At 45.1% G+C, this 140306-nt stretch overlaps 20 long non-coding RNA genes across 45 annotated transcripts; all 20 read right to left on the minus strand.

Moving 5' to 3' along the window:
- Positions 1–7981: 7981 nt before the first annotated feature.
- Positions 7982–8767, minus strand: LOC140692646 (uncharacterized). 2 transcript variants are annotated; one of them, XR_012068220.1, is made up of 3 exons: positions 8542–8767; positions 8243–8333; positions 7982–8112 (listed from the first exon to the last, which is right to left on the minus strand). It is a non-coding gene; the product is annotated as an uncharacterized lncRNA (long non-coding RNA). The 2 variants fall into 2 exon arrangements; XR_012068219.1 differs by having other exon boundaries at positions 8025–8160.
- A 4487-nt stretch (positions 8768–13254) lies between these two features.
- Positions 13255–18413, minus strand: LOC140692639 (uncharacterized). Of its 3 annotated transcripts, XR_012068205.1 has the most exons (4): positions 18282–18413; positions 13839–13951; positions 13540–13630; positions 13260–13409 (listed from the first exon to the last, which is right to left on the minus strand). It is a non-coding gene; the product is annotated as an uncharacterized lncRNA (long non-coding RNA). The 3 variants fall into 3 exon arrangements; XR_012068206.1 differs by lacking the exon at positions 18282–18413 and having other exon boundaries at positions 13255–13457; positions 13839–14069; XR_012068204.1 differs by lacking the exon at positions 18282–18413 and having other exon boundaries at positions 13839–14069.
- Positions 18414–18770: 357 nt separating this feature from the next.
- Positions 18771–23712, minus strand: LOC140692649 (uncharacterized). The gene is made up of 3 exons (XR_012068230.1): positions 23579–23712; positions 19136–19248; positions 18771–18927 (listed from the first exon to the last, which is right to left on the minus strand). It is a non-coding gene; the product is annotated as an uncharacterized lncRNA (long non-coding RNA).
- A 142-nt stretch (positions 23713–23854) lies between these two features.
- LOC140692634 (uncharacterized) lies at positions 23855–29009 on the minus strand. 2 transcript variants are annotated; one of them, XR_012068191.1, is made up of 3 exons: positions 24433–24695; positions 24134–24224; positions 23855–24051 (listed from the first exon to the last, which is right to left on the minus strand). It is a non-coding gene; the product is annotated as an uncharacterized lncRNA (long non-coding RNA). The 2 variants fall into 2 exon arrangements; XR_012068192.1 differs by lacking the exon at positions 23855–24051 and adding an exon at positions 28876–29009 and having other exon boundaries at positions 24068–24224; positions 24433–24545.
- Positions 29010–29150: 141 nt separating this feature from the next.
- LOC140692644 (uncharacterized) lies at positions 29151–34306 on the minus strand. 3 transcript variants are annotated; one of them, XR_012068216.1, is made up of 3 exons: positions 29730–29992; positions 29431–29521; positions 29151–29300 (listed from the first exon to the last, which is right to left on the minus strand). It is a non-coding gene; the product is annotated as an uncharacterized lncRNA (long non-coding RNA). The 3 variants fall into 3 exon arrangements; XR_012068215.1 differs by having other exon boundaries at positions 29153–29348; XR_012068217.1 differs by lacking the exon at positions 29151–29300 and adding an exon at positions 34173–34306 and having other exon boundaries at positions 29346–29521; positions 29730–29842.
- A 355-nt stretch (positions 34307–34661) lies between these two features.
- LOC140692650 (uncharacterized) lies at positions 34662–39603 on the minus strand. The gene is made up of 3 exons (XR_012068231.1): positions 39470–39603; positions 35027–35139; positions 34662–34818 (listed from the first exon to the last, which is right to left on the minus strand). It is a non-coding gene; the product is annotated as an uncharacterized lncRNA (long non-coding RNA).
- Positions 39604–45039: 5436 nt separating this feature from the next.
- LOC140692641 (uncharacterized) lies at positions 45040–50195 on the minus strand. Of its 3 annotated transcripts, none has more exons than XR_012068210.1 (3): positions 45621–45883; positions 45322–45412; positions 45040–45239 (listed from the first exon to the last, which is right to left on the minus strand). It is a non-coding gene; the product is annotated as an uncharacterized lncRNA (long non-coding RNA). The 3 variants fall into 3 exon arrangements; XR_012068211.1 differs by having other exon boundaries at positions 45048–45191; XR_012068209.1 differs by lacking the exon at positions 45040–45239 and adding an exon at positions 50064–50195 and having other exon boundaries at positions 45256–45412; positions 45621–45733.
- Positions 50196–50344: 149 nt separating this feature from the next.
- Positions 50345–55492, minus strand: LOC140692638 (uncharacterized). Of its 3 annotated transcripts, XR_012068203.1 has the most exons (4): positions 55361–55492; positions 50918–51030; positions 50619–50709; positions 50345–50488 (listed from the first exon to the last, which is right to left on the minus strand). It is a non-coding gene; the product is annotated as an uncharacterized lncRNA (long non-coding RNA). The 3 variants fall into 3 exon arrangements; XR_012068201.1 differs by lacking the exon at positions 55361–55492 and having other exon boundaries at positions 50918–51180; XR_012068202.1 differs by lacking the exon at positions 55361–55492 and having other exon boundaries at positions 50456–50536; positions 50918–51180.
- Positions 55493–55641: 149 nt separating this feature from the next.
- LOC140692637 (uncharacterized) lies at positions 55642–60791 on the minus strand. 3 transcript variants are annotated; one of them, XR_012068199.1, is made up of 3 exons: positions 56215–56477; positions 55916–56006; positions 55642–55785 (listed from the first exon to the last, which is right to left on the minus strand). It is a non-coding gene; the product is annotated as an uncharacterized lncRNA (long non-coding RNA). The 3 variants fall into 3 exon arrangements; XR_012068200.1 differs by having other exon boundaries at positions 55704–55833; XR_012068198.1 differs by lacking the exon at positions 55642–55785 and adding an exon at positions 60658–60791 and having other exon boundaries at positions 55850–56006; positions 56215–56327.
- Positions 60792–66227: 5436 nt separating this feature from the next.
- LOC140692643 (uncharacterized) lies at positions 66228–71385 on the minus strand. 2 transcript variants are annotated; one of them, XR_012068214.1, is made up of 4 exons: positions 71252–71385; positions 66809–66921; positions 66510–66600; positions 66228–66427 (listed from the first exon to the last, which is right to left on the minus strand). It is a non-coding gene; the product is annotated as an uncharacterized lncRNA (long non-coding RNA). The 2 variants fall into 2 exon arrangements; XR_012068213.1 differs by lacking the exon at positions 66228–66427 and having other exon boundaries at positions 66444–66600.
- Positions 71386–76789: 5404 nt separating this feature from the next.
- Positions 76790–77628, minus strand: LOC140692645 (uncharacterized). Its single transcript, XR_012068218.1, has 3 exons — positions 77403–77628; positions 77104–77194; positions 76790–77021 (listed from the first exon to the last, which is right to left on the minus strand). It is a non-coding gene; the product is annotated as an uncharacterized lncRNA (long non-coding RNA).
- A 4492-nt stretch (positions 77629–82120) lies between these two features.
- On the minus strand, positions 82121–82930 carry LOC140692658 (uncharacterized). Of its 2 annotated transcripts, none has more exons than XR_012068239.1 (3): positions 82700–82930; positions 82401–82491; positions 82121–82270 (listed from the first exon to the last, which is right to left on the minus strand). It is a non-coding gene; the product is annotated as an uncharacterized lncRNA (long non-coding RNA). The 2 variants fall into 2 exon arrangements; XR_012068240.1 differs by having other exon boundaries at positions 82140–82318.
- Positions 82931–87416: 4486 nt separating this feature from the next.
- LOC140692647 (uncharacterized) lies at positions 87417–92573 on the minus strand. Of its 3 annotated transcripts, XR_012068224.1 has the most exons (4): positions 92440–92573; positions 87997–88109; positions 87698–87788; positions 87417–87615 (listed from the first exon to the last, which is right to left on the minus strand). It is a non-coding gene; the product is annotated as an uncharacterized lncRNA (long non-coding RNA). The 3 variants fall into 3 exon arrangements; XR_012068222.1 differs by lacking the exon at positions 92440–92573 and having other exon boundaries at positions 87997–88218; XR_012068223.1 differs by lacking the exon at positions 92440–92573 and having other exon boundaries at positions 87424–87567; positions 87997–88218.
- A 118-nt stretch (positions 92574–92691) lies between these two features.
- LOC140692648 (uncharacterized) lies at positions 92692–97868 on the minus strand. 4 transcript variants are annotated; one of them, XR_012068226.1, is made up of 4 exons: positions 97737–97868; positions 93294–93406; positions 92995–93085; positions 92728–92912 (listed from the first exon to the last, which is right to left on the minus strand). It is a non-coding gene; the product is annotated as an uncharacterized lncRNA (long non-coding RNA). The 4 variants fall into 4 exon arrangements; XR_012068228.1 differs by lacking the exon at positions 97737–97868 and having other exon boundaries at positions 92692–92909; positions 93294–93556; XR_012068227.1 differs by lacking the exon at positions 97737–97868 and having other exon boundaries at positions 92724–92864; positions 93294–93556.
- A 143-nt stretch (positions 97869–98011) lies between these two features.
- LOC140692640 (uncharacterized) lies at positions 98012–98812 on the minus strand. Of its 2 annotated transcripts, none has more exons than XR_012068207.1 (3): positions 98591–98812; positions 98292–98382; positions 98012–98161 (listed from the first exon to the last, which is right to left on the minus strand). It is a non-coding gene; the product is annotated as an uncharacterized lncRNA (long non-coding RNA). The 2 variants fall into 2 exon arrangements; XR_012068208.1 differs by having other exon boundaries at positions 98014–98209.
- Positions 98813–103308: 4496 nt separating this feature from the next.
- Positions 103309–104113, minus strand: LOC140692642 (uncharacterized). The gene is made up of 3 exons (XR_012068212.1): positions 103888–104113; positions 103589–103679; positions 103309–103458 (listed from the first exon to the last, which is right to left on the minus strand). It is a non-coding gene; the product is annotated as an uncharacterized lncRNA (long non-coding RNA).
- A 4498-nt stretch (positions 104114–108611) lies between these two features.
- Positions 108612–113759, minus strand: LOC140692635 (uncharacterized). 3 transcript variants are annotated; one of them, XR_012068194.1, is made up of 3 exons: positions 109185–109447; positions 108886–108976; positions 108612–108755 (listed from the first exon to the last, which is right to left on the minus strand). It is a non-coding gene; the product is annotated as an uncharacterized lncRNA (long non-coding RNA). The 3 variants fall into 3 exon arrangements; XR_012068193.1 differs by having other exon boundaries at positions 108616–108803; XR_012068195.1 differs by lacking the exon at positions 108612–108755 and adding an exon at positions 113628–113759 and having other exon boundaries at positions 108816–108976; positions 109185–109297.
- Positions 113760–113902: 143 nt separating this feature from the next.
- On the minus strand, positions 113903–119056 carry LOC140692636 (uncharacterized). 2 transcript variants are annotated; one of them, XR_012068197.1, is made up of 4 exons: positions 118925–119056; positions 114482–114594; positions 114183–114273; positions 113903–114052 (listed from the first exon to the last, which is right to left on the minus strand). It is a non-coding gene; the product is annotated as an uncharacterized lncRNA (long non-coding RNA). The 2 variants fall into 2 exon arrangements; XR_012068196.1 differs by lacking the exon at positions 113903–114052 and having other exon boundaries at positions 114117–114273.
- Positions 119057–119185: 129 nt separating this feature from the next.
- LOC140692651 (uncharacterized) lies at positions 119186–119937 on the minus strand. Of its 2 annotated transcripts, none has more exons than XR_012068232.1 (3): positions 119779–119937; positions 119480–119570; positions 119186–119397 (listed from the first exon to the last, which is right to left on the minus strand). It is a non-coding gene; the product is annotated as an uncharacterized lncRNA (long non-coding RNA). The 2 variants fall into 2 exon arrangements; XR_012068233.1 differs by having other exon boundaries at positions 119194–119349.
- A 4561-nt stretch (positions 119938–124498) lies between these two features.
- LOC140692684 (uncharacterized) lies at positions 124499–125297 on the minus strand. 2 transcript variants are annotated; one of them, XR_012068272.1, is made up of 3 exons: positions 125076–125297; positions 124777–124867; positions 124499–124646 (listed from the first exon to the last, which is right to left on the minus strand). It is a non-coding gene; the product is annotated as an uncharacterized lncRNA (long non-coding RNA). The 2 variants fall into 2 exon arrangements; XR_012068271.1 differs by having other exon boundaries at positions 124529–124694.
- Positions 125298–140306: the final 15009 nt, after the last annotated feature.

The following is a 140306-nucleotide window of genomic DNA, read 5'->3' on the forward strand; positions in this document are numbered from 1 at the left end:
GAAGGTCTGCGGGATCATTCCAGCAGGCCCTGATATGTGACATCCATAGATATGCTTCCACTGCTGTTTCTGTAGACAGAGAAGCTCTGGAAAGAACTCATTTCATTGGGACATTCCCGTGGCAATAAAAAGCAGAAGAGCACTCTCAGTTTGCTGTTTTGGAAACACTCCAAAATGACATAGAGAAGAATGCAGAGCTGAGAACTTTCAGAAGCTTCATTTCCACAAGAGGAAGTGTCCTGTGCACTTTCAGAAGTGTGAGATAAGTATAATCAAAATGAAGTTATGCTAATCGAAGTAGAATGGGTTGTTCATCACAACTAATGCAACACCAGCAATTGGAGATATACCAAACAACACACACAGGTACAGGTTATGGCATCAATGCCTAGGAGAAATTGTCCTCACAGAAATCCCATGGAATTGCGTAGAGACAAGAGTCTACAATTTTCAATTAACAAAGCCCTAGAAGTCTACATTAGATACCTGATATTACCTGACCAGTAGAGATGAAGAAGTACAGTAAAAGAAACAGGAAGTACCATTTTCAGTTCCAAAGATATTGAAGGCGCAAAAGATAAGCTTTCAAACAACTAGTCTGCAAAACGCTATCCAGAACAAGTGTTGAAAATGAAGGTCAGGAAAACACTGAAGAACACCAGTGTCTCAGAATCACAAAAGGCAGAATACCAGAAAAGGGGAAGAGAAAGTCTCAACACGAGCCAAAAATATCAGGAAACTCAATGGTTGTGATAATATCAGGGCTAAAATTCAGTCCTTAGCAGACTAGATAATGCAGAGGGACGCGTGAATGACTGTGAAGACAGGGGAAGAGAAAAACCTCAGTCAGAAGCAGACATAGGAAAGCAAGTGCAAACAAATGAAAACATTGCAGTTGAACCCTGGGTTAAGACAGGGCATGAAAGAATAGAAATCATGAGTCCCAGATGGAAAAGCAAGAGATAAAGAAACAAAAAGTGTCTGAAAATTTATCTGTAGAAAAATCAGACTGAAACTTGCTGAAAGCCAAGAAAGAATCATCTATGCGAATTCAGGAATTACACAGCATCCGAAGGAGGTGGAATCCCAATAGACCTACCAGCAGCTGTATGATTCAAATCAACAAAGTTCACGAATATCCGAGTGATTTAAAATGCACCTGGAGGAAACAACATAGTCACAAGGAAACCTCCAGAGGGGTTTCAGCTGATATCTCGGCAGCAATATTGCAGGACAGGGAGGAGTGCCAGGACACAGACCATATCCTGAATGGCCAAATGCTGCCACCTAGGGTAGCCTATGCCACATGAACACCATTTCAAATAACGGCAGAGCTAGAGAATTCTACAGACCGGCAAATCTTAAAAGAATTCAGCAGTTCAAAAGTTTTTCTAAAAGAAAGGTTGAGAAAACTCCCCTGAATAGAAAAGCAGCAAGATGGAATGGAAAGAAGAAACCATTATTGGAAATGCAAGAAGAGCATGTGTGGCAGAGAAGAAAGAAGAAGAACTTAAGGAGGACATCAAAACCCTAAAGATGGGAGAGGGAAGCAGGAAATCATAGGTGATTGGAAGCACTCTCTTAAGTGAATCAGCTTATTTGACTCTGTTTGAAGCGAAAGGAGAGATGCATGGCCTGACGTGTTTGCAAAACAAGCGAGAAGAAGACCAACAAAGAATCAAACCAACAAACAAGCACCAAAATGGTATGGTTGGCTGACATATACAAAGGGAACCATGATTATTCAAAAGAAAATACTCAAGGTGAGGTCAAGGGTCATTCAGAACGCATCGACCCAGTATCGTGGCTTGCATGTACTCAGCACACTTGTATTCGGAAATCAGAAGCGTGCATTCATATTCGTAAATTTTGATTCATAAGAGCATATCGTGACCTAACACTAATGCCGATTTGGAATCAAATGGATTCCTAGTCCGTGATGTAGACTTGTATGTCTTCCAACAGGATGAAGGAATGCCATATTCTAGGCTACGTAGAGAAGAAATGTAAGAAGCCTATAACAAAGGCAAGTAGCTCTGCCAAAGTGTACTAAGTGCAAAAGAGACCGACAGCAAAGTGCACATTGGGGTTGGTTTCATTTCTTGGAATTTCAGCCCCCATGAATCCAATGGATCCATGTCCTGAGAGTGTGGGTGTTTCAGCAGAAATCAGGCGACGCATATGTATTCCGGGTGTACGGATATTATAGGAACATAAGTCTCCTTTAGTGGGTCCCTGTGTACTGTGAACTGTTAGAAAGTTTAAAGACGTGTGAAACCATCAACTGAAAAGGGACACACTTCCCTCCATTGGTACGGTGCATAGAGCTCTGAACAAAAGGAAAGAGGGAAGAAGAAAGGCCCATGGGACGCTAGTGGGTAGAATCACATTTACCTTAGGAACCTCTCGTCGGAAGCAGCCCCTCCCCCAACACTGACAAGATGCAGCAGCCATTGGGGATGGCAGTTAGCGGTTGGATTCCAGGTGGAATGTTGGTGTGTACCGCGAGGCTTGTTGTGGCTGTTGGATCCTAGGTAACCGGGCAGAGTTCTGTGGGTGGATCAGTGTGATGGAGGGGCTGCCGCCCTCTGTGGAGCTTGGCTTAGGTGTTTGGTCCGGGAAGCTGTGTAAGTTCGAGATACTGCTGCTGCCCAAAGACCTGAGGTCACAGGTCAGTTTCCAGAACCTGAAAGGGCAGACAGTGGAAGATCTGCCTGTCATCAGCTTACTGGTCAGGCTCCGAGGTACTTTCAGACTTGCCCAGTCCTGGTGAAGTCGACTTTAGGGGAGACACGAAGAGAAGCTGGCCGATAAGCTGGCTGCACGGATTGAGGAGAGATGCGAACACATGGATGAGAGATGTTCTGCTACAATGGAGAATACTGGCGTGGAGACAGCTGTAGAGGATACCAGGCTCAAAAGACATTCATGAGACCTATTGATACTCACTGATACAGGCAGAAACATATGGAGTGCCAACGTGGACTTGAGGAAGTTCCTCAATTCTCTTCTCCAAGAACGGGTCCAAGGTCCCTGACGTCTGAAGGAGAAGAAATGGCAGAGATGATCAAAACGCTCCTGTTCTTGGAAGAGGTCGTGAGAATCCACACGTCCCAAGGGGCATTCCCAAGCCATTCAGACCAAAATTCAACAAGCCCAGGTAAGCCTTTTCCCAGGTTTGGGCCTAGCTAGTGAGCACTTGCCCTTGCCTCCCCTCCACTCAGGCATCCATTTTGAAGGATCAGTACCTGAGCTGCAATGAAGCCATTACGAGAAGAGCAAGCCCCTCGTAGAATCAGAGTTCCTCCAGCTTCACTCTCTGTGAACAACAGTGAACACCTTAAAGGTCAAATAGTCTCGGCTGAAATAGATAAAATTGAATACTTAGCTCACACCTAGAAACGATGTCCTTCCGCTAGATTCAGCAAATGTTGTGTTTATGTCTTCCCTGGGGTGAAGGGAGTGTGGTAAGTGAGGGGAATCTTTGACTGAACATGAATCTGTATTAGGCTTCAGTTTTTCAAGACAGTGAAGGTAAATAGTACAAGTCAGAAAGTGAACTGAACTGTAAAAGTCGCCAATGACATTAAAGACACAGCTTATGTGGATCGTCTTTCACTTGAGTCAAGCCCCCGGGGGCACTATATCATGGGGGTGCAGACTTGGTTGCGTTAAATGGCTTTAAACTACAGGATCGGATGATTAAGCGTTCTCAACACTGATAGAAAAACACCTGGTTCTCAATAGACTAGCATAACTGCAGCAGGATTCTCCTAGCTAGAATGCCTCTAGGTGCTTTTGGATTCAAACCTAAATGTATATATTTGGTTTGTTTCCTCTTGTATTTTCCTAGAGAGGGATGTTACCCCTTGAAATGCCAACATTGGCCAGTAGGTGTCATTGGGATACAGGGCACCACATGCACAAGTGTATCCAAGGTTGGGGGTTATTCCATGTTTCCAAAAGTTATTTCATGGTTCCTGTTGGTTTCGGAGGCTTCAACCTTAAAGAGCTGACATGACCCCTTGAACAGTTTGGACTGCTAGTTTGCATTCTATCTGTCTAGCTTTTCCGTCGAGCTGACACAATGTTACCAAAATTGACAAGTCTGGCTTCTAGGTCGATTGAGTGTGTTTCAAAAAATAACTCCATTTTCGTATAACTCCCAAAACATGTAAATGAGTTCTGTTAAACTTCTTAAAGACTGCAAATGGGATATCAACACAATGTCAAAATAGTTGTCTTCGGACAATCCCTCCCACCACGGCTGTATAGAAACAAAGAGCTAAGCAAATATCACATTTCTGTGAAATGTATCTGGATAGTGTTGATTCATCGATGCCCAGTTGGCAGAGAAGAAGTGCAACCTGCACTCACTCGCTCCCATGTACAGAGCAATGGAAACATCCACTCACCCAGCCCTTAGCATAGGACACTGGCCGAAGAGAGGTCTGTTACTCCCAAAGACAGGATGAGGCCTCAGGACACCTGGAAGCAGGAGAATGCAAAGCAGGGAATGGAAACCAGTGCAGGTTCGGACCCCTGGTGATGGAGCAACAAGGGTGAAACTCTGTTTAACTTGGACGCACACTCTCAAGCGGACAGGAGACATGGGTTTGAAGGTGATGTGCTGAGATTTACAAGAGTGCACAGCAGATGCTTGGCTGAGAGAACTCAAAGAAACCAGCGCAAAATATCCCCACAGTTAATTCTGGGACCAAGATCCCAGCTGCTAAGTTTGACGTAGCAGTGAGGTCAGTGAGGCATAGAGCTACGGATGATGGCACACGCTGAGTCTCAGGGATCTGGAGTGCGTTGTGGGATGTGGTGGGTCGAATCAAGAGAGCAAACCGAACTGTGTACCAATAATAAATCAACCACACTGGTCGCGCGGTTGCGATTACCGATATGTCCCATGGCCACACCCAGTACATCTGCAGGACCAGGGACCAATTGGGAATTTTGCCAATAGAGCACGTGTGGGGCTGAATCAGAGATATCGTGCATCTGGTCTGAGGGATCCAGGGGGCCTTGAATTTGAAATCAGAATGAAAAGCCTTAGGATATGCTACATTCATAACCTGGGCTGGGATTATGGTTTGGTTTGAGTCACAGGATGCGCAACAACTCTGTGGTTGCCTTCGTGCACCCGTGCCACAAGGATGAGAGGACAAGGGAGAGTGGTCCAAGTCCACAGCGTGAGAAGAGGAAGCATTCCCTTCAGCACTATCTCCCAAAAGCGGATGCTACATTTTGGATGGCACCGGCACGGTACGGCACCTAGGACAACAAGGAAGGTCTGCGGGATCATTCCAGCAGGCCCTGATATGTGACATCCATAGATATGCTTCCACTGGTGTTTCTGTAGACAGAGAAGCTCTGGAAAGAACTCATTTCATTGGGACATTCCCGTGGCAATAAAAAGCAGAAGAGCACTCTCAGTTTGCTGTTTTGGAAACACTCCAAAATGACATAGAGAAGAATGCAGAGCTGAGAACTTTCAGAAGCTTCATTTCCACAAGAGGAAGTGTCCTGTGCACTTTCAGAAGTGTGAGATAAGTATAACCAAAATGAAGTTATGCTAATCGAAGTAGAATGGGTTGTTCATCACAACTAATGCAACACCAGCAATTGGAGATATACCAAACAACACACACAGGTACAGGTTATGGCATCAATGCCTAGGAGAAATTGTCCTCACAGAAATCCCATGGAATTGCGTAGAGACAAGTGTCTAAATTTTTCAATTAACAAAGCCCTAGAAGTCTACAATAGATACCTGATATTACCTGACCAGTACAGTTGAAGAAGAACAGTAAAAGAAACAGGAAGTACCATTTTCAGTTCCAAAGATATTGAAGGCGCAAAAGATAAGCTTTCAAACAACTAGTCTGCAAAACGCTATTCAGAACAAGTGTTGAAAATGAAGGTCAGGAAAACACTGAAGAACACCAGTGTCTCAGAATCACAAAAGGCAGAATACCAGAAAAGGGGAAGAGAAAGTCTCAACACGAGCCAAAAATATCAGGAAACTCAATGGTTGTGATAATATCAGGGCTAGAATTCAGTCCTTAGCAGACTAGATAATGCAGAGGGACGCGTGAATGACTGTGAAGACAGGGGAAGAGAAAAACCTCGGTCAGAAGCAGACATAGGAAAGCAAGTGCAAACAAATGAAAACATTGCAGTTGAACCCTGGGTTAAGACAGGGCATGAAAGAATAGAAATCATGAGTCCCAGATGGAAAAGCAAGAGATAAAGAAACAAAAAGTGTCTGAAAATTTATCTGTAGAAAAATCAGACTGAAACTTGCTGAAAGCCAAGAAAGAATCATCTATGCGAATTCAGGAATTACACAGCATCCGAAGGAGGTGGAATCCCAATAGACCTACCAGCAGCTGTATGATTCAAATCAACAAAGTTCACGAATATCCGAGTGATTTAAAATGCACCTGGAGGAAACAACATAGTCACAAGGAAACCTCCAGAGGGGTTTCAGCTGATATCTCGGCAGCAATATTGCAGGACAGGGAGGAGTGCCAGGACACAGACCATATCCTGAATGGCCAAATGCTGCCACCTAGGGTAGCCTATGCCACATGAACACCATTTCAAATAACGGCAGAGCTAGAGAATTCTACAGACCGGCAAATCTTAAAAGAATTCAGCAGTTCAAAAGTTTTTCTAAAAGAAAGGTTGAGAAAACTCCCCTGAATAGAAAAGCAGCAAGATGGAATGGAAAGAAGAAACCATTATTGGAAATGCAAGAAGAGCATGTGTGGCAGAGAAGAAAGAAGAAGAACTTAAGGAGGACATCAAAACCCTAAAGATGGGAGAGGGAAGCAGGAAATCATAGGTGATTGGAAGCACTCTCTTAAGTGAATCAGCTTATTTGACTCTGTTTGAAGCGAAAGGAGAGATGCATGGCCTGACGTGTTTGCAAAACAAGCGAGAAGAAGACCAACAAAGAATCAAACCAACAAACAAGCACCAAAATGGTATGGTTGGCTGACATATACAAAGGGAACCATGATTATTCAAAAGAAAATACTCAAGGTGAGGTCAAGGGTCATTCAGAACGCATCGACCCAGTATCGTGGCTTGCATGTACTCAGCACACTTGTATTCGGAAATCAGAAGCGTGCATTCATATTCGTAAATTTTGATTCATAAGAGCATATCGTGACCTAACACTAATGCCGATTTGGAATCAAATGGATTCCTAGTCCGTGATGTAGACTTGTATGTCTTCCAACAGGATGAAGGAATGCCATATTCTAGGCTACGTAGAGAAGAAATGTAAGAAGCCTATAACAAAGGCAAGTAGCTCTGCCAAAGTGTACTAAGTGCAAAAGAGACCGACAGCAAAGTGCACATTGGGGTTGGTTTCATTTCTTGGAATTTCAGCCCCCATGAATCCAATGGATCCATGTCCTGAGAGTGTGGGTGTTTCAGCAGAAATCAGGCGACGCATATGTATTCCGGGTGTACGGATATTATAGGAACATAAGTCTCCTTTAGTGGGTCCCTGTGTACTGTGAACTGTTAGAAAGTTTAAAGACGTGTGAAACCATCAACTGAAAAGGGACACACTTCCCTCCATTGGTACGGTGCATAGAGCTCTGAACCAAAGGAAAGAGGGAAGAAGAAAGGCCCATGGGACGCTAGTGGGTAGAATCACATTTACCTTAGGAACCTCTCGTCGGATGCAGCCCCTCCCCCAACACTGACAAGATGCAGCAGCCATTGGGGATGGCAGTTAGCGGTTGGATTCCAGGGGGAATGTTGGTGTTTACCGCGAGGCTTGTTGTGGCTGTTGGATCCTAGGTAACCGGGCAGAGTTCTGTGGGTGGATCAGTGTGATGGAGGGGCTGCCGCCCTCTGTGGAGCTTGGCTTAGGTGTTTGGTCCGGGAAGCTGTGTAAGTTCGAGATACTGCTGCTGCCCAAAGACCTGAGGTCACAGGTCAGTTTCCAGAACCTGAAAGGGCAGACAGTGGAAGATCTGCCTGTCATCAGCTTACTGGTCAGGCTCCGAGGTACTTTCAGACTTGCCCAGTCCTGGTGAAGTCGACTTTAGGGGAGACACGAAGAGAAGCTGGCCGATAAGCTGGCTGCACGGATTGAGGAGAGATGCGAACACATGGATGAGAGATGTTCTGCTACAATGGAGAATACTGGCGTGGAGACAGCTGTAGAGGATACCAGGCTCAAAAGACATTCATGAGACATATTGAAACTCACTGATACAGGCAGAAACATACGGAGTGCCAACGTGGACTTGAGGAAGTTCCTCAATTCTCTTCTCCAATAACGGGTCCAAGGTCCCTGACGTCTGAAGGAGAAGAATTGGCAGAGATGATCAAAACGCTCCTGTTCTTGGAAGAGGTCGTGAGAATCCACACGTCCCAAGGGGCATTCCCAAGCCATTCAGACCAAAATTCAACAAGCCCAGGTAAGCCTTTTCCCAGGTTTGGGCCTAGCTAGTGAGCACTTGCCCTTGCCTCCCCTCCACTCAGGCATCCATTTTGAAGGATCAGTACCTGAGCTGCAATGAAGCCATTACGAGAAGAGCAAGCCCCTCGTAGAATCAGAGTTCCTCCAGCTTCACTCTCTGTGAACAACAGTGAACACCTTAAAGGTCAAATAGTCTCGGCTGAAATAGATAAAATTGAATACTTAGCTCACACCTAGAAACGATGTCCTTCCGCTAGATTCAGCAAATGTTGTGTTTATGTCTTCCCTGGGGTGAAGGGAGTGTGGTAAGTGAGGGGAATCTTTGACTGAACATGAATCTGTATTAGGCTTCAGTTTTTCAAGACAGTGAAGGTAAATAGTACAAGTCAGAAAGTGAACTGAACTGTAAAAGTCGCCAATGACATTAAAGACACAGCTTATGTGGATCGTCTTTCACTTGAGTCAAGCCCCCGGGGGCACTATATCATGGGGGTGCAGACTTGGTTGCGTTAAATGGCTTTAAAGTACAGGATCGGATGATTAAGCGTTCTCAACACTGATAGAAAAACACCTGGTTCTCAATAGACTAGCATAACTGCAGCAGGATTCTCCTAGCTAGAATGCCTCTAGGTGCTTTTGGATTCAAACCTAAATGTATATATTTGGTTTGTTTCCTCTTGTATTTTCCTAGAGAGGGATGTTACCCCTTGAAATGCCAACATTGGCCAGTAGGTGTCATTGGGATACAGGGCACCACATGCACAAGTGTATCCAAGGTTGGGGGTTATTCCATGTTTCCAAAAGTTATTTCATGGTTCCTGTTGGTTTCGGAGGCTTCAACCTTAAAGAGCTGACATGACCCCTTGAACACTTTGGACTGCTAGTTTGCATTCTATCTGTCTAGCTTTTCCGTAGAGCTGACAAAATGTTACCAAAATTGACAAGTCTGGCTTCTAGGTCGATTGAATGTGTTTCAAAAAATAACTCCATTTTCGTATAACTCCCAAAACATGTAAATGAGTTCTGTTAAACTTCTTAAAGACTGCAAATGGGATATCAACACAATGTCAAAATAGTTGTCTTCGGACAATCCCTCCCACCACGGCTGTATAGAAACAAAGAGCTAAGCAAATATCACATTTCTGTGAAATGTATCTGGATAGTGTTGATTCATCGATGCCCAGTTGGCAGAGAAGAAGTGCAACCTGCACTCACTCGCTCCCATGTACAGAGCAATGGAAACATCCACTCACCCAGCCCTTAGCATAGGACACTGGCCGAAGAGAGGTCTGTTACTCCCAAAGACAGGATGAGGCCTCAGGACACCTGGAAGCAGGAGAATGCAAAGCAGGGAATGGAAACCAGTGCAGGTTCGGACCCCTGGTGATGGAGCAACAAGGGTGAAACTCTGTTTAACTTGGACGCACACTCTCAAGCGGACAGGGGACATGGGTTTGAAGGTGATGTGCTGAGATTTACAAGAGTGCACAGCAGATGCTTGGCTGAGAGAACTCAAAGAAACCAGCGCAAAATATCCCCACAGTTAATTCTGAGACCAAGAACCCAGCTGCCAAATTTGAGGTAGCAGAGGCAACGGTCAGTGAGGCATAGAGCTACGGATGATGGCACACGTTGAGTCTCAGGGATCTGGAGTGCGTTGTGGGATGTGGTGGGTCGAATCAAGAGAGCAAACCGAACTGTGTACCAATAATAAATCAACCACACTGGTCGCGCGGTTGCGATTACCGATATGTCCCATGGCCACACCCAGTACATCTGCAGGACCAGGGACCAATTGGGAATTTTGCCAATAGAGCACGTGTGGGGCTGAATCAGAGATATCGTGCATCTGGTCTGAGGGATCCAGGGGGCCTTGAATTTGAAATCAGAATGAAAAGCCTTAGGATATGCTACATTCATAACCTGGGCTGGGATTATGGTTTGGTTTGAGTCACAGGATGCGCAACAACTCTGTGGTTGCCTTCGTGCACCCGTGCCACAAGGATGAGAGGACAAGGGAGAGTGGTCCAAGTCCACAGCGTGAGAAGAGGAAGCATTCCCTTCAGCACTATCTCCCAAAAGCGGATGCTACATTTTGGATGGCACCGGCACGGTACGGCACCTAGGACAACAAGGAAGGTCTGCGGGATCATTCCAGCAGGCCCTGATATGTGACATCCATAGATATGCTTCCACTGCTGTTTCTGTAGACAGAGAAGCTCTGGAAAGAACTCATTTCATTGGGACATTCCCGTGGCAATAAAAAGCAGAAGAGCACTCTCAGTTTGCTGTTTTGGAAACACTCCAAAATGACATAGAGAAGAATGCAGAGCTGAGAACTTTTAGAAGCTTCATTTCCACAAGAGGAAGTGTCCTGTGCACTTTCAGAAGTGTGAGATAAGTATAACCAAAATGAAGTTATGCTAATCGAAGTAGAATGGGTTGTTCATCACAACTAATGCAACACCAGCAATTGGAGATATACCAAACAACACACACAGGTACAGGTTATGGCATCAATGCCTAGGAGAAATTGTCCTCACAGAAATCCCATGGAATTGCGTAGAGACAAGAGTCTACAATTTTCAATTAACAAAGCCCTAGAAGTCTACATTAGATACCTGATATTACCTGACCAGTAGAGATGAAGAAGTACAGTAAAAGAAACAGGAAGTACCATTTTCAGTTCCAAAGATATTGAAGGCGCAAAAGATAAGCTTTCAAACAACTAGTCTGCAAAACGCTATCCAGAACAAGTGTTGAAAATGAAGGTCAGGAAAACACTGAAGAACACCAGTGTCTCAGAATCACAAAAGGCAGAATACCAGAAAAGGGGAAGAGAAAGTCTCAACACGAGCCAAAAATATCAGGAAACTCAATGGTTGTGATAATATCAGGGCTAAAATTCAGTCCTTAGCAGACTAGATAATGCAGAGGGACGCGTGAATGACTGTGAAGACAGGGGAAGAGAAAAACCTCAGTCAGAAGCAGACATAGGAAAGCAAGTGCAAACAAATGAAAACATTGCAGTTGAACCCTGGGTTAAGACAGGGCATGAAAGAATAGAAATCATGAGTCCCAGATGGAAAAGCAAGAGATAAAGAAACAAAAAGTGTCTGAAAATTTATCTGTAGAAAAATCAGACTGAAACTTGCTGAAAGCCAAGAAAGAATCATCTATGCGAATTCAGGAATTACACAGCATCCGAAGGAGGTGGAATCCCAATAGACCTACCAGCAGCTGTATGATTCAAATCAACAAAGTTCACGAATATCCGAGTGATTTAAAATGCACCTGGAGGAAACAACATAGTCACAAGGAAACCTCCAGAGGGGTTTCAGCTGATATCTCGGCAGCAATATTGCAGGACAGGGAGGAGTGCCAGGACACAGACCATATCCTGAATGGCCAAATGCTGCCACCTAGGGTAGCCTATGCCACATGAACACCATTTCAAATAACGGCAGAGCTAGAGAATTCTACAGACCGGCAAATCTTAAAAGAATTCAGCAGTTCAAAAGTTTTTCTAAAAGAAAGGTTGAGAAAACTCCCCTGAATAGAAAAGCAGCAAGATGGAATGGAAAGAAGAAACCATTATTGGAAATGCAAGAAGAGCATGTGTGGCAGAGAAGAAAGAAGAAGAACTTAAGGAGGACATCAAAACCCTAAAGATGGGAGAGGGAAGCAGGAAATCATAGGTGATTGGAAGCACTCTCTTAAGTGAATCAGCTTATTTGACTCTGTTTGAAGCGAAAGGAGAGATGCATGGCCTGACGTGTTTGCAAAACAAGCGAGAAGAAGACCAACAAAGAATCAAACCAACAAACAAGCACCAAAATGGTATGGTTGGCTGACATATACAAAGGGAACCATGATTATTCAAAAGAAAATACTCAAGGTGAGGTCAAGGGTCATTCAGAACGCATCGACCCAGTATCGTGGCTTGCATGTACTCAGCACACTTGTATTCGGAAATCAGAAGCGTGCATTCATATTCGTAAATTTTGATTCATAAGAGCATATCGTGACCTAACACTAATGCCGATTTGGAATCAAATGGATTCCTAGTCCGTGATGTAGACTTGTATGTCTTCCAACAGGATGAAGGAATGCCATATTCTAGGCTACGTAGAGAAGAAATGTAAGAAGCCTATAACAAAGGCAAGTAGCTCTGCCAAAGTGTACTAAGTGCAAAAGAGACCGACAGCAAAGTGCACATTGGGGTTGGTTTCATTTCTTGGAATTTCAGCCCCCATGAATCCAATGGATCCATGTCCTGAGAGTGTGGGTGTTTCAGCAGAAATCAGGCGACGCATATGTATTCCGGGTGTACGGATATTATAGGAACATAAGTCTCCTTTAGTGGGTCCCTGTGTACTGTGAACTGTTAGAAAGTTTAAAGACGTGTGAAACCATCAACTGAAAAGGGACACACTTCCCTCCATTGGTACGGTGCATAGAGCTCTGAACCAAAGGAAAGAGGGAAGAAGAAAGGCCCATGGGACGCTAGTGGGTAGAATCACATTTACCTTAGGAACCTCTCGTCGGATGCAGCCCCTCCCCCAACACTGACAAGATGCAGCAGCCATTGGGGATGGCAGTTAGCGGTTGGATTCCAGGTGGAATGTTGGTGTTTACCGCGAGGCTTGTTGTGGCTGTTGGATCCTAGGTAACCGGGCAGAGTTCTGTGGGTGGATCAGTGTGATGGAGGGGCTGCCGCCCTCTGTGGAGCTTGGCTTAGGTGTTTGGTCCGGGAAGCTGTGTAAGTTCGAGATACTGCTGCTGCCCAAAGACCTGAGGTCACAGGTCAGTTTCCAGAACCTGAAAGGGCAGACAGTGGAAGATCTGCCTGTCATCAGCTTACTGGTCAGGCTCCGAGGTACTTTCAGACTTGCCCAGTCCTGGTGAAGTCGACTTTAGGGGAGACACGAAGAGAAGCTGGCCGATAAGCTGGCTGCACGGATTGAGGAGAGATGCGAACACATGGATGAGAGATGTTCTGCTACAATGGAGAATACTGGCGTGGAGACAGCTGTAGAGGATACCAGGCTCAAAAGACATTCATGAGACATATTGAAACTCACTGATACAGGCAGAAACATACGGAGTGCCAACGTGGACTTGAGGAAGTTCCTCAATTCTCTTCTCCAATAACGGGTCCAAGGTCCCTGACGTCTGAAGGAGAAGAAATGGCAGAGATGATCAAAACGCTCCTGTTCTTGGAAGAGGTCGTGAGAATCCACACGTCCCAAGGGGCATTCCCAAGCCATTCAGACCAAAATTCAACAAGCCCAGGTAAGCCTTTTCCCAGGTTTGGGCCTAGCTAGTGAGCACTTGCCCTTGCCTCCCCTCCACTCAGGCATCCATTTTGAAGGATCAGTACCTGAGCTGCAATGAAGCCATTACGAGAAGAGCAAGCCCCTCGTAGAATCAGAGTTCCTCCAGCTTCACTCTCTGTGAACAACAGTGAACACCTTAAAGGTCAAATAGTCTCGGCTGAAATAGATAAAATTGAATACTTAGCTCACACCTAGAAACGATGTCCTTCCGCTAGATTCAGCAAATGTTGTGTTTATGTCTTCCCTGGGGTGAAGGGAGTGTGGTAAGTGAGGGGAATCTTTGACTGAACATGAATCTGTATTAGGCTTCAGTTTTTCAAGACAGTGAAGGTAAATAGTACAAGTCAGAAAGTGAACTGAACTGTAAAAGTCGCCAATGACATTAAAGACACAGCTTATGTGGATCGTCTTTCACTTGAGTCAAGCCCCCGGGGGCACTATATCATGGGGCTGCAGACTTGGTTGCGTTAAATGGCTTTAAACTACAGGATCGGATGATTAAGCGTTCTCAACACTGATAGAAAAACACCTGGTTCTCAATAGACTAGCATAACTGCAGCAGGATTCTCCTAGCTAGAATGCCTCTAGGTGCTTTTGGATTCAAACCTAAATGTATATATTTGGTTTGTTTCCTCTTGTATTTTCCTAGAGAGGGATGTTACCCCTTGAAATGCCAACATTGGCCAGTAGGTGTCATTGGGATACAGGGCACCACATGCACAAGTGTATCCAAGGTTGGGGGTTATTCCATGTTTCCAAAAGTTATTTCATGGTTCCTGTTGGTTTCGGAGGCTTCAACCTTAAAGAGCTGACATGACCCCTTGAACACTTTGGACTGCTAGTTTGCATTCTATCTGTCTAGCTTTTCCGTAGAGCTGACAAAATGTTACCAAAATTGACAAGTCTGGCTTCTAGGTCGATTGAGTGTGTTTCAAAAAATAACTCCATTTTCGTATAACTCCCAAAACATGTAAATGAGTTCTGTTAAACTTCTTAAAGACTGCAAATGGGATATCAACACAATGTCAAAATAGTTGTCTTCGGACAATCCCTCCCACCACGGCTGTATAGAAACAAAGAGCTAAGCAAATATCACATTTCTGTGAAATGTATCTGGATAGTGTTGATTCATCGATGCCCAGTTGGCAGAGAAGAAGTGCAACCTGCACTCACTCGCTCCCATGTACAGAGCAATGGAAACATCCACTCACCCAGCCCTTAGCATAGGACACTGGCCGAAGAGAGGTCTGTTACTCCCAAAGACAGGATGAGGCCTCAGGACACCTGGAAGCAGGAGAATGCAAAGCAGGGAATGGAAACCAGTGCAGGTTCGGACCCCTGGTGATGGAGCAACAAGGGTGAAACTCTGTTTAACTTGGACGCACACTCTCAAGCGGACAGGAGACATGGGTTTGAAGGTGATGTGCTGAGATTTACAAGAGTGCACAGCAGATGCTTGGCTGAGAGAACTCAAAGAAACCAGCGCAAAATATCCCCACAGTTAATTCTGAGACCAAGAACCCAGCTGCCAAATTTGAGGTAGCAGAGGCAACGGTCAGTGAGGCATAGAGCTACGGATGATGGCACACGTTGAGTCTCAGGGATCTGGAGTGCGTTGTGGGATGTGGTGGGTCGAATCAAGAGAGCAAACCGAACTGTGTACCAATAATAAATCAACCACACTGGTCGCGCGGTTGCGATTACCGATATGTCCCATGGCCACACCCAGTACATCTGCAGGACCAGGGACCAATTGGGAATTTTGCCAATAGAGCACGTGTGGGGCTGAATCAGAGATATCGTGCATCTGGTCTGAGGGATCCAGGGGGCCTTGAATTTGAAATCAGAATGAAAAGCCTTAGGATATGCTACATTCATAACCTGGGCTGGGATTATGGTTTGGTTTGAGTCACAGGATGCGCAACAACTCTGTGGTTGCCTTCGTGCACCCGTGCCACAAGGATGAGAGGACAAGGGAGAGTGGTCCAAGTCCACAGCGTGAGAAGAGGAAGCATTCCCTTCAGCACTATCTCCCAAAAGCGGATGCTACATTTTGGATGGCACCGGCACGGTACGGCACCTAGGACAACAAGGAAGGTCTGCGGGATCATTCCAGCAGGCCCTGATATGTGACATCCATAGATATGCTTCCACTGCTGTTTCTGTAGACAGAGAAGCTCTGGAAAGAACTCATTTCATTGGGACATTCCCGTGGCAATAAAAAGCAGAAGAGCACTCTCAGTTTGCTGTTTTGGAAACACTCCAAAATGACATAGAGAAGAATGCAGAGCTGAGAACTTTTAGAAGCTTCATTTCCACAAGAGGAAGTGTCCTGTGCACTTTCAGAAGTGTGAGATAAGTATAATCAAAATGAAGTTATGCTAATCGAAGTAGAATGGGTTGTTCATCACAACTAATGCAACACCAGCAATTGGAGATATACCAAACAACACACACAGGTACAGGTTATGGCATCAATGCCTAGGAGAATTTGTCCTCACAGAAATCCCATGGAATTGCGTAGAGACAAGAGTCTAAATTTTTCAATTAACAAAGCCCTAGAAGTCTACAATAGATACCTGATATTACCTGACCAGTAGAGTTGAAGAAGAACAGTAAAAGAAACAGGAAGTACCATTTTCAGTTCCAAAGATATTGAAGGCGCAAAAGATAAGCTTTCAAACAACTAGTCTGCAAAACGCTATTCAGAACAAGTGTTGAAAATGAAGGTCAGGAAAACACTGAAGAACACCAGTGTCTCAGAATCACAAAAGGCAGAATACCAGAAAAGGGGAAGAGAAAGTCTCAACACGAGCCAAAAATATCAGGAAACTCAATGGTTGTGATAATATCAGGGCTAAAATTCAGTCCTTAGCAGACTAGATAATGCAGAGGGACGCGTGAATGACTGTGAAGACAGGGGAAGAGAAAAACCTCGGTCAGAAGCAGACATAGGAAAGCAAGTGCAAACAAATGAAAACATTGCAGTTGAACCCTGGGTTAAGACAGGGCATGAAAGAATAGAAATCATGAGTCCCAGATGGAAAAGCAAGAGATAAAGAAACAAAAAGTGTCTGAAAATTTATCTGTAGAAAAATCAGACTGAAACTTGCTGAAAGCCAAGAAAGAATCATCTATGCGAATTCAGGAATTACACAGCATCCGAAGGAGGTGGAATCCCAATAGACCTACCAGCAGCTGTATGATTCAAATCAACAAAGTTCACGAATATCCGAGTGATTTAAAATGCACCTGGAGGAAACAACATAGTCACAAGGAAACCTCCAGAGGGCTTTCAGCTGATATCTCGGCAGCAATATTGCAGGACAGGGAGGAGTGCCAGGACACAGACCATATCCTGAATGGCCAAATGCTGCCACCTAGGGTAGCCTATGCCACATGAACACCATTTCAAATAACGGCAGAGCTAGAGAATTCTACAGACCGGCAAATCTTAAAAGAATTCAGCAGTTCAAAAGTTTTTCTAAAAGAAAGGTTGAGAAAACTCCCCTGAATAGAAAAGCAGCAAGATGGAATGGAAAGAAGAAACCATTATTGGAAATGCAAGAAGAGCATGTGTGGCAGAGAAGAAAGAAGAAGAACTTAAGGAGGACATCAAAACCCTAAAGATGGGAGAGGGAAGCAGGAAATCATAGGTGATTGGAAGCACTCTCTTAAGTGAATCAGCTTATTTGACTCTGTTTGAAGCGAAAGGAGAGATGCATGGCCTGACGTGTTTGCAAAACAAGCGAGAAGAAGACCAACAAAGAATCAAACCAACAAACAAGCACCAAAATGGTATGGTTGGCTGACATATACAAAGGGAACCATGATTATTCAAAAGAAAATACTCAAGGTGAGGTCAAGGGTCATTCAGAACGCATCGACCCAGTATCGTGGCTTGCATGTACTCAGCACACTTGTATTCGGAAATCAGAAGCGTGCATTCATATTCGTAAATTTTGATTCATAAGAGCATATCGTGACCTAACACTAATGCCGATTTGGAATCAAATGGATTCCTAGTCCGTGATGTAGACTTGTATGTCTTCCAACAGGATGAAGGAATGCCATATTCTAGGCTACGTAGAGAAGAAATGTAAGAAGCCTATAACAAAGGCAAGTAGCTCTGCCAAAGTGTACTAAGTGCAAAAGAGACCGACAGCAAAGTGCACATTGGGGTTGGTTTCATTTCTTGGAATTTCAGCCCCCATGAATCCAATGGATCCATGTCCTGAGAGTGTGGGTGTTTCAGCAGAAATCAGGCGACGCATATGTATTCCGGGTGTACGGATATTATAGGAACATAAGTCTCCTTTAGTGGGTCCCTGTGTACTGTGAACTGTTAGAAAGTTTAAAGACGTGTGAAACCATCAACTGAAAAGGGACACACTTCCCTCCATTGGTACGGTGCATAGAGCTCTGAACCAAAGGAAAGAGGGAAGAAGAAAGGCCCATGGGACGCTAGTGGGTAGAATCACATTTACCTTAGGAACCTCTCGTCGGATGCAGCCCCTCCCCCAACACTGACAAGATGCAGCAGCCATTGGGGATGGCAGTTAGCGGTTGGATTCCAGGTGGAATGTTGGTGTTTACCGCGAGGCTTGTTGTGGCTGTTGGATCCTAGGTAACCGGGCAGAGTTCTGTGGGTGGATCAGTGTGATGGAGGGGCTGCCGCCCTCTGTGGAGCTTGGCTTAGGTGTTTGGTCCGGGAAGCTGTGTAAGTTCGAGATACTGCTGCTGCCCAAAGACCTGAGGTCACAGGTCAGTTTCCAGAACCTGAAAGGGCAGACAGTGGAAGATCTGCCTGTCATCAGCTTACTGGTCAGGCTCCGAGGTACTTTCAGACTTGCCCAGTCCTGGTGAAGTCGACTTTAGGGGAGACACGAAGAGAAGCTGGCCGATAAGCTGGCTGCACGGATTGAGGAGAGATGCGAACACATGGATGAGAGATGTTCTGCTACAATGGAGAATACTGGCGTGGAGACAGCTGTAGAGGATACCAGGCTCAAAAGACATTCATGAGACCTATTGAAACTCACTGATACAGGCAGAAACATACGGAGTGCCAACGTGGACTTGAGGAAGTTCCTCAATTCTCTTCTCCAATAACGGGTCCAAGGTCCCTGACGTCTGAAGGAGAAGAAATGGCAGAGATGATCAAAACGCTCCTGTTCTTGGAAGAGGTCGTGAGAATCCACACGTCCCAAGGGGCATTCCCAAGCCATTCAGACCAAAATTCAACAAGCCCAGGTAAGCCTTTTCCCAGGTTTGGGCCTAGCTAGTGAGCACTTGCCCTTGCCTCCCCTCCACTCAGGCATCCATTTTGAAGGATCAGTACCTGAGCTGCAATGAAGCCATTACGAGAAGAGCAAGCCCCTCGTAGAATCAGAGTTCCTCCAGCTTCACTCTCTGTGAACAACAGTGAACACCTTAAAGGTCAAATAGTCTCGGCTGAAATAGATAAAATTGAATACTTAGCTCACACCTAGAAACGATGTCCTTCCGCTAGATTCAGCAAATGTTGTGTTTATGTCTTCCCTGGGGTGAAGGGAGTGTGGTAAGTGAGGGGAATCTTTGACTGAACATGAATCTGTATTAGGCTTCAGTTTTTCAAGACAGTGAAGGTAAATAGTACAAGTCAGAAAGTGAACTGAACTGTAAAAGTCGCCAATGACATTAAAGACACAGCTTATGTGGATCGTCTTTCACTTGAGTCAAGCCCCCGGGGGCACTATATCATGGGGGTGCAGACTTGGTTGCGTTAAATGGCTTTAAAGTACAGGATCGGATGATTAAGCGTTCTCAACACTGATAGAAAAACACCTGGTTCTCAATAGACTAGCATAACTGCAGCAGGATTCTCCTAGCTAGAATGCCTCTAGGTGCTTTTGGATTCAAACCTAAATGTATATATTTGGTTTGTTTCCTCTTGTATTTTCCTAGAGAGGGATGTTACCCCTTGAAATGCCAACATTGGCCAGTAGGTGTCATTGGGATACAGGGCACCACATGCACAAGTGTATCCAAGGTTGGGGGTTATTCCATGTTTCCAAAAGTTATTTCATGGTTCCTGTTGGTTTCGGAGGCTTCAACCTTAAAGAGCTGACATGACCCCTTGAACACTTTGGACTGCTAGTTTGCATTCTATCTGTCTAGCTTTTCCGTAGAGCTGACAAAATGTTACCAAAATTGACAAGTCTGGCTTCTAGGTCGATTGAATGTGTTTCAAAAAATAACTCCATTTTCGTATAACTCCCAAAACATGTAAATGAGTTCTGTTAAACTTCTTAAAGACTGCAAATGGGATATCAACACAATGTCAAAATAGTTGTCTTCGGACAATCCCTCCCACCACGGCTGTATAGAAACAAAGAGCTAAGCAAATATCACATTTCTGTGAAATGTATCTGGATAGTGTTGATTCATCGATGCCCAGTTGGCAGAGAAGAAGTGCAACCTGCACTCACTCGCTCCCATGTACAGAGCAATGGAAACATCCACTCACCCAGCCCTTAGCATAGGACACTGGCCGAAGAGAGGTCTGTTACTCCCAAAGACAGGATGAGGCCTCAGGACACCTGGAAGCAGGAGAATGCAAAGCAGGGAATGGAAACCAGTGCAGGTTCGGACCCCTGGTGATGGAGCAACAAGGGTGAAACTCTGTTTAACTTGGACGCACACTCTCAAGCGGACAGGGGACATGGGTTTGAAGGTGATGTGCTGAGATTTACAAGAGTGCACAGCAGATGCTTGGCTGAGAGAACTCAAAGAAACCAGCGCAAAATATCCCCACAGTTAATTCTGAGACCAAGAACCCAGCTGCCAAATTTGAGGTAGCAGAGGCAACGGTCAGTGAGGCATAGAGCTACGGATGATGGCACACGTTGAGTCTCAGGGATCTGGAGTGCGTTGTGGGATGTGGTGGGTCGAATCAAGAGAGCAAACCGAACTGTGTACCAATAATAAATCAACCACACTGGTCGCGCGGTTGCGATTACCGATATGTCCCATGGCCACACCCAGTACATCTGCAGGACCAGGGACCAATTGGGAATTTTGCCAATAGAGCACGTGTGGGGCTGAATTAGAGATATCGTGCATCTGGTCTGAGGGATCCAGGGGGCCTTGAATTTGAAATCAGAATGAAAAGCCTTAGGATATGCTACATTCATAACCTGGGCTGGGATTATGGTTTGGTTTGAGTCACAGGATGCGCAACAACTCTGTGGTTGCCTTCGTGCACCCGTGCCACAAGGATGAGAGGACAAGGGAGAGTGGTCCAAGTCCACAGCGTGAGAAGAGGAAGCATTCCCTTCAGCACTATCTCCCAAAAGCGGATGCTACATTTTGGATGGCACCGGCACGGTACGGCACCTAGGACAACAAGGAAGGTCTGCGGGATCATTCCAGCAGGCCCTGATATGTGACATCCATAGATATGCTTCCACTGCTGTTTCTGTAGACAGAGAAGCTCTGGAAAGAACTCATTTCATTGGGACATTCCCGTGGCAATAAAAAGCAGAAGAGCACTCTCAGTTTGCTGTTTTGGAAACACTCCAAAATGACATAGAGAAGAATGCAGAGCTGAGAACTTTTAGAAGCTTCATTTCCACAAGAGGAAGTGTTCTGTGCACTTTCAGAAGTGTGAGATAAGTATAACCAAAATGAAGTTATGCTAATCGAAGTAGAATGGGTTGTTCATCACAACTAATGCAACACCAGCAATTGGAGATATACCAAACAACACACACAGGTACAGGTTATGGCATCAATGCCTAGGAGAAATTGTCCTCACAGAAATCCCATGGAATTGCGTAGAGACAAGAGTCTACAATTTTCAATTAACAAAGCCCTAGAAGTCTACATTAGATACCTGATATTACCTGACCAGTAGAGATGAAGAAGTACAGTAAAAGAAACAGGAAGTACCATTTTCAGTTCCAAAGATATTGAAGGCGCAAAAGATAAGCTTTCAAACAACTAGTCTGCAAAACGCTATCCAGAACAAGTGTTGAAAATGAAGGTCAGGAAAACACTGAAGAACACCAGTGTCTCAGAATCACAAAAGGCAGAATACCAGAAAAGGGGAAGAGAAAGTCTCAACACGAGCCAAAAATATCAGGAAACTCAATGGTTGTGATAATATCAGGGCTAAAATTCAGTCCTTAGCAGACTAGATAATGCAGAGGGACGCGTGAATGACTGTGAAGACAGGGGAAGAGAAAAACCTCAGTCAGAAGCAGACATAGGAAAGCAAGTGCAAACAAATGAAAACATTGCAGTTGAACCCTGGGTTAAGACAGGGCATGAAAGAATAGAAATCATGAGTCCCAGATGGAAAAGCAAGAGATAAAGAAACAAAAAGTGTCTGAAAATTTATCTGTAGAAAAATCAGACTGAAACTTGCTGAAAGCCAAGAAAGAATCATCTATGCGAATTCAGGAATTACACAGCATCCGAAGGAGGTGGAATCCCAATAGACCTACCAGCAGCTGTATGATTCAAATCAACAAAGTTCACGAATATCCGAGTGATTTAAAATGCACCTGGAGGAAACAACATAGTCACAAGGAAACCTCCAGAGGGGTTTCAGCTGATATCTCGGCAGCAATATTGCAGGACAGGGAGGAGTGCCAGGACACAGACCATATCCTGAATGGCCAAATGCTGCCACCTAGGGTAGCCTATGCCACATGAACACCATTTCAAATAACGGCAGAGCTAGAGAATTCTACAGACCGGCAAATCTTAAAAGAATTCAGCAGTTCAAAAGTTTTTCTAAAAGAAAGGTTGAGAAAACTCCCCTGAATAGAAAAGCAGCAAGATGGAATGGAAAGAAGAAACCATTATTGGAAATGCAAGAAGAGCATGTGTGGCAGAGAAGAAAGAAGAAGAACTTAAGGAGGACATCAAAACCCTAAAGATGGGAGAGGGAAGCAGGAAATCATAGGTGATTGGAAGCACTCTCTTAAGTGAATCAGCTTATTTGACTCTGTTTGAAGCGAAAGGAGAGATGCATGGCCTGACGTGTTTGCAAAACAAGCGAGAAGAAGACCAACAAAGAATCAAACCAACAAACAAGCACCAAAATGGTATGGTTGGCTGACATATACAAAGGGAACCATGATTATTCAAAAGAAAATACTCAAGGTGAGGTCAAGGGTCATTCAGAACGCATCGACCCAGTATCGTGGCTTGCATGTACTCAGCACACTTGTATTCGGAAATCAGAAGCGTGCATTCATATTCGTAAATTTTGATTCATAAGAGCATATCGTGACCTAACACTAATGCCGATTTGGAATCAAATGGATTCCTAGTCCGTGATGTAGACTTGTATGTCTTCCAACAGGATGAAGGAATGCCATATTCTAGGCTACGTAGAGAAGAAATGTAAGAAGCCTATAACAAAGGCAAGTAGCTCTGCCAAAGTGTACTAAGTGCAAAAGAGACCGACAGCAAAGTGCACATTGGGGTTGGTTTCATTTCTTGGAATTTCAGCCCCCATGAATCCAATGGATCCATGTCCTGAGAGTGTGGGTGTTTCAGCAGAAATCAGGCGACGCATATGTATTCCGGGTGTACGGATATTATAGGAACATAAGTCTCCTTTAGTGGGTCCCTGTGTACTGTGAACTGTTAGAAAGTTTAAAGACGTGTGAAACCATCAACTGAAAAGGGACACACTTCCCTCCATTGGTACGGTGCATAGAGCTCTGAACCAAAGGAAAGAGGGAAGAAGAAAGGCCCATGGGACGCTAGTGGGTAGAATCACATTTACCTTAGGAACCTCTCGTCGGATGCAGCCCCTCCCCCAACACTGACAAGATGCAGCAGCCATTGGGGATGGCAGTTAGCGGTTGGATTCCAGGTGGAATGTTGGTGTTTACCGCGAGGCTTGTTGTGGCTGTTGGATCCTAGGTAACCGGGCAGAGTTCTGTGGGTGGATCAGTGTGATGGAGGGGCTGCCGCCCTCTGTGGAGCTTGGCTTAGGTGTTTGGTCCGGGAAGCTGTGTAAGTTCGAGATACTGCTGCTGCCCAAAGACCTGAGGTCACAGGTCAGTTTCCAGAACCTGAAAGGGCAGACAGTGGAAGATCTGCCTGTCATCAGCTTACTGGTCAGGCTCCGAGGTACTTTCAGACTTGCCCAGTCCTGGTGAAGTCGACTTTAGGGGAGACACGAAGAGAAGCTGGCCGATAAGCTGGCTGCACGGATTGAGGAGAGATGCGAACACATGGATGAGAGATGTTCTGCTACAATGGAGAATACTGGCGTGGAGACAGCTGTAGAGGATACCAGGCTCAAAAGACATTCATGAGACCTATTGAAACTCACTGATACAGGCAGAAACATACGGAGTGCCAACGTGGACTTGAGGAAGTTCCTCAATTCTCTTCTCCAATAACGGGTCCAAGGTCCCTGACGTCTGAAGGAGAAGAAATGGCAGAGATGATCAAAACGCTCCTGTTCTTGGAAGAGGTCGTGAGAATCCACACGTCCCAAGGGGCATTCCCAAGCCATTCAGACCAAAATTCAACAAGCCCAGGTAAGCCTTTTCCCAGGTTTGGGCCTAGCTAGTGAGCACTTGCCCTTGCCTCCCCTCCACTCAGGCATCCATTTTGAAGGATCAGTACCTGAGCTGCAATGAAGCCATTACGAGAAGAGCAAGCCCCTCGTAGAATCAGAGTTCCTCCAGCTTCACTCTCTGTGAACAACAGTGAACACCTTAAAGGTCAAATAGTCTCGGCTGAAATAGATAAAATTGAATACTTAGCTCACACCTAGAAACGATGTCCTTCCGCTAGATTCAGCAAATGTTGTGTTTATGTCTTCCCTGGGGTGAAGGGAGTGTGGTAAGTGAGGGGAATCTTTGACTGAACATGAATCTGTATTAGGCTTCAGTTTTTCAAGACAGTGAAGGTAAATAGTACAAGTCAGAAAGTGAACTGAACTGTAAAAGTCGCCAATGACATTAAAGACACAGCTTATGTGGATCGTCTTTCACTTGAGTCAAGCCCCCGGGGGCACTATATCATGGGGCTGCAGACTTGGTTGCGTTAAATGGCTTTAAACTACAGGATCGGATGATTAAGCGTTCTCAACACTGATAGAAAAACACCTGGTTCTCAATAGACTAGCATAACTGCAGCAGGATTCTCCTAGCTAGAATGCCTCTAGGTGCTTTTGGATTCAAACCTAAATGTATATATTTGGTTTGTTTCCTCTTGTATTTTCCTAGAGAGGGATGTTACCCCTTGAAATGCCAACATTGGCCAGTAGGTGTCATTGGGATACAGGGCACCACATGCACAAGTGTATCCAAGGTTGGGGGTTATTCCATGTTTCCAAAAGTTATTTCATGGTTCCTGTTGGTTTCGGAGGCTTCAACCTTAAAGAGCTGACATGACCCCTTGAACACTTTGGACTGCTAGTTTGCATTCTATCTGTCTAGCTTTTCCGTAGAGCTGACAAAATGTTACCAAAATTGACAAGTCTGGCTTCTAGGTCGATTGAGTGTGTTTCAAAAAATAACTCCATTTTCGTATAACTCCCAAAACATGTAAATGAGTTCTGTTAAACTTCTTAAAGACTGCAAATGGGATATCAACACAATGTCAAAATAGTTGTCTTCGGACAATCCCTCCCACCACGGCTGTATAGAAACAAAGAGCTAAGCAAATATCACATTTCTGTGAAATGTATCTGGATAGTGTTGATTCATCGATGCCCAGTTGGCAGAGAAGAAGTGCAACCTGCACTCACTCGCTCCCATGTACAGAGCAATGGAAACATCCACTCACCCAGCCCTTAGCATAGGACACTGGCCGAAGAGAGGTCTGTTACTCCCAAAGACAGGATGAGGCCTCAGGACACCTGGAAGCAGGAGAATGCAAAGCAGGGAATGGAAACCAGTGCAGGTTCGGACCCCTGGTGATGGAGCAACAAGGGTGAAACTCTGTTTAACTTGGACGCACACTCTCAAGCGGACAGGAGACATGGGTTTGAAGGTGATGTGCTGAGATTTACAAGAGTGCACAGCAGATGCTTGGCTGAGAGAACTCAAAGAAACCAGCGCAAAATATCCCCACAGTTAATTCTGAGACCAAGATCCCAGCTGCCAAATTTGAGGTAGCAGAGGCAACGGTCAGTGAGGCATAGAGCTACGGATGATGGCACACGTTGAGTCTCAGGGATCTGGAGTGCGTTGTGGGATGTGGTGGGTCGAATCAAGAGAGCAAACCGAACTGTGTACCAATAATAAATCAACCACACTGGTCGCGCGGTTGCGATTACCGATATGTCCCATGGCCACACCCAGTACATCTGCAGGACCAGGGACCAATTGGGAATTTTGCCAATAGAGCACGTGTGGGGCTGAATCAGAGATATCGTGCATCTGGTCTGAGGGATCCAGGGGGCCTTGAATTTGAAATCAGAATGAAAAGCCTTAGGATATGCTACATTCATAACCTGGGCTGGGATTATGGTTTGGTTTGAGTCACAGGATGCGCAACAACTCTGTGGTTGCCTTCGTGCACCCGTGCCACAAGGATGAGAGGACAAGGGAGAGTGGTCCAAGTCCACAGCGTGAGAAGAGGAAGCATTCCCTTCAGCACTATCTCCCAAAAGCGGATGCTACATTTTGGATGGCACCGGCACGGTACGGCACCTAGGACAACAAGGAAGGTCTGCGGGATCATTCCAGCAGGCCCTGATATGTGACATCCATAGATATGCTTCCACTGCTGTTTCTGTAGACAGAGAAGCTCTGGAAAGAACTCATTTCATTGGGACATTCCCGTGGCAATAAAAAGCAGAAGAGCACTCTCAGTTTGCTGTTTTGGAAACACTCCAAAATGACATAGAGAAGAATGCAGAGCTGAGAACTTTTAGAAGCTTCATTTCCACAAGAGGAAGTGTCCTGTGCACTTTCAGAAGTGTGAGATAAGTATAACCAAAATGAAGTTATGCTAATCGAAGTAGAATGGGTTGTTCATCACAACTAATGCAACACCAGCAATTGGAGATATACCAAACAACACACACAGGTACAGGTTATGGCATCAATGCCTAGGAGAAATTGTCCTCACAGAAATCCCATGGAATTGCGTAGAGACAAGAGTCTACAATTTTCAATTAACAAAGCCCTAGAAGTCTACATTAGATACCTGATATTACCTGACCAGTAGAGATGAAGAAGTACAGTAAAAGAAACAGGAAGTACCATTTTCAGTTCCAAAGATATTGAAGGCGCAAAAGATAAGCTTTCAAACAACTAGTCTGCAAAACGCTATCCAGAACAAGTGTTGAAAATGAAGGTCAGGAAAACACTGAAGAACACCAGTGTCTCAGAATCACAAAAGGCAGAATACCAGAAAAGGGGAAGAGAAAGTCTCAACACGAGCCAAAAATATCAGGAAACTCAATGGTTGTGATAATATCAGGGCTAAAATTCAGTCCTTAGCAGACTAGATAATGCAGAGGGACGCGTGAATGACTGTGAAGACAGGGGAAGAGAAAAACCTCAGTCAGAAGCAGACATAGGAAAGCAAGTGCAAACAAATGAAAACATTGCAGTTGAACCCTGGGTTAAGACAGGGCATGAAAGAATAGAAATCATGAGTCCCAGATGGAAAAGCAAGAGATAAAGAAACAAAAAGTGTCTGAAAATTTATCTGTAGAAAAATCAGACTGAAACTTGCTGAAAGCCAAGAAAGAATCATCTATGCGAATTCAGGAATTACACAGCATCCGAAGGAGGTGGAATCCCAATAGACCTACCAGCAGCTGTATGATTCAAATCAACAAAGTTCACGAATATCCGAGTGATTTAAAATGCACCTGGAGGAAACAACATAGTCACAAGGAAACCTCCAGAGGGGTTTCAGCTGATATCTCGGCAGCAATATTGCAGGACAGGGAGGAGTGCCAGGACACAGACCATATCCTGAATGGCCAAATGCTGCCACCTAGGGTAGCCTATGCCACATGAACACCATTTCAAATAACGGCAGAGCTAGAGAATTCTACAGACCGGCAAATCTTAAAAGAATTCAGCAGTTCAAAAGTTTTTCTAAAAGAAAGGTTGAGAAAACTCCCCTGAATAGAAAAGCAGCAAGATGGAATGGAAAGAAGAAACCATTATTGGAAATGCAAGAAGAGCATGTGTGGCAGAGAAGAAAGAAGAAGAACTTAAGGAGGACATCAAAACCCTAAAGATGGGAGAGGGAAGCAGGAAATCATAGGTGATTGGAAGCACTCTCTTAAGTGAATCAGCTTATTTGACTCTGTTTGAAGCGAAAGGAGAGATGCATGGCCTGACGTGTTTGCAAAACAAGCGAGAAGAAGACCAACAAAGAATCAAACCAACAAACAAGCACCAAAATGGTATGGTTGGCTGACATATACAAAGGGAACCATGATTATTCAAAAGAAAATACTCAAGGTGAGGTCAAGGGTCATTCAGAACGCATCGACCCAGTATCGTGGCTTGCATGTACTCAGCACACTTGTATTCGGAAATCAGAAGCGTGCATTCATATTCGTAAATTTTGATTCATAAGAGCATATCGTGACCTAACACTAATGCCGATTTGGAATCAAATGGATTCCTAGTCCGTGATGTAGACTTGTATGTCTTCCAACAGGATGAAGGAATGCCATATTCTAGGCTACGTAGAGAAGAAATGTAAGAAGCCTATAACAAAGGCAAGTAGCTCTGCCAAAGTGTACTAAGTGCAAAAGAGACCGACAGCAAAGTGCACATTGGGGTTGGTTTCATTTCTTGGAATTTCAGCCCCCATGAATCCAATGGATCCATGTCCTGAGAGTGTGGGTGTTTCAGCAGAAATCAGGCGACGCATATGTATTCCGGGTGTACGGATATTATAGGAACATAAGTCTCCTTTAGTGGGTCCCTGTGTACTGTGAACTGTTAGAAAGTTTAAAGACGTGTGAAACCATCAACTGAAAAGGGACACACTTCCCTCCATTGGTACGGTGCATAGAGCTCTGAACCAAAGGAAAGAGGGAAGAAGAAAGGCCCATGGGACGCTAGTGGGTAGAATCACATTTACCTTAGGAACCTCTCGTCGGATGCAGCCCCTCCCCCAACACTGACAAGATGCAGCAGCCATTGGGGATGGCAGTTAGCGGTTGGATTCCAGGTGGAATGTTGGTGTTTACCGCGAGGCTTGTTGTGGCTGTTGGATCCTAGGTAACCGGGCAGAGTTCTGTGGGTGGATCAGTGTGATGGAGGGGCTGCCGCCCTCTGTGGAGCTTGGCTTAGGTGTTTGGTCCGGGAAGCTGTGTAAGTTCGAGATACTGCTGCTGCCCAAAGACCTGAGGTCACAGGTCAGTTTCCAGAACCTGAAAGGGCAGACAGTGGAAGATCTGCCTGTCATCAGCTTACTGGTCAGGCTCCGAGGTACTTTCAGACTTGCCCAGTCCTGGTGAAGTCGACTTTAGGGGAGACACGAAGAGAAGCTGGCCGATAAGCTGGCTGCACGGATTGAGGAGAGATGCGAACACATGGATGAGAGATGTTCTGCTACAATGGAGAATACTGGCGTGGAGACAGCTGTAGAGGATACCAGGCTCAAAAGACATTCATGAGACATATTGAAACTCACTGATACAGGCAGAAACATACGGAGTGCCAACGTGGACTTGAGGAAGTTCCTCAATTCTCTTCTCCAATAACGGGTCCAAGGTCCCTGACGTCTGAAGGAGAAGAAATGGCAGAGATGATCAAAACGCTCCTGTTCTTGGAAGAGGTCGTGAGAATCCACACGTCCCAAGGGGCATTCCCAAGCCATTCAGACCAAAATTCAACAAGCCCAGGTAAGCCTTTTCCCAGGTTTGGGCCTAGCTAGTGAGCACTTGCCCTTGCCTCCCCTCCACTCAGGCATCCATTTTGAAGGATCAGTACCTGAGCTGCAATGAAGCCATTACGAGAAGAGCAAGCCCCTCGTAGAATCAGAGTTCCTCCAGCTTCACTCTCTGTGAACAACAGTGAACACCTTAAAGGTCAAATAGTCTCGGCTGAAATAGATAAAATTGAATACTTAGCTCACACCTAGAAACGATGTCCTTCCGCTAGATTCAGCAAATGTTGTGTTTATGTCTTCCCTGGGGTGAAGGGAGTGTGGTAAGTGAGGGGAATCTTTGACTGAACATGAATCTGTATTAGGCTTCAGTTTTTCAAGACAGTGAAGGTAAATAGTACAAGTCAGAAAGTGAACTGAACTGTAAAAGTCGCCAATGACATTAAAGACACAGCTTATGTGGATCGTCTTTCACTTGAGTCAAGCCCCCGGGGGCACTATATCATGGGGCTGCAGACTTGGTTGCGTTAAATGGCTTTAAACTACAGGATCGGATGATTAAGCGTTCTCAACACTGATAGAAAAACACCTGGTTCTCAATAGACTAGCATAACTGCAGCAGGATTCTCCTAGCTAGAATGCCTCTAGGTGCTTTTGGATTCAAACCTAAATGTATATATTTGGTTTGTTTCCTCTTGTATTTTCCTAGAGAGGGATGTTACCCCTTGAAATGCCAACATTGGCCAGTAGGTGTCATTGGGATACAGGGCACCACATGCACAAGTGTATCCAAGGTTGGGGGTTATTCCATGTTTCCAAAAGTTATTTCATGGTTCCTGTTGGTTTCGGAGGCTTCAACCTTAAAGAGCTGACATGACCCCTTGAACACTTTGGACTGCTAGTTTGCATTCTATCTGTCTAGCTTTTCCGTAGAGCTGACAAAATGTTACCAAAATTGACAAGTCTGGCTTCTAGGTCGATTGAGTGTGTTTCAAAAAATAACTCCATTTTCGTATAACTCCCAAAACATGTAAATGAGTTCTGTTAAACTTCTTAAAGACTGCAAATGGGATATCAACACAATGTCAAAATAGTTGTCTTCGGACAATCCCTCCCACCACGGCTGTATAGAAACAAAGAGCTAAGCAAATATCACATTTCTGTGAAATGTATCTGGATAGTGTTGATTCATCGATGCCCAGTTGGCAGAGAAGAAGTGCAACCTGCACTCACTCGCTCCCATGTACAGAGCAATGGAAACATCCACTCACCCAGCCCTTAGCATAGGACACTGGCCGAAGAGAGGTCTGTTACTCCCAAAGACAGGATGAGGCCTCAGGACACCTGGAAGCAGGAGAATGCAAAGCAGGGAATGGAAACCAGTGCAGGTTCGGACCCCTGGTGATGGAGCAACAAGGGTGAAACTCTGTTTAACTTGGACGCACACTCTCAAGCGGACAGGAGACATGGGTTTGAAGGTGATGTGCTGAGATTTACAAGAGTGCACAGCAGATGCTTGGCTGAGAGAACTCAAAGAAACCAGCGCAAAATATCCCCACAGTTAATTCTGAGACCAAGAACCCAGCTGCCAAATTTGAGGTAGCAGAGGCAACGGTCAGTGAGGCATAGAGCTACGGATGATGGCACACGTTGAGTCTCAGGGATCTGGAGTGCGTTGTGGGATGTGGTGGGTCGAATCAAGAGAGCAAACCGAACTGTGTACCAATAATAAATCAACCACACTGGTCGCGCGGTTGCGATTACCGATATGTCCCATGGCCACACCCAGTACATCTGCAGGACCAGGGACCAATTGGGAATTTTGCCAATAGAGCACGTGTGGGGCTGAATCAGAGATATCGTGCATCTGGTCTGAGGGATCCAGGGGGCCTTGAATTTGAAATCAGAATGAAAAGCCTTAGGATATGCTACATTCATAACCTGGGCTGGGATTATGGTTTGGTTTGAGTCACAGGATGCGCAACAACTCTGTGGTTGCCTTCGTGCACCCGTGCCACAAGGATGAGAGGACAAGGGAGAGTGGTCCAAGTCCACAGCGTGAGAAGAGGAAGCATTCCCTTCAGCACTATCTCCCAAAAGCGGATGCTACATTTTGGATGGCACCGGCACGGTACGGCACCTAGGACAACAAGGAAGGTCTGCGGGATCATTCCAGCAGGCCCTGATATGTGACATCCATAGATATGCTTCCACTGCTGTTTCTGTAGACAGAGAAGCTCTGGAAAGAACTCATTTCATTGGGACATTCCCGTGGCAATAAAAAGCAGAAGAGCACTCTCAGTTTGCTGTTTTGGAAACACTCCAAAATGACATAGAGAAGAATGCAGAGCTGAGAACTTTTAGAAGCTTCATTTCCACAAGAGGAAGTGTCCTGTGCACTTTCAGAAGTGTGAGATAAGTATAATCAAAATGAAGTTATGCTAATCGAAGTAGAATGGGTTGTTCATCACAACTAATGCAACACCAGCAATTGGAGATATACCAAACAACACACACAGGTACAGGTTATGGCATCAATGCCTAGGAGAATTTGTCCTCACAGAAATCCCATGGAATTGCGTAGAGACAAGAGTCTAAATTTTTCAATTAACAAAGCCCTAGAAGTCTACAATAGATACCTGATATTACCTGACCAGTAGAGTTGAAGAAGAACAGTAAAAGAAACAGGAAGTACCATTTTCAGTTCCAAAGATATTGAAGGCGCAAAAGATAAGCTTTCAAACAACTAGTCTGCAAAACGCTATTCAGAACAAGTGTTGAAAATGAAGGTCAGGAAAACACTGAAGAACACCAGTGTCTCAGAATCACAAAAGGCAGAATACCAGAAAAGGGGAAGAGAAAGTCTCAACACGAGCCAAAAATATCAGGAAACTCAATGGTTGTGATAATATCAGGGCTAAAATTCAGTCCTTAGCAGACTAGATAATGCAGAGGGACGCGTGAATGACTGTGAAGACAGGGGAAGAGAAAAACCTCGGTCAGAAGCAGACATAGGAAAGCAAGTGCAAACAAATGAAAACATTGCAGTTGAACCCTGGGTTAAGACAGGGCATGAAAGAATAGAAATCATGAGTCCCAGATGGAAAAGCAAGAGATAAAGAAACAAAAAGTGTCTGAAAATTTATCTGTAGAAAAATCAGACTGAAACTTGCTGAAAGCCAAGAAAGAATCATCTATGCGAATTCAGGAATTACACAGCATCCGAAGGAGGTGGAATCCCAATAGACCTACCAGCAGCTGTATGATTCAAATCAACAAAGTTCACGAATATCCGAGTGATTTAAAATGCACCTGGAGGAAACAACATAGTCACAAGGAAACCTCCAGAGGGCTTTCAGCTGATATCTCGGCAGCAATATTGCAGGACAGGGAGGAGTGCCAGGACACAGACCATATCCTGAATGGCCAAATGCTGCCACCTAGGGTAGCCTATGCCACATGAACACCATTTCAAATAACGGCAGAGCTAGAGAATTCTACAGACCGGCAAATCTTAAAAGAATTCAGCAGTTCAAAAGTTTTTCTAAAAGAAAGGTTGAGAAAACTCCCCTGAATAGAAAAGCAGCAAGATGGAATGGAAAGAAGAAACCATTATTGGAAATGCAAGAAGAGCATGTGTGGCAGAGAAGAAAGAAGAAGAACTTAAGGAGGACATCAAAACCCTAAAGATGGGAGAGGGAAGCAGGAAATCATAGGTGATTGGAAGCACTCTCTTAAGTGAATCAGCTTATTTGACTCTGTTTGAAGCGAAAGGAGAGATGCATGGCCTGACGTGTTTGCAAAACAAGCGAGAAGAAGACCAACAAAGAATCAAACCAACAAACAAGCACCAAAATGGTATGGTTGGCTGACATATACAAAGGGAACCATGATTATTCAAAAGAAAATACTCAAGGTGAGGTCAAGGGTCATTCAGAACGCATCGACCCAGTATCGTGGCTTGCATGTACTCAGCACACTTGTATTCGGAAATCAGAAGCGTGCATTCATATTCGTAAATTTTGATTCATAAGAGCATATCGTGACCTAACACTAATGCCGATTTGGAATCAAATGGATTCCTAGTCCGTGATGTAGACTTGTATGTCTTCCAACAGGATGAAGGAATGCCATATTCTAGGCTACGTAGAGAAGAAATGTAAGAAGCCTATAACAAAGGCAAGTAGCTCTGCCAAAGTGTACTAAGTGCAAAAGAGACCGACAGCAAAGTGCACATTGGGGTTGGTTTCATTTCTTGGAATTTCAGCCCCCATGAATCCAATGGATCCATGTCCTGAGAGTGTGGGTGTTTCAGCAGAAATCAGGCGACGCATATGTATTCCGGGTGTACGGATATTATAGGAACATAAGTCTCCTTTAGTGGGTCCCTGTGTACTGTGAACTGTTAGAAAGTTTAAAGACGTGTGAAACCATCAACTGAAAAGGGACACACTTCCCTCCATTGGTACGGTGCATAGAGCTCTGAACCAAAGGAAAGAGGGAAGAAGAAAGGCCCATGGGACGCTAGTGGGTAGAATCACATTTACCTTAGGAACCTCTCGTCGGATGCAGCCCCTCCCCCAACACTGACAAGATGCAGCAGCCATTGGGGATGGCAGTTAGCGGTTGGATTCCAGGTGGAATGTTGGTGTTTACCGCGAGGCTTGTTGTGGCTGTTGGATCCTAGGTAACCGGGCAGAGTTCTGTGGGTGGATCAGTGTGATGGAGGGGCTGCCGCCCTCTGTGGAGCTTGGCTTAGGTGTTTGGTCCGGGAAGCTGTGTAAGTTCGAGATACTGCTGCTGCCCAAAGACCTGAGGTCACAGGTCAGTTTCCAGAACCTGAAAGGGCAGACAGTGGAAGATCTGCCTGTCATCAGCTTACTGGTCAGGCTCCGAGGTACTTTCAGACTTGCCCAGTCCTGGTGAAGTCGACTTTAGGGGAGACACGAAGAGAAGCTGGCCGATAAGCTGGCTGCACGGATTGAGGAGAGATGCGAACACATGGATGAGAGATGTTCTGCTACAATGGAGAATACTGGCGTGGAGACAGCTGTAGAGGATACCAGGCTCAAAAGACATTCATGAGACCTATTGAAACTCACTGATACAGGCAGAAACATACGGAGTGCCAACGTGGACTTGAGGAAGTTCCTCAATTCTCTTCTCCAATAACGGGTCCAAGGTCCCTGACGTCTGAAGGAGAAGAAATGGCAGAGATGATCAAAACGCTCCTGTTCTTGGAAGAGGTCGTGAGAATCCACACGTCCCAAGGGGCATTCCCAAGCCATTCAGACCAAAATTCAACAAGCCCAGGTAAGCCTTTTCCCAGGTTTGGGCCTAGCTAGTGAGCACTTGCCCTTGCCTCCCCTCCACTCAGGCATCCATTTTGAAGGATCAGTACCTGAGCTGCAATGAAGCCATTACGAGAAGAGCAAGCCCCTCGTAGAATCAGAGTTCCTCCAGCTTCACTCTCTGTGAACAACAGTGAACACCTTAAAGGTCAAATAGTCTCGGCTGAAATAGATAAAATTGAATACTTAGCTCACACCTAGAAACGATGTCCTTCCGCTAGATTCAGCAAATGTTGTGTTTATGTCTTCCCTGGGGTGAAGGGAGTGTGGTAAGTGAGGGGAATCTTTGACTGAACATGAATCTGTATTAGGCTTCAGTTTTTCAAGACAGTGAAGGTAAATAGTACAAGTCAGAAAGTGAACTGAACTGTAAAAGTCGCCAATGACATTAAAGACACAGCTTATGTGGATCGTCTTTCACTTGAGTCAAGCCCCCGGGGGCACTATATCATGGGGCTGCAGACTTGGTTGCGTTAAATGGCTTTAAACTACAGGATCGGATGATTAAGCGTTCTCAACACTGATAGAAAAACACCTGGTTCTCAATAGACTAGCATAACTGCAGCAGGATTCTCCTAGCTAGAATGCCTCTAGGTGCTTTTGGATTCAAACCTAAATGTATATATTTGGTTTGTTTCCTCTTGTATTTTCCTAGAGAGGGATGTTACCCCTTGAAATGCCAACATTGGCCAGTAGGTGTCATTGGGATACAGGGCACCACATGCACAAGTGTATCCAAGGTTGGGGGTTATTCCATGTTTCCAAAAGTTATTTCATGGTTCCTGTTGGTTTCGGAGGCTTCAACCTTAAAGAGCTGACATGACCCCTTGAACACTTTGGACTGCTAGTTTGCATTCTATCTGTCTAGCTTTTCCGTAGAGCTGACAAAATGTTACCAAAATTGACAAGTCTGGCTTCTAGGTCGATTGAGTGTGTTTCAAAAAATAACTCCATTTTCGTATAACTCCCAAAACATGTAAATGAGTTCTGTTAAACTTCTTAAAGACTGCAAATGGGATATCAACACAATGTCAAAATAGTTGTCTTCGGACAATCCCTCCCACCACGGCTGTATAGAAACAAAGAGCTAAGCAAATATCACATTTCTGTGAAATGTATCTGGATAGTGTTGATTCATCGATGCCCAGTTGGCAGAGAAGAAGTGCAACCTGCACTCACTCGCTCCCATGTACAGAGCAATGGAAACATCCACTCACCCAGCCCTTAGCATAGGACACTGGCCGAAGAGAGGTCTGTTACTCCCAAAGACAGGATGAGGCCTCAGGACACCTGGAAGCAGGAGAATGCAAAGCAGGGAATGGAAACCAGTGCAGGTTCGGACCCCTGGTGATGGAGCAACAAGGGTGAAACTCTGTTTAACTTGGACGCACACTCTCAAGCGGACAGGAGACATGGGTTTGAAGGTGATGTGCTGAGATTTACAAGAGTGCACAGCAGATGCTTGGCTGAGAGAACTCAAAGAAACCAGCGCAAAATATCCCCACAGTTAATTCTGAGACCAAGAACCCAGCTGCCAAATTTGAGGTAGCAGAGGCAACGGTCAGTGAGGCATAGAGCTACGGATGATGGCACACGTTGAGTCTCAGGGATCTGGAGTGCGTTGTGGGATGTGGTGGGTCGAATCAAGAGAGCAAACCGAACTGTGTACCAATAATAAATCAACCACACTGGTCGCGCGGTTGCGATTACCGATATGTCCCATGGCCACACCCAGTACATCTGCAGGACCAGGGACCAATTGGGAATTTTGCCAATAGAGCACGTGTGGGGCTGAATCAGAGATATCGTGCATCTGGTCTGAGGGATCCAGGGGGCCTTGAATTTGAAATCAGAATGAAAAGCCTTAGGATATGCTACATTCATAACCTGGGCTGGGATTATGGTTTGGTTTGAGTCACAGGATGCGCAACAACTCTGTGGTTGCCTTCGTGCACCCGTGCCACAAGGATGAGAGGACAAGGGAGAGTGGTCCAAGTCCACAGCGTGAGAAGAGGAAGCATTCCCTTCAGCACTATCTCCCAAAAGCGGATGCTACATTTTGGATGGCACCGGCACGGTACGGCACCTAGGACAACAAGGAAGGTCTGCGGGATCATTCCAGCAGGCCCTGATATGTGACATCCATAGATATGCTTCCACTGCTGTTTCTGTAGACAGAGAAGCTCTGGAAAGAACTCATTTCATTGGGACATTCCCGTGGCAATAAAAAGCAGAAGAGCACTCTCAGTTTGCTGTTTTGGAAACACTCCAAAATGACATAGAGAAGAATGCAGAGCTGAGAACTTTTAGAAGCTTCATTTCCACAAGAGGAAGTGTCCTGTGCACTTTCAGAAGTGTGAGATAAGTATAATCAAAATGAAGTTATGCTAATCGAAGTAGAATGGGTTGTTCATCACAACTAATGCAACACCAGCAATTGGAGATATACCAAACAACACACACAGGTACAGGTTATGGCATCAATGCCTAGGAGAATTTGTCCTCACAGAAATCCCATGGAATTGCGTAGAGACAAGAGTCTAAATTTTTCAATTAACAAAGCCCTAGAAGTCTACAATAGATACCTGATATTACCTGACCAGTAGAGTTGAAGAAGAACAGTAAAAGAAACAGGAAGTACCATTTTCAGTTCCAAAGATATTGAAGGCGCAAAAGATAAGCTTTCAAACAACTAGTCTGCAAAACGCTATTCAGAACAAGTGTTGAAAATGAAGGTCAGGAAAACACTGAAGAACACCAGTGTCTCAGAATCACAAAAGGCAGAATACCAGAAAAGGGGAAGAGAAAGTCTCAACACGAGCCAAAAATATCAGGAAACTCAATGGTTGTGATAATATCAGGGCTAAAATTCAGTCCTTAGCAGACTAGATAATGCAGAGGGACGCGTGAATGACTGTGAAGACAGGGGAAGAGAAAAACCTCGGTCAGAAGCAGACATAGGAAAGCAAGTGCAAACAAATGAAAACATTGCAGTTGAACCCTGGGTTAAGACAGGGCATGAAAGAATAGAAATCATGAGTCCCAGATGGAAAAGCAAGAGATAAAGAAACAAAAAGTGTCTGAAAATTTATCTGTAGAAAAATCAGACTGAAACTTGCTGAAAGCCAAGAAAGAATCATCTATGCGAATTCAGGAATTACACAGCATCCGAAGGAGGTGGAATCCCAATAGACCTACCAGCAGCTGTATGATTCAAATCAACAAAGTTCACGAATATCCGAGTGATTTAAAATGCACCTGGAGGAAACAACATAGTCACAAGGAAACCTCCAGAGGGCTTTCAGCTGATATCTCGGCAGCAATATTGCAGGACAGGGAGGAGTGCCAGGACACAGACCATATCCTGAATGGCCAAATGCTGCCACCTAGGGTAGCCTATGCCACATGAACACCATTTCAAATAACGGCAGAGCTAGAGAATTCTACAGACCGGCAAATCTTAAAAGAATTCAGCAGTTCAAAAGTTTTTCTAAAAGAAAGGTTGAGAAAACTCCCCTGAATAGAAAAGCAGCAAGATGGAATGGAAAGAAGAAACCATTATTGGAAATGCAAGAAGAGCATGTGTGGCAGAGAAGAAAGAAGAAGAACTTAAGGAGGACATCAAAACCCTAAAGATGGGAGAGGGAAGCAGGAAATCATAGGTGATTGGAAGCACTCTCTTAAGTGAATCAGCTTATTTGACTCTGTTTGAAGCGAAAGGAGAGATGCATGGCCTGACGTGTTTGCAAAACAAGCGAGAAGAAGACCAACAAAGAATCAAACCAACAAACAAGCACCAAAATGGTATGGTTGGCTGACATATACAAAGGGAACCATGATTATTCAAAAGAAAATACTCAAGGTGAGGTCAAGGGTCATTCAGAACGCATCGACCCAGTATCGTGGCTTGCATGTACTCAGCACACTTGTATTCGGAAATCAGAAGCGTGCATTCATATTCGTAAATTTTGATTCATAAGAGCATATCGTGACCTAACACTAATGCCGATTTGGAATCAAATGGATTCCTAGTCCGTGATGTAGACTTGTATGTCTTCCAACAGGATGAAGGAATGCCATATTCTAGGCTACGTAGAGAAGAAATGTAAGAAGCCTATAACAAAGGCAAGTAGCTCTGCCAAAGTGTACTAAGTGCAAAAGAGACCGACAGCAAAGTGCACATTGGGGTTGGTTTCATTTCTTGGAATTTCAGCCCCCATGAATCCAATGGATCCATGTCCTGAGAGTGTGGGTGTTTCAGCAGAAATCAGGCGACGCATATGTATTCCGGGTGTACGGATATTATAGGAACATAAGTCTCCTTTAGTGGGTCCCTGTGTACTGTGAACTGTTAGAAAGTTTAAAGACGTGTGAAACCATCAACTGAAAAGGGACACACTTCCCTCCATTGGTACGGTGCATAGAGCTCTGAACCAAAGGAAAGAGGGAAGAAGAAAGGCCCATGGGACGCTAGTGGGTAGAATCACATTTACCTTAGGAACCTCTCGTCGGATGCAGCCCCTCCCCCAACACTGACAAGATGCAGCAGCCATTGGGGATGGCAGTTAGCGGTTGGATTCCAGGTGGAATGTTGGTGTTTACCGCGAGGCTTGTTGTGGCTGTTGGATCCTAGGTAACCGGGCAGAGTTCTGTGGGTGGATCAGTGTGATGGAGGGGCTGCCGCCCTCTGTGGAGCTTGGCTTAGGTGTTTGGTCCGGGAAGCTGTGTAAGTTCGAGATACTGCTGCTGCCCAAAGACCTGAGGTCACAGGTCAGTTTCCAGAACCTGAAAGGGCAGACAGTGGAAGATCTGCCTGTCATCAGCTTACTGGTCAGGCTCCGAGGTACTTTCAGACTTGCCCAGTCCTGGTGAAGTCGACTTTAGGGGAGACACGAAGAGAAGCTGGCCGATAAGCTGGCTGCACGGATTGAGGAGAGATGCGAACACATGGATGAGAGATGTTCTGCTACAATGGAGAATACTGGCGTGGAGACAGCTGTAGAGGATACCAGGCTCAAAAGACATTCATGAGACCTATTGAAACTCACTGATACAGGCAGAAACATACGGAGTGCCAACGTGGACTTGAGGAAGTTCCTCAATTCTCTTCTCCAATAACGGGTCCAAGGTCCCTGACGTCTGAAGGAGAAGAAATGGCAGAGATGATCAAAACGCTCCTGTTCTTGGAAGAGGTCGTGAGAATCCACACGTCCCAAGGGGCATTCCCAAGCCATTCAGACCAAAATTCAACAAGCCCAGGTAAGCCTTTTCCCAGGTTTGGGCCTAGCTAGTGAGCACTTGCCCTTGCCTCCCCTCCACTCAGGCATCCATTTTGAAGGATCAGTACCTGAGCTGCAATGAAGCCATTACGAGAAGAGCAAGCCCCTCGTAGAATCAGAGTTCCTCCAGCTTCACTCTCTGTGAACAACAGTGAACACCTTAAAGGTCAAATAGTCTCGGCTGAAATAGATAAAATTGAATACTTAGCTCACACCTAGAAACGATGTCCTTCCGCTAGATTCAGCAAATGTTGTGTTTATGTCTTCCCTGGGGTGAAGGGAGTGTGGTAAGTGAGGGGAATCTTTGACTGAACATGAATCTGTATTAGGCTTCAGTTTTTCAAGACAGTGAAGGTAAATAGTACAAGTCAGAAAGTGAACTGAACTGTAAAAGTCGCCAATGACATTAAAGACACAGCTTATGTGGATCGTCTTTCACTTGAGTCAAGCCCCCGGGGGCACTATATCATGGGGCTGCAGACTTGGTTGCGTTAAATGGCTTTAAACTACAGGATCGGATGATTAAGCGTTCTCAACACTGATAGAAAAACACCTGGTTCTCAATAGACTAGCATAACTGCAGCAGGATTCTCCTAGCTAGAATGCCTCTAGGTGCTTTTGGATTCAAACCTAAATGTATATATTTGGTTTGTTTCCTCTTGTATTTTCCTAGAGAGGGATGTTACCCCTTGAAATGCCAACATTGGCCAGTAGGTGTCATTGGGATACAGGGCACCACATGCACAAGTGTATCCAAGGTTGGGGGTTATTCCATGTTTCCAAAAGTTATTTCATGGTTCCTGTTGGTTTCGGAGGCTTCAACCTTAAAGAGCTGACATGACCCCTTGAACACTTTGGACTGCTAGTTTGCATTCTATCTGTCTAGCTTTTCCGTAGAGCTGACAAAATGTTACCAAAATTGACAAGTCTGGCTTCTAGGTCGATTGAGTGTGTTTCAAAAAATAACTCCATTTTCGTATAACTCCCAAAACATGTAAATGAGTTCTGTTAAACTTCTTAAAGACTGCAAATGGGATATCAACACAATGTCAAAATAGTTGTCTTCGGACAATCCCTCCCACCACGGCTGTATAGAAACAAAGAGCTAAGCAAATATCACATTTCTGTGAAATGTATCTGGATAGTGTTGATTCATCGATGCCCAGTTGGCAGAGAAGAAGTGCAACCTGCACTCACTCGCTCCCATGTACAGAGCAATGGAAACATCCACTCACCCAGCCCTTAGCATAGGACACTGGCCGAAGAGAGGTCTGTTACTCCCAAAGACAGGATGAGGCCTCAGGACACCTGGAAGCAGGAGAATGCAAAGCAGGGAATGGAAACCAGTGCAGGTTCGGACCCCTGGTGATGGAGCAACAAGGGTGAAACTCTGTTTAACTTGGACGCACACTCTCAAGCGGACAGGAGACATGGGTTTGAAGGTGATGTGCTGAGATTTACAAGAGTGCACAGCAGATGCTTGGCTGAGAGAACTCAAAGAAACCAGCGCAAAATATCCCCACAGTTAATTCTGAGACCAAGAACCCAGCTGCCAAATTTGAGGTAGCAGAGGCAACGGTCAGTGAGGCATAGAGCTACGGATGATGGCACACGTTGAGTCTCAGGGATCTGGAGTGCGTTGTGGGATGTGGTGGGTCGAATCAAGAGAGCAAACCGAACTGTGTACCAATAATAAATCAACCACACTGGTCGCGCGGTTGCGATTACCGATATGTCCCATGGCCACACCCAGTACATCTGCAGGACCAGGGACCAATTGGGAATTTTGCCAATAGAGCACGTGTGGGGCTGAATCAGAGATATCGTGCATCTGGTCTGAGGGATCCAGGGGGCCTTGAATTTGAAATCAGAATGAAAAGCCTTAGGATATGCTACATTCATAACCTGGGCTGGGATTATGGTTTGGTTTGAGTCACAGGATGCGCAACAACTCTGTGGTTGCCTTCGTGCACCCGTGCCACAAGGATGAGAGGACAAGGGAGAGTGGTCCAAGTCCACAGCGTGAGAAGAGGAAGCATTCCCTTCAGCACTATCTCCCAAAAGCGGATGCTACATTTTGGATGGCACCGGCACGGTACGGCACCTAGGACAACAAGGAAGGTCTGCGGGATCATTCCAGCAGGCCCTGATATGTGACATCCATAGATATGCTTCCACTGCTGTTTCTGTAGACAGAGAAGCTCTGGAAAGAACTCATTTCATTGGGACATTCCCGTGGCAATAAAAAGCAGAAGAGCACTCTCAGTTTGCTGTTTTGGAAACACTCCAAAATGACATAGAGAAGAATGCAGAGCTGAGAACTTTTAGAAGCTTCATTTCCACAAGAGGAAGTGTCCTGTGCACTTTCAGAAGTGTGAGATAAGTATAATCAAAATGAAGTTATGCTAATCGAAGTAGAATGGGTTGTTCATCACAACTAATGCAACACCAGCAATTGGAGATATACCAAACAACACACACAGGTACAGGTTATGGCATCAATGCCTAGGAGAATTTGTCCTCACAGAAATCCCATGGAATTGCGTAGAGACAAGAGTCTAAATTTTTCAATTAACAAAGCCCTAGAAGTCTACAATAGATACCTGATATTACCTGACCAGTAGAGTTGAAGAAGAACAGTAAAAGAAACAGGAAGTACCATTTTCAGTTCCAAAGATATTGAAGGCGCAAAAGATAAGCTTTCAAACAACTAGTCTGCAAAACGCTATTCAGAACAAGTGTTGAAAATGAAGGTCAGGAAAACACTGAAGAACACCAGTGTCTCAGAATCACAAAAGGCAGAATACCAGAAAAGGGGAAGAGAAAGTCTCAACACGAGCCAAAAATATCAGGAAACTCAATGGTTGTGATAATATCAGGGCTAAAATTCAGTCCTTAGCAGACTAGATAATGCAGAGGGACGCGTGAATGACTGTGAAGACAGGGGAAGAGAAAAACCTCGGTCAGAAGCAGACATAGGAAAGCAAGTGCAAACAAATGAAAACATTGCAGTTGAACCCTGGGTTAAGACAGGGCATGAAAGAATAGAAATCATGAGTCCCAGATGGAAAAGCAAGAGATAAAGAAACAAAAAGTGTCTGAAAATTTATCTGTAGAAAAATCAGACTGAAACTTGCTGAAAGCCAAGAAAGAATCATCTATGCGAATTCAGGAATTACACAGCATCCGAAGGAGGTGGAATCCCAATAGACCTACCAGCAGCTGTATGATTCAAATCAACAAAGTTCACGAATATCCGAGTGATTTAAAATGCACCTGGAGGAAACAACATAGTCACAAGGAAACCTCCAGAGGGCTTTCAGCTGATATCTCGGCAGCAATATTGCAGGACAGGGAGGAGTGCCAGGACACAGACCATATCCTGAATGGCCAAATGCTGCCACCTAGGGTAGCCTATGCCACATGAACACCATTTCAAATAACGGCAGAGCTAGAGAATTCTACAGACCGGCAAATCTTAAAAGAATTCAGCAGTTCAAAAGTTTTTCTAAAAGAAAGGTTGAGAAAACTCCCCTGAATAGAAAAGCAGCAAGATGGAATGGAAAGAAGAAACCATTATTGGAAATGCAAGAAGAGCATGTGTGGCAGAGAAGAAAGAAGAAGAACTTAAGGAGGACATCAAAACCCTAAAGATGGGAGAGGGAAGCAGGAAATCATAGGTGATTGGAAGCACTCTCTTAAGTGAATCAGCTTATTTGACTCTGTTTGAAGCGAAAGGAGAGATGCATGGCCTGACGTGTTTGCAAAACAAGCGAGAAGAAGACCAACAAAGAATCAAACCAACAAACAAGCACCAAAATGGTATGGTTGGCTGACATATACAAAGGGAACCATGATTATTCAAAAGAAAATACTCAAGGTGAGGTCAAGGGTCATTCAGAACGCATCGACCCAGTATCGTGGCTTGCATGTACTCAGCACACTTGTATTCGGAAATCAGAAGCGTGCATTCATATTCGTAAATTTTGATTCATAAGAGCATATCGTGACCTAACACTAATGCCGATTTGGAATCAAATGGATTCCTAGTCCGTGATGTAGACTTGTATGTCTTCCAACAGGATGAAGGAATGCCATATTCTAGGCTACGTAGAGAAGAAATGTAAGAAGCCTATAACAAAGGCAAGTAGCTCTGCCAAAGTGTACTAAGTGCAAAAGAGACCGACAGCAAAGTGCACATTGGGGTTGGTTTCATTTCTTGGAATTTCAGCCCCCATGAATCCAATGGATCCATGTCCTGAGAGTGTGGGTGTTTCAGCAGAAATCAGGCGACGCATATGTATTCCGGGTGTACGGATATTATAGGAACATAAGTCTCCTTTAGTGGGTCCCTGTGTACTGTGAACTGTTAGAAAGTTTAAAGACGTGTGAAACCATCAACTGAAAAGGGACACACTTCCCTCCATTGGTACGGTGCATAGAGCTCTGAACCAAAGGAAAGAGGGAAGAAGAAAGGCCCATGGGACGCTAGTGGGTAGAATCACATTTACCTTAGGAACCTCTCGTCGGATGCAGCCCCTCCCCCAACACTGACAAGATGCAGCAGCCATTGGGGATGGCAGTTAGCGGTTGGATTCCAGGTGGAATGTTGGTGTTTACCGCGAGGCTTGTTGTGGCTGTTGGATCCTAGGTAACCGGGCAGAGTTCTGTGGGTGGATCAGTGTGATGGAGGGGCTGCCGCCCTCTGTGGAGCTTGGCTTAGGTGTTTGGTCCGGGAAGCTGTGTAAGTTCGAGATACTGCTGCTGCCCAAAGACCTGAGGTCACAGGTCAGTTTCCAGAACCTGAAAGGGCAGACAGTGGAAGATCTGCCTGTCATCAGCTTACTGGTCAGGCTCCGAGGTACTTTCAGACTTGCCCAGTCCTGGTGAAGTCGACTTTAGGGGAGACACGAAGAGAAGCTGGCCGATAAGCTGGCTGCACGGATTGAGGAGAGATGCGAACACATGGATGAGAGATGTTCTGCTACAATGGAGAATACTGGCGTGGAGACAGCTGTAGAGGATACCAGGCTCAAAAGACATTCATGAGACCTATTGAAACTCACTGATACAGGCAGAAACATACGGAGTGCCAACGTGGACTTGAGGAAGTTCCTCAATTCTCTTCTCCAATAACGGGTCCAAGGTCCCTGACGTCTGAAGGAGAAGAAATGGCAGAGATGATCAAAACGCTCCTGTTCTTGGAAGAGGTCGTGAGAATCCACACGTCCCAAGGGGCATTCCCAAGCCATTCAGACCAAAATTCAACAAGCCCAGGTAAGCCTTTTCCCAGGTTTGGGCCTAGCTAGTGAGCACTTGCCCTTGCCTCCCCTCCACTCAGGCATCCATTTTGAAGGATCAGTACCTGAGCTGCAATGAAGCCATTACGAGAAGAGCAAGCCCCTCGTAGAATCAGAGTTCCTCCAGCTTCACTCTCTGTGAACAACAGTGAACACCTTAAAGGTCAAATAGTCTCGGCTGAAATAGATAAAATTGAATACTTAGCTCACACCTAGAAACGATGTCCTTCCGCTAGATTCAGCAAATGTTGTGTTTATGTCTTCCCTGGGGTGAAGGGAGTGTGGTAAGTGAGGGGAATCTTTGACTGAACATGAATCTGTATTAGGCTTCAGTTTTTCAAGACAGTGAAGGTAAATAGTACAAGTCAGAAAGTGAACTGAACTGTAAAAGTCGCCAATGACATTAAAGACACAGCTTATGTGGATCGTCTTTCACTTGAGTCAAGCCCCCGGGGGCACTATATCATGGGGCTGCAGACTTGGTTGCGTTAAATGGCTTTAAACTACAGGATCGGATGATTAAGCGTTCTCAACACTGATAGAAAAACACCTGGTTCTCAATAGACTAGCATAACTGCAGCAGGATTCTCCTAGCTAGAATGCCTCTAGGTGCTTTTGGATTCAAACCTAAATGTATATATTTGGTTTGTTTCCTCTTGTATTTTCCTAGAGAGGGATGTTACCCCTTGAAATGCCAACATTGGCCAGTAGGTGTCATTGGGATACAGGGCACCACATGCACAAGTGTATCCAAGGTTGGGGGTTATTCCATGTTTCCAAAAGTTATTTCATGGTTCCTGTTGGTTTCGGAGGCTTCAACCTTAAAGAGCTGACATGACCCCTTGAACACTTTGGACTGCTAGTTTGCATTCTATCTGTCTAGCTTTTCCGTAGAGCTGACACAATGTTACCAAAATTGACAAGTCTGGCTTCTAGGTCGATTGAGTGTGTTTCAAAAAATAACTCCATTTTCGTATAACTCCCAAAACATGTAAATGAGTTCTGTTAAACTTCTTAAAGACTGCAAATGGGATATCAACACAATGTCAAAATAGTTGTCTTCGGACAATCCCTCCCACCACGGCTGTATAGAAACAAAGAGCTAAGCAAATATCACATTTCTGTGAAATGTATCTGGATAGTGTTGATTCATCGATGCCCAGTTGGCAGAGAAGAAGTGCAACCTGCACTCACTCGCTCCCATGTACAGAGCAATGGAAACATCCACTCACCCAGCCCTTAGCATAGGACACTGGCCGAAGAGAGGTCTGTTACTCCCAAAGACAGGATGAGGCCTCAGGACACCTGGAAGCAGGAGAATGCAAAGCAGGGAATGGAAACCAGTGCAGGTTCGGACCCCTGGTGATGGAGCAACAAGGGTGAAACTCTGTTTAACTTGGACGCACACTCTCAAGCGGACAGGAGACATGGGTTTGAAGGTGATGTGCTGAGATTTACAAGAGTGCACAGCAGATGCTTGGCTGAGAGAACTCAAAGAAACCAGCGCAAAATATCCCCACAGTTAATTCTGAGACCAAGATCCCAGCTGCCAAATTTGAGGTAGCAGAGGCAACGGTCAGTGAGGCATAGAGCTACGGATGATGGCACACGTTGAGTCTCAGGGATCTGGAGTGCGTTGTGGGATGTGGTGGGTCGAATCAAGAGAGCAAACCGAACTGTGTACCAATAATAAATCAACCACACTGGTCGCGCGGTTGCGATTACCGATATGTCCCATGGCCACACCCAGTACATCTGCAGGACCAGGGACCAATTGGGAATTTTGCCAATAGAGCACGTGTGGGGCTGAATCAGAGATATCGTGCATCTGGTCTGAGGGATCCAGGGGGCCTTGAATTTGAAATCAGAATGAAAAGCCTTAGGATATGCTACATTCATAACCTGGGCTGGGATTATGGTTTGGTTTGAGTCACAGGATGCGCAACAACTCTGTGGTTGCCTTCGTGCACCCGTGCCACAAGGATGAGAGGACAAGGGAGAGTGGTCCAAGTCCACAGCGTGAGAAGAGGAAGCATTCCCTTCAGCACTATCTCCCAAAAGCGGATGCTACATTTTGGATGGCACCGGCACGGTACGGCACCTAGGACAACAAGGAAGGTCTGCGGGATCATTCCAGCAGGCCCTGATATGTGACATCCATAGATATGCTTCCACTGCTGTTTCTGTAGACAGAGAAGCTCTGGAAAGAACTGATTTCATTGGGACATTCCCGTGGCAATAAAAAGCAGAAGAGCACTCTCAGTTTGCTGTTTTGGAAACACTCCAAAATGACATAGAGAAGAATGCAGAGCTGAGAACTTTTAGAAGCTTCATTTCCACAAGAGGAAGTGTCCTGTGCACTTTCAGAAGTGTGAGATAATTATAACCAAAATGAAGTTATGCTAATCGAAGTAGAATGGGTTGTTCATCACAACTAATGCAACACCAGCAATTGGAGATATACCAAACAACACACACAGGTACAGGTTATGGCATCAATGCCTAGGAGAATTTGTCCTCACAGAAATCCCATGGAATTGCGTAGAGACAAGAGTCTAAATTTTTCAATTAACAAAGCCCTAGAAGTCTACAATAGATACCTGATATTACCTGACCAGTAGAGTTGAATAAGTACAGTAAAAGAAACAGGAAGTACCATTTTCAGTTCCAAAGATATTGAAGGCGCAAAAGATAAGCTTTCAAACAACTAGTCTGCAAAACGCTATTCAGAACAAGTGTTGAAAATGAAGGTCAGGAAAACACTGAAGAACACCAGTGTCTCAGAATCACAAAAGGCAGAATACCAGAAAAGGGGAAGAGAAAGTCTCAACACGAGCCAAAAATATCAGGAAACTCAATGGTTGTGATAATATCAGGGCTAAAATTCAGTCCTTAGCAGACTAGATAATGCAGAGGGACGCGTGAATGACTGTGAAGACAGGGGAAGAGAAAAACCTCGGTCAGAAGCAGACATAGGAAAGCAAGTGCAAACAAATGAAAACATTGCAGTTGAACCCTGGGTTAAGACAGGGCATGAAAGAATAGAAATCATGAGTCCCAGATGGAAAAGCAAGAGATAAAGAAACAAAAAGTGTCTGAAAATTTATCTGTAGAAAAATCAGACTGAAACTTGCTGAAAGCCAAGAAAGAATCATCTATGCGAATTCAGGAATTACACAGCATCCGAAGGAGGTGGAATCCCAATAGACCTACCAGCAGCTGTATGATTCAAATCAACAAAGTTCACGAATATCCGAGTGATTTAAAATGCACCTGGAGGAAACAACATAGTCACAAGGAAACCTCCAGAGGGCTTTCAGCTGATATCTCGGCAGCAATATTGCAGGACAGGGAGGAGTGCCAGGACACAGACCATATCCTGAATGGCCAAATGCTGCCACCTAGGGTAGCCTATGCCACATGAACACCATTTCAAATAACGGCAGAGCTAGAGAATTCTACAGACCGGCAAATCTTAAAAGAATTCAGCAGTTCAAAAGTTTTTCTAAAAGAAAGGTTGAGAAAACTCCCCTGAATAGAAAAGCAGCAAGATGGAATGGAAAGAAGAAACCATTATTGGAAATGCAAGAAGAGCATGTGTGGCAGAGAAGAAAGAAGAAGAACTTAAGGAGGACATCAAAACCCTAAAGATGGGAGAGGGAAGCAGGAAATCATAGGTGATTGGAAGCACTCTCTTAAGTGAATCAGCTTATTTGACTCTGTTTGAAGCGAAAGGAGAGATGCATGGCCTGACGTGTTTGCAAAACAAGCGAGAAGAAGACCAACAAAGAATCAAACCAACAAACAAGCACCAAAATGGTATGGTTGGCTGACATATACAAAGGGAACCATGATTATTCAAAAGAAAATACTCAAGGTGAGGTCAAGGGTCATTCAGAACGCATCGACCCAGTATCGTGGCTTGCATGTACTCAGCACACTTGTATTCGGAAATCAGAAGCGTGCATTCATATTCGTAAATTTTGATTCATAAGAGCATATCGTGACCTAACACTAATGCCGATTTGGAATCAAATGGATTCCTAGTCCGTGATGTAGACTTGTATGTCTTCCAACAGGATGAAGGAATGCCATATTCTAGGCTACGTAGAGAAGAAATGTAAGAAGCCTATAACAAAGGCAAGTAGCTCTGCCAAAGTGTACTAAGTGCAAAAGAGACCGACAGCAAAGTGCACATTGGGGTTGGTTTCATTTCTTGGAATTTCAGCCCCCATGAATCCAATGGATCCATGTCCTGAGAGTGTGGGTGTTTCAGCAGAAATCAGGCGACGCATATGTATTCCGGGTGTACGGATATTATAGGAACATAAGTCTCCTTTAGTGGGTCCCTGTGTACTGTGAACTGTTAGAAAGTTTAAAGACGTGTGAAACCATCAACTGAAAAGGGACACACTTCCCTCCATTGGTACGGTGCATAGAGCTCTGAACCAAAGGAAAGAGGGAAGAAGAAAGGCCCATGGGACGCTAGTGGGTAGAATCACATTTACCTTAGGAACCTCTCGTCGGATGCAGCCCCTCCCCCAACACTGACAAGATGCAGCAGCCATTGGGGATGGCAGTTAGCGGTTGGATTCCAGGTGGAATGTTGGTGTTTACCGCGAGGCTTGTTGTGGCTGTTGGATCCTAGGTAACCGGGCAGAGTTCTGTGGGTGGATCAGTGTGATGGAGGGGCTGCCGCCCTCTGTGGAGCTTGGCTTAGGTGTTTGGTCCGGGAAGCTGTGTAAGTTCGAGATACTGCTGCTGCCCAAAGACCTGAGGTCACAGGTCAGTTTCCAGAACCTGAAAGGGCAGACAGTGGAAGATCTGCCTGTCATCAGCTTACTGGTCAGGCTCCGAGGTACTTTCAGACTTGCCCAGTCCTGGTGAAGTCGACTTTAGGGGAGACACGAAGAGAAGCTGGCCGATAAGCTGGCTGCACGGATTGAGGAGAGATGCGAACACATGGATGAGAGATGTTCTGCTACAATGGAGAATACTGGCGTGGAGACAGCTGTAGAGGATACCAGGCTCAAAAGACATTCATGAGACATATTGAAACTCACTGATACAGGCAGAAACATACGGAGTGCCAACGTGGACTTGAGGAAGTTCCTCAATTCTCTTCTCCAATAACGGGTCCAAGGTCCCTGACGTCTGAAGGAGAAGAAATGGCAGAGATGATCAAAACGCTCCTGTTCTTGGAAGAGGTCGTGAGAATCCACACGTCCCAAGGGGCATTCCCAAGCCATTCAGACCAAAATTCAACAAGCCCAGGTAAGCCTTTTCCCAGGTTTGGGCCTAGCTAGTGAGCACTTGCCCTTGCCTCCCCTCCACTCAGGCATCCATTTTGAAGGATCAGTACCTGAGCTGCAATGAAGCCATTACGAGAAGAGCAAGCCCCTCGTAGAATCAGAGTTCCTCCAGCTTCACTCTCTGTGAACAACAGTGAACACCTTAAAGGTCAAATAGTCTCGGCTGAAATAGATAAAATTGAATACTTAGCTCACACCTAGAAACGATGTCCTTCCGCTAGATTCAGCAAATGTTGTGTTTATGTCTTCCCTGGGGTGAAGGGAGTGTGGTAAGTGAGGGGAATCTTTGACTGAACATGAATCTGTATTAGGCTTCAGTTTTTCAAGACAGTGAAGGTAAATAGTACAAGTCAGAAAGTGAACTGAACTGTAAAAGTCGCCAATGACATTAAAGACACAGCTTATGTGGATCGTCTTTCACTTGAGTCAAGCCCCCGGGGGCACTATATCATGGGGCTGCAGACTTGGTTGCGTTAAATGGCTTTAAACTACAGGATCGGATGATTAAGCGTTCTCAACACTGATAGAAAAACACCTGGTTCTCAATAGACTAGCATAACTGCAGCAGGATTCTCCTAGCTAGAATGCCTCTAGGTGCTTTTGGATTCAAACCTAAATGTATATATTTGGTTTGTTTCCTCTTGTATTTTCCTAGAGAGGGATGTTACCCCTTGAAATGCCAACATTGGCCAGTAGGTGTCATTGGGATACAGGGCACCACATGCACAAGTGTATCCAAGGTTGGGGGTTATTCCATGTTTCCAAAAGTTATTTCATGGTTCCTGTTGGTTTCGGAGGCTTCAACCTTAAAGAGCTGACATGACCCCTTGAACACTTTGGACTGCTAGTTTGCATTCTATCTGTCTAGCTTTTCCGTAGAGCTGACACAATGTTACCAAAATTGACAAGTCTGGCTTCTAGGTCGATTGAGTGTGTTTCAAAAAATAACTCCATTTTCGTATAACTCCCAAAACATGTAAATGAGTTCTGTTAAACTTCTTAAAGACTGCAAATGGGATATCAACACAATGTCAAAATAGTTGTCTTCGGACAATCCCTCCCACCACGGCTGTATAGAAACAAAGAGCTAAGCAAATATCACATTTCTGTGAAATGTATCTGGATAGTGTTGATTCATCGATGCCCAGTTGGCAGAGAAGAAGTGCAACCTGCACTCACTCGCTCCCATGTACAGAGCAATGGAAACATCCACTCACCCAGCCCTTAGCATAGGACACTGGCCGAAGAGAGGTCTGTTACTCCCAAAGACAGGATGAGGCCTCAGGACACCTGGAAGCAGGAGAATGCAAAGCAGGGAATGGAAACCAGTGCAGGTTCGGACCCCTGGTGATGGAGCAACAAGGGTGAAACTCTGTTTAACTTGGACGCACACTCTCAAGCGGACAGGAGACATGGGTTTGAAGGTGATGTGCTGAGATTTACAAGAGTGCACAGCAGATGCTTGGCTGAGAGAACTCAAAGAAACCAGCGCAAAATATCCCCACAGTTAATTCTGAGACCAAGATCCCAGCTGCCAAATTTGAGGTAGCAGAGGCAACGGTCAGTGAGGCATAGAGCTACGGATGATGGCACACGTTGAGTCTCAGGGATCTGGAGTGCGTTGTGGGATGTGGTGGGTCGAATCAAGAGAGCAAACCGAACTGTGTACCAATAATAAATCAACCACACTGGTCGCGCGGTTGCGATTACCGATATGTCCCATGGCCACACCCAGTACATCTGCAGGACCAGGGACCAATTGGGAATTTTGCCAATAGAGCACGTGTGGGGCTGAATCAGAGATATCGTGCATCTGGTCTGAGGGATCCAGGGGGCCTTGAATTTGAAATCAGAATGAAAAGCCTTAGGATATGCTACATTCATAACCTGGGCTGGGATTATGGTTTGGTTTGAGTCACAGGATGCGCAACAACTCTGTGGTTGCCTTCGTGCACCCGTGCCACAAGGATGAGAGGACAAGGGAGAGTGGTCCAAGTCCACAGCGTGAGAAGAGGAAGCATTCCCTTCAGCACTATCTCCCAAAAGCGGATGCTACATTTTGGATGGCACCGGCACGGTACGGCACCTAGGACAACAAGGAAGGTCTGCGGGATCATTCCAGCAGGCCCTGATATGTGACATCCATAGATATGCTTCCACTGCTGTTTCTGTAGACAGAGAAGCTCTGGAAAGAACTCATTTCATTGGGACATTCCCGTGGCAATAAAAAGCAGAAGAGCACTCTCAGTTTGCTGTTTTGGAAACACTCCAAAATGACATAGAGAAGAATGCAGAGCTGAGAACTTTTAGAAGCTTCATTTCCACAAGAGGAAGTGTCCTGTGCACTTTCAGAAGTGTGAGATAATTATAACCAAAATGAAGTTATGCTAATCGAAGTAGAATGGGTTGTTCATCACAACTAATGCAACACCAGCAATTGGAGATATACCAAACAACACACACAGGTACAGGTTATGGCATCAATGCCTAGGAGAATTTGTCCTCACAGAAATCCCATGGAATTGCGTAGAGACAAGAGTCTAAATTTTTCAATTAACAAAGCCCTAGAAGTCTACAATAGATACCTGATATTACCTGACCAGTAGAGTTGAATAAGTACAGTAAAAGAAACAGGAAGTACCATTTTCAGTTCCAAAGATATTGAAGGCGCAAAAGATAAGCTTTCAAACAACTAGTCTGCAAAACGCTATTCAGAACAAGTGTTGAAAATGAAGGTCAGGAAAACACTGAAGAACACCAGTGTCTCAGAATCACAAAAGGCAGAATACCAGAAAAGGGGAAGAGAAAGTCTCAACACGAGCCAAAAATATCAGGAAACTCAATGGTTGTGATAATATCAGGGCTAAAATTCAGTCCTTAGCAGACTAGATAATGCAGAGGGACGCGTGAATGACTGTGAAGACAGGGGAAGAGAAAAACCTCGGTCAGAAGCAGACATAGGAAAGCAAGTGCAAACAAATGAAAACATTGCAGTTGAACCCTGGGTTAAGACAGGGCATGAAAGAATAGAAATCATGAGTCCCAGATGGAAAAGCAAGAGATAAAGAAACAAAAAGTGTCTGAAAATTTATCTGTAGAAAAATCAGACTGAAACTTGCTGAAAGCCAAGAAAGAATCATCTATGCGAATTCAGGAATTACACAGCATCCGAAGGAGGTGGAATCCCAATAGACCTACCAGCAGCTGTATGATTCAAATCAACAAAGTTCACGAATATCCGAGTGATTTAAAATGCACCTGGAGGAAACAACATAGTCACAAGGAAACCTCCAGAGGGCTTTCAGCTGATATCTCGGCAGCAATATTGCAGGACAGGGAGGAGTGCCAGGACACAGACCATATCCTGAATGGCCAAATGCTGCCACCTAGGGTAGCCTATGCCACATGAACACCATTTCAAATAACGGCAGAGCTAGAGAATTCTACAGACCGGCAAATCTTAAAAGAATTCAGCAGTTCAAAAGTTTTTCTAAAAGAAAGGTTGAGAAAACTCCCCTGAATAGAAAAGCAGCAAGATGGAATGGAAAGAAGAAACCATTATTGGAAATGCAAGAAGAGCATGTGTGGCAGAGAAGAAAGAAGAAGAACTTAAGGAGGACATCAAAACCCTAAAGATGGGAGAGGGAAGCAGGAAATCATAGGTGATTGGAAGCACTCTCTTAAGTGAATCAGCTTATTTGACTCTGTTTGAAGCGAAAGGAGAGATGCATGGCCTGACGTGTTTGCAAAACAAGCGAGAAGAAGACCAACAAAGAATCAAACCAACAAACAAGCACCAAAATGGTATGGTTGGCTGACATATACAAAGGGAACCATGATTATTCAAAAGAAAATACTCAAGGTGAGGTCAAGGGTCATTCAGAACGCATCGACCCAGTATCGTGGCTTGCATGTACTCAGCACACTTGTATTCGGAAATCAGAAGCGTGCATTCATATTCGTAAATTTTGATTCATAAGAGCATATCGTGACCTAACACTAATGCCGATTTGGAATCAAATGGATTCCTAGTCCGTGATGTAGACTTGTATGTCTTCCAACAGGATGAAGGAATGCCATATTCTAGGCTACGTAGAGAAGAAATGTAAGAAGCCTATAACAAAGGCAAGTAGCTCTGCCAAAGTGTACTAAGTGCAAAAGAGACCGACAGCAAAGTGCACATTGGGGTTGGTTTCATTTCTTGGAATTTCAGCCCCCATGAATCCAATGGATCCATGTCCTGAGAGTGTGGGTGTTTCAGCAGAAATCAGGCGACGCATATGTATTCCGGGTGTACGGATATTATAGGAACATAAGTCTCCTTTAGTGGGTCCCTGTGTACTGTGAACTGTTAGAAAGTTTAAAGACGTGTGAAACCATCAACTGAAAAGGGACACACTTCCCTCCATTGGTACGGTGCATAGAGCTCTGAACCAAAGGAAAGAGGGAAGAAGAAAGGCCCATGGGACGCTAGTGGGTAGAATCACATTTACCTTAGGAACCTCTCGTCGGATGCAGCCCCTCCCCCAACACTGACAAGATGCAGCAGCCATTGGGGATGGCAGTTAGCGGTTGGATTCCAGGTGGAATGTTGGTGTTTACCGCGAGGCTTGTTGTGGCTGTTGGATCCTAGGTAACCGGGCAGAGTTCTGTGGGTGGATCAGTGTGATGGAGGGGCTGCCGCCCTCTGTGGAGCTTGGCTTAGGTGTTTGGTCCGGGAAGCTGTGTAAGTTCGAGATACTGCTGCTGCCCAAAGACCTGAGGTCACAGGTCAGTTTCCAGAACCTGAAAGGGCAGACAGTGGAAGATCTGCCTGTCATCAGCTTACTGGTCAGGCTCCGAGGTACTTTCAGACTTGCCCAGTCCTGGTGAAGTCGACTTTAGGGGAGACACGAAGAGAAGCTGGCCGATAAGCTGGCTGCACGGATTGAGGAGAGATGCGAACACATGGATGAGAGATGTTCTGCTACAATGGAGAATACTGGCGTGGAGACAGCTGTAGAGGATACCAGGCTCAAAAGACATTCATGAGACCTATTGAAACTCACTGATACAGGCAGAAACATACGGAGTGCCAACGTGGACTTGAGGAAGTTCCTCAATTCTCTTCTCCAATAACGGGTCCAAGGTCCCTGACGTCTGAAGGAGAAGAAATGGCAGAGATGATCAAAACGCTCCTGTTCTTGGAAGAGGTCGTGAGAATCCACACGTCCCAAGGGGCATTCCCAAGCCATTCAGACCAAAATTCAACAAGCCCAGGTAAGCCTTTTCCCAGGTTTGGGCCTAGCTAGTGAGCACTTGCCCTTGCCTCCCCTCCACTCAGGCATCCATTTTGAAGGATCAGTACCTGAGCTGCAATGAAGCCATTACGAGAAGAGCAAGCCCCTCGTAGAATCAGAGTTCCTCCAGCTTCACTCTCTGTGAACAACAGTGAACACCTTAAAGGTCAAATAGTCTCGGCTGAAATAGATAAAATTGAATACTTAGCTCACACCTAGAAACGATGTCCTTCCGCTAGATTCAGCAAATGTTGTGTTTATGTCTTCCCTGGGGTGAAGGGAGTGTGGTAAGTGAGGGGAATCTTTGACTGAACATGAATCTGTATTAGGCTTCAGTTTTTCAAGACAGTGAAGGTAAATAGTACAAGTCAGAAAGTGAACTGAACTGTAAAAGTCGCCAATGACATTAAAGACACAGCTTATGTGGATCGTCTTTCACTTGAGTCAAGCCCCCGGGGGCACTATATCATGGGGCTGCAGACTTGGTTGCGTTAAATGGCTTTAAACTACAGGATCGGATGATTAAGCGTTCTCAACACTGATAGAAAAACACCTGGTTCTCAATAGACTAGCATAACTGCAGCAGGATTCTCCTAGCTAGAATGCCTCTAGGTGCTTTTGGATTCAAACCTAAATGTATATATTTGGTTTGTTTCCTCTTGTATTTTCCTAGAGAGGGATGTTACCCCTTGAAATGCCAACATTGGCCAGTAGGTGTCATTGGGATACAGGGCACCACATGCACAAGTGTATCCAAGGTTGGGGGTTATTCCATGTTTCCAAAAGTTATTTCATGGTTCCTGTTGGTTTCGGAGGCTTCAACCTTAAAGAGCTGACATGACCCCTTGAACACTTTGGACTGCTAGTTTGCATTCTATCTGTCTAGCTTTTCCGTAGAGCTGACACAATGTTACCAAAATTGACAAGTCTGGCTTCTAGGTCGATTGAGTGTGTTTCAAAAAATAACTCCATTTTCGTATAACTCCCAAAACATGTAAATGAGTTCTGTTAAACTTCTTAAAGACTGCAAATGGGATATCAACACAATGTCAAAATAGTTGTCTTCGGACAATCCCTCCCACCACGGCTGTATAGAAACAAAGAGCTAAGCAAATATCACATTTCTGTGAAATGTATCTGGATAGTGTTGATTCATCGATGCCCAGTTGGCAGAGAAGAAGTGCAACCTGCACTCACTCGCTCCCATGTACAGAGCAATGGAAACATCCACTCACCCAGCCCTTAGCATAGGACACTGGCCGAAGAGAGGTCTGTTACTCCCAAAGACAGGATGAGGCCTCAGGACACCTGGAAGCAGGAGAATGCAAAGCAGGGAATGGAAACCAGTGCAGGTTCGGACCCCTGGTGATGGAGCAACAAGGGTGAAACTCTGTTTAACTTGGACGCACACTCTCAAGCGGACAGGAGACATGGGTTTGAAGGTGATGTGCTGAGATTTACAAGAGTGCACAGCAGATGCTTGGCTGAGAGAACTCAAAGAAACCAGCGCAAAATATCCCCACAGTTAATTCTGAGACCAAGATCCCAGCTGCCAAATTTGAGGTAGCAGAGGCAACGGTCAGTGAGGCATAGAGCTACGGATGATGGCACACGTTGAGTCTCAGGGATCTGGAGTGCGTTGTGGGATGTGGTGGGTCGAATCAAGAGAGCAAACCGAACTGTGTACCAATAATAAATCAACCACACTGGTCGCGCGGTTGCGATTACCGATATGTCCCATGGCCACACCCAGTACATCTGCAGGACCAGGGACCAATTGGGAATTTTGCCAATAGAGCACGTGTGGGGCTGAATCAGAGATATCGTGCATCTGGTCTGAGGGATCCAGGGGGCCTTGAATTTGAAATCAGAATGAAAAGCCTTAGGATATGCTACATTCATAACCTGGGCTGGGATTATGGATTGGTTTGAGTCACAGGATGCGCAACAACTCTGTGGTTGCCTTCGTGCACCCGTGCCACAAGGATGAGAGGACAAGGGAGAGTGGTCCAAGTCCACAGCGTGAGAAGAGGAAGCATTCCCTTCAGCACTATCTCCCAAAAGCGGATGCTACATTTTGGATGGCACCGGCACGGTACGGCACCTAGGACAACAAGGAAGGTCTGCGGGATCATTCCAGCAGGCCCTGATATGTGACATCCATAGATATGCTTCCACTGCTGTTTCTGTAGACAGAGAAGCTCTGGAAAGAACTCATTTCATTGGGACATTCCCGTGGCAATAAAAAGCAGAAGAGCACTCTCAGTTTGCTGTTTTGGAAACACTCCAAAATGACATAGAGAAGAATGCAGAGCTGAGAACTTTTAGAAGCTTCATTTCCACAAGAGGAAGTGTCCTGTGCACTTTCAGAAGTGTGAGATAAGTATAATCAAAATGAAGTTATGCTAATCGAAGTAGAATGGGTTGTTCATCACAACTAATGCAACACCAGCAATTGGAGATATACCAAACAACACACACAGGTACAGGTTATGGCATCAATGCCTAGGAGAAATTGTCCTCACAGAAATCCCATGGAATTGCGTAGAGACAAGAGTCTAAAAGTTTCAATTAACAAAGCCCTAGAAGTCTACATTAGATACCTGATATTACCTGACCAGTAGAGATGAAGAAGAACAGTAAAAGAAACAGGAAGTACCATTTTCAGTTCCAAAGATATTGAAGGCGCAAAAGATAAGCTTTCAAACAACTAGTCTGCAAAACGCTATCCAGAACAAGTGTTGAAAATGAAGGTCAGGAAAACACTGAAGAACACCAGTGTCTCAGAATCACAAAAGGCAGAATACCAGAAAAGGGGAAGAGAAAGTCTCAACACGAGCCAAAAATATCAGGAAACTCAATGGTTGTGATAATATCAGGGCTAGAATTCAGTCCTTAGCAGACTAGATAATGCAGAGGGACGCGTGAATGACTGTGAAGACAGGGGAAGAGAAAAACCTCGGTCAGAAGCAGACATAGGAAAGCAAGTGCAAACAAATGAAAACATTGCAGTTGAACCCTGGGTTAAGACAGGGCATGAAAGAATAGAAATCATGAGTCCCAGATGGAAAAGCAAGAGATAAAGAAACAAAAAGTGTCTGAAAATTTATCTGTAGAAAAATCAGACTGAAACTTGCTGAAAGCCAAGAAAGAATCATCTATGCGAATTCAGGAATTACACAGCATCCGAAGGAGGTGGAATCCCAATAGACCTACCAGCAGCTGTATGATTCAAATCAACAAAGTTCACGAATATCCGAGTGATTTAAAATGCACCTGGAGGAAACAACATAGTCACAAGGAAACCTCCAGAGGGCTTTCAGCTGATATCTCGGCAGCAATATTGCAGGACAGGGAGGAGTGCCAGGACACAGACCATATCCTGAATGGCCAAATGCTGCCACCTAGGGTAGCCTATGCCACATGAACACCATTTCAAATAACGGCAGAGCTAGAGAATTCTACAGACCGGCAAATCTTAAAAGAATTCAGCAGTTCAAAAGTTTTTCTAAAAGAAAGGTTGAGAAAACTCCCCTGAATAGAAAAGCAGCAAGATGGAATGGAAAGAAGAAACCATTATTGGAAATGCAAGAAGAGCATGTGTGGCAGAGAAGAAAGAAGAAGAACTTAAGGAGGACATCAAAACCCTAAAGATGGGAGAGGGAAGCAGGAAATCATAGGTGATTGGAAGCACTCTCTTAAGTGAATCAGCTTATTTGACTCTGTTTGAAGCGAAAGGAGAGATGCATGGCCTGACGTGTTTGCAAAACAAGCGAGAAGAAGACCAACAAAGAATCAAACCAACAAACAAGCACCAAAATGGTATGGTTGGCTGACATATACAAAGGGAACCATGATTATTCAAAAGAAAATACTCAAGGTGAGGTCAAGGGTCATTCAGAACGCATCGACCCAGTATCGTGGCTTGCATGTACTCAGCACACTTGTATTCGGAAATCAGAAGCGTGCATTCATATTCGTAAATTTTGATTCATAAGAGCATATCGTGACCTAACACTAATGCCGATTTGGAATCAAATGGTTTCCTAGTCCGTGATGTAGACTTGTATGTCTTCCAACAGGATGAAGGAATGCCATATTCTAGGCTACGTAGAGAAGAAATGTAAGAAGCCTATAACAAAGGCAAGTAGCTCTGCCAAAGTGTACTAAGTGCAAAAGAGACCGACAGCAAAGTGCACATTGGGGTTGGTTTCATTTCTTGGAATTTCAGCCCCCATGAATCCAATGGATCCATGTCCTGAGAGTGTGGGTGTTTCAGCAGAAATCAGGCGACGCATATGTATTCCGGGTGTACGGATATTATAGGAACATAAGTCTCCTTTAGTGGGTCCCTGTGTACTGTGAACTGTTAGAAAGTTTAAAGACGTGTGAAACCATCAACTGAAAAGGGACACACTTCCCTCCATTGGTACGGTGCATAGAGCTCTGAACCAAAGGAAAGAGGGAAGAAGAAAGGCCCATGGGACGCTAGTGGGTAGAATCACATTTACCTTAGGAACCTCTCGTCGGATGCAGCCCCTCCCCCAACACTGACAAGATGCAGCAGCCATTGGGGATGGCAGTTAGCGGTTGGATTCCAGGTGGAATGTTGGTGTTTACCGCGAGGCTTGTTGTGGCTGTTGGATCCTAGGTAACCGGGCAGAGTTCTGTGGGTGGATCAGTGTGATGGAGGGGCTGCCGCCCTCTGTGGAGCTTGGCTTAGGTGTTTGGTCCGGGAAGCTGTGTAAGTTCGAGATACTGCTGCTGCCCAAAGACCTGAGGTCACAGGTCAGTTTCCAGAACCTGAAAGGGCAGACAGTGGAAGATCTGCCTGTCATCAGCTTACTGGTCAGGCTCCGAGGTACTTTCAGACTTGCCCAGTCCTGGTGAAGTCGACTTTAGGGGAGACACGAAGAGAAGCTGGCCGATAAGCTGGCTGCACGGATTGAGGAGAGATGCGAACACATGGATGAGAGATGTTCTGCTACAATGGAGAATACTGGCGTGGAGACAGCTGTAGAGGATACCAGGCTCAAAAGACATTCATGAGACCTATTGAAACTCACTGATACAGGCAGAAACATACGGAGTGCCAACGTGGACTTGAGGAAGTTCCTCAATTCTCTTCTCCAATAACGGGTCCAAGGTCCCTGACGTCTGAAGGAGAAGAAATGGCAGAGATGATCAAAACGCTCCTGTTCTTGGAAGAGGTCGTGAGAATCCACACGTCCCAAGGGGCATTCCCAAGCCATTCAGACCAAAATTCAACAAGCCCAGGTAAGCCTTTTCCCAGGTTTGGGCCTAGCTAGTGAGCACTTGCCCTTGCCTCCCCTCCACTCAGGCATCCATTTTGAAGGATCAGTACCTGAGCTGCAATGAAGCCATTACGAGAAGAGCAAGCCCCTCCTAGAATCAGAGTTCCTCCAGCTTCACTCTCTGTGAACAACAGTGAACACCTTAAAGGTCAAATAGTCTCGGCTGAAATAGATAAAATTGAATACTTAGCTCACACCTAGAAACGATGTCCTTCCGCTAGATTCAGCAAATGTTGTGTTTATGTCTTCCCTGGGGTGAAGGGAGTGTGGTAAGTGAGGGGAATCTTTGACTGAACATGAATCTGTATTAGGCTTCAGTTTTTCAAGACAGTGAAGGTAAATAGTACAAGTCAGAAAGTGAACTGAACTGTAAAAGTCGCCAATGACATTAAAGACACAGCTTATGTGGATCGTCTTTCACTTGAGTCAAGCCCCCGGGGGCACTATATCATGGGGGTGCAGACTTGGTTGCGTTAAATGGCTTTAAACTACAGGATCGGATGATTAAGCGTTCTCAACACTGATAGAAAAACACCTGGTTCTCAATAGACTAGCATAACTGCAGCAGGATTCTCCTAGCTAGAATGCCTCTAGGTGCTTTTGGATTCAAACCTAAATGTATATATTTGGTTTGTTTCCTCTTGTATTTTCCTAGAGAGGGATGTTACCCCTTGAAATGCCAACATTGGCCAGTAGGTGTCATTGGGATACAGGGCACCACATGCACAAGTGTATCCAAGGTTGGGGGTTATTCCATGTTTCCAAAAGTTATTTCATGGTTCCTGTTGGTTTCGGAGGCTTCAACCTTAAAGAGCTGACATGACCCCTTGAACACTTTGGACTGCTAGTTTGCATTCTATCTGTCTAGCTTTTCCGTAGAGCTGACAAAATGTTACCAAAATTGACAAGTCTGGCTTCTAGGTCGATTGAGTGTGTTTCAAAAAATAACTCCATTTTCGTATAACTCCCAAAACATGTAAATGAGTTCTGTTAAACTTCTTAAAGACTGCAAATGGGATATCAACACAATGTCAAAATAGTTGTCTTCGGACAATCCCTCCCACCACGGCTGTATAGAAACAAAGAGCTAAGCAAATATCACATTTCTGTGAAATGTATCTGGATAGTGTTGATTCATCGATGCCCAGTTGGCAGAGAAGAAGTGCAACCTGCACTCACTCGCTCCCATGTACAGAGCAATGGAAACATCCACTCACCCAGCCCTTAGCATAGGACACTGGCCGAAGAGAGGTCTGTTACTCCCAAAGACAGGATGAGGCCTCAGGACACCTGGAAGCAGGAGAATGCAAAGCAGGGAATGGAAACCAGTGCAGGTTCGGACCCCTGGTGATGGAGCAACAAGGGTGAAACTCTGTTTAACTTGGACGCACACTCTCAAGCGGACAGGAGACATGGGTTTGAAGGTGATGTGCTGAGATTTACAAGAGTGCACAGCAGATGCTTGGCTGAGAGAACTCAAAGAAACCAGCGCAAAATATCCCCACAGTTAATTCTGAGACCAAGATCCCAGCTGCCAAATTTGAGGTAGCAGAGGCAACGGTCAGTGAGGCATAGAGCTACGGATGATGGCACACGTTGAGTCTCAGGGATCTGGAGTGCGTTGTGGGATGTGGTGGGTCGAATCAAGAGAGCAAACCGAACTGTGTACCAATAATAAATCAACCACACTGGTCGCGCGGTTGCGATTACCGATATGTCCCATGGCCACACCCAGTACATCTGCAGGACCAGGGACCAATTGGGAATTTTGCCAATAGAGCACGTGTGGGGCTGAATCAGAGATATCGTGCATCTGGTCTGAGGGATCCAGGGGGCCTTGAATTTGAAATCAGAATGAAAAGCCTTAGGATATGCTACATTCATAACCTGGGCTGGGATTATGGATTGGTTTGAGTCACAGGATGCGCAACAACTCTGTGGTTGCCTTCGTGCACCCGTGCCACAAGGATGAGAGGACAAGGGAGAGTGGTCCAAGTCCACAGCGTGAGAAGAGGAAGCATTCCCTTCAGCACTATCTCCCAAAAGCGGATGCTACATTTTGGATGGCACCGGCACGGTACGGCACCTAGGACAACAAGGAAGGTCTGCGGGATCATTCCAGCAGGCCCTGATATGTGACATCCATAGATATGCTTCCACTGCTGTTTCTGTAGACAGAGAAGCTCTGGAAAGAACTCATTTCATTGGGACATTCCCGTGGCAATAAAAAGCAGAAGAGCACTCTCAGTTTGCTGTTTTGGAAACACTCCAAAATGACATAGAGAAGAATGCAGAGCTGAGAACTTTTAGAAGCTTCATTTCCACAAGAGGAAGTGTCCTGTGCACTTTCAGAAGTGTGAGATAAGTATAATCAAAATGAAGTTATGCTAATCGAAGTAGAATGGGTTGTTCATCACAACTAATGCAACACCAGCAATTGGAGATATACCAAACAACACACACAGGTACAGGTTATGGCATCAATGCCTAGGAGAAATTGTCCTCACAGAAATCCCATGGAATTGCGTAGAGACAAGAGTCTAAAATTTTCAATTAACAAAGCCCTAGAAGTCTACATTAGATACCTGATATTACCTGACCAGTAGAGATGAAGAAGAACAGTAAAAGAAACAGGAAGTACCATTTTCAGTTCCAAAGATATTGAAGGCGCAAAAGATAAGCTTTCAAACAACTAGTCTGCAAAACGCTATCCAGAACAAGTGTTGAAAATGAAGGTCAGGAAAACACTGAAGAACACCAGTGTCTCAGAATCACAAAAGGCAGAATACCAGAAAAGGGGAAGAGAAAGTCTCAACACGAGCCAAAAATATCAGGAAACTCAATGGTTGTGATAATATCAGGGCTAGAATTCAGTCCTTAGCAGACTAGATAATGCAGAGGGACGCGTGAATGACTGTGAAGACAGGGGAAGAGAAAAACCTCGGTCAGAAGCAGACATAGGAAAGCAAGTGCAAACAAATGAAAACATTGCAGTTGAACCCTGGGTTAAGACAGGGCATGAAAGAATAGAAATCATGAGTCCCAGATGGAAAAGCAAGAGATAAAGAAACAAAAAGTGTCTGAAAATTTATCTGTAGAAAAATCAGACTGAAACTTGCTGAAAGCCAAGAAAGAATCATCTATGCGAATTCAGGAATTACACAGCATCCGAAGGAGGTGGAATCCCAATAGACCTACCAGCAGCTGTATGATTCAAATCAACAAAGTTCACGAATATCCGAGTGATTTAAAATGCACCTGGAGGAAACAACATAGTCACAAGGAAACCTCCAGAGGGGTTTCAGCTGATATCTCGGCAGCAATATTGCAGGACAGGGAGGAGTGCCAGGACACAGAACATATCCTGAATGGCCAAATGCTGCCACCTAGGGTAGCCTATGCCACATGAACACCATTTCAAATAACGGCAGAGCTAGAGAATTCTACAGACCGGCAAATCTTAAAAGAATTCAGCAGTTCAAAAGTTTTTCTAAAAGAAAGGTTGAGAAAACTCCCCTGAATAGAAAAGCAGCAAGATGGAATGGAAAGAAGAAACCATTATTGGAAATGCAAGAAGAGCATGTGTGGCAGAGAAGAAAGAAGAAGAACTTAAGGAGGACATCAAAACCCTAAAGATGGGAGAGGGAAGCAGGAAATCATAGGTGATTGGAAGCACTCTCTTAAGTGAATCAGCTTATTTGACTCTGTTTGAAGCGAAAGGAGAGATGCATGGCCTGACGTGTTTGCAAAACAAGCGAGAAGAAGACCAACAAAGAATCAAACCAACAAACAAGCACCAAAATGGTATGGTTGGCTGACATATACAAAGGGAACCATGATTATTCAAAAGAAAATACTCAAGGTGAGGTCAAGGGTCATTCAGAACGCATCGACCCAGTATCGTGGCTTGCATGTACTCAGCACACTTGTATTCGGAAATCAGAAGCGTGCATTCATATTCGTAAATTTTGATTCATAAGAGCATATCGTGACCTAACACTAATGCCGATTTGGAATCAAATGGTTTCCTAGTCCGTGATGTAGACTTGTATGTCTTCCAACAGGATGAAGGAATGCCATATTCTAGGCTACGTAGAGAAGAAATGTAAGAAGCCTATAACAAAGGCAAGTAGCTCTGCCAAAGTGTACTAAGTGCAAAAGAGACCGACAGCAAAGTGCACATTGGGGTTGGTTTCATTTCTTGGAATTTCAGCCCCCATGAATCCAATGGATCCATGTCCTGAGAGTGTGGGTGTTTCAGCAGAAATCAGGCGACGCATATGTATTCCGGGTGTACGGATATTATAGGAACATAAGTCTCCTTTAGTGGGTCCCTGTGTACTGTGAACTGTTAGAAAGTTTAAAGACGTGTGAAACCATCAACTGAAAAGGGACACACTTCCCTCCATTGGTACGGTGCATAGAGCTCTGAACCAAAGGAAAGAGGGAAGAAGAAAGGCCCATGGGACGCTAGTGGGTAGAATCACATTTACCTTAGGAACCTCTCGTCGGATGCAGCCCCTCCCCCAACACTGACAAGATGCAGCAGCCATTGGGGATGGCAGTTAGCGGTTGGATTCCAGGTGGAATGTTGGTGTTTACCGCGAGGCTTGTTGTGGCTGTTGGATCCTAGGTAACCGGGCAGAGTTCTGTGGGTGGATCAGTGTGATGGAGGGGCTGCCGCCCTCTGTGGAGCTTGGCTTAGGTGTTTGGTCCGGGAAGCTGTGTAAGTTCGAGATACTGCTGCTGCCCAAAGACCTGAGGTCACAGGTCAGTTTCCAGAACCTGAAAGGGCAGACAGTGGAAGATCTGCCTGTCATCAGCTTACTGGTCAGGCTCCGAGGTACTTTCAGACTTGCCCAGTCCTGGTGAAGTCGACTTTAGGGGAGACACGAAGAGAAGCTGGCCGATAAGCTGGCTGCACGGATTGAGGAGAGATGCGAACACATGGATGAGAGATGTTCTGCTACAATGGAGAATACTGGCGTGGAGACAGCTGTAGAGGATACCAGGCTCAAAAGACATTCATGAGACCTATTGAAACTCACTGATACAGGCAGAAACATACGGAGTGCCAACGTGGACTTGAGGAAGTTCCTCAATTCTCTTCTCCAATAACGGGTCCAAGGTCCCTGACGTCTGAAGGAGAAGAAATGGCAGAGATGATCAAAACGCTCCTGTTCTTGGAAGAGGTCGTGAGAATCCACACGTCCCAAGGGGCATTCCCAAGCCATTCAGACCAAAATTCAACAAGCCCAGGTAAGCCTTTTCCCAGGTTTGGGCCTAGCTAGTGAGCACTTGCCCTTGCCTCCCCTCCACTCAGGCATCCATTTTGAAGGATCAGTACCTGAGCTGCAATGAAGCCATTACGAGAAGAGCAAGCCCCTCGTAGAATCAGAGTTCCTCCAGCTTCACTCTCTGTGAACAACAGTGAACACCTTAAAGGTCAAATAGTCTCGGCTGAAATAGATAAAATTGAATACTTAGCTCACACCTAGAAACGATGTCCTTCCGCTAGATTCAGCAAATGTTGTGTTTCTGTCTTCCCTGGGGTGAAGGGAGTGTGGTAAGTGAGGGGAATCTTTGACTGAACATGAATCTGTATTAGGCTTCAGTTTTTCAAGACAGTGAAGGTAAATAGTACAAGTCAGAAAGTGAACTGAACTGTAAAAGTCGCCAATGACATTAAAGACACAGCTTATGTGGATCGTCTTTCACTTGAGTCAAGCCCCCGGGGGCACTATATCATGGGGGTGCAGACTTGGTTGCGTTAAATGGCTTTAAACTACAGGATCGGATGATTAAGCGTTCTCAACACTGATAGAAAAACACCTGGTTCTCAATAGACTAGCATAACTGCAGCAGGATTCTCCTAGCTAGAATGCCTCTAGGTGCTTTTGGATTCAAACCTAAATGTATATATTTGGTTTGTTTCCTCTTGTATTTTCCTAGAGAGGGATGTTACCCCTTGAAATGCCAACATTGGCCAGTAGGTGTCATTGGGATACAGGGCACCACATGCACAAGTGTATCCAAGGTTGGGGGTTATTCCATGTTTCCAAAAGTTATTTCATGGTTCCTGTTGGTTTCGGAGGCTTCAACCTTAAAGAGCTGACATGACCCCTTGAACACTTTGGACTGCTAGTTTGCATTCTATCTGTCTAGCTTTTCCGTCGAGCTGACACAATGTTACCAAAATTGACAAGTCTGGCTTCTAGGTCGATTGAGTGTGTTTCAAAAAATAACTCCATTTTCGTATAACTCCCAAAACATGTAAATGAGTTCTGTTAAACTTCTTAAAGACTGCAAATGGGATATCAACACAATGTCAAAATAGTTGTCTTCGGACAATCCCTCCCACCACGGCTGTATAGAAACAAAGAGCTAAGCAAATATCACATTTCTGTGAAATGTATCTGGATAGTGTTGATTCATCGATGCCCAGTTGGCAGAGAAGAAGTGCAACCTGCACTCACTCGCTCCCATGTACAGAGCAATGGAAACATCCACTCACCCAGCCCTTAGCATAGGACACTGGCCGAAGAGAGGTCTGTTACTCCCAAAGACAGGATGAGGCCTCAGGACACCTGGAAGCAGGAGAATGCAAAGCAGGGAATGGAAACCAGTGCAGGTTCGGACCCCTGGTGATGGAGCAACAAGGGTGAAACTCTGTTTAACTTGGACGCACACTCTCAAGCGGACAGGAGACATGGGTTTGAAGGTGATGTGCTGAGATTTACAAGAGTGCACAGCAGATGCTTGGCTGAGAGAACTCAAAGAAACCAGCGCAAAATATCCCCACAGTTAATTCTGAGACCAAGATCCCAGCTGCCAAATTTGAGGTAGCAGAGGCAATGGTCAGTGAGGCATAGAGCTACGGATGATGGCACACGCTGAGTCTCAGGGATCTGGAGTGCGTTGTGGGATGTGGTGGGTCGAATCAAGAGAGCAAACCGAACTGTGTACCAATAATAAATCAACCACACTGTTCGCGCGGTTGCGATTACCGATATGTCCCATGGCCACACCCAGTACATCTGCAGGACCAGGGACCAATTGGGAATTTTGCCAATAGAGCACGTGTGGGGCTGAATCAGAGATATCGTGCATCTGGTCTGAGGGATCCAGGGGGCCTTGAATTTGAAATCAGAATGAAAAGCCTTAGGATATGCTACATTCATAACCTGGGCTGGGATTATGGTTTGGTTTGAGTCACAGGATGCGCAACAACTCTGTGGTTGCCTTCGTGCACCCGTGCCACAAGGATGAGAGGACAAGGAAGAGTGGTCCAAGTCCACAGCGCGAGAAGAGGAAGCATTCCCTTCAGCACTATCTCCCAAAAGCGGATGCTACATTTTGGATGGCACCGGCACGGTACGGCACCTAGGACAACAAGGAAGGTCTGCGGGATCATTCCAGCAGGCCCTGATATGTGACATCCATAGATATGCTTCCACTGCTGTTTCTGTAGACAGAGAAGCTCTGGAAAGAACTGATTTCATTGGGACATTCCCGTGGCAATAAAAAGCAGAAGAGCACTCTCAGTTTGCTGTTTTGGAAACACTCCAAAATGACATAGAGAAGAATGCAGAGCTGAGAACTTTTAGAAGCTTCATTTCCACAAGAGGAAGTGTCCTGTGCACTTTCAGAAGTGTGAGATAAGTATAATCAAAATGAAGTTATGCTAATCGAAGTAGAATGGGTTGTTCATCACAACTAATGCAACACCAGCAATTGGAGATATACCAAACAACACACACAGGTACAGGTTATGGCATCAATGCCTAGGAGAAATTGTCCTCACAGAAATCCCATGGAATTGCGTAGAGACAAGAGTCTAAAATTTTCAATTAACAAAGCCCTAGAAGTCTACATTAGATACCTGATATTACCTGACCAGTAGAGATGAAGAAGAACAGTAAAAGAAACAGGAAGTACCATTTTCAGTTCCAAAGATATTGAAGGCGCAAAAGATAAGCTTTCAAACAACTAGTCTGCAAAACGCTATCCAGAACAAGTGTTGAAAATGAAGGTCAGGAAAACACTGAAGAACACCAGTGTCTCAGAATCACAAAAGGCAGAATACCAGAAAAGGGGAAGAGAAAGTCTCAACACGAGCCAAAAATATCAGGAAACTCAATGGTTGTGATAATATCAGGGCTAGAATTCAGTCCTTAGCAGACTAGATAATGCAGAGGGACGCGTGAATGACTGTGAAGACAGGGGAAGAGAAAAACCTCGGTCAGAAGCAGACATAGGAAAGCAAGTGCAAACAAATGAAAACATTGCAGTTGAACCCTGGGTTAAGACAGGGCATGAAAGAATAGAAATCATGAGTCCCAGATGGAAAAGCAAGAGATAAAGAAACAAAAAGTGTCTGAAAATTTATCTGTAGAAAAATCAGACTGAATCTTGCTGAAAGCCAAGAAAGAATCATCTATGCGAATTCAGGAATTACACAGCATCCGAAGGAGGTGGAATCCCAATAGACCTACCAGCAGCTGTATGATTCAAATCAACAAAGTTCACGAATATCCGAGTGATTTAAAATGCACCTGGAGGAAACAACATAGTCACAAGGAAACCTCCAGAGGGGTTTCAGCTGATATCTCGGCAGCAATATTGCAGGACAGGGAGGAGTGCCAGGACACAGACCATATCCTGAATGGCCAAATGCTGCCACCTAGGGTAGCCTATGCCACATGAACACCATTTCAAATAACGGCAGAGCTAGAGAATTCTACAGACCGGCAAATCTTAAAAGAATTCAGCAGTTCAAAAGTTTTTCTAAAAGAAAGGTTGAGAAAACTCCCCTGAATAGAAAAGCAGCAAGATGGAATGGAAAGAAGAAACCATTATTGGAAATGCAAGAAGAGCATGTGTGGCAGAGAAGAAAGAAGAAGAACTTAAGGAGGACATCAAAACCCTAAAGATGGGAGAGGGAAGCAGGAAATCATAGGTGATTGGAAGCACTCTCTTAAGTGAATCAGCTTATTTGACTCTGTTTGAAGCGAAAGGAGAGATGCATGGCCTGACGTGTTTGCAAAACAAGCGAGAAGAAGACCAACAAAGAATCAAACCAACAAACAAGCACCAAAATGGTATGGTTGGCTGACATATACAAAGGGAACCATGATTATTCAAAAGAAAATACTCAAGGTGAGGTCAAGGGTCATTCAGAACGCATCGACCCAGTATCGTGGCTTGCATGTACTCAGCACACTTGTATTCGGAAATCAGAAGCGTGCATTCATATTCGTAAATTTTGATTCATAAGAGCATATCGTGACCTAACACTAATGCCGATTTGGAATCAAATGGTTTCCTAGTCCGTGATGTAGACTTGTATGTCTTCCAACAGGATGAAGGAATGCCATATTCTAGGCTACGTAGAGAAGAAATGTAAGAAGCCTATAACAAAGGCAAGTAGCTCTGCCAAAGTGTACTAAGTGCAAAAGAGACCGACAGCAAAGTGCACATTGGGGTTGGTTTCATTTCTTGGAATTTCAGCCCCCATGAATCCAATGGATCCATGTCCTGAGAGTGTGGGTGTTTCAGCAGAAATCAGGCGACGCATATGTATTCCGGGTGTACGGATATTATAGGAACATAAGTCTCCTTTAGTGGGTCCCTGTGTACTGTGAACTGTTAGAAAGTTTAAAGACGTGTGAAACCATCAACTGAAAAGGGACACACTTCCCTCCATTGGTACGGTGCATAGAGCTCTGAACCAAAGGAAAGAGGGAAGAAGAAAGGCCCATGGGACGCTAGTGGGTAGAATCACATTTACCTTAGGAACCTCTCGTCGGATGCAGCCCCTCCCCCAACACTGACAAGATGCAGCAGCCATTGGGGATGGCAGTTAGCGGTTGGATTCCAGGTGGAATGTTGGTGTTTACCGCGAGGCTTGTTGTGGCTGTTGGATCCTAGGTAACCGGGCAGAGTTCTGTGGGTGGATCAGTGTGATGGAGGGGCTGCCGCCCTCTGTGGAGCTTGGCTTAGGTGTTTGGTCCGGGAAGCTGTGTAAGTTCGAGATACTGCTGCTGCCCAAAGACCTGAGGTCACAGGTCAGTTTCCAGAACCTGAAAGGGCAGACAGTGGAAGATCTGCCTGTCATCAGCTTACTGGTCAGGCTCCGAGGTACTTTCAGACTTGCCCAGTCCTGGTGAAGTCGACTTTAGGGGAGACATGAAGAGAAGCTGGCCGATAAGCTGGCTGCACGGATTGAGGAGAGATGCGAACACATGGATGAGAGATGTTCTGCTACAATGGAGAATACTGGCGTGGAGACAGCTGTAGAGGATACCAGGCTCAAAAGACATTCATGAGACATATTGAAACTCACTGATACAGGCAGAAACATACGAAGTGCCAACGTGGACTTGAGGAAGTTCCTCAATTCTCTTCTCCAATAACGGGTCCAAGGTCCCTGACGTCTGAAGGAGAAGAAATGGCAGAGATGATCAAAACGCTCCTGTTCTTGGAAGAGGTCGTGAGAATCCACACGTCCCAAGGGGCATTCCCAAGCCATTCAGACCAAAATTCAACAAGCCCAGGTAAGCCTTTTCCCAGGTTTGGGCCTAGCTAGTGAGCACTTGCCCTTGCCTCCCCTCCACTCAGGCATCCATTTTGAAGGATCAGTACCTGAGCTGCAATGAAGCCATTACGAGAAGAGCAAGCCCCTCCTAGAATCAGAGTTCCTCCAGCTTCACTCTCTGTGAACAACAGTGAACACCTTAAAGGTCAAATAGTCTCGGCTGAAATAGATAAAATTGAATACTTAGCTCACACCTAGAAACGATGTCCTTCCGCTAGATTCAGCAAATGTTGTGTTTATGTCTTCCCTGGGGTGAAGGGAGTGTGGTAAGTGAGGGGAATCTTTGACTGAACATGAATCTGTATTAGGCTTCAGTTTTTCAAGACAGTGAAGGTAAATAGTACAAGTCAGAAAGTGAACTGAACTGTAAAAGTCGCCAATGACATTAAAGACACAGCTTATGTGGATCGTCTTTCACTTGAGTCAAGCCCCCGGGGGCACTATATCATGGGGCTGCAGACTTGGTTGCGTTAAATGGCTTTAAACTACAGGATCGGATGATTAAGCGTTCTCAACACTGATAGAAAAACACCTGGTTCTCAATAGACTAGCATAACTGCAGCAGGATTCTCCTAGCTAGAATGCCTCTAGGTGCTTTTGGATTCAAACCTAAATGTATATATTTGGTTTGTTTCCTCTTGTATTTTCCTAGAGAGGGATGTTACCCCTTGAAATGCCAACATTGGCCAGTAGGTGTCATTGGGATACAGGGCACCACATGCACAAGTGTATCCAAGGTTGGGGGTTATTCCATGTTTCCAAAAGTTATTTCATGGTTCCTGTTGGTTTCGGAGGCTTCAACCTTAAAGAGCTGACATGACCCCTTGAACACTTTGGACTGCTAGTTTGCATTCTATCTGTCTAGCTTTTCCGTCGAGCTGACACAATGTTACCAAAATTGACAAGTCTGGCTTCTAGGTCGATTGAGTGTGTTTCAAAAAATAACTCCATTTTCGTATAACTCCCAAAACATGTAAATGAGTTCTGTTAAACTTCTTAAAGACTGCAAATGGGATATCAACACAATGTCAAAATAGTTGTCTTCGGACAATCCCTCCCACCACGGCTGTATAGAAACAAAGAGCTAAGCAAATATCACATTTCTGTGAAATGTATCTGGATAGTGTTGATTCATCGATGCCCAGTTGGCAGAGAAGAAGTGCAACCTGCACTCACTCGCTCCCATGTACAGAGCAATGGAAACATCCACTCACCCAGCCCTTAGCATAGGACACTGGCCGAAGAGAGGTCTGTTACTCCCAAAGACAGGATGAGGCCTCAGGACACCTGGAAGCAGGAGAATGCAAAGCAGGGAATGGAAACCAGTGCAGGTTCGGACCCCTGGTGATGGAGCAACAAGGGTGAAACTCTGTTTAACTTGGACGCACACTCTCAAGCGGACAGGAGACATGGGTTTGAAGGTGATGTGCTGAGATTTACAAGAGTGCACAGCAGATGCTTGGCTGAGAGAACTCAAAGAAACCAGCGCAAAATATCCCCACAGTTAATTCTGAGACCAAGATCCCAGCTGCCAAATTTGAGGTAGCAGAGGCAATGGTCAGTGAGGCATAGAGCTACGGATGATGGCACACGCTGAGTCTCAGGGATCTGGAGTGCGTTGTGGGATGTGGTGGGTCGAATCAAGAGAGCAAACCGAACTGTGTACCAATAATAAATCAACCACACTGTTCGCGCGGTTGCGATTACCGATATGTCCCATGGCCACACCCAGTACATCTGCAGGACCAGGGACCAATTGGGAATTTTGCCAATAGAGCACGTGTGGGGCTGAATCAGAGATATCGTGCATCTGGTCTGAGGGATCCAGGGGACCTTGAATTTGAAATCAGAATGAAAAGCCTTAGGATATGCTACATTCATAACCTGGGCTGGGATTATGGTTTGGTTTGAGTCACAGGATGCGCAACAACTCTGTGGTTGCCTTCGTGCACCCGTGCCACAAGGATGAGAGGACAAGGAAGAGTGGTCCAAGTCCACAGCGCGAGAAGAGGAAGCATTCCCTTCAGCACTATCTCCCAAAAGCGGATGCTACATTTTGGATGGCACCGGCACGGTACGGCACCTAGGACAACAAGGAAGGTCTGCGGGATCATTCCAGCAGGCCCTGATATGTGACATCCATAGATATGCTTCCACTGCTGTTTCTGTAGACAGAGAAGCTCTGGAAAGAACTGATTTCATTGGGACATTCCCGTGGCAATAAAAAGCAGAAGAGCACTCTCAGTTTGCTGTTTTGGAAACACTCCAAAATGACATAGAGAAGAATGCAGAGCTGAGAACTTTTAGAAGCTTCATTTCCACAAGAGGAAGTGTCCTGTGCACTTTCAGAAGTGTGAGATAAGTATAATCAAAATGAAGTTATGCTAATCGAAGTAGAATGGGTTGTTCATCACAACTAATGCAACACCAGCAATTGGAGATATACCAAACAACACACACAGGTACAGGTTATGGCATCAATGCCTAGGAGAAATTGTCCTCACAGAAATCCCATGGAATTGCGTAGAGACAAGAGTCTAAAATTTTCAATTAACAAAGCCCTAGAAGTCTACATTAGATACCTGATATTACCTGACCAGTAGAGATGAAGAAGAACAGTAAAAGAAACAGGAAGTACCATTTTCAGTTCCAAAGATATTGAAGGCGCAAAAGATAAGCTTTCAAACAACTAGTCTGCAAAACGCTATCCAGAACAAGTGTTGAAAATGAAGGTCAGGAAAACACTGAAGAACACCAGTGTCTCAGAATCACAAAAGGCAGAATACCAGAAAAGGGGAAGAGAAAGTCTCAACACGAGCCAAAAATATCAGGAAACTCAATGGTTGTGATAATATCAGGGCTAGAATTCAGTCCTTAGCAGACTAGATAATGCAGAGGGACGCGTGAATGACTGTGAAGACAGGGGAAGAGAAAAACCTCGGTCAGAAGCAGACATAGGAAAGCAAGTGCAAACAAATGAAAACATTGCAGTTGAACCCTGGGTTAAGACAGGGCATGAAAGAATAGAAATCATGAGTCCCAGATGGAAAAGCAAGAGATAAAGAAACAAAAAGTGTCTGAAAATTTATCTGTAGAAAAATCAGACTGAATCTTGCTGAAAGCCAAGAAAGAATCATCTATGCGAATTCAGGAATTACACAGCATCCGAAGGAGGTGGAATCCCAATAGACCTACCAGCAGCTGTATGATTCAAATCAACAAAGTTCACGAATATCCGAGTGATTTAAAATGCACCTGGAGGAAACAACATAGTCACAAGGAAACCTCCAGAGGGGTTTCAGCTGATATCTCGGCAGCAATATTGCAGGACAGGGAGGAGTGCCAGGACACAGACCATATCCTGAATGGCCAAATGCTGCCACCTAGGGTAGCCTATGCCACATGAACACCATTTCAAATAACGGCAGAGCTAGAGAATTCTACAGACCGGCAAATCTTAAAAGAATTCAGCAGTTCAAAAGTTTTTCTAAAAGAAAGGTTGAGAAAACTCCCCTGAATAGAAAAGCAGCAAGATGGAATGGAAAGAAGAAACCATTATTGGAAATGCAAGAAGAGCATGTGTGGCAGAGAAGAAAGAAGAAGAACTTAAGGAGGACATCAAAACCCTAAAGATGGGAGAGGGAAGCAGGAAATCATAGGTGATTGGAAGCACTCTCTTAAGTGAATCAGCTTATTTGACTCTGTTTGAAGCGAAAGGAGAGATGCATGGCCTGACGTGTTTGCAAAACAAGCGAGAAGAAGACCAACAAAGAATCAAACCAACAAACAAGCACCAAAATGGTATGGTTGGCTGACATATACAAAGGGAACCATGATTATTCAAAAGAAAATACTCAAGGTGAGGTCAAGGGTCATTCAGAACGCATCGACCCAGTATCGTGGCTTGCATGTACTCAGCACACTTGTATTCGGAAATCAGAAGCGTGCATTCATATTCGTAAATTTTGATTCATAAGAGCATATCGTGACCTAACACTAATGCCGATTTGGAATCAAATGGTTTCCTAGTCCGTGATGTAGACTTGTATGTCTTCCAACAGGATGAAGGAATGCCATATTCTAGGCTACGTAGAGAAGAAATGTAAGAAGCCTATAACAAAGGCAAGTAGCTCTGCCAAAGTGTACTAAGTGCAAAAGAGACCGACAGCAAAGTGCACATTGGGGTTGGTTTCATTTCTTGGAATTTCAGCCCCCATGAATCCAATGGATCCATGTCCTGAGAGTGTGGGTGTTTCAGCAGAAATCAGGCGACGCATATGTATTCCGGGTGTACGGATATTATAGGAACATAAGTCTCCTTTAGTGGGTCCCTGTGTACTGTGAACTGTTAGAAAGTTTAAAGACGTGTGAAACCATCAACTGAAAAGGGACACACTTCCCTCCATTGGTACGGTGCATAGAGCTCTGAACCAAAGGAAAGAGGGAAGAAGAAAGGCCCATGGGACGCTAGTGGGTAGAATCACATTTACCTTAGGAACCTCTCGTCGGATGCAGCCCCTCCCCCAACACTGACAAGATGCAGCAGCCATTGGGGATGGCAGTTAGCGGTTGGATTCCAGGTGGAATGTTGGTGTTTACCGCGAGGCTTGTTGTGGCTGTTGGATCCTAGGTAACCGGGCAGAGTTCTGTGGGTGGATCAGTGTGATGGAGGGGCTGCCGCCCTCTGTGGAGCTTGGCTTAGGTGTTTGGTCCGGGAAGCTGTGTAAGTTCGAGATACTGCTGCTGCCCAAAGACCTGAGGTCACAGGTCAGTTTCCAGAACCTGAAAGGGCAGACAGTGGAAGATCTGCCTGTCATCAGCTTACTGGTCAGGCTCCGAGGTACTTTCAGACTTGCCCAGTCCTGGTGAAGTCGACTTTAGGGGAGACATGAAGAGAAGCTGGCCGATAAGCTGGCTGCACGGATTGAGGAGAGATGCGAACACATGGATGAGAGATGTTCTGCTACAATGGAGAATACTGGCGTGGAGACAGCTGTAGAGGATACCAGGCTCAAAAGACATTCATGAGACCTATTGAAACTCACTGATACAGGCAGAAACATACGGAGTGCCAACGTGGACTTGAGGAAGTTCCTCAATTCTCTTCTCCAATAACGGGTCCAAGGTCCCTGACGTCTGAAGGAGAAGAAATGGCAGAGATGATCAAAACGCTCCTGTTCTTGGAAGAGGTCGTGAGAATCCACACGTCCCAAGGGGCATTCCCAAGCCATTCAGACCAAAATTCAACAAGCCCAGGTAAGCCTTTTCCCAGGTTTGGGCCTAGCTAGTGAGCACTTGCCCTTGCCTCCCCTCCACTCAGGCATCCATTTTGAAGGATCAGTACCTGAGCTGCAATGAAGCCATTACGAGAAGAGCAAGCCCCTCGTAGAATCAGAGTTCCTCCAGCTTCACTCTCTGTGAACAACAGTGAACACCTTAAAGGTCAAATAGTCTCGGCTGAAATAGATAAAATTGAATACTTAGCTCACACCTAGAAACGATGTCCTTCCGCTAGATTCAGCAAATGTTGTGTTTATGTCTTCCCTGGGGTGAAGGGAGTGTGGTAAGTGAGGGGAATCTTTGACTGAACATGAATCTGTATTAGGCTTCAGTTTTTCAAGACAGTGAAGGTAAATAGTACAAGTCAGAAAGTGAACTGAACTGTAAAAGTCGCCAATGACATTAAAGACACAGCTTATGTGGATCGTCTTTCACTTGAGTCAAGCCCCCGGGGGCACTATATCATGGGGCTGCAGACTTGGTTGCGTTAAATGGCTTTAAACTACAGGATCGGATGATTAAGCGTTCTCAACACTGATAGAAAAACACCTGGTTCTCAATAGACTAGCATAACTGCAGCAGGATTCTCCTAGCTAGAATGCCTCTAGGTGCTTTTGGATTCAAACCTAAATGTATATATTTGGTTTGTTTCCTCTTGTATTTTCCTAGAGAGGGATGTTACCCCTTGAAATGCCAACATTGGCCAGTAGGTGTCATTGGGATACAGGGCACCACATGCACAAGTGTATCCAAGGTTGGGGGTTATTCCATGTTTCCAAAAGTTATTTCATGGTTCCTGTTGGTTTCGGAGGCTTCAACCTTAAAGAGCTGACATGACCCCTTGAACACTTTGGACTGCTAGTTTGCATTCTATCTGTCTAGCTTTTCCGTCGAGCTGACACAATGTTACCAAAATTGACAAGTCTGGCTTCTAGGTCGATTGAGTGTGTTTCAAAAAATAACTCCATTTTCGTATAACTCCCAAAACATGTAAATGAGTTCTGTTAAACTTCTTAAAGACTGCAAATGGGATATCAACACAATGTCAAAATAGTTGTCTTCGGACAATCCCTCCCACCACGGCTGTATAGAAACAAAGAGCTAAGCAAATATCACATTTCTGTGAAATGTATCTGGATAGTGTTGATTCATCGATGCCCAGTTGGCAGAGAAGAAGTGCAACCTGCACTCACTCGCTCCCATGTACAGAGCAATGGAAACATCCACTCACCCAGCCCTTAGCATAGGACACTGGCCGAAGAGAGGTCTGTTACTCCCAAAGACAGGATGAGGCCTCAGGACACCTGGAAGCAGGAGAATGCAAAGCAGGGAATGGAAACCAGTGCAGGTTCGGACCCCTGGTGATGGAGCAACGAGGGTGAAACTCTGTTTAACTTGGACGCACACTCTCAAGCGGACAGGAGACATGGGTTTGAAGGTGATGTGCTGAGATTTACAAGAGTGCACAGCAGATGCTTGGCTGAGAGAACTCAAAGAAACCAGCGCAAAATATCCCCACAGTTAATTCTGAGACCAAGATCCCAGCTGCCAAATTTGAGGTAGCAGAGGCAATGGTCAGTGAGGCATAGAGCTACGGATGATGGCACACGCTGAGTCTCAGGGATCTGGAGTGCATTGTGGGATGTGGTGGGTCGAATCAAGAGAGCAAACCGAACTGTGTACCAATAATAAATCAACCACACTGTTCGCGCGGTTGCGATTACCGATATGTCCCATGGCCACACCCAGTACATCTGCAGGACCAGGGACCAATTGGGAATTTTGCCAATAGAGCACGTGTGGGGCTGAATCAGAGATATCGTGCATCTGGTCTGAGGGATCCAGGGGACCTTGAATTTGAAATCAGAATGAAAAGCCTTAGGATATGCTACATTCATAACCTGGGCTGGGATTATGGTTTGGTTTGAGTCACAGGATGCGCAACAACTCTGTGGTTGCCTTCGTGCACCCGTGCCACAAGGATGAGAGGACAAGGAAGAGTGGTCCAAGTCCACAGCGCGAGAAGAGGAAGCATTCCCTTCAGCACTATCTCCCAAAAGCGGATGCTACATTTTGGATGGCACCGGCACGGTACGGCACCTAGGACAACAAGGAAGGTCTGCGGGATCATTCCAGCAGGCCCTGATATGTGACATCCATAGATATGCTTCCACTGGTGTTTCTGTAGACAGAGAAGCTCTGGAAAGAACTGATTTCATTGGGACATTCCCATGGCAATAAAAAGTAGAAGAGCACTCTCAGTTTGCTGTTTTGGAAACACTCCAAAATGACATAGAGAAGAATGCAGAGCTGAGAACTTTTAGAAGCTTCATTTCCACAAGAGGAAGTGTCCTGTGCACTTTCAGAAGTGTGAGATAAGTATAATCAAAATGAAGTTATGCTAATCGAAGTAGAATGGGTTGTTCATCACAACTAATGCAACACCAGCAATTGGAGATATACCAAACAACACACACAGGTACAGGTTATGGCATCAATGCCTAGGAGAAATTGTCCTCACAGAAATCCCATGGAATTGCATAGAGACAAGAGTCTAAAATTTTCAATTAACAAAGCCCTAGAAGTCTACATTAGATACCTGATATTACCTGACCAGTAGAGATGAAGAAGAACAGTAAAAGAAACAGGAAGTACCATTTTCAGTTCCAAAGATATTGAAGGCGCAAAAGATAAGCTTTCAAACAACTAGTCTGCAAAACGCTATCCAGAACAAGTGTTGAAAATGAAGGTCAGGAAAACACTGAAGAACACCAGTGTCTCAGAATCACAAAAGGCAGAATACCAGAAAAGGGGAAGAGAAAGTCTCAACACGAGCCAAAAATATCAGGAAACTCAATGGTTGTGATAATATCAGGGCTAGAATTCAGTCCTTAGCAGACTAGATAATGCAGAGGGACGCGTGAATGACTGTGAAGACAGGGGAAGAGAAAAACCTCGGTCAGAAGCAGACATAGGAAAGCAAGTGCAAACAAATGAAAACATTGCAGTTGAACCCTGGGTTAAGACAGGGCATGAAAGAATAGAAATCATGAGTCCCAGATGGAAAAGCAAGAGATAAAGAAACAAAAAGTGTCTGAAAATTTATCTGTAGAAAAATCAGACTGAAACTTGCTGAAAGCCAAGAAAGAATCATCTATGCGAATTCAGGAATTACACAGCATCCGAAGGAGGTGGAATCCCAATAGACCTACCAGCAGCTGTATGATTCAAATCAACAAAGTTCACGAATATCCGAGTGATTTAAAATGCACCTGGAGGAAACAACATAGTCACAAGGAAACCTCCAGAGGGCTTTCAGCTGATATCTCGGCAGCAATATTGCAGGACAGGGAGGAGTGCCAGGACACAGACCATATCCTGAATGGCCAAATGCTGCCACCTAGGGTAGCCTATGCCACATGAACACCATTTCAAATAACGGCAGAGCTAGAGAATTCTACAGACCAGCAAATCTTAAAAGAATTCAGCAGTTCAAAAGTTTTTCTAAAAGAAAGGTTGAGAAAACTCCCCTGAATAGAAAAGCAGCAAGATGGAATGGAAAGAAGAAACCATTATTGGAAATGCAAGAAGAGCATGTGTGGCAGAGAAGAAAGAAGAAGAACTTAAGGAGGACATCAAAACCCTAAAGATGGGAGAGGGAAGCAGGAAATCATAGGTGATTGGAAACACTCTCTTAAGTGAATCAGCTTATTTGACTCTGTTTGAAGCGAAAGGAGAGATGCATGGCCTGACGTGTTTGCAAAACAAGCGAGAAGAAGACCAACAAAGAATCAAACCAACAAACAAGCACCAAAATGGTATGGTTGGCTGACATATACAAAGGGAACCATGATTATTCAAAAGAAAATACTCAAGGTGAGGTCAAGGGTCATTCAGAACGCATCGACCCAGTATCGTGGCTTGCATGTACTCAGCACACTTGTATTCGGAAATCAGAAGCGTGCATTCATATTCGTAAATTTTGATTCATAAGAGCATATCGTGACCTAACACTAATGCCGATTTGGAATCAAATGGTTTCCTAGTCCGTGATGTAGACTTGTATGTCTTCCAACAGGATGAAGGAATGCCATATTCTAGGCTACGTAGAGAAGAAATGTAAGAAGCCTATAACAAAGGCAAGTAGCTCTGCCAAAGTGTACTAAGTGCAAAAGAGACCGACAGCAAAGTGCACATTGGGGTTGGTTTCATTTCTTGGAATTTCAGCCCCCATGAATCCAATGGATCCATGTCCTGAGAGTGTGGGTGTTTCAGCAGAAATCAGGCGACGCATATGTATTCCGGGTGTACGGATATTATAGGAACATAAGTCTCCTTTAGTGGGTCCCTGTGTACTGTGAACTGTTAGAAAGTTTAAAGACGTGTGAAACCATCAACTGAAAAGGGACACACTTCCCTCCATTGGTACGGTGCATAGAGCTCTGAACCAAAGGAAAGAGGGAAGAAGAAAGGCCCATGGGACGCTAGTGGGTAGAATCACATTTACCTTAGGAACCTCTCGTCGGATGCAGCCCCTCCCCCAACACTGACAAGATGCAGCAGCCATTGGGGATGGCAGTTAGCGGTTGGATTCCAGGTGGAATGTTGGTGTTTACCGCGAGGCTTGTTGTGGCTGTTGGATCCTAGGTAACCGGGCAGAGTTCTGTGGGTGGATCAGTGTGATGGAGGGGCTGCCGCCCTCTGTGGAGCTTGGCTTAGGTGTTTGGTCCGGGAAGCTGTGTAAGTTCGAGATACTGCTGCTGCCCAAAGACCTGAGGTCACAGGTCAGTTTCCAGAACCTGAAAGGGCAGACAGTGGAAGATCTGCCTGTCATCAGCTTACTGGTCAGGCTCCGAGGTACTTTCAGACTTGCCCAGTCCTGGTGAAGTCGACTTTAGGGGAGACACGAAGAGAAGCTGGCCGATAAGCTGGCTGCACGGATTGAGGAGAGATGCGAACACATGGATGAGAGATGTTCTGCTACAATGGAGAATACTGGCGTGGAGACAGCTGTAGAGGATACCAGGCTCAAAAGACATTCATGAGACCTATTGAAACTCACTGATACAGGCAGAAACATACGGAGTGCCAACGTGGACTTGAGGAAGTTCCTCAATTCTCTTCTCCAATAACGGGTCCAAGGTCCCTGACGTCTGAAGGAGAAGAAATGGCAGAGATGATCAAAACGCTCCTGTTCTTGGAAGAGGTCGTGAGAATCCACACGTCCCAAGGGGCATTCCCAAGCCATTCAGACCAAAATTCAACAAGCCCAGGTAAGCCTTTTCCCAGGTTTGGGCCTAGCTAGTGAGCACTTGCCCTTGCCTCCCCTCCACTCAGGCATCCATTTTGAAGGATCAGTACCTGAGCTGCAATGAAGCCATTACGAGAAGAGCAAGCCCCTCGTAGAATCAGAGTTCCTCCAGCTTCACTCTCTGTGAACAACAGTGAACACCTTAAAGGTCAAATAGTCTCGGCTGAAATAGATAAAATTGAATACTTAGCTCACACCTAGAAACGATGTCCTTCCGCTAGATTCAGCAAATGTTGTGTTTATGTCTTCCCTGGGGTGAAGGGAGTGTGGTAAGTGAGGGGAATCTTTGACTGAACATGAATCTGTATTAGGCTTCAGTTTTTCAAGACAGTGAAGGTAAATAGTACAAGTCAGAAAGTGAACTGAACTGTAAAAGTCGCCAATGACATTAAAGACACAGCTTATGTGGATCGTCTTTCACTTGAGTCAAGCCCCCGGGGGCACTATATCATGGGGCTGCAGACTTGGTTGCGTTAAATGGCTTTAAACTACAGGATCGGATGATTAAGCGTTCTCAACACTGATAGAAAAACACCTGGTTCTCAATAGACTAGCATAACTGCAGCAGGATTCTCCTAGCTAGAATGCCTCTAGGTGCTTTTGGATTCAAACCTAAATGTATATATTTGGTTTGTTTCCTCTTGTATTTTCCTAGAGAGGGATGTTACCCCTTGAAATGCCAACATTGGCCAGTAGGTGTCATTGGGATACAGGGCACCACATGCACAAGTGTATCCAAGGTTGGGGGTTATTCCATGTTTCCAAAAGTTATTTCATGGTTCCTGTTGGTTTCGGAGGCTTCAACCTTAAAGAGCTGACATGACCCCTTGAACACTTTGGACTGCTAGTTTGCATTCTATCTATCTAGCTTTTCCGTCGAGCTGACACAATGTTACCAAAATTGACAAGTCTGGCTTCTAGGTCGATTGAGTGTGTTTCAAAAAATAACTCCATTTTCGTATAACTCCCAAAACATGTAAATGAGTTCTGTTAAACTTCTTAAAGACTGCAAATGGGATATCAACACAATGTCAAAATAGTTGTCTTCGGACAATCCCTCCCACCACGGCTGTATAGAAACAAAGAGCTAAGCAAATATCACATTTCTGTGAAATGTATCTGGATAGTGTTGATTCATCGATGCCCAGTTGGCAGAGAAGAAGTGCAACCTGCACTCACTCGCTCCCATGTACAGAGCAATGGAAACATCCACTCACCCAGCCCTTAGCATAGGACACTGGCCGAAGAGAGGTCTGTTACTCCCAAAGACAGGATGAGGCCTCAGGACACCTGGAAGCAGGAGAATGCAAAGCAGGGAATGGAAACCAGTGCAGGTTCGGACCCCTGGTGATGGAGCAACGAGGGTGAAACTCTGTTTAACTTGGACGCACACTCTCAAGCGGACAGGAGACATGGGTTTGAAGGTGATGTGCTGAGATTTACAAGAGTGCACAGCAGATGCTTGGCTGAGAGAACTCAAAGAAACCAGCGCAAAATATCCCCACAGTTAATTCTGAGACCAAGATCCCAGCTGCCAAATTTGAGGTAGCAGAGGCAATGGTCAGTGAGGCATAGAGCTACGGATGATGGCACACGCTGAGTCTCAGGGATCTGGAGTGCGTTGTGGGATGTGGTGGGTCGAATCAAGAGAGCAAACCGAACTGTGTACCAATAATAAATCAACCACACTGTTCGCGCGGTTGCGATTACCGATATGTCCCATGGCCACACCCAGTACATCTGCAGGACCAGGGACCAATTGGGAATTTTGCCAATAGAGCACGTGTGGGGCTGAATCAGAGATATCGTGCATCTGGTCTGAGGGATCCAGGGGGCCTTGAATTTGAAATCAGAATGAAAAGCCTTAGGATATGCTACATTCATAACCTGGGCTGGGATTATGGTTTGGTTTGAGTCACAGGATGCGCAACAACTCTGTGGTTGCCTTCGTGCACCCGTGCCACAAGGATGAGAGGACAAGGAAGAGTGGTCCAAGTCCACAGCGCGAGAAGAGGAAGCATTCCCTTCAGCACTATCTCCCAAAAGCGGATGCTACATTTTGGATGGCACCGGCACGGTACGGCACCTAGGACAACAAGGAAGGTCTGCGGGATCATTCCAGCAGGCCCTGATATGTGACATCCATAGATATGCTTCCACTGCTGTTTCTGTAGACAGAGAAGCTCTGGAAAGAACTGATTTCATTGGGACATTCCCGTGGCAATAAAAAGCAGAAGAGCACTCTCAGTTTGCTGTTTTGGAAACACTCCAAAATGACATAGAGAAGAATGCAGAGCTGAGAACTTTTAGAAGCTTCATTTCCACAAGAGGAAGTGTCCTGTGCACTTTCAGAAGTGTGAGATAAGTATAATCAAAATGAAGTTATGCTAATCGAAGTAGAATGGGTTGTTCATCACAACTAATGCAACACCAGCAATTGGAGATATACCAAACAACACACACAGGTACAGGTTATGGCATCAATGCCTAGGAGAAATTGTCCTCACAGAAATCCCATGGAATTGCGTAGAGACAAGAGTCTAAAATTTTCAATTAACAAAGCCCTAGAAGTCTACATTAGATACCTGATATTACCTGACCAGTAGAGATGAAGAAGAACAGTAAAAGAAACAGGAAGTACCATTTTCAGTTCCAAAGATATTGAAGGCGCAAAAGATAAGCTTTCAAACAACTAGTCTGCAAAACGCTATCCAGAACAAGTGTTGAAAATGAAGGTCAGGAAAACACTGAAGAACACCAGTGTCTCAGAATCACAAAAGGCAGAATACCAGAAAAGGGGAAGAGAAAGTCTCAACACGAGCCAAAAATATCAGGAAACTCAATGGTTGTGATAATATCAGGGCTAGAATTCAGTCCTTAGCAGACTAGATAATGCAGAGGGACGCGTGAATGACTGTGAAGACAGGGGAAGAGAAAAACCTCGGTCAGAAGCAGACATAGGAAAGCAAGTGCAAACAAATGAAAACATTGCAGTTGAACCCTGGGTTAAGACAGGGCATGAAAGAATAGAAATCATGAGTCCCAGATGGAAAAGCAAGAGATAAAGAAACAAAAAGTGTCTGAAAATTTATCTGTAGAAAAATCAGACTGAAACTTGCTGAAAGCCAAGAAAGAATCATCTATGCGAATTCAGGAATTACACAGCATCCGAAGGAGGTGGAATCCCAATAGACCTACCAGCAGCTGTATGATTCAAATCAACAAAGTTCACGAATATCCGAGTGATTTAAAATGCACCTGGAGGAAACAACATAGTCACAAGGAAACCTCCAGAGGGGTTTCAGCTGATATCTCGGCAGCAATATTGCAGGACAGGGAGGAGTGCCAGGACACAGACCATAACCTGAATGGCCAAATGCTGCCACCTAGGGTAGCCTATGCCACATGAACACCATTTCAAATAACGGCAGAGCTAGAGAATTCTACAGACCGGCAAATCTTAAAAGAATTCAGCAGTTCAAAAGTTTTTCTAAAAGAAAGGTTGAGAAAACTCCCCTGAATAGAAAAGCAGCAAGATGGAATGGAAAGAAGAAACCATTATTGGAAATGCAAGAAGAGCATGTGTGGCAGAGAAGAAAGAAGAAGAACTTAAGGAGGACATCAAAACCCTAAAGATGGGAGAGGGAAGCAGGAAATCATAGGTGATTGGAAGCACTCTCTTAAGTGAATCAGCTTATTTGACTCTGTTTGAAGCGAAAGGAGAGATGCATGGCCTGACGTGTTTGCAAAACAAGCGAGAAGAAGACCAACAAAGAATCAAACCAACAAACAAGCACCAAAATGGTATGGTTGGCTGACATATACAAAGGGAACCATGATTATTCAAAAGAAAATACTCAAGGTGAGGTCAAGGGTCATTCAGAACGCATCGACCCAGTATCGTGGCTTGCATGTACTCAGCACACTTGTATTCGGAAATCAGAAGCGTGCATTCATATTCGTAAATTTTGATTCATAAGAGCATATCGTGACCTAACACTAATGCCGATTTGGAATCAAATGGTTTCCTAGTCCGTGATGTAGACTTGTATGTCTTCCAACAGGATGAAGGAATGCCATATTCTAGGCTACGTAGAGAAGAAATGTAAGAAGCCTATAACAAAGGCAAGTAGCTCTGCCAAAGTGTACTAAGTGCAAAAGAGACCGACAGCAAAGTGCACATTGGGGTTGGTTTCATTTCTTGGAATTTCAGCCCCCATGAATCCAATGGATCCATGTCCTGAGAGTGTGGGTGTTTCAGCAGAAATCAGGCGACGCATATGTATTCCGGGTGTACGGATATTATAGGAACATAAGTCTCCTTTAGTGGGTCCCTGTGTACTGTGAACTGTTAGAAAGTTTAAAGACGTGTGAAACCATCAACTGAAAAGGGACACACTTCCCTCCATTGGTACGGTGCATAGAGCTCTGAACCAAAGGAAAGAGGGAAGAAGAAAGGCCCATGGGACGCTAGTGGGTAGAATCACATTTACCTTAGGAACCTCTCGTCGGATGCAGCCCCTCCCCCAACACTGACAAGATGCAGCAGCCATTGGGGATGGCAGTTAGTGGTTGGATTCCAGGTGGAATGTTGGTGTTTACCGCGAGGCTTGTTGTGGCTGTTGGATCCTAGGTAACCGGGCAGAGTTCTGTGGGTGGATCAGTGTGATGGAGGGGCTGCCGCCCTCTGTGGAGCTTGGCTTAGGTGTTTGGTCCGGGAAGCTGTGTAAGTTCGAGATACTGCTGCTGCCCAAAGACCTGAGGTCACAGGTCAGTTTCCAGAACCTGAAAGGGCAGACAGTGGAAGATCTGCCTGTCATCAGCTTACTGGTCAGGCTCCGAGGTACTTTCAGACTTGCCCAGTCCTGGTGAAGTCGACTTTAGGGGAGACACGAAGAGAAGCTGGCCGATAAGCTGGCTGCACGGATTGAGGAGAGATGCGAACACATGGATGAGAGATGTTCTGCTACAATGGAGAATACTGGCGTGGAGACAGCTGTAGAGGATACCAGGCTCAAAAGACATTCATGAGACCTATTGAAACTCACTGATACAGGCAGAAACATACGGAGTGCCAACGTGGACTTGAGGAAGTTCCTCAATTCTCTTCTCCAATAACGGGTCCAAGGTCCCTGACGTCTGAAGGAGAAGAAATGGCAGAGATGATCAAAACGCTCCTGTTCTTGGAAGAGGTCGTGAGAATCCACACGTCCCAAGGGGCATTCCCAAGCCATTCAGACCAAAATTCAACAAGCCCAGGTAAGCCTTTTCCCAGGTTTGGGCCTAGCTAGTGAGCACTTGCCCTTGCCTCCCCTCCACTCAGGCATCCATTTTGAAGGATCAGTACCTGAGCTGCAATGAAGCCATTACGAGAAGAGCAAGCCCCTCGTAGAATCAGAGTTCCTCCAGCTTCACTCTCTGTGAACAACAGTGAACACCTTAAAGGTCAAATAGTCTCGGCTGAAATAGATAAAATTGAATACTTAGCTCACACCTAGAAACGATGTCCTTCCGCTAGATTCAGCAAATGTTGTGTTTCTGTCTTCCCTGGGGTGAAGGGAGTGTGGTAAGTGAGGGGAATCTTTGACTGAACATGAATCTGTATTAGGCTTCAGTTTTTCAAGACAGTGAAGGTAAATAGTACAAGTCAGAAAGTGAACTGAACTGTAAAAGTCGCCAATGACATTAAAGACACAGCTTATGTGGATCGTCTTTCACTTGAGTCAAGCCCCCGGGGGCACTATATCATGGGGCTGCAGACTTGGTTGCGTTAAATGGCTTTAAACTACAGGATCGGATGATTAAGCGTTCTCAACACTGATAGAAAAACACCTGGTTCTCAATAGACTAGCATAACTGCAGCAGGATTCTCCTAGCTAGAATGCCTCTAGGTGCTTTTGGATTCAAACCTAAATGTATATATTTGGTTTGTTTCCTCTTGTATTTTCCTAGAGAGGGATGTTACCCCTTGAAATGCCAACATTGGCCAGTAGGTGTCATTGGGATACAGGGCACCACATGCACAAGTGTATCCAAGGTTGGGGGTTATTCCATGTTTCCAAAAGTTATTTCATGGTTCCTGTTGGTTTCGGAGGCTTCAACCTTAAAGAGCTGACATGACCCCTTGAACACTTTGGACTGCTAGTTTGCATTCTATCTGTCTAGCTTTTCCGTCGAGCTGACACAATGTTACCAAAATTGACAAGTCTGGCTTCTAGGTCGATTGAGTGTGTTTCAAAAAATAACTCCATTTTCGTATAACTCCCAAAACATGTAAATGAGTTCTGTTAAACTTCTTAAAGACTGCAAATGGGATATCAACACAATGTCAAAATAGTTGTCTTCGGACAATCCCTCCCACCACGGCTGTATAGAAACAAAGAGCTAAGCAAATATCACATTTCTGTGAAATGTATCTGGATAGTGTTGATTCATCGATGCCCAGTTGGCAGAGAAGAAGTGCAACCTGCACTCACTCGCTCCCATGTACAGAGCAATGGAAACATCCACTCACCCAGCCCTTAGCATAGGACACTGGCCGAAGAGAGGTCTGTTACTCCCAAAGACAGGATGAGGCCTCAGGACACCTGGAAGCAGGAGAATGCAAAGCAGGGAATGGAAACCAGTGCAGGTTCGGACCCCTGGTGATGGAGCAACGAGGGTGAAACTCTGTTTAACTTGGACGCACACTCTCAAGCGGACAGGAGACATGGGTTTGAAGGTGATGTGCTGAGATTTACAAGAGTGCACAGCAGATGCTTGGCTGAGAGAACTCAAAGAAACCAGCGCAAAATATCCCCACAGTTAATTCTGAGACCAAGATCCCAGCTGCCAAATTTGAGGTAGCAGAGGCAATGGTCAGTGAGGCATAGAGCTACGGATGATGGCACACGCTGAGTCTCAGGGATCTGGAGTGCGTTGTGGGATGTGGTGGGTCGAATCAAGAGAGCAAACCGAACTGTGTACCAATAATAAATCAACCACACTGTTCGCGCGGTTGCGATTACCGATATGTCCCATGGCCACACCCAGTACATCTGCAGGACCAGGGACCAATTGGGAATTTTGCCAATAGAGCACGTGTGGGGCTGAATCAGAGATATCGTGCATCTGGTCTGAGGGATCCAGGGGGCCTTGAATTTGAAATCAGAATGAAAAGCCTTAGGATATGCTACATTCATAACCTGGGCTGGGATTATGGTTTGGTTTGAGTCACAGGATGCGCAACAACTCTGTGGTTGCCTTCGTGCACCCGTGCCACAAGGATGAGAGGACAAGGAAGAGTGGTCCAAGTCCACAGCGCGAGAAGAGGAAGCATTCCCTTCAGCACTATCTCCCAAAAGCGGATGCTACATTTTGGATGGCACCGGCATGGTACGGCACCTAGGACAACAAGGAAGGTCTGCGGGATCATTCCAGCAGGCCCTGATATGTGACATCCATAGATATGCTTCCACTGCTGTTTCTGTAGACAGAGAAGCTCTGGAAAGAACTGATTTCATTGGGACATTCCCGTGGCAATAAAAAGCAGAAGAGCACTCTCAGTTTGCTGTTTTGGAAACACTCCAAAATGACATAGAGAAGAATGCAGAGCTGAGAACTTTTAGAAGCTTCATTTCCACAAGAGGAAGTGTCCTGTGCACTTTCAGAAGTGTGAGATAAGTATAATCAAAATGAAGTTATGCTAATCGAAGTAGAATGGGTTGTTCATCACAACTAATGCAACACCAGCAATTGGAGATATACCAAACAACACACACAGGTACAGGTTATGGCATCAATGCCTAGGAGAAATTGTCCTCACAGAAATCCCATGGAATTGCATAGAGACAAGAGTCTAAAATTTTCAATTAACAAAGCCCTAGAAGTCTACATTAGATACCTGATATTACCTGACCAGTAGAGATGAAGAAGAACAGTAAAAGAAACAGGAAGTACCATTTTCAGTTCCAAAGATATTGAAGGCGCAAAAGATAAGCTTTCAAACAACTAGTCTGCAAAACGCTATCCAGAACAAGTGTTGAAAATGAAGGTCAGGAAAACACTGAAGAACACCAGTGTCTCAGAATCACAAAAGGCAGAATACCAGAAAAGGGGAAGAGAAAGTCTCAACACGAGCCAAAAATATCAGGAAACTCAATGGTTGTGATAATATCAGGGCTAGAATTCAGTCCTTAGCAGACTAGATAATGCAGAGGGACGCGTGAATGACTGTGAAGACAGGGGAAGAGAAAAACCTCGGTCAGAAGCAGACATAGGAAAGCAAGTGCAAACAAATGAAAACATTGCAGTTGAACCCTGGGTTAAGACAGGGCATGAAAGAATAGAAATCATGAGTCCCAGATGGAAAAGCAAGAGATAAAGAAACAAAAAGTGTCTGAAAATTTATCTGTAGAAAAATCAGACTGAAACTTGCTGAAAGCCAAGAAAGAATCATCTATGCGAATTCAGGAATTACACAGCATCCGAAGGAGGTGGAATCCCAATAGACCTACCAGCAGCTGTATGATTCAAATCAACAAAGTTCACGAATATCCTAGTGATTTAAAATGCACCTGGAGGAAACAACATAGTCACAAGGAAACCTCCAGAGGGCTTTCAGCTGATATCTCGGCAGCAATATTGCAGGACAGGGAGGAGTGCCAGGACACAGACCATATCCTGAATGGCCAAATGCTGCCACCTAGGGTAGCCTATGCCACATGAACACCATTTCAAATAACGGCAGAGCTAGAGAATTCTACAGACCGGCAAATCTTAAAAGAATTCAGCAGTTCAAAAGTTTTTCTAAAAGAAAGGTTGAGAAAACTCCCCTGAATAGAAAAGCAGCAAGATGGAATGGAAAGAAGAAACCATTATTGGAAATGCAAGAAGAGCATGTGTGGCAGAGAAGAAAGAAGAAGAACTTAAGGAGGACATCAAAACCCTAAAGATGGGAGAGGGAAGCAGGAAATCATAGGTGATTGGAAGCACTCTCTTAAGTGAATCAGCTTATTTGACTCTGTTTGAAGCGAAAGGAGAGATGCATGGCCTGACGTGTTTGCAAAACAAGCGAGAAGAAGACCAACAAAGAATCAAACCAACAAACAAGCACCAAAATGGTATGGTTGGCTGACATATACAAAGGGAACCATGATTATTCAAAAGAAAATACTCAAGGTGAGGTCAAGGGTCATTCAGAACGCATCGACCCAGTATCGTGGCTTGCATGTACTCAGCACACTTGTATTCGGAAATCAGAAGCGTGCATTCATATTCGTAAATTTTGATTCATAAGAGCATATCGTGACCTAACACTAATGCCGATTTGGAATCAAATGGTTTCCTAGTCCGTGATGTAGACTTGTATGTCTTCCAACAGGATGAAGGAATGCCATATTCTAGGCTACGTAGAGAAGAAATGTAAGAAGCCTATAACAAAGGCAAGTAGCTCTGCCAAAGTGTACTAAGTGCAAAAGAGACCGACAGCAAAGTGCACATTGGGGTTGGTTTCATTTCTTGGAATTTCAGCCCCCATGAATCCAATGGATCCATGTCCTGAGAGTGTGGGTGTTTCAGCAGAAATCAGGCGACGCATATGTATTCCGGGTGTACGGATATTATAGGAACATAAGTCTCCTTTAGTGGGTCCCTGTGTACTGTGAACTGTTAGAAAGTTTAAAGACGTGTGAAACCATCAACTGAAAAGGGACACACTTCCCTCCATTGGTACGGTGCATAGAGCTCTGAACCAAAGGAAAGAGGGAAGAAGAAAGGCCCATGGGACGCTAGTGGGTAGAATCACATTTACCTTAGGAACCTCTCGTCGGATGCAGCCCCTCCCCCAACACTGACAAGATGCAGCAGCCATTGGGGATGGCAGTTAGCGGTTGGATTCCAGGTGGAATGTTGGTGTTTACCGCGAGGCTTGTTGTGGCTGTTGGATCCTAGGTAACCGGGCAGAGTTCTGTGGGTGGATCAGTGTGATGGAGGGGCTGCCGCCCTCTGTGGAGCTTGGCTTAGGTGTTTGGTCCGGGAAGCTGTGTAAGTTCGAGATACTGCTGCTGCCCAAAGACCTGAGGTCACAGGTCAGTTTCCAGAACCTGAAAGGGCAGACAGTGGAAGATCTGCCTGTCATCAGCTTACTGGTCAGGCTCCGAGGTACTTTCAGACTTGCCCAGTCCTGGTGAAGTCGACTTTAGGGGAGACACGAAGAGAAGCTGGCCGATAAGCTGGCTGCACGGATTGAGGAGAGATGCGAACACATGGATGAGAGATGTTCTGCTACAATGGAGAATACTGGCGTGGAGACAGCTGTAGAGGATACCAGGCTCAAAAGACATTCATGAGACATATTGAAACTCACTGATACAGGCAGAAACATACGGAGTGCCAACGTGGACTTGAGGAAGTTCCTCAATTCTCTTCTCCAATAACGGGTCCAAGGTCCCTGACGTCTGAAGGAGAAGAAATGGCAGAGATGATCAAAACGCTCCTGTTCTTGGAAGAGGTCGTGAGAATCCACACGTCCCAAGGGGCATTCCCAAGCCATTCAGACCAAAATTCAACAAGCCCAGGTAAGCCTTTTCCCAGGTTTGGGCCTAGCTAGTGAGCACTTGCCCTTGCCTCCCCTCCACTCAGGCATCCATTTTGAAGGATCAGTACCTGAGCTGCAATGAAGCCATTACGAGAAGAGCAAGCCCCTCGTAGAATCAGAGTTCCTCCAGCTTCACTCTCTGTGAACAACAGTGAACACCTTAAAGGTCAAATAGTCTCGGCTGAAATAGATAAAATTGAATACTTAGCTCACACCTAGAAACGATGTCCTTCCGCTAGATTCAGCAAATGTTGTGTTTATGTCTTCCCTGGGGTGAAGGGAGTGTGGTAAGTGAGGGGAATCTTTGACTGAACATGAATCTGTATTAGGCTTCAGTTTTTCAAGACAGTGAAGGTAAATAGTACAAGTCAGAAAGTGAACTGAACTGTAAAAGTCGCCAATGACATTAAAGACACAGCTTATGTGGATCGTCTTTCACTTGAGTCAAGCCCCCGGGGGCACTATATCATGGGGCTGCAGACTTGGTTGCGTTAAATGGCTTTAAACTACAGGATCGGATGATTAAGCGTTCTCAACACTGATAGAAAAACACCTGGTTCTCAATAGACTAGCATAACTGCAGCAGGATTCTCCTAGCTAGAATGCCTCTAGGTGCTTTTGGATTCAAACCTAAATGTATATATTTGGTTTGTTTCCTCTTGTATTTTCCTAGAGAGGGATGTTACCCCTTGAAATGCCAACATTGGCCAGTAGGTGTCATTGGGATACAGGGCACCACATGCACAAGTGTATCCAAGGTTGGGGGTTATTCCATGTTTCCAAAAGTTATTTCATGGTTCCTGTTGGTTTCGGAGGCTTCAACCTTAAAGAGCTGACATGACCCCTTGAACAGTTTGGACTGCTAGTTTGCATTCTATCTGTCTAGCTTTTCCGTCGAGCTGACACAATGTTACCAAAATTGACAAGTCTGGCTTCTAGGTCGATTGAGTGTGTTTCAAAAAATAACTCCATTTTCGTATAACTCCCAAAACATGTAAATGAGTTCTGTTAAACTTCTTAAAGACTGCAAATGGGATATCAACACAATGTCAAAATAGTTGTCTTCGGACAATCCCTCCCACCACGGCTGTATAGAAACAAAGAGCTAAGCAAATATCACATTTCTGTGAAATGTATCTGGATAGTGTTGATTCATCGATGCCCAGTTGGCAGAGAAGAAGTGCAACCTGCACTCACTCGCTCCCATGTACAGAGCAATGGAAACATCCACTCACCCAGCCCTTAGCATAGGACACTGGCCGAAGAGAGGTCTGTTACTCCCAAAGACAGGATGAGGCCTCAGGACACCTGGAAGCAGGAGAATGCAAAGCAGGGAATGGAAACCAGTGCAGGTTCGGACCCCTGGTGATGGAGCAACGAGGGTGAAACTCTGTTTAACTTGGACGCACACTCTCAAGCGGACAGGAGACATGGGTTTGAAGGTGATGTGCTGAGATTTACAAGAGTGCACAGCAGATGCTTGGCTGAGAGAACTCAAAGAAACCAGCGCAAAATATCCCCACAGTTAATTCTGAGACCAAGATCCCAGCTGCCAAATTTGAGGTAGCAGAGGCAATGGTCAGTGAGGCATAGAGCTACGGATGATGGCACACGCTGAGTCTCAGGGATCTGGAGTGCGTTGTGGGATGTGGTGGGTCGAATCAAGAGAGCAAACCGAACTGTGTACCAATAATAAATCAACCACACTGTTCGCGCGGTTGCGATTACCGATATGTCCCATGGCCACACCCAGTACATCTGCAGGACCAGGGACCAATTGGGAATTTTGCCAATAGAGCACGTGTGGGGCTGAATCAGAGATATCGTGCATCTGGTCTGAGGGATCCAGGGGGCCTTGAATTTGAAATCAGAATGAAAAGCCTTAGGATATGCTACATTCATAACCTGGGCTGGGATTATGGTTTGGTTTGAGTCACAGGATGCGCAACAACTCTGTGGTTGCCTTCGTGCACCCGTGCCACAAGGATGAGAGGACAAGGAAGAGTGGTCCAAGTCCACAGCGCGAGAAGAGGAAGCATTCCCTTCAGCACTATCTCCCAAAAGCGGATGCTACATTTTGGATGGCACCGGCACGGTACGGCACCTAGGACAACAAGGAAGGTCTGCGGGATCATTCCAGCAGGCCCTGATATGTGACATCCATAGATATGCTTCCACTGCTGTTTCTGTAGACAGAGAAGCTCTGGAAAGAACTGATTTCATTGGGACATTCCCGTGGCAATAAAAAGCAGAAGAGCACTCTCAGTTTGCTGTTTTGGAAACACTCCAAAATGACATAGAGAAGAATGCAGAGCTGAGAACTTTTAGAAGCTTCATTTCCACAAGAGGAAGTGTCCTGTGCACTTTCAGAAGTGTGAGATAAGTATAATCAAAATGAAGTTATGCTAATCGAAGTAGAATGGGTTGTTCATCACAACTAATGCAACACCAGCAATTGGAGATATACCAAACAACACACACAGGTACAGGTTATGGCATCAATGCCTAGGAGAAATTGTCCTCACAGAAATCCCATGGAATTGCATAGAGACAAGAGTCTAAAATTTTCAATTAACAAAGCCCTAGAAGTCTACATTAGATACCTGATATTACCTGACCAGTAGAGATGAAGAAGAACAGTAAAAGAAACAGGAAGTACCATTTTCAGTTCCAAAGATATTGAAGGCGCAAAAGATAAGCTTTCAAACAACTAGTCTGCAAAACGCTATCCAGAACAAGTGTTGAAAATGAAGGTCAGGAAAACACTGAAGAACACCAGTGTCTCAGAATCACAAAAGGCAGAATACCAGAAAAGGGGAAGAGAAAGTCTCAACACGAGCCAAAAATATCAGGAAACTCAATGGTTGTGATAATATCAGGGCTAGAATTCAGTCCTTAGCAGACTAGATAATGCAGAGGGACGCGTGAATGACTGTGAAGACAGGGGAAGAGAAAAACCTCGGTCAGAAGCAGACATAGGAAAGCAAGTGCAAACAAATGAAAACATTGCAGTTGAACCCTGGGTTAAGACAGGGCATGAAAGAATAGAAATCATGAGTCCCAGATGGAAAAGCAAGAGATAAAGAAACAAAAAGTGTCTGAAAATTTATCTGTAGAAAAATCAGACTGAAACTTGCTGAAAGCCAAGAAAGAATCATCTATGCGAATTCAGGAATTACACAGCATCCGAAGGAGGTGGAATCCCAATAGACCTACCAGCAGCTGTATGATTCAAATCAACAAAGTTCACGAATATCCGAGTGATTTAAAATGCACCTGGAGGAAACAACATAGTCACAAGGAAACCTCCAGAGGGCTTTCAGCTGTTATCTCGGCAGCAATATTGCAGGACAGGGAGGAGTGCCAGGACACAGACCATATCCTGAATGGCCAAATGCTGCCACCTAGGGTAGCCTATGCCACATGAACACCATTTCAAATAACGGCAGAGCTAGAGAATTCTACAGACCGGCAAATCTTAAAAGAATTCAGCAGTTCAAAAGTTTTTCTAAAAGAAAGGTTGAGAAAACTCCCCTGAATAGAAAAGCAGCAAGATGGAATGGAAAGAAGAAACCATTATTGGAAATGCAAGAAGAGCATGTGTGGCAGAGAAGAAAGAAGAAGAACTTAAGGAGGACATCAAAACCCTAAAGATGGGAGAGGGAAGCAGGAAATCATAGGTGATTGGAAGCACTCTCTTAAGTGAATCAGCTTATTTGACTCTGTTTGAAGCGAAAGGAGAGATGCATGGCCTGACGTGTTTGCAAAACAAGCGAGAAGAAGACCAACAAAGAATCAAACCAACAAACAAGCACCAAAATGGTATGGTTGGCTGACATATACAAAGGGAACCATGATTATTCAAAAGAAAATACTCAAGGTGAGGTCAAGGGTCATTCAGAACGCATCGACCCAGTATCGTGGCTTGCATGTACTCAGCACACTTGTATTCGGAAATCAGAAGCGTGCATTCATATTCGTAAATTTTGATTCATAAGAGCATATCGTGACCTAACACTAATGCCGATTTGGAATCAAATGGATTCCTAGTCCGTGATGTAGACTTGTATGTCTTCCAACAGGATGAAGGAATGCCATATTCTAGGCTACGTAGAGAAGAAATGTAAGAAGCCTATAACAAAGGCAAGTAGCTCTGCCAAAGTGTACTAAGTGCAAAAGAGACCGACAGCAAAGTGCACATTGGGGTTGGTTTCATTTCTTGGAATTTCAGCCCCCATGAATCCAATGGATCCATGTCCTGAGAGTGTGGGTGTTTCAGCAGAAATCAGGCGACGCATATGTATTCCGGGTGTACGGATATTATAGGAACATAAGTCTCCTTTAGTGGGTCCCTGTGTACTGTGAACTGTTAGAAAGTTTAAAGACGTGTGAAACCATCAACTGAAAAGGGACACACTTCCCTCCATTGGTACGGTGCATAGAGCTCTGAACCAAAGGAAAGAGGGAAGAAGAAAGGCCCATGGGACGCTAGTGGGTAGAATCACATTTACCTTAGGAACCTCTCGTCGGATGCAGCCCCTCCCCCAACACTGACAAGATGCAGCAGCCATTGGGGATGGCAGTTAGCGGTTGGATTCCAGGTGGAATGTTGGTGTTTACCGCGAGGCTTGTTGTGGCTGTTGGATCCTAGGTAACCGGGCAGAGTTCTGTGGGTGGATCAGTGTGATGGAGGGGCTGCCGCCCTCTGTGGAGCTTGGCTTAGGTGTTTGGTCCGGGAAGCTGTGTAAGTTCGAGATACTGCTGCTGCCCAAAGACCTGAGGTCACAGGTCAGTTTCCAGAACCTGAAAGGGCAGACAGTGGAAGATCTGCCTGTCATCAGCTTACTGGTCAGGCTCCGAGGTACTTTCAGACTTGCCCAGTCCTGGTGAAGTCGACTTTAGGGGAGACACGAAGAGAAGCTGGCCGATAAGCTGGCTGCACGGATTGAGGAGAGATGCGAACACATGGATGAGAGATGTTCTGCTACAATGGAGAATACTGGCGTGGAGACAGCTGTAGAGGATACCAGGCTCAAAAGACATTCATGAGACATATTGAAACTCACTGATACAGGCAGAAACATACGGAGTGCCAACGTGGACTTGAGGAAGTTCCTCAATTCTCTTCTCCAATAACGGGTCCAAGGTCCCTGACGTCTGAAGGAGAAGAAATGGCAGAGATGATCAAAACGCTCCTGTTCTTGGAAGAGGTCGTGAGAATCCACACGTCCCAAGGGGCATTCCCAAGCCATTCAGACCAAAATTCAACAAGCCCAGGTAAGCCTTTTCCCAGGTTTGGGCCTAGCTAGTGAGCACTTGCCCTTGCCTCCCCTCCACTCAGGCATCCATTTTGAAGGATCAGTACCTGAGCTGCAATGAAGCCATTACGAGAAGAGCAAGCCCCTCGTAGAATCAGAGTTCCTCCAGCTTCACTCTCTGTGAACAACAGTGAACACCTTAAAGGTCAAATAGTCTCGGCTGAAATAGATAAAATTGAATACTTAGCTCACACCTAGAAACGATGTCCTTCCGCTAGATTCAGCAAATGTTGTGTTTCTGTCTTCCCTGGGGTGAAGGGAGTGTGGTAAGTGAGGGGAATCTTTGACTGAACATGAATCTGTATTAGGCTTCAGTTTTTCAAGACAGTGAAGGTAAATAGTACAAGTCAGAAAGTGAACTGAACTGTAAAAGTCGCCAATGACATTAAAGACACAGCTTATGTGGATCGTCTTTCACTTGAGTCAAGCCCCCGGGGGCACTATATCATGGGGCTGCAGACTTGGTTGCGTTAAATGGCTTTAAACTACAGGATCGGATGATTAAGCGTTCTCAACACTGATAGAAAAACACCTGGTTCTCAATAGACTAGCATAACTGCAGCAGGATTCTCCTAGCTAGAATGCCTCTAGGTGCTTTTGGATTCAAACCTAAATGTATATATTTGGTTTGTTTCCTCTTGTATTTTCCTAGAGAGGGATGTTACCCCTTGAAATGCCAACATTGGCCAGTAGGTGTCATTGGGATACAGGGCACCACATGCACAAGTGTATCCAAGGTTGGGGGTTATTCCATGTTTCCAAAAGTTATTTCATGGTTCCTGTTGGTTTCGGAGGCTTCAACCTTAAAGAGCTGACATGACCCCTTGAACAGTTTGGACTGCTAGTTTGCATTCTATCTGTCTAGCTTTTCCGTCGAGCTGACACAATGTTACCAAAATTGACAAGTCTGGCTTCTAGGTCGATTGAGTGTGTTTCAAAAAATAACTCCATTTTCGTATAACTCCCAAAACATGTAAATGAGTTCTGTTAAACTTCTTAAAGACTGCAAATGGGATATCAACACAATGTCAAAATAGTTGTCTTCGGACAATCCCTCCCACCACGGCTGTATAGAAACAAAGAGCTAAGCAAATATCACATTTCTGTGAAATGTATCTGGATAGTGTTGATTCATCGATGCCCAGTTGGCAGAGAAGAAGTGCAACCTGCACTCACTCGCTCCCATGTACAGAGCAATGGAAACATCCACTCACCCAGCCCTTAGCATAGGACACTGGCCGAAGAGAGGTCTGTTACTCCCAAAGACAGGATGAGGCCTCAGGACACCTGGAAGCAGGAGAATGCAAAGCAGGGAATGGAAACCAGTGCAGGTTCGGACCCCTGGTGATGGAGCAACGAGGGTGAAACTCTGTTTAACTTGGACGCACACTCTCAAGCGGACAGGAGACATGGGTTTGAAGGTGATGTGCTGAGATTTACAAGAGTGCACAGCAGATGCTTGGCTGAGAGAACTCAAAGAAACCAGCGCAAAATATCCCCACAGTTAATTCTGAGACCAAGATCCCAGCTGCCAAATTTGAGGTAGCAGAGGCAATGGTCAGTGAGGCATAGAGCTACGGATGATGGCACACGCTGAGTCTCAGGGATCTGGAGTGCGTTGTGGGATGTGGTGGGTCGAATCAAGAGAGCAAACCGAACTGTGTACCAATAATAAATCAACCACACTGTTCGCGCGGTTGCGATTACCGATATGTCCCATGGCCACACCCAGTACATCTGCAGGACCAGGGACCAATTGGGAATTTTGCCAATAGAGCACGTGTGGGGCTGAATCAGAGATATCGTGCATCTGGTCTGAGGGATCCAGGGGGCCTTGAATTTGAAATCAGAATGAAAAGCCTTAGGATATGCTACATTCATAACCTGGGCTGGGATTATGGTTTGGTTTGAGTCACAGGATGCGCAACAACTCTGTGGTTGCCTTCGTGCACCCGTGCCACAAGGATGAGAGGACAAGGAAGAGTGGTCCAAGTCCACAGCGCGAGAAGAGGAAGCATTCCCTTCAGCACTATCTCCCAAAAGCGGATGCTACATTTTGGATGGCACCGGCACGGTACGGCACCTAGGACAACAAGGAAGGTCTGCGGGATCATTCCAGCAGGCCCTGATATGTGACATCCATAGATATGCTTCCACTGCTGTTTCTGTAGACAGAGAAGCTCTGGAAAGAACTGATTTCATTGGGACATTCCCGTGGCAATAAAAAGCAGAAGAGCACTCTCAGTTTGCTGTTTTGGAAACACTCCAAAATGACATAGAGAAGAATGCAGAGCTGAGAACTTTTAGAAGCTTCATTTCCACAAGAGGAAGTGTCCTGTGCACTTTCAGAAGTGTGAGATAAGTATAATCAAAATGAAGTTATGCTAATCGAAGTAGAATGGGTTGTTCATCACAACTAATGCAACACCAGCAATTGGAGATATACCAAACAACACACACAGGTACAGGTTATGGCATCAATGCCTAGGAGAAATTGTCCTCACAGAAATCCCATGGAATTGCATAGAGACAAGAGTCTAAAATTTTCAATTAACAAAGCCCTAGAAGTCTACATTAGATACCTGATATTACCTGACCAGTAGAGATGAAGAAGAACAGTAAAAGAAACAGGAAGTACCATTTTCAGTTCCAAAGATATTGAAGGCGCAAAAGATAAGCTTTCAAACAACTAGTCTGCAAAACGCTATCCAGAACAAGTGTTGAAAATGAAGGTCAGGAAAACACTGAAGAACACCAGTGTCTCAGAATCACAAAAGGCAGAATACCAGAAAAGGGGAAGAGAAAGTCTCAACACGAGCCAAAAATATCAGGAAACTCAATGGTTGTGATAATATCAGGGCTAGAATTCAGTCCTTAGCAGACTAGATAATGCAGAGGGACGCGTGAATGACTGTGAAGACAGGGGAAGAGAAAAACCTCGGTCAGAAGCAGACATAGGAAAGCAAGTGCAAACAAATGAAAACATTGCAGTTGAACCCTGGGTTAAGACAGGGCATGAAAGAATAGAAATCATGAGTCCCAGATGGAAAAGCAAGAGATAAAGAAACAAAAAGTGTCTGAAAATTTATCTGTAGAAAAATCAGACTGAAACTTGCTGAAAGCCAAGAAAGAATCATCTATGCGAATTCAGGAATTACACAGCATCCGAAGGAGGTGGAATCCCAATAGACCTACCAGCAGCTGTATGATTCAAATCAACAAAGTTCACGAATATCCGAGTGATTTAAAATGCACCTGGAGGAAACAACATAGTCACAAGGAAACCTCCAGAGGGCTTTCAGCTGTTATCTCGGCAGCAATATTGCAGGACAGGGAGGAGTGCCAGGACACAGACCATATCCTGAATGGCCAAATGCTGCCACCTAGGGTAGCCTATGCCACATGAACACCATTTCAAATAACGGCAGAGCTAGAGAATTCTACAGACCGGCAAATCTTAAAAGAATTCAGCAGTTCAAAAGTTTTTCTAAAAGAAAGGTTGAGAAAACTCCCCTGAATAGAAAAGCAGCAAGATGGAATGGAAAGAAGAAACCATTATTGGAAATGCAAGAAGAGCATGTGTGGCAGAGAAGAAAGAAGAAGAACTTAAGGAGGACATCAAAACCCTAAAGATGGGAGAGGGAAGCAGGAAATCATAGGTGATTGGAAGCACTCTCTTAAGTGAATCAGCTTATTTGACTCTGTTTGAAGCGAAAGGAGAGATGCATGGCCTGACGTGTTTGCAAAACAAGCGAGAAGAAGACCAACAAAGAATCAAACCAACAAACAAGCACCAAAATGGTATGGTTGGCTGACATATACAAAGGGAACCATGATTATTCAAAAGAAAATACTCAAGGTGAGGTCAAGGGTCATTCAGAACGCATCGACCCAGTATCGTGGCTTGCATGTACTCAGCACACTTGTATTCGGAAATCAGAAGCGTGCATTCATATTCGTAAATTTTGATTCATAAGAGCATATCGTGACCTAACACTAATGCCGATTTGGAATCAAATGGATTCCTAGTCCGTGATGTAGACTTGTATGTCTTCCAACAGGATGAAGGAATGCCATATTCTAGGCTACGTAGAGAAGAAATGTAAGAAGCCTATAACAAAGGCAAGTAGCTCTGCCAAAGTGTACTAAGTGCAAAAGAGACCGACAGCAAAGTGCACATTGGGGTTGGTTTCATTTCTTGGAATTTCAGCCCCCATGAATCCAATGGATCCATGTCCTGAGAGTGTGGGTGTTTCAGCAGAAATCAGGCGACGCATATGTATTCCGGGTGTACGGATATTATAGGAACATAAGTCTCCTTTAGTGGGTCCCTGTGTACTGTGAACTGTTAGAAAGTTTAAAGACGTGTGAAACCATCAACTGAAAAGGGACACACTTCCCTCCATTGGTACGGTGCATAGAGCTCTGAACCAAAGGAAAGAGGGAAGAAGAAAGGCCCATGGGACGCTAGTGGGTAGAATCACATTTACCTTAGGAACCTCTCGTCGGATGCAGCCCCTCCCCCAACACTGACAAGATGCAGCAGCCATTGGGGATGGCAGTTAGCGGTTGGATTCCAGGTGGAATGTTGGTGTTTACCGCGAGGCTTGTTGTGGCTGTTGGATCCTAGGTAACCGGGCAGAGTTCTGTGGGTGGATCAGTGTGATGGAGGGGCTGCCGCCCTCTGTGGAGCTTGGCTTAGGTGTTTGGTCCGGGAAGCTGTGTAAGTTCGAGATACTGCTGCTGCCCAAAGACCTGAGGTCACAGGTCAGTTTCCAGAACCTGAAAGGGCAGACAGTGGAAGATCTGCCTGTCATCAGCTTACTGGTCAGGCTCCGAGGTACTTTCAGACTTGCCCAGTCCTGGTGAAGTCGACTTTAGGGGAGACACGAAGAGAAGCTGGCCGATAAGCTGGCTGCACGGATTGAGGAGAGATGCGAACACATGGATGAGAGATGTTCTGCTACAATGGAGAATACTGGCGTGGAGACAGCTGTAGAGGATACCAGGCTCAAAAGACATTCATGAGACATATTGAAACTCACTGATACAGGCAGAAACATACGGAGTGCCAACGTGGACTTGAGGAAGTTCCTCAATTCTCTTCTCCAATAACGGGTCCAAGGTCCCTGACGTCTGAAGGAGAAGAAATGGCAGAGATGATCAAAACGCTCCTGTTCTTGGAAGAGGTCGTGAGAATCCACACGTCCCAAGGGGCATTCCCAAGCCATTCAGACCAAAATTCAACAAGCCCAGGTAAGCCTTTTCCCAGGTTTGGGCCTAGCTAGTGAGCACTTGCCCTTGCCTCCCCTCCACTCAGGCATCCATTTTGAAGGATCAGTACCTGAGCTGCAATGAAGCCATTACGAGAAGAGCAAGCCCCTCGTAGAATCAGAGTTCCTCCAGCTTCACTCTCTGTGAACAACAGTGAACACCTTAAAGGTCAAATAGTCTCGGCTGAAATAGATAAAATTGAATACTTAGCTCACACCTAGAAACGATGTCCTTCCGCTAGATTCAGCAAATGTTGTGTTTATGTCTTCCCTGGGGTGAAGGGAGTGTGGTAAGTGAGGGGAATCTTTGACTGAACATGAATCTGTATTAGGCTTCAGTTTTTCAAGACAGTGAAGGTAAATAGTACAAGTCAGAAAGTGAACTGAACTGTAAAAGTCGCCAATGACATTAAAGACACAGCTTATGTGGATCGTCTTTCACTTGAGTCAAGCCCCCGGGGGCACTATATCATGGGGCTGCAGACTTGGTTGCGTTAAATGGCTTTAAACTACAGGATCGGATGATTAAGCGTTCTCAACACTGATAGAAAAACACCTGGTTCTCAATAGACTAGCATAACTGCAGCAGGATTCTCCTAGCTAGAATGCCTCTAGGTGCTTTTGGATTCAAACCTAAATGTATATATTTGGTTTGTTTCCTCTTGTATTTTCCTAGAGAGGGATGTTACCCCTTGAAATGCCAACATTGGCCAGTAGGTGTCATTGGGATACAGGGCACCACATGCACAAGTGTATCCAAGGTTGGGGGTTATTCCATGTTTCCAAAAGTTATTTCATGGTTCCTGTTGGTTTCGGAGGCTTCAACCTTAAAGAGCTGACATGACCCCTTGAACAGTTTGGACTGCTAGTTTGCATTCTATCTGTCTAGCTTTTCCGTCGAGCTGACACAATGTTACCAAAATTGACAAGTCTGGCTTCTAGGTCGATTGAGTGTGTTTCAAAAAATAACTCCATTTTCGTATAACTCCCAAAACATGTAAATGAGTTCTGTTAAACTTCTTAAAGACTGCAAATGGGATATCAACACAATGTCAAAATAGTTGTCTTCGGACAATCCCTCCCACCACGGCTGTATAGAAACAAAGAGCTAAGCAAATATCACATTTCTGTGAAATGTATCTGGATAGTGTTGATTCATCGATGCCCAGTTGGCAGAGAAGAAGTGCAACCTGCACTCACTCGCTCCCATGTACAGAGCAATGGAAACATCCACTCACCCAGCCCTTAGCATAGGACACTGGCCGAAGAGAGGTCTGTTACTCCCAAAGACAGGATGAGGCCTCAGGACACCTGGAAGCAGGAGAATGCAAAGCAGGGAATGGAAACCAGTGCAGGTTCGGACCCCTGGTGATGGAGCAACGAGGGTGAAACTCTGTTTAACTTGGACGCACACTCTCAAGCGGACAGGAGACATGGGTTTGAAGGTGATGTGCTGAGATTTACAAGAGTGCACAGCAGATGCTTGGCTGAGAGAACTCAAAGAAACCAGCGCAAAATATCCCCACAGTTAATTCTGAGACCAAGATCCCAGCTGCCAAATTTGAGGTAGCAGAGGCAATGGTCAGTGAGGCATAGAGCTACGGATGATGGCACACGCTGAGTCTCAGGGATCTGGAGTGCGTTGTGGGATGTGGTGGGTCGAATCAAGAGAGCAAACCGAACTGTGTACCAATAATAAATCAACCACACTGTTCGCGCGGTTGCGATTACCGATATGTCCCATGGCCACACCCAGTACATCTGCAGGACCAGGGACCAATTGGGAATTTTGCCAATAGAGCACGTGTGGGGCTGAATCAGAGATATCGTGCATCTGGTCTGAGGGATCCAGGGGGCCTTGAATTTGAAATCAGAATGAAAAGCCTTAGGATATGCTACATTCATAACCTGGGCTGGGATTATGGTTTGGTTTGAGTCACAGGATGCGCAACAACTCTGTGGTTGCCTTCGTGCACCCGTGCCACAAGGATGAGAGGACAAGGAAGAGTGGTCCAAGTCCACAGCGCGAGAAGAGGAAGCATTCCCTTCAGCACTATCTCCCAAAAGCGGATGCTACATTTTGGATGGCACCGGCACGGTACGGCACCTAGGACAACAAGGAAGGTCTGCGGGATCATTCCAGCAGGCCCTGATATGTGACATCCATAGATATGCTTCCACTGCTGTTTCTGTAGACAGAGAAGCTCTGGAAAGAACTGATTTCATTGGGACATTCCCGTGGCAATAAAAAGCAGAAGAGCACTCTCAGTTTGCTGTTTTGGAAACACTCCAAAATGACATAGAGAAGAATGCAGAGCTGAGAACTTTTAGAAGCTTCATTTCCACAAGAGGAAGTGTCCTGTGCACTTTCAGAAGTGTGAGATAAGTATAATCAAAATGAAGTTATGCTAATCGAAGTAGAATGGGTTGTTCATCACAACTAATGCAACACCAGCAATTGGAGATATACCAAACAACACACACAGGTACAGGTTATGGCATCAATGCCTAGGAGAAATTGTCCTCACAGAAATCCCATGGAATTGCATAGAGACAAGAGTCTAAAATTTTCAATTAACAAAGCCCTAGAAGTCTACATTAGATACCTGATATTACCTGACCAGTAGAGATGAAGAAGAACAGTAAAAGAAACAGGAAGTACCATTTTCAGTTCCAAAGATATTGAAGGCGCAAAAGATAAGCTTTCAAACAACTAGTCTGCAAAACGCTATCCAGAACAAGTGTTGAAAATGAAGGTCAGGAAAACACTGAAGAACACCAGTGTCTCAGAATCACAAAAGGCAGAATACCAGAAAAGGGGAAGAGAAAGTCTCAACACGAGCCAAAAATATCAGGAAACTCAATGGTTGTGATAATATCAGGGCTAGAATTCAGTCCTTAGCAGACTAGATAATGCAGAGGGACGCGTGAATGACTGTGAAGACAGGGGAAGAGAAAAACCTCGGTCAGAAGCAGACATAGGAAAGCAAGTGCAAACAAATGAAAACATTGCAGTTGAACCCTGGGTTAAGACAGGGCATGAAAGAATAGAAATCATGAGTCCCAGATGGAAAAGCAAGAGATAAAGAAACAAAAAGTGTCTGAAAATTTATCTGTAGAAAAATCAGACTGAAACTTGCTGAAAGCCAAGAAAGAATCATCTATGCGAATTCAGGAATTACACAGCATCCGAAGGAGGTGGAATCCCAATAGACCTACCAGCAGCTGTATGATTCAAATCAACAAAGTTCACGAATATCCGAGTGATTTAAAATGCACCTGGAGGAAACAACATAGTCACAAGGAAACCTCCAGAGGGCTTTCAGCTGTTATCTCGGCAGCAATATTGCAGGACAGGGAGGAGTGCCAGGACACAGACCATATCCTGAATGGCCAAATGCTGCCACCTAGGGTAGCCTATGCCACATGAACACCATTTCAAATAACGGCAGAGCTAGAGAATTCTACAGACCGGCAAATCTTAAAAGAATTCAGCAGTTCAAAAGTTTTTCTAAAAGAAAGGTTGAGAAAACTCCCCTGAATAGAAAAGCAGCAAGATGGAATGGAAAGAAGAAACCATTATTGGAAATGCAAGAAGAGCATGTGTGGCAGAGAAGAAAGAAGAAGAACTTAAGGAGGACATCAAAACCCTAAAGATGGGAGAGGGAAGCAGGAAATCATAGGTGATTGGAAGCACTCTCTTAAGTGAATCAGCTTATTTGACTCTGTTTGAAGCGAAAGGAGAGATGCATGGCCTGACGTGTTTGCAAAACAAGCGAGAAGAAGACCAACAAAGAATCAAACCAACAAACAAGCACCAAAATGGTATGGTTGGCTGACATATACAAAGAGAACCATGATTATTCAAAAGAAAATACTCAAGTTGAGGTCAAGGGTCATTCAGAACGCATCGACCCAGTATCGTGGCTTGCATGTACTCAGCACACTTGTATTCGGAAATCAGAAGCGTGCATTCATATTCGTAAATTTTGATTCATAAGAGCATATCGTGACCTAACACTAATGCCGATTTGGAATCAAATGGATTCCTAGTCCGTGATGTAGACTTGTATGTCTTCCAACAGGATGAAGGAATGCCATATTCTAGGCTACGTAGAGAAGAAATGTAAGAAGCCTATAACAAAGGCAAGTAGCTCTGCCAAAGTGTACTAAGTGCAAAAGAGACCGACAGCAAAGTGCACATTGGGGTTGGTTTCATTTCTTGGAATTTCAGCCCCCATGAATCCAATGGATCCATGTCCTGAGAGTGTGGGTGTTTCAGCAGAAATCAGGCGACGCATATGTATTCCGGGTGTACGGATATTATAGGAACATAAGTCTCCTTTAGTGGGTCCCTGTGTACTGTGAACTGTTAGAAAGTTTAAAGACGTGTGAAACCATCAACTGAAAAGGGACACACTTCCCTCCATTGGTACGGTGCATAGAGCTCTGAACCAAAGGAAAGAGGGAAGAAGAAAGGCCCATGGGACGCTAGTGGGTAGAATCACATTTACCTTAGGAACCTCTCGTCGGATGCAGCCCCTCCCCCAACACTGACAAGATGCAGCAGCCATTGGGGATGGCAGTTAGCGGTTGGATTCCAGGTGGAATGTTGGTGTTTACCGCGAGGCTTGTTGTGGCTGTTGGATCCTAGGTAACCGGGCAGAGTTCTGTGGGTGGATCAGTGTGATGGAGGGGCTGCCGCCCTCTGTGGAGCTTGGCTTAGGTGTTTGGTCCGGGAAGCTGTGTAAGTTCGAGATACTGCTGCTGCCCAAAGACCTGAGGTCACAGGTCAGTTTCCAGAACCTGAAAGGGCAGACAGTGGAAGATCTGCCTGTCATCAGCTTACTGGTCAGGCTCCGAGGTACTTTCAGACTTGCCCAGTCCTGGTGAAGTCGACTTTAGGGGAGACACGAAGAGAAGCTGGCCGATAAGCTGGCTGCACGGATTGAGGAGAGATGCGAACACATGGATGAGAGATGTTCTGCTACAATGGAGAATACTGGCGTGGAGACAGCTGTAGAGGATACCAGGCTCAAAAGACATTCATGAGACATATTGAAACTCACTGATACAGGCAGAAACATACGGAGTGCCAACGTGGACTTGAGGAAGTTCCTCAATTCTCTTCTCCAATAACGGGTCCAAGGTCCCTGACGTCTGAAGGAGAAGAAATGGCAGAGATGATCAAAACGCTCCTGTTCTTGGAAGAGGTCGTGAGAATCCACACGTCCCAAGGGGCATTCCCAAGCCATTCAGACCAAAATTCAACAAGCCCAGGTAAGCCTTTTCCCAGGTTTGGGCCTAGCTAGTGAGCACTTGCCCTTGCCTCCCCTCCACTCAGGCATCCATTTTGAAGGATCAGTACCTGAGCTGCAATGAAGCCATTACGAGAAGAGCAAGCCCCTCGTAGAATCAGAGTTCCTCCAGCTTCACTCTCTGTGAACAACAGTGAACACCTTAAAGGTCAAATAGTCTCGGCTGAAATAGATAAAATTGAATACTTAGCTCACACCTAGAAACGATGTCCTTCCGCTAGATTCAGCAAATGTTGTGTTTATGTCTTCCCTGGGGTGAAGGGAGTGTGGTAAGTGAGGGGAATCTTTGACTGAACATGAATCTGTATTAGGCTTCAGTTTTTCAAGACAGTGAAGGTAAATAGTACAAGTCAGAAAGTGAACTGAACTGTAAAAGTCGCCAATGACATTAAAGACACAGCTTATGTGGATCGTCTTTCACTTGAGTCAAGCCCCCGGGGGCACTATATCATGGGGCTGCAGACTTGGTTGCGTTAAATGGCTTTAAACTACAGGATCGGATGATTAAGCGTTCTCAACACTGATAGAAAAACACCTGGTTCTCAATAGACTAGCATAACTGCAGCAGGATTCTCCTAGCTAGAATGCCTCTAGGTGCTTTTGGATTCAAACCTAAATGTATATATTTGGTTTGTTTCCTCTTGTATTTTCCTAGAGAGGGATGTTACCCCTTGAAATGCCAACATTGGCCAGTAGGTGTCATTGGGATACAGGGCACCACATGCACAAGTGTATCCAAGGTTGGGGGTTATTCCATGTTTCCAAAAGTTATTTCATGGTTCCTGTTGGTTTCGGAGGCTTCAACCTTAAAGAGCTGACATGACCCCTTGAACAGTTTGGACTGCTAGTTTGCATTCTATCTGTCTAGCTTTTCCGTCGAGCTGACACAATGTTACCAAAATTGACAAGTCTGGCTTCTAGGTCGATTGAGTGTGTTTCAAAAAATAACTCCATTTTCGTATAACTCCCAAAACATGTAAATGAGTTCTGTTAAACTTCTTAAAGACTGCAAATGGGATATCAACACAATGTCAAAATAGTTGTCTTCGGACAATCCCTCCCACCACGGCTGTATAGAAACAAAGAGCTAAGCAAATATCACATTTCTGTGAAATGTATCTGGATAGTGTTGATTCATCGATGCCCAGTTGGCAGAGAAGAAGTGCAACCTGCACTCACTCGCTCCCATGTACAGAGCAATGGAAACATCCACTCACCCAGCCCTTAGCATAGGACACTGGCCGAAGAGAGGTCTGTTACTCCCAAAGACAGGATGAGGCCTCAGGACACCTGGAAGCAGGAGAATGCAAAGCAGGGAATGGAAACCAGTGCAGGTTCGGACCCCTGGTGATGGAGCAACGAGGGTGAAACTCTGTTTAACTTGGACGCACACTCTCAAGCGGACAGGAGACATGGGTTTGAAGGTGATGTGCTGAGATTTACAAGAGTGCACAGCAGATGCTTGGCTGAGAGAACTCAAAGAAACCAGCGCAAAATATCCCCACAGTTAATTCTGAGACCAAGATCCCAGCTGCCAAATTTGAGGTAGCAGAGGCAATGGTCAGTGAGGCATAGAGCTACGGATGATGGCACACGCTGAGTCTCAGGGATCTGGAGTGCGTTGTGGGATGTGGTGGGTCGAATCAAGAGAGCAAACCGAACTGTGTACCAATAATAAATCAACCACACTGTTCGCGCGGTTGCGATTACCGATATGTCCCATGGCCACACCCAGTACATCTGCAGGACCAGGGACCAATTGGGAATTTTGCCAATAGAGCACGTGTGGGGCTGAATCAGAGATATCGTGCATCTGGTCTGAGGGATCCAGGGGGCCTTGAATTTGAAATCAGAATGAAAAGCCTTAGGATATGCTACATTCATAACCTGGGCTGGGATTATGGTTTGGTTTGAGTCACAGGATGCGCAACAACTCTGTGGTTGCCTTCGTGCACCCGTGCCACAAGGATGAGAGGACAAGGAAGAGTGGTCCAAGTCCACAGCGTGAGAAGAGGAAGCATTCCCTTCAGCACTATCTCCCAAAAGCGGATGCTACATTTTGGATGGCACCGGCACGGTACGGCACCTAGGACAACAAGGAAGGTCTGCGGGATCATTCCAGCAGGCCCTGATATGTGACATCCATAGATATGTTTCCACTGCTGTTTCTGTAGACAGAGAAGCTCTGGAAAGAACTGATTTCATTGGGACATTCCCGTGGCAATAAAAAGCAGAAGAGCACTCTCAGTTTGCTGTTTTGGAAACACTCCAAAATGACATAGAGAAGAATGCAGAGCTGAGAACTTTTAGAAGCTTCATTTCCACAAGAGGAAGTGTCCTGTGCACTTTCAGAAGTGTGAGATAAGTATAATCAAAATGAAGTTATGCTAATCGAAGTAGAATGGGTTGTTCATCACAACTAATGCAACACCAGCAATTGGAGATATACCAAACAACACACACAGGTACAGGTTATGGCATCAATGCCTAGGAGAAATTGTCCTCACAGAAATCCCATGGAATTGCGTAGAGACAAGAGTCTAAAATTTTCAATTAACAAAGCCCTAGAAGTCTACATTAGATACCTGATATTACCTGACCAGTAGAGATGAAGAAGAACAGTAAAAGAAACAGGAAGTACCATTTTCAGTTCCAAAGATATTGAAGGCGCAAAAGATAAGCTTTCAAACAACTAGTCTGCAAAACGCTATCCAGAACAAGTGTTGAAAATGAAGGTCAGGAAAACACTGAAGAACACCAGTGTCTCAGAATCACAAAAGGCAGAATACCAGAAAAGGGGAAGAGAAAGTCTCAACACGAGCCAAAAATATCAGGAAACTCAATGGTTGTGATAATATCAGGGCTAAAATTCAGTCCTTAGCAGACTAGATAATGCAGAGGGACGCGTGAATGACTGTGAAGACAGGGGAAGAGAAAAACCTCGGTCAGAAGCAGACATAGGAAAGCAAGTGCAAACAAATGAAAACATTGCAGTTGAACCCTGGGTTAAGACAGGGCATGAAAGAATAGAAATCATGAGTCCCAGATGGAAAAGCAAGAGATAAAGAAACAAAAAGTGTCTGAAAATTTATCTGTAGAAAAATCAGACTGAAACTTGCTGAAAGCCAAGAAAGAATCATCTATGCGAATTCAGGAATTACACAGCATCCGAAGGAGGTGGAATCCCAATAGACCTACCAGCAGCTGTATGATTCAAATCAACAAAGTTCACGAATATCCGAGTGATTTAAAATGCACCTGGAGGAAACAACATAGTCACAAGGAAACCTCCAGAGGGCTTTCAGCTGATATCTCGGCAGCAATATTGCAGGACAGGGAGGAGTGCCAGGACACAGACCATATCCTGAATGGCCAAATGCTGCCACCTAGGGTAGCCTATGCCACATGAACACCATTTCAAATAACGGCAGAGCTAGAGAATTCTACAGACCGGCAAATCTTAAAAGAATTCAGCAGTTCAAAAGATTTTCTAAAAGAAAGGTTGAGAAAACTCCCCTGAATAGAAAAGCAGCAAGATGGAATGGAAAGAAGAAACCATTATTGGAAATGCAAGAAGAGCATGTGTGGCAGAGAAGAAAGAAGAAGAACTTAAGGAGGACATCAAAACCCTAAAGATGGGAGAGGGAAGCAGGAAATCATAGGTGATTGGAAGCACTCTCTTAAGTGAATCAGCTTATTTGACTCTGTTTGAAGCGAAAGGAGAGATGCATGGCCTGACGTGTTTGCAAAACAAGCGAGAAGAAGACCAACAAAGAATCAAACCAACAAACAAGCACCAAAATGGTATGGTTGGCTGACATATACAAAGAGAACCATGATTATTCAAAAGAAAATACTCAAGGTGAGGTCAAGGGTCATTCAGAACGCATCGACCCAGTATCGTGGCTTGCATGTACTCAGCACACTTGTATTCGGAAATCAGAAGCGTGCATTCATATTCGTAAATTTTGATTCATAAGAGCATATCGTGACCTAACACTAATGCCGATTTGGAATCAAATGGTTTCCTAGTCCGTGATGTAGACTTGTATGTCTTCCAACAGGATGAAGGAATGCCATATTCTAGGCTACGTAGAGAAGAAATGTAAGAAGCCTATAACAAAGGCAAGTAGCTCTGCCAAAGTGTACTAAGTGCAAAAGAGACTGACAGCAAAGTGCACATTGGGGTTGGTTTCATTTCTTGGAATTTCAGCCCCCATGAATCCAATGGATCCATGTCCTGAGAGTGTGGGTGTTTCAGCAGAAATCAGGCGACGCATATGTATTCCGGGTGTACGGATATTATAGGAACATAAGTCTCCTTTAGTGGGTCCCTGTGTACTGTGAACTGTTAGAAAGTTTAAAGACGTGTGAAACCATCAACTGAAAAGGGACACACTTCCCTCCATTGGTACGGTGCATAGAGCTCTGAACCAAAGGAAAGAGGGAAGAAGAAAGGCCCATGGGACGCTAGTGGGTAGAATCACATTTACCTTAGGAACCTCTCGTCGGATGCAGCCCCTCCCCCAACACTGACAAGATGCAGCAGCCATTGGGGATGGCAGTTAGCGGTTGGATTCCAGGTGGAATGTTGGTGTTTACCGCGAGGCTTGTTGTGGCTGTTGGATCCTAGGTAACCGGGCAGAGTTCTGTGGGTGGATCAGTGTGATGGAGGGGCTGCCGCCCTCTGTGGAGCTTGGCTTAGGTGTTTGGTCCGGGAAGCTGTGTAAGTTCGAGATACTGCTGCTGCCCAAAGACCTGAGGTCACAGGTCAGTTTCCAGAACCTGAAAGGGCAGACAGTGGAAGATCTGCCTGTCATCAGCTTACTGGTCAGGCTCCGAGGTACTTTCAGACTTGCCCAGTCCTGGTGAAGTCGACTTTAGGGGAGACACGAAGAGAAGCTGGCCGATAAGCTGGCTGCACGGATTGAGGAGAGATGCGAACACATGGATGAGAGATGTTCTGCTACAATGGAGAATACTGGCGTGGAGACAGCTGTAGAGGATACCAGGCTCAAAAGACATTCATGAGACCTATTGAAACTCACTGATACAGGCAGAAACATACGGAGTGCCAACGTGGACTTGAGGAAGTTCCTCAATTCTCTTCTCCAATAACGGGTCCAAGGTCCCTGACGTCTGAAGGAGAAGAAATGGCAGAGATGATCAAAACGCTCCTGTTCTTGGAAGAGGTCGTGAGAATCCACACGTCCCAAGGGGCATTCCCAAGCCATTCAGACCAAAATTCAACAAGCCCAGGTAAGCCTTTTCCCAGGTTTGGGCCTAGCTAGTGAGCACTTGCCCTTGCCTCCCCTCCACTCAGGCATCCATTTTGAAGGATCAGTACCTGAGCTGCAATGAAGCCATTACGAGAAGAGCAAGCCCCTCGTAGAATCAGAGTTCCTCCAGCTTCACTCTCTGTGAACAACAGTGAACACCTTAAAGGTCAAATAGTCTCGGCTGAAATAGATAAAATTGAATACTTAGCTCACACCTAGAAACGATGTCCTTCCGCTAGATTCAGCAAATGTTGTGTTTATGTCTTCCCTGGGGTGAAGGGAGTGTGGTAAGTGAGGGGAATCTTTGACTGAACATGAATCTGTATTAGGCTTCAGTTTTTCAAGACAGTGAAGGTAAATAGTACAAGTCAGAAAGTGAACTGAACTGTAAAAGTCGCCAATGACATTAAAGACACAGCTTATGTGGATCGTCTTTCACTTGAGTCAAGCCCCCGGGGGCACTATATCATGGGGCTGCAGACTTGGTTGCGTTAAATGGCTTTAAACTACAGGATCGGATGATTAAGCGTTCTCAACACTGATAGAAAAACACCTGGTTCTCAATAGACTAGCATAACTGCAGCAGGATTCTCCTAGCTAGAATGCCTCTAGGTGCTTTTGGATTCAAACCTAAATGTATATATTTGGTTTGTTTCCTCTTGTATTTTCCTAGAGAGGGATGTTACCCCTTGAAATGCCAACATTGGCCAGTAGGTGTCATTGGGATACAGGGCACCACATGCACAAGTGTATCCAAGGTTGGGGGTTATTCCATGTTTCCAAAAGTTATTTCATGGTTCCTGTTGGTTTCGGAGGCTTCAACCTTAAAGAGCTGACATGACCCCTTGAACACTTTGGACTGCTAGTTTGCATTCTATCTGTCTAGCTTTTCCGTCGAGCTGACACAATGTTACCAAAATTGACAAGTCTGGCTTCTAGGTCGATTGAGTGTGTTTCAAAAAATAACTCCATTTTCGTATAACTCCCAAAACATGTAAATGAGTTCTGTTAAACTTCTTAAAGACTGCAAATGGGATATCAACACAATGTCAAAATAGTTGTCTTCGGACAATCCCTCCCACCACGGCTGTATAGAAACAAAGAGCTAAGCAAATATCACATTTCTGTGAAATGTATCTGGATAGTGTTGATTCATCGATGCCCAGTTGGCAGAGAAGAAGTGCAACCTGCACTCACTCGCTCCCATGTACAGAGCAATGGAAACATCCACTCACCCAGCCCTTAGCATAGGACACTGGCCGAAGAGAGGTCTGTTACTCCCAAAGACAGGATGAGGCCTCAGGACACCTGGAAGCAGGAGAATGCAAAGCAGGGAATGGAAACCAGTGCAGGTTCGGACCCCTGGTGATGGAGCAACGAGGGTGAAACTCTGTTTAACTTGGACGCACACTCTCAAGCGGACAGGAGACATGGGTTTGAAGGTGATGTGCTGAGATTTACAAGAGTGCACAGCAGATGCTTGGCTGAGAGAACTCAAAGAAACCAGCGCAAAATATCCCCACAGTTAATTCTGAGACCAAGATCCCAGCTGCCAAATTTGAGGTAGCAGAGGCAATGGTCAGTGAGGCATAGAGCTACGGATGATGGCACACGCTGAGTCTCAGGGATCTGGAGTGCGTTGTGGGATGTGGTGGGTCGAATCAAGAGAGCAAACCGAACTGTGTACCAATAATAAATCAACCACACTGTTCGCGCGGTTGCGATTACCGATATGTCCCATGGCCACACCCAGTACATTTGCAGGACCAGGGACCAATTGGGAATTTTGCCAATAGAGCACGTGTGGGGCTGAATCAGAGATATCGTGCATCTGGTCTGAGGGATCCAGGGGGCCTTGAATTTGAAATCAGAATGAAAAGCCTTAGGATATGCTACATTCATAACCTGGGCTGGGATTATGGTTTGGTTTGAGTCACAGGATGCGCAACAACTCTGTGGTTGCCTTCGTGCACCCGTGCCACAAGGATGAGAGGACAAGGAAGAGTGGTCCAAGTCCACAGCGCAAGAAGAGGAAGCATTCCCTTCAGCACTATCTCCCAAAAGCGGATGCTACATTTTGGATGGCACCGGCACGGTACGGCACCTAGGACAACAAGGAAGGTCTGCGGGATCATTCCAGCAGGCCCTGATATGTGACATCCATAGATATGCTTCCACTGCTGTTTCTGTAGACAGAGAAGCTCTGGAAAGAACTGATTTCATTGGGACATTCCCGTGGCAATAAAAAGCAGAAGAGCACTCTCAGTTTGCTGTTTTGGAAACACTCCAAAATGACATAGAGAAGAATGCAGAGCTGAGAACTTTTAGAAGCTTCATTTCCACAAGAGGAAGTGTCCTGTGCACTTTCAGAAGTGTGAGATAAGTATAATCAAAATGAAGTTATGCTAATCGAAGTAGAATGGGTTGTTCATCACAACTAATGCAACACCAGCAATTGGAGATATACCAAACAACACACACAGGTACAGGTTATGGCATCAATGCCTAGGAGAAATTGTCCTCACAGAAATCCCATGGAATTGCGTAGAGACAAGAGTCTAAAATTTTCAATTAACAAAGCCCTAGAAGTCTACATTAGATACCTGATATTACCTGACCAGTAGAGATGAAGAAGAACAGTAAAAGAAACAGGAAGTACCATTTTCAGTTCCAAAGATATTGAAGGCGCAAAAGATAAGCTTTCAAACAACTAGTCTGCAAAACGCTATCCAGAACAAGTGTTGAAAATGAAGGTCAGGAAAACACTGAAGAACACCAGTGTCTCAGAATCACAAAAGGCAGAATACCAGAAAAGGGGAAGAGAAAGTCTCAACACGAGCCAAAAATATCAGGAAACTCAATGGTTGTGATAATATCAGGGCTAGAATTCAGTCCTTAGCAGACTAGATAATGCAGAGGGACGCGTGAATGACTGTGAAGACAGGGGAAGAGAAAAACCTCGGTCAGAAGCAGACATAGGAAAGCAAGTGCAAACAAATGAAAACATTGCAGTTGAACCCTGGGTTAAGACAGGGCATGAAAGAATAGAAATCATGAGTCCCAGATGGAAAAGCAAGAGATAAAGAAACAAAAAGTGTCTGAAAATTTATCTGTAGAAAAATCAGACTGAAACTTGCTGAAAGCCAAGAAAGAATCATCTATGCGAATTCAGGAATTACACAGCATCCGAAGGAGGTGGAATCCCAATAGACCTACCAGCAGCTGTATGATTCAAATCAACAAAGTTCACGAATATCCGAGTGATTTAAAATGCACCTGGAGGAAACAACATAGTCACAAGGAAACCTCCAGAGGGCTTTCAGCTGATATCTCGGCAGCAATATTGCAGGACAGGGAGGAGTGCCAGGACACAGACCATATCCTGAATGGCCAAATGCTGCCACCTAGGGTAGCCTATGCCACATGAACACCATTTCAAATAACGGCAGAGCTAGAGAATTCTACAGACCGGCAAATCTTAAAAGAATTCAGCAGTTCAAAAGTTTTTCTAAAAGAAAGGTTGAGAAAACTCCCCTGAATAGAAAAGCAGCAAGATGGAATGGAAAGAAGAAACCATTATTGGAAATGCAAGAAGAGCATGTGTGGCAGAGAAGAAAGAAGAAGAACTTAAGGAGGACATCAAAACCCTAAAGATGGGAGAGGGAAGCAGGAAATCATAGGTGATTGGAAACACTCTCTTAAGTGAATCAGCTTATTTGACTCTGTTTGAAGCGAAAGGAGAGATGCATGGCCTGACGTGTTTGCAAAACAAGCGAGAAGAAGACCAACAAAGAATCAAACCAACAAACAAGCACCAAAATGGTATGGTTGGCTGACATATACAAAGGGAACCATGATTATTCAAAAGAAAATACTCAAGGTGAGGTCAAGGGTCATTCAGAACACATCGACCCAGTATCGTGGCTTGCATGTACTCAGCACACTTGTATTCGGAAATCAGAAGCGTGCATTCATATTCGTAAATTTTGATTCATAAGAGCATATCGTGACCTAACACTAATGCCGATTTGGAATCAAATGGATTCCTAGTCCGTGATGTAGACTTGTATGTCTTCCAACAGGATGAAGGAATGCCATATTCTAGGCTACGTAGAGAAGAAATGTAAGAAGCCTATAACAAAGGCAAGTAGCTCTGCCAAAGTGTACTAAGTGCAAAAGAGACCGACAGCAAAGTGCACATTGGGGTTGGTTTCATTTCTTGGAATTTCAGCCCCCATGAATCCAATGGATCCATGTCCTGAGAGTGTGGGTGTTTCAGCAGAAATCAGGCGACGCATATGTATTCCGGGTGTACGGATATTATAGGAACATAAGTCTCCTTTAGTGGGTCCCTGTGTACTGTGAACTGTTAGAAAGTTTAAAGACGTGTGAAACCATCAACTGAAAAGGGACACACTTCCCTCCATTGGTACGGTGCATAGAGCTCTGAACCAAAGGAAAGAGGGAAGAAGAAAGGCCCATGGGACGCTAGTGGGTAGAATCACATTTACCTTAGGAACCTCTCGTCGGATGCAGCCCCTCCCCCAACACTGACAAGATGCAGCAGCCATTGGGGATGGCAGTTAGCGGTTGGATTCCAGGTGGAATGTTGGTGTTTACCGCGAGGCTTGTTGTGGCTGTTGGATCCTAGGTAACCGGGCAGAGTTCTGTGGGTGGATCAGTGTGATGGAGGGGCTGCCGCCCTCTGTGGAGCTTGGCTTAGGTGTTTGGTCCGGGAAGCTGTGTAAGTTCGAGATACTGCTGCTGCCCAAAGACCTGAGGTCACAGGTCAGTTTCCAGAACCTGAAAGGGCAGACAGTGGAAGATCTGCCTGTCATCAGCTTACTGGTCAGGCTCCGAGGTACTTTCAGACTTGCCCAGTCCTGGTGAAGTCGACTTTAGGGGAGACACGAAGAGAAGCTGGCCGATAAGCTGGCTGCACGGATTGAGGAGAGATGCGAACACATGGATGAGAGATGTTCTGCTACAATGGAGAATACTGGCGTGGAGACAGCTGTAGAGGATACCAGGCTCAAAAGACATTCATGAGACATATTGAAACTCACTGATACAGGCAGAAACATACGGAGTGCCAACGTGGACTTGAGGAAGTTCCTCAATTCTCTTCTCCAATAACGGGTCCAAGGTCCCTGACGTCTGAAGGAGAAGAAATGGCAGAGATGATCAAAACGCTCCTGTTCTTGGAAGAGGTCGTGAGAATCCACACGTCCCAAGGGGCATTCCCAAGCCATTCAGACCAAAATTCAACAAGCCCAGGTAAGCCTTTTCCCAGGTTTGGGCCTAGCTAGTGAGCACTTGCCCTTGCCTCCCCTCCACTCAGGCATCCATTTTGAAGGATCAGTACCTGAGCTGCAATGAAGCCATTACGAGAAGAGCAAGCCCCTCGTAGAATCAGAGTTCCTCCAGCTTCACTCTCTGTGAACAACAGTGAACACCTTAAAGGTCAAATAGTCTCGGCTGAAATAGATAAAATTGAATACTTAGCTCACACCTAGAAACGATGTCCTTCCACTAGATTCAGCAAATGTTGTGTTTATGTCTTCCCTGGGGTGAAGGGAGTGTGGTAAGTGAGGGGAATCTTTGACTGAACATGAATCTGTATTAGGCTTCAGTTTTTCAAGACAGTGAAGGTAAATAGTACAAGTCAGAAAGTGAACTGAACTGTAAAAGTCGCCAATGACATTAAAGACACAGCTTATGTGGATCGTCTTTCACTTGAGTCAAGCCCCCGGGGGCACTATATCATGGGGGTGCAGACTTGGTTGCGTTAAATGGCTTTAAACTACAGGATCGGATGATTAAGCGTTCTCAACACTGATAGAAAAACACCTGGTTCTCAATAGACTAGCATAACTGCAGCAGGATTCTCCTAGCTAGAATGCCTCTAGGTGCTTTTGGATTCAAACCTAAATGTATATATTTGGTTTGTTTCCTCTTGTATTTTCCTAGAGAGGGATGTTACCCCTTGAAATGCCAACATTGGCCAGTAGGTGTCATTGGGATACAGGGCACCACATGCACAAGTGTATCCAAGGTTGGGGGTTATTCCATGTTTCCAAAAGTTATTTCATGGTTCCTGTTGGTTTCGGAGGCTTCAACCTTAAAGAGCTGACATGACCCCTTGAACACTTTGGACTGCTAGTTTGCATTCTATCTGTCTAGCTTTTCCGTCGAGCTGACACAATGTTACCAAAATTGACAAGTCTGGCTTCTAGGTCGATTGAGTGTGTTTCAAAAAATAACTCCATTTTCGTATAACTCCCAAAACATGTAAATGAGTTCTGTTAAACTTCTTAAAGACTGCAAATGGGATATCAACACAATGTCAAAATAGTTGTCTTCGGACAATCCCTCCCACCACGGCTGTATAGAAACAAAGAGCTAAGCAAATATCACATTTCTGTGAAATGTATCTGGATAGTGTTGATTCATCGATGCCCAGTTGGCAGAGAAGAAGTGCAACCTGCACTCACTCGCTCCCATGTACAGAGCAATGGAAACATCCACTCACCCAGCCCTTAGCATAGGACACTGGCCGAAGAGAGGTCTGTTACTCCCAAAGACAGGATGAGGCCTCAGGACACCTGGAAGCAGGAGAATGCAAAGCAGGGAATGGAAACCAGTGCAGGTTCGGACCCCTGGTGATGGAGCAACGAGGGTGAAACTCTGTTTAACTTGGACGCACACTCTCAAGCGGACAGGAGACATGGGTTTGAAGGTGATGTGCTGAGATTTACAAGAGTGCACAGCAGATGCTTGGCTGAGAGAACTCAAAGAAACCAGCGCAAAATATCCCCACAGTTAATTCTGAGACCAAGATCCCAGCTGCCAAATTTGAGGTAGCAGAGGCAATGGTCAGTGAGGCATAGAGCTACGGATGATGGCACACGCTGAGTCTCAGGGATCTGGAGTGCGTTGTGGGATGTGGTGGGTCGAATCAAGAGAGCAAACCGAACTGTGTACCAATAATAAATCAACCACACTGTTCGCGCGGTTGCGATTACCGATATGTCCCATGGCCACACCCAGTACATTTGCAGGACCAGGGACCAATTGGGAATTTTGCCAATAGAGCACGTGTGGGGCTGAATCAGAGATATCGTGCATCTGGTCTGAGGGATCCAGGGGGCCTTGAATTTGAAATCAGAATGAAAAGCCTTAGGATATGCTACATTCATAACCTGGGCTGGGATTATGGTTTGGTTTGAGTCACAGGATGCGCAACAACTCTGTGGTTGCCTTCGTGCACCCGTGCCACAAGGATGAGAGGACAAGGAAGAGTGGTCCAAGTCCACAGCGCAAGAAGAGGAAGCATTCCCTTCAGCACTATCTCCCAAAAGCGGATGCTACATTTTGGATGGCACCGGCACGGTACGGCACCTAGGACAACAAGGAAGGTCTGCGGGATCATTCCAGCAGGCCCTGATATGTGACATCCATAGATATGCTTCCACTGCTGTTTCTGTAGACAGAGAAGCTCTGGAAAGAACTGATTTCATTGGGACATTCCCGTGGCAATAAAAAGCAGAAGAGCACTCTCAGTTTGCTGTTTTGGAAACACTCCAAAATGACATAGAGAAGAATGCAGAGCTGAGAACTTTTAGAAGCTTCATTTCCACAAGAGGAAGTGTCCTGTGCACTTTCAGAAGTGTGAGATAAGTATAATCAAAATGAAGTTATGCTAATCGAAGTAGAATGGGTTGTTCATCACAACTAATGCAACACCAGCAATTGGAGATATACCAAACAACACACACAGGTACAGGTTATGGCATCAATGCCTAGGAGAAATTGTCCTCACAGAAATCCCATGGAATTGCGTAGAGACAAGAGTCTAAAATTTTCAATTAACAAAGCCCTAGAAGTCTACATTAGATACCTGATATTACCTGACCAGTAGAGATGAAGAAGAACAGTAAAAGAAACAGGAAGTACCATTTTCAGTTCCAAAGATATTGAAGGCGCAAAAGATAAGCTTTCAAACAACTAGTCTGCAAAACGCTATCCAGAACAAGTGTTGAAAATGAAGGTCAGGAAAACACTGAAGAACACCAGTGTCTCAGAATCACAAAAGGCAGAATACCAGAAAAGGGGAAGAGAAAGTCTCAACACGAGCCAAAAATATCAGGAAACTCAATGGTTGTGATAATATCAGGGCTAAAATTCAGTCCTTAGCAGACTAGATAATGCAGAGGGACGCGTGAATGACTGTGAAGACAGGGGAAGAGAAAAACCTCGGTCAGAAGCAGACATAGGAAAGCAAGTGCAAACAAATGAAAACATTGCAGTTGAACCCTGGGTTAAGACAGGGCATGAAAGAATAGAAATCATGAGTCCCAGATGGAAAAGCAAGAGATAAAGAAACAAAAAGTGTCTGAAAATTTATCTGTAGAAAAATCAGACTGAAACTTGCTGAAAGCCAAGAAAGAATCATCTATGCGAATTCAGGAATTACACAGCATCCGAAGGAGGTGGAATCCCAATAGACCTACCAGCAGCTGTATGATTCAAATCAACAAAGTTCACGAATATCCGAGTGATTTAAAATGCACCTGGAGGAAACAACATAGTCACAAGGAAACCTCCAGAGGGCTTTCAGCTGATATCTCGGCAGCAATATTGCAGGACAGGGAGGAGTGCCAGGACACAGACCATATCCTGAATGGCCAAATGCTGCCACCTAGGGTAGCCTATGCCACATGAACACCATTTCAAATAACGGCAGAGCTAGAGAATTCTACAGACCGGCAAATCTTAAAAGAATTCAGCAGTTCAAAAGTTTTTCTAAAAGAAAGGTTGAGAAAACTCCCCTGAATAGAAAAGCAGCAAGATGGAATGGAAAGAAGAAACCATTATTGGAAATGCAAGAAGAGCATGTGTGGCAGAGAAGAAAGAAGAAGAACTTAAGGAGGACATCAAAACCCTAAAGATGGGAGAGGGAAGCAGGAAATCATAGGTGATTGGAAACACTCTCTTAAGTGAATCAGCTTATTTGACTCTGTTTGAAGCGAAAGGAGAGATGCATGGCCTGACGTGTTTGCAAAACAAGCGAGAAGAAGACCAACAAAGAATCAAACCAACAAACAAGCACCAAAATGGTATGGTTGGCTGACATATACAAAGGGAACCATGATTATTCAAAAGAAAATACTCAAGGTGAGGTCAAGGGTCATTCAGAACGCATCGACCCAGTATCGTGGCTTGCATGTACTCAGCACACTTGTATTCGGAAATCAGAAGCGTGCATTCATATTCGTAAATTTTGATTCATAAGAGCATATCGTGACCTAACACTAATGCCGATTTGGAATCAAATGGTTTCCTAGTCCGTGATGTAGACTTGTATGTCTTCCAACAGGATGAAGGAATGCCATATTCTAGGCTACGTAGAGAAGAAATGTAAGAAGCCTATAACAAAGGCAAGTAGCTCTGCCAAAGTGTACTAAGTGCAAAAGAGACCGACAGCAAAGTGCACATTGGGGTTGGTTTCATTTCTTGGAATTTCAGCCCCCATGAATCCAATGGATCCATGTCCTGAGAGTGTGGGTGTTTCAGCAGAAATCAGGCGACGCATATGTATTCCGGGTGTACGGATATTATAGGAACATAAGTCTCCTTTAGTGGGTCCCTGTGTACTGTGAACTGTTAGAAAGTTTAAAGACGTGTGAAACCATCAACTGAAAAGGGACACACTTCCCTCCATTGGTACGGTGCATAGAGCTCTGAACCAAAGGAAAGAGGGAAGAAGAAAGGCCCATGGGACGCTAGTGGGTAGAATCACATTTACCTTAGGAACCTCTCGTCGGATGCAGCCCCTCCCCCAACACTGACAAGATGCAGCAGCCATTGGGGATGGCAGTTAGTGGTTGGATTCCAGGTGGAATGTTGGTGTTTACCGCGAGGCTTGTTGTGGCTGTTGGATCCTAGGTAACCGGGCAGAGTTCTGTGGGTGGATCAGTGTGATGGAGGGGCTGCCGCCCTCTGTGGAGCTTGGCTTAGGTGTTTGGTCCGGGAAGCTGTGTAAGTTCGAGATACTGCTGCTGCCCGAAGACCTGAGGTCACAGGTCAGTTTCCAGAACCTGAAAGGGCAGACAGTGGAAGATCTGCCTGTCATCAGCTTACTGGTCAGGCTCCGAGGTACTTTCAGACTTGCCCAGTCCTGGTGAAGTCGACTTTAGGGGAGACACGAAGAGAAGCTGGCCGATAAGCTGGCTGCACGGATTGAGGAGAGATGCGAACACATGGATGAGAGATGTTCTGCTACAATGGAGAATACTGGCGTGGAGACAGCTGTAGAGGATACCAGGCTCAAAAGACATTCATGAGACCTATTGAAACTCACTGATACAGGCAGAAACATACGGAGTGCCAACGTGGACTTGAGGAAGTTCCTCAATTCTCTTCTCCAATAACGGGTCCAAGGTCCCTGACGTCTGAAGGAGAAGAAATGGCAGAGATGATCAAAACGCTCCTGTTCTTGGAAGAGGTCGTGAGAATCCACACGTCCCAAGGGGCATTCCCAAGCCATTCAGACCAAAATTCAACAAGCCCAGGTAAGCCTTTTCCCAGGTTTGGGCCTAGCTAGTGAGCACTTGCCCTTGCCTCCCCTCCACTCAGGCATCCATTTTGAAGGATCAGTACCTGAGCTGCAATGAAGCCATTACGAGAAGAGCAAGCCCCTCGTAGAATCAGAGTTCCTCCAGCTTCACTCTCTGTGAACAACAGTGAACACCTTAAAGGTCAAATAGTCTCGGCTGAAATAGATAAAATTGAATACTTAGCTCACACCTAGAAACGATGTCCTTCCGCTAGATTCAGCAAATGTTGTGTTTCTGTCTTCCCTGGGGTGAAGGGAGTGTGGTAAGTGAGGGGAATCTTTGACTGAACATGAATCTGTATTAGGCTTCAGTTTTTCAAGACAGTGAAGGTAAATAGTACAAGTCAGAAAGTGAACTGAACTGTAAAAGTCGCCAATGACATTAAAGACACAGCTTATGTGGATCGTCTTTCACTTGAGTCAAGCCCCCGGGGGCACTATATCATGGGGCTGCAGACTTGGTTGCGTTAAATGGCTTTAAACTACAGGATCGGATGATTAAGCGTTCTCAACACTGATAGAAAAACACCTGGTTCTCAATAGACTAGCATAACTGCAGCAGGATTCTCCTAGCTAGAATGCCTCTAGGTGCTTTTGGATTCAAACCTAAATGTATATATTTGGTTTGTTTCCTCTTGTATTTTCCTAGAGAGGGATGTTACCCCTTGAAATGCCAACATTGGCCAGTAGGTGTCATTGGGATACAGGGCACCACATGCACAAGTGTATCCAAGGTTGGGGGTTATTCCATGTTTCCAAAAGTTATTTCATGGTTCCTGTTGGTTTCGGAGGCTTCAACCTTAAAGAGCTGACATGACCCCTTGAACACTTTGGACTGCTAGTTTGCATTCTATCTGTCTAGCTTTTCCGTCGAGCTGACACAATGTTACCAAAATTGACAAGTCTGGCTTCTAGGTCGATTGAGTGTGTTTCAAAAAATAACTCCATTTTCGTATAACTCCCAAAACATGTAAATGAGTTCTGTTAAACTTCTTAAAGACTGCAAATGGGATATCAACACAATGTCAAAATAGTTGTCTTCGGACAATCCCTCCCACCACGGCTGTATAGAAACAAAGAGCTAAGCAAATATCACATTTCTGTGAAATGTATCTGGATAGTGTTGATTCATCGATGCCCAGTTGGCAGAGAAGAAGTGCAACCTGCACTCACTCGCTCCCATGTACAGAGCAATGGAAACATCCACTCACCCAGCCCTTAGCATAGGACACTGGCCGAAGAGAGGTCTGTTACTCCCAAAGACAGGATGAGGCCTCAGGACACCTGGAAGCAGGAGAATGCAAAGCAGGGAATGGAAACCAGTGCAGGTTCGGACCCCTGGTGATGGAGCAACGAGGGTGAAACTCTGTTTAACTTGGACGCACACTCTCAAGCGGACAGGAGACATGGGTTTGAAGGTGATGTGCTGAGATTTACAAGAGTGCACAGCAGATGCTTGGCTGAGAGAACTCAAAGAAACCAGCGCAAAATATCCCCACAGTTAATTCTGAGACCAAGATCCCAGCTGCCAAATTTGAGGTAGCAGAGGCAATGGTCAGTGAGGCATAGAGCTACGGATGATGGCACACGCTGAGTCTCAGGGATCTGGAGTGCGTTGTGGGATGTGGTGGGTCGAATCAAGAGAGCAAACCGAACTGTGTACCAATAATAAATCAACCACACTGTTCGCGCGGTTGCGATTACCGATATGTCCCATGGCCACACCCAGTACATCTGCAGGACCAGGGACCAATTGGGAATTTTGCCAATAGAGCACGTGTGGGGCTGAATCAGAGATATCGTGCATCTGGTCTGAGGGATCCAGGGGGCCTTGAATTTGAAATCAGAATGAAAAGCCTTAGGATATGCTACATTCATAACCTGGGCTGGGATTATGGTTTGGTTTGAGTCACAGGATGCGCAACAACTCTGTGGTTGCCTTCGTGCACCCGTGCCACAAGGATGAGAGGACAAGGAAGAGTGGTCCAAGTCCACAGCGCAAGAAGAGGAAGCATTCCCTTCAGCACTATCTCCCAAAAGCGGATGCTACATTTTGGATGGCACCGGCACGGTACGGCACCTAGGACAACAAGGAAGGTCTGCGGGATCATTCCAGCAGGCCCTGATATGTGACATCCATAGATATGCTTCCACTGCTGTTTCTGTAGACAGAGAAGCTCTGGAAAGAACTGATTTCATTGGGACATTCCCGTGGCAATAAAAAGCAGAAGAGCACTCTCAGTTTGCTGTTTTGGAAACACTCCAAAATGACATAGAGAAGAATGCAGAGCTGAGAACTTTTAGAAGCTTCATTTCCACAAGAGGAAGTGTCCTGTGCACTTTCAGAAGTGTGAGATAAGTATAATCAAAATGAAGTTATGCTAATCGAAGTAGAATGGGTTGTTCATCACAACTAATGCAACACCAGCAATTGGAGATATACCAAACAACACACACAGGTACAGGTTATGGCATCAATGCCTAGGAGAAATTGTCCTCACAGAAATCCCATGGAATTGCGTAGAGACAAGAGTCTAAAATTTTCAATTAACAAAGCCCTAGAAGTCTACATTAGATACCTGATATTACCTGACCAGTAGAGATGAAGAAGAACAGTAAAAGAAACAGGAAGTACCATTTTCAGTTCCAAAGATATTGAAGGCGCAAAAGATAAGCTTTCAAACAACTAGTCTGCAAAACGCTATCCAGAACAAGTGTTGAAAATGAAGGTCAGGAAAACACTGAAGAACACCAGTGTCTCAGAATCACAAAAGGCAGAATACCAGAAAAGGGGAAGAGAAAGTCTCAACACGAGCCAAAAATATCAGGAAACTCAATTGTTGTGATAATATCAGGGCTAAAATTCAGTCCTTAGCAGACTAGATAATGCAGAGGGACGCGTGAATGACTGTGAAGACAGGGGAAGAGAAAAACCTCGGTCAGAAGCAGACATAGGAAAGCAAGTGCAAACAAATGAAAACATTGCAGTTGAACCCTGGGTTAAGACAGGGCATGAAAGAATAGAAATCATGAGTCCCAGATGGAAAAGCAAGAGATAAAGAAACAAAAAGTGTCTGAAAATTTATCTGTAGAAAAATCAGACTGAAACTTGCTGAAAGCCAAGAAAGAATCATCTATGCGAATTCAGGAATTACACAGCATCCGAAGGAGGTGGAATCCCAATAGACCTACCAGCAGCTGTATGATTCAAATCAACAAAGTTCACGAATATCCGAGTGATTTAAAATGCACCTGGAGGAAACAACATAGTCACAAGGAAACCTCCAGAGGGCTTTCAGCTGATATCTCGGCAGCAATATTGCAGGACAGGGAGGAGTGCCAGGACACAGACCATATCCTGAATGGCCAAATGCTGCCACCTAGGGTAGCCTATGCCACATGAACACCATTTCAAATAACGGCAGAGCTAGAGAATTCTACAGACCGGCAAATCTTAAAAGAATTCAGCAGTTCAAAAGTTTTTCTAAAAGAAAGGTTGAGAAAACTCCCCTGAATAGAAAAGCAGCAAGATGGAATGGAAAGAAGAAACCATTATTGGAAATGCAAGAAGAGCATGTGTGGCAGAGAAGAAAGAAGAAGAACTTAAGGAGGACATCAAAACCCTAAAGATGGGAGAGGGAAGCAGGAAATCATAGGTGATTGGAAGCACTCTCTTAAGTGAATCAGCTTATTTGACTCTGTTTGAAGCGAAAGGAGAGATGCATGGCCTGACGTGTTTGCAAAACAAGCGAGAAGAAGACCAACAAAGAATCAAACCAACAAACAAGCACCAAAATGGTATGGTTGGCTGACATATACAAAGGGAACCATGATTATTCAAAAGAAAATACTCAAGGTGAGGTCAAGGGTCATTCAGAACACATCGACCCAGTATCGTGGCTTGCATGTACTCAGCACACTTGTATTCGGAAATCAGAAGCGTGCATTCATATTCGTAAATTTTGATTCATAAGAGCATATCGTGACCTAACACTAATGCCGATTTGGAATCAAATGGTTTCCTAGTCCGTGATGTAGACTTGTATGTCTTCCAACAGGATGAAGGAATGCCATATTCTAGGCTACGTAGAGAAGAAATGTAAGAAGCCTATAACAAAGGCAAGTAGCTCTGCCAAAGTGTACTAAGTGCAAAAGAGACCGACAGCAAAGTGCACATTGGGGTTGGTTTCATTTCTTGGAATTTCAGCCCCCATGAATCCAATGGATCCATGTCCTGAGAGTGTGGGTGTTTCAGCAGAAATCAGGCGACGCATATGTATTCCGGGTGTACGGATATTATAGGAACATAAGTCTCCTTTAGTGGGTCCCTGTGTACTGTGAACTGTTAGAAAGTTTAAAGACGTGTGAAACCATCAACTGAAAAGGGACACACTTCCCTCCATTGGTACGGTGCATAGAGCTCTGAACCAAAGGAAAGAGGGAAGAAGAAAGGCCCATGGGACGCTAGTGGGTAGAATCACATTTACCTTAGGAACCTCTCGTCGGATGCAGCCCCTCCCCCAACACTGACAAGATGCAGCAGCCATTGGGGATGGCAGTTAGCGGTTGGATTCCAGGTGGAATGTTGGTGTTTACCGCGAGGCTTGTTGTGGCTGTTGGATCCTAGGTAACCGGGCAGAGTTCTGTGGGTGGATCAGTGTGATGGAGGGGCTGCCGCCCTCTGTGGAGCTTGGCTTAGGTGTTTGGTCCGGGAAGCTGTGTAAGTTCGAGATACTGCTGCTGCCCAAAGACCTGAGGTCACAGGTCAGTTTCCAGAACCTGAAAGGGCAGACAGTGGAAGATCTGCCTGTCATCAGCTTACTGGTCAGGCTCCGAGGTACTTTCAGACTTGCCCAGTCCTGGTGAAGTCGACTTTAGGGGAGACACGAAGAGAAGCTGGCCGATAAGCTGGCTGCACGGATTGAGGAGAGATGCGAACACATGGATGAGAGATGTTCTGCTACAATGGAGAATACTGGCGTGGAGACAGCTGTAGAGGATACCAGGCTCAAAAGACATTCATGAGACCTATTGAAACTCACTGATACAGGCAGAAACATACGGAGTGCCAACGTGGACTTGAGGAAGTTCCTCAATTCTCTTCTCCAATAACGGGTCCAAGGTCCCTGATGTCTGAAGGAGAAGAAATGGCAGAGATGATCAAAACGCTCCTGTTCTTGGAAGAGGTCGTGAGAATCCACACGTCCCAAGGGGCATTCCCAAGCCATTCAGACCAAAATTCAACAAGCCCAGGTAAGCCTTTTCCCAGGTTTGGGCCTAGCTAGTGAGCACTTGCCCTTGCCTCCCCTCCACTCAGGCATCCATTTTGAAGGATCAGTACCTGAGCTGCAATGAAGCCATTACGAGAAGAGCAAGCCCCTCGTAGAATCAGAGTTCCTCCAGCTTCACTCTCTGTGAACAACAGTGAACACCTTAAAGGTCAAATAGTCTCGGCTGAAATAGATAAAATTGAATACTTAGCTCACACCTAGAAACGATGTCCTTCCGCTAGATTCAGCAAATGTTGTGTTTATGTCTTCCCTGGGGTGAAGGGAGTGTGGTAAGTGAGGGGAATCTTTGACTGAACATGAATCTGTATTAGGCTTCAGTTTTTCAAGACAGTGAAGGTAAATAGTACAAGTCAGAAAGTGAACTGAACTGTAAAAGTCGCCAATGACATTAAAGACACAGCTTATGTGGATCGTCTTTCACTTGAGTCAAGCCCCCGGGGGCACTATATCATGGGGCTGCAGACTTGGTTGCGTTAAATGGCTTTAAACTACAGGATCGGATGATTAAGCGTTCTCAACACTGATAGAAAAACACCTGGTTCTCAATAGACTAGCATAACTGCAGCAGGATTCTCCTAGCTAGAATGCCTCTACGTGCTTTTGGATTCAAACCTAAATGTATATATTTGGTTTGTTTCCTCTTGTATTTTCCTAGAGAGGGATGTTACCCCTTGAAATGCCAACATTGGCCAGTAGGTGTCATTGGGATACAGGGCACCACATGCACAAGTGTATCCAAGGTTGGGGGTTATTCCATGTTTCCAAAAGTTATTTCATGGTTCCTGTTGGTTTCGGAGGCTTCAACCTTAAAGAGCTGACATGACCCCTTGAACACTTTGGACTGCTAGTTTGCATTCTAACTGTCTAGCTTTTCCATAGAGCTGACACAATGTTACCAAAATTGACAAGTCTGGCTTCTAGGTCGATTGAGTGTGTTTCAAAAAATAACTCCATTTTCGTATAACTCCCAAAACATGTAAATGAGTTCTGTTAAACTTCTTAAAGACTGCAAATGGGATATCAACACAATGTCAAAATAGTTGTCTTCGGACAATCCCTCCCACCACGGCTGTATAGAAACAAAGAGCTAAGCAAATATCACATTTCTGTGAAATGTATCTGGATAGTGTTGATTCATCGATGCCCAGTTGGCAGAGAAGAAGTGCAACCTGCACTCACTCGCTCCCATGTACAGAGCAATGGAAACATCCACTCACCCAGCCCTTAGCATAGGACACTGGCCGAAGAGAGGTCTGTTACTCCCAAAGACAGGATGAGGCCTCAGGACACCTGGAAGCAGGAGAATGCAAAGCAGGGAATGGAAACCAGTGCAGGTTCGGACCCCTGGTGATGGAGCAACGAGGGTGAAACTCTGTTTAACTTGGACGCACACTCTCAAGCGGACAGGAGACATGGGTTTGAAGGTGATGTGCTGAGATTTACAAGAGTGCACAGCAGATGCTTGGCTGAGAGAACTCAAAGAAACCAGCGCAAAATATCCCCACAGTTAATTCTGAGACCAAGATCCCAGCTGCCAAATTTGAGGTAGCAGAGGCAATGGTCAGTGAGGCATAGAGCTACGGATGATGGCACACGCTGAGTCTCAGGGATCTGGAGTGCGTTGTGGGATGTGGTGGGTCGAATCAAGAGAGCAAACCGAACTGTGTACCAATAATAAATCAACCACACTGTTCGCGCGGTTGCGATTACCGATATGTCCCATGGCCACACCCAGTACATCTGCAGGACCAGGGACCAATTGGGAATTTTGCCAATAGAGCACGTGTGGGGCTGAATCAGAGATATCGTGCATCTGGTCTGAGGGATCCAGGGGGCCTTGAATTTGAAATCAGAATGAAAAGCCTTAGGATATGCTACATTCATAACCTGGGCTGGGATTATGGTTTGGTTTGAGTCACAGGATGCGCAACAACTCTGTGGTTGCCTTCGTGCACCCGTGCCACAAGGATGAGAGGACAAGGAAGAGTGGTCCAAGTCCACAGCGCAAGAAGAGGAAGCATTCCCTTCAGCACTATCTCCCAAAAGCGGATGCTACATTTTGGATGGCACCGGCACGGTACGGCACCTAGGACAACAAGGAAGGTCTGCGGGATCATTCCAGCAGGCCCTGATATGTGACATCCATAGATATGCTTCCACTGCTGTTTCTGTAGACAGAGAAGCTCTGGAAAGAACTGATTTCATTGGGACATTCCCGTGGCAATAAAAAGCAGAAGAGCACTCTCAGTTTGCTGTTTTGGAAACACTCCAAAATGACATAGAGAAGAATGCAGAGCTGAGAACTTTTAGAAGCTTCATTTCCACAAGAGGAAGTGTCCTGTGCACTTTCAGAAGTGTGAGATAAGTATAATCAAAATGAAGTTATGCTAATCGAAGTAGAATGGGTTGTTCATCACAACTAATGCAACACCAGCAATTGGAGATATACCAAACAACACACACAGGTACAGGTTATGGCATCAATGCCTAGGAGAAATTGTCCTCACAGAAATCCCATGGAATTGCGTAGAGACAAGAGTCTAAAATTTTCAATTAACAAAGCCCTAGAAGTCTACATTAGATACCTGATATTACCTGACCAGTAGAGATGAAGAAGAACAGTAAAAGAAACAGGAAGTACCATTTTCAGTTCCAAAGATATTGAAGGCGCAAAAGATAAGCTTTCAAACAACTAGTCTGCAAAACGCTATCCAGAACAAGTGTTGAAAATGAAGGTCAGGAAAACACTGAAGAACACCAGTGTCTCAGAATCACAAAAGGCAGAATACCAGAAAAGGGGAAGAGAAAGTCTCAACACGAGCCAAAAATATCAGGAAACTCAATGGTTGTGATAATATCAGGGCTAAAATTCAGTCCTTAGCAGACTAGATAATGCAGAGGGACGCGTGAATGACTGTGAAGACAGGGGAAGAGAAAAACCTCGGTCAGAAGCAGACATAGGAAAGCAAGTGCAAACAAATGAAAACATTGCAGTTGAACCCTGGGTTAAGACAGGGCATGAAAGAATAGAAATCATGAGTCCCAGATGGAAAAGCAAGAGATAAAGAAACAAAAAATGTCTGAAAATTTATCTGTAGAAAAATCAGACTGAAACTTGCTGAAAGCCAAGAAAGAATCATCTATGCGAATTCAGGAATTACACAGCATCCGAAGGAGGTGGAATCCCAATAGACCTACCAGCAGCTGTATGATTCAAATCAACAAAGTTCACGAATATCCGAGTGATTTAAAATGCACCTGGAGGAAACAACATAGTCACAAGGAAACCTCCAGAGGGCTTTCAGCTGATATCTCGGCAGCAATATTGCAGGACAGGGAGGAGTGCCAGGACACAGACCATATCCTGAATGGCCAAATGCTGCCACCTAGGGTAGCCTATGCCACATGAACACCATTTCAAATAACGGCAGAGCTAGAGAATTCTACAGACCGGCAAATCTTAAAAGAATTCAGCAGTTCAAAAGTTTTTCTAAAAGAAAGGTTGAGAAAACTCCCCTGAATAGAAAAGCAGCAAGATGGAATGGAAAGAAGAAACCATTATTGGAAATGCAAGAAGAGCATGTGTGGCAGAGAAGAAAGAAGAAGAACTTAAGGAGGACATCAAAACCCTAAAGATGGGAGAGGGAAGCAGGAAATCATAGGTGATTGGAAGCACTCTCTTAAGTGAATCAGCTTATTTGACTCTGTTTGAAGCGAAAGGAGAGATGCATGGCCTGACGTGTTTGCAAAACAAGCGAGAAGAAGACCAACAAAGAATCAAACCAACAAACAAGCACCAAAATGGTATGGTTGGCTGACATATACAAAGGGAACCATGATTATTCAAAAGAAAATACTCAAGGTGAGGTCAAGGGTCATTCAGAACGCATCGACCCAGTATCGTGGCTTGCATGTACTCAGCACACTTGTATTCGGAAATCAGAAGCGTGCATTCATATTCGTAAATTTTGATTCATAAGAGCATATCGTGACCTAACACTAATGCCGATTTGGAATCAAATGGATTCCTAGTCCGTGATGTAGACTTGTATGTCTTCCAACAGGATGAAGGAATGCCATATTCTAGGCTACGTAGAGAAGAAATGTAAGAAGCCTATAACAAAGGCAAGTAGCTCTGCCAAAGTGTACTAAGTGCAAAAGAGACCGACAGCAAAGTGCACATTGGGGTTGGTTTCATTTCTTGGAATTTCAGCCCCCATGAATCCAATGGATCCATGTCCTGAGAGTGTGGGTGTTTCAGCAGAAATCAGGCGACGCATATGTATTCCGGGTGTACGGATATTATAGGAACATAAGTCTCCTTTAGTGGGTCCCTGTGTACTGTGAACTGTTAGAAAGTTTAAAGACGTGTGAAACCATCAACTGAAAAGGGACACACTTCCCTCCATTGGTACGGTGCATAGAGCTCTGAACCAAAGGAAAGAGGGAAGAAGAAAGGCCCATGGGACGCTAGTGGGTAGAATCACATTTACCTTAGGAACCTCTCGTCGGATGCAGCCACTCCCCCAACACTGACAAGATGCAGCAGCCATTGGGGATGGCAGTTAGCGGTTGGATTCCAGGTGGAATGTTGGTGTTTACCGCGAGGCTTGTTGTGGCTGTTGGATCCTAGGTAACCGGGCAGAGTTCTGTGGGTGGATCAGTGTGATGGAGGGGCTGCCGCCCTCTGTGGAGCTTGGCTTAGGTGTTTGGTCCGGGAAGCTGTGTAAGTTCGAGATACTGCTGCTGCCCAAAGACCTGAGGTCACAGGTCAGTTTCCAGAACCTGAAAGGGCAGACAGTGGAAGATCTGCCTGTCATCAGCTTACTGGTCAGGCTCCGAGGTACTTTCAGACTTGCCCAGTCCTGGTGAAGTCGACTTTAGGGGAGACACGAAGAGAAGCTGGCCGATAAGCTGGCTGCACGGATTGAGGAGAGATGCGAACACATGGATGAGAGATGTTCTGCTACAATGGAGAATACTGGCGTGGAGACAGCTGTAGAGGATACCAGGCTCAAAAGACATTCATGAGACCTATTGAAACTCACTGATACAGGCAGAAACATACGGAGTGCCAACGTGGACTTGAGGAAGTTCCTCAATTCTCTTCTCCAATAACGGGTCCAAGGTCCCTGATGTCTGAAGGAGAAGAAATGGCAGAGATGATCAAAACGCTCCTGTTCTTGGAAGAGGTCGTGAGAATCCACACGTCCCAAGGGGCATTCCCAAGCCATTCAGACCAAAATTCAACAAGCCCAGGTAAGCCTTTTCCCAGGTTTGGGCCTAGCTAGTGAGCACTTGCCCTTGCCTCCCCTCCACTCAGGCATCCATTTTGAAGGATCAGTACCTGAGCTGCAATGAAGCCATTACGAGAAGAGCAAGCCCCTCGTAGAATCAGAGTTCCTCCAGCTTCACTCTCTGTGAACAACAGTGAACACCTTAAAGGTCAAATAGTCTCGGCTGAAATAGATAAAATTGAATACTTAGCTCACACCTAGAAACGATGTCCTTCCGCTAGATTCAGCAAATGTTGTGTTTATGTCTTCCCTGGGGTGAAGGGAGTGTGGTAAGTGAGGGGAATCTTTGACTGAACATGAATCTGTATTAGGCTTCAGTTTTTCAAGACAGTGAAGGTAAATAGTACAAGTCAGAAAGTGAACTGAACTGTAAAAGTCGCCAATGACATTAAAGACACAGCTTATGTGGATCGTCTTTCACTTGAGTCAAGCCCCCGGGGGCACTATATCATGGGGGTGCAGACTTGGTTGCGTTAAATGGCTTTAAACTACAGGATCGGATGATTAAGCGTTCTCAACACTGATAGAAAAACACCTGGTTCTCAATAGACTAGCATAACTGCAGCAGGATTCTCCTAGCTAGAATGCCTCTAGGTGCTTTTGGATTCAAACCTAAATGTATATATTTGGTTTGTTTCCTCTTGTATTTTCCTAGAGAGGGATGTTACCCCTTGAAATGCCAACATTGGCCAGTAGGTGTCATTGGGATACAGGGCACCACATGCACAAGTGTATCCAAGGTTGGGGGTTATTCCATGTTTCCAAAAGTTATTTCATGGTTCCTGTTGGTTTCGGAGGCTTCAACCTTAAAGAGCTGACATGACCCCTTGAACACTTTGGACTGCTAGTTTGCATTCTATCTGTCTAGCTTTTCCGTCGAGCTGACACAATGTTACCAAAATTGACAAGTCTGGCTTCTAGGTCGATTGAGTGTGTTTCAAAAAATAACTCCATTTTCGTATAACTCCCAAAACATGTAAATGAGTTCTGTTAAACTTCTTAAAGACTGCAAATGGGATATCAACACAATGTCAAAATAGTTGTCTTCGGACAATCCCTCCCACCACGGCTGTATAGAAACAAAGAGCTAAGCAAATATCACATTTCTGTGAAATGTATCTGGATAGTGTTGATTCATCGATGCCCAGTTGGCAGAGAAGAAGTGCAACCTGCACTCACTCGCTCCCATGTACAGAGCAATGGAAACATCCACTCACCCAGCCCTTAGCATAGGACACTGGCCGAAGAGAGGTCTGTTACTCCCAAAGACAGGATGAGGCCTCAGGACACCTGGAAGCAGGAGAATGCAAAGCAGGGAATGGAAACCAGTGCAGGTTCGGACCCCTGGTGATGGAGCAACGAGGGTGAAACTCTGTTTAACTTGGACGCACACTCTCAAGCGGACAGGAGACATGGGTTTGAAGGTGATGTGCTGAGATTTACAAGAGTGCACAGCAGATGCTTGGCTGAGAGAACTCAAAGAAACCAGCGCAAAATATCCCCACAGTTAATTCTGAGACCAAGATCCCAGCTGCCAAATTTGAGGTAGCAGAGGCAATGGTCAGTGAGGCATAGAGCTACGGATGATGGCACACGCTGAGTCTCAGGGATCTGGAGTGCGTTGTGGGATGTGGTGGGTCGAATCAAGAGAGCAAACCGAACTGTGTACCAATAATAAATCAACCACACTGTTCGCGCGGTTGCGATTACCGATATGTCCCATGGCCACACCCAGTACATTTGCAGGACCAGGGACCAATTGGGAATTTTGCCAATAGAGCACGTGTGGGGCTGAATCAGAGATATCGTGCATCTGGTCTGAGGGATCCAGGGGGCCTTGAATTTGAAATCAGAATGAAAAGCCTTAGGATATGCTACATTCATAACCTGGGCTGGGATTATGGTTTGGTTTGAGTCACAGGATGCGCAACAACTCTGTGGTTGCCTTCGTGCACCCGTGCCACAAGGATGAGAGGACAAGGAAGAGTGGTCCAAGTCCACAGCGCAAGAAGAGGAAGCATTCCCTTCAGCACTATCTCCCAAAAGCGGATGCTACATTTTGGATGGCACCGGCACGGTACGGCACCTAGGACAACAAGGAAGGTCTGCGGGATCATTCCAGCAGGCCCTGATATGTGACATCCATAGATATGCTTCCACTGCTGTTTCTGTAGACAGAGAAGCTCTGGAAAGAACTGATTTCATTGGGACATTCCCGTGGCAATAAAAAGCAGAAGAGCACTCTCAGTTTGCTGTTTTGGAAACACTCCAAAATGACATAGAGAAGAATGCAGAGCTGAGAACTTTTAGAAGCTTCATTTCCACAAGAGGAAGTGTCCTGTGCACTTTCAGAAGTGTGAGATAAGTATAATCAAAATGAAGTTATGCTAATCGAAGTAGAATGGGTTGTTCATCACAACTAATGCAACACCAGCAATTGGAGATATACCAAACAACACACACAGGTACAGGTTATGGCATCAATGCCTAGGAGAAATTGTCCTCACAGAAATCCCATGGAATTGCGTAGAGACAAGAGTCTAAAATTTTCAATTAACAAAGCCCTAGAAGTCTACATTAGATACCTGATATTACCTGACCAGTAGAGATGAAGAAGAACAGTAAAAGAAACAGGAAGTACCATTTTCAGTTCCAAAGATATTGAAGGCGCAAAAGATAAGCTTTCAAACAACTAGTCTGCAAAACGCTATCCAGAACAAGTGTTGAAAATGAAGGTCAGGAAAACACTGAAGAACACCAGTGTCTCAGAATCACAAAAGGCAGAATACCAGAAAAGGGGAAGAGAAAGTCTCAACACGAGCCAAAAATATCAGGAAACTCAATGGTTGTGATAATATCAGGGCTAAAATTCAGTCCTTAGCAGACTAGATAATGCAGAGGGACGCGTGAATGACTGTGAAGACAGGGGAAGAGAAAAACCTCGGTCAGAAGCAGACATAGGAAAGCAAGTGCAAACAAATGAAAACATTGCAGTTGAACCCTGGGTTAAGACAGGGCATGAAAGAATAGAAATCATGAGTCCCAGATGGAAAAGCAAGAGATAAAGAAACAAAAAGTGTCTGAAAATTTATCTGTAGAAAAATCAGACTGAAACTTGCTGAAAGCCAAGAAAGAATCATCTATGCGAATTCAGGAATTACACAGCATCCGAAGGAGGTGGAATCCCAATAGACCTACCAGCAGCTGTATGATTCAAATCAACAAAGTTCACGAATATCCGAGTGATTTAAAATGCACCTGGAGGAAACAACATAGTCACAAGGAAACCTCCAGAGGGCTTTCAGCTGATATCTCGGCAGCAATATTGCAGGACAGGGAGGAGTGCCAGGACACAGACCATATCCTGAATGGCCAAATGCTGCCACCTAGGGTAGCCTATGCCACATGAACACCATTTCAAATAACGGCAGAGCTAGAGAATTCTACAGACCGGCAAATCTTAAAAGAATTCAGCAGTTCAAAAGTTTTTCTAAAAGAAAGGTTGAGAAAACTCCCCTGAATAGAAAAGCAGCAAGATGGAATGGAAAGAAGAAACCATTATTGGAAATGCAAGAAGAGCATGTGTGGCAGAGAAGAAAGAAGAAGAACTTAAGGAGGACATCAAAACCCTAAAGATGGGAGAGGGAAGCAGGAAATCATAGGTGATTGGAAACACTCTCTTAAGTGAATCAGCTTATTTGACTCTGTTTGAAGCGAAAGGAGAGATGCATGGCCTGACGTGTTTGCAAAACAAGCGAGAAGAAGACCAACAAAGAATCAAACCAACAAACAAGCACCAAAATGGTATGGTTGGCTGACATATACAAAGGGAACCATGATTATTCAAAAGAAAATACTCAAGGTGAGGTCAAGGGTCATTCAGAACGCATCGACCCAGTATCGTGGCTTGCATGTACTCAGCACACTTGTATTCGGAAATCAGAAGCGTGCATTCATATTCGTAAATTTTGATTCATAAGAGCATATCGTGACCTAACACTAATGCCGATTTGGAATCAAATGGTTTCCTAGTCCGTGATGTAGACTTGTATGTCTTCCAACAGGATGAAGGAATGCCATATTCTAGGCTACGTAGAGAAGAAATGTAAGAAGCCTATAACAAAGGCAAGTAGCTCTGCCAAAGTGTACTAAGTGCAAAAGAGACCGACAGCAAAGTGCACATTGGGGTTGGTTTCATTTCTTGGAATTTCAGCCCCCATGAATCCAATGGATCCATGTCCTGAGAGTGTGGGTGTTTCAGCAGAAATCAGGCGACGCATATGTATTCCGGGTGTACGGATATTATAGGAACATAAGTCTCCTTTAGTGGGTCCCTGTGTACTGTGAACTGTTAGAAAGTTTAAAGACGTGTGAAACCATCAACTGAAAAGGGACACACTTCCCTCCATTGGTACGGTGCATAGAGCTCTGAACCAAAGGAAAGAGGGAAGAAGAAAGGCCCATGGGACGCTAGTGGGTAGAATCACATTTACCTTAGGAACCTCTCGTCGGATGCAGCCCCTCCCCCAACACTGACAAGATGCAGCAGCCATTGGGGATGGCAGTTAGCGGTTGGATTCCAGGTGGAATGTTGGTGTTTACCGCGAGGCTTGTTGTGGCTGTTGGATCCTAGGTAACCGGGCAGAGTTCTGTGGGTGGATCAGTGTGATGGAGGGGCTGCCGCCCT

Source organism: Vicugna pacos, unplaced genomic scaffold (genome assembly GCF_048564905.1).
Source record: "Vicugna pacos unplaced genomic scaffold, VicPac4 scaffold_14, whole genome shotgun sequence".
Taxonomy (NCBI): Eukaryota; Metazoa; Chordata; class Mammalia; order Artiodactyla; family Camelidae; genus Vicugna; species Vicugna pacos.